The sequence below is a fragment of the Eleutherodactylus coqui genome, chromosome 6 (genome assembly GCF_035609145.1).
Source record: "Eleutherodactylus coqui strain aEleCoq1 chromosome 6, aEleCoq1.hap1, whole genome shotgun sequence".
Classification (NCBI taxonomy): Eukaryota; Metazoa; Chordata; class Amphibia; order Anura; family Eleutherodactylidae; genus Eleutherodactylus; species Eleutherodactylus coqui.
Genome location: NC_089842.1, coordinates 153249802 through 153393980, shown reverse-complemented (window position 1 = coordinate 153393980; position 144179 = coordinate 153249802). Strand labels below are relative to the sequence as shown.

Genomic DNA, 144179 nt, shown 5'->3' with positions numbered 1-144179 from the left:
CGGGGACAGGGCTAATTCCCGAAACTTAGCCCTGCCCCCGTTCCGCCTCCTTTCATTGCAAATAGTGCAGAGGGGCAGAGAGGAGGCAGAGAGGAGGCGGGAGCTCAGTTCCTGCTCCTTGCTCTTCTATCCTCCCCCCCCCCTGCACATGAGGACGACGTATATCGGCTCGGCGTAAAAACCGAGCCGATATACGTTCGTGGGAATGCAGCCCACAGGCTATGAACACGTTTTTAAGGGGGGCAATTATTTTTCACTTAAACACAACAATCATCTTTGCAATAGGGTTTAATTAAACATTTTGCACCGTTTGTTTTCTGCAGTTTTTACATATCACTGTATATAGAAACTGCAGTCTAATTCTCATTGTGATATCGGTCAGTGAGGCTGGACTGACGGCTTGGTTTTCAGCCCTCATCTCTTCCTCCTGCACCTTTTATCAGCTAATTTATGACTACAACAACCATAGACTTTACTGTAGTCCTAAATCGGCTAATAAGTACATTTAGAAAAAGACAGAGTAGAGGGAAATTAACAGTCAAGAATTATCAAAGGCACATAAGTGGGGACACTTTTAGAGAATTTGCAATGGGTCTAGGAGCTTTGGGTCACTCCCTCAAATGCAATACACAACTCCCAGCAAGCACTACCAAACTCCCTAGCAAGTCATAACTGAAAAAGACAAAATCACTTTACTGTATAGTTATTATTTTGTTAAAAAAACATCCTGAACACACTTTCCTATAAAATACATTTTCTTGACTTTACATTTTTACCATACTTTTTTTGCAATAGTTTTATATTTTTCTAAAAACTTTTTTTACTAAAACATTTTTTTCTATTTTCTACAAAATAAACAGTGTTTGGCCTCGGTTACATAGATTTAGCATTTTGTATGTATGTAATATATATGATAATTACTGCTTCCTTTTCTTATGTATAATCCTGTACTTTAACATTACCACAAAAAGGGATCTAGTCAGGAAGAAGTGAATGTCTGGTATGTGAGCATGATGATACTGGTGATTAATAATTGAACAATTATAGACAAAGGCCACTTTCACACATGCGTTAGGGTCAGTTCAGGGTTTCTATCTCTCTGCTCCATTTTTGGAGAAGAGAAATGGATATAAAATGGAACACAAACTGATCTGTTTTTTTTTTGCCACTGATTTTAATGGGATTTGAAAAAAAAACCAAACTGAAAGGCATGTGCTTGCTTCCATTCAGTGAGATTTACGTTATTTTTACAGAAAAATAACAACACTGCAGACTGCTTCCATTCTGTCCGGTTTCAGTTTTTTCGGATGGAAAAATAGCGCAAATGGAAGTCTTTCAGTTTGCTTTCTGACCTTTAGAAACCCCCATTGAAATCAATGGGGAAAAAAAGGATTAGTTTATTTTCAGTTTTGTATCAGTTTCTCTCCTTCAAAAATGGAGCAGAGAAACCCTGAACTGACCCTAACGCGGGTGTGAAAGCAGACTAAGGGCTTATTCAGACGACCGTATATCAGCCGGGTATTCACAACAGCCAATATACGGCGTCCCTCCCTGCAGGGGAGGAGGCTGAAAGAGTCGGGAGCAGTGCACTGAGCTCCCACCCTCTCTCTGCCTCCTCTCCACCCCTTCCCTGCCCCTCTGCACTATTTGCAATAAGAGGGGCGGAGCGTTAGTTTTGGGAATTAGCTCCGCCCCATCCCGCCTTCCCTCATTGCAAATAGTGTAGAGGGGCGGAGAGGGGGCGGGAGCTCAGAGCACTGCTCCCGCCTCTTCCAGCCTCTTCCCCCTGCAGAGAGGGACGCTGTATATCTGCCAGCGTGAATACGCGTCCGATATACGGTCGTCTGAATAAGCCCTAAAATTGTTTGAAGGAAACCGTTCTGGCAACTATTGTTGTATGTAATTCCCATTTGTAAGACACAACATGATTTTTGCCAATGCGATCTATCAGGACATTATACGGTTTTAGTAAATATTTTGAACCAGAGATGTCAATAAATAAGACAATGTAATTGTATCATGTTACAGTTTTCTGTGCATCAAAAATGTTTATAGAGAGAATAGAGATGAGCGAGCGTACTCGGATAAGCACTACTCGCTCGAGTAATTGGCTTTATCCGAGTATCGCTGTGCTCGGGTCTAAAGATTCAGGTGCCGCTGCGGCTGACAGGTGAGTCGCAGGGGAGAGCGGGCGGGAGAGAGGGAGAGAAAGATCTTACCTCCGTTCCTCCCCGCTCTCCCCTGCAGCTCCCCGCTCCATGCCGGCACCCGAATCTTTAGACCCGAGCACAGCGATACTCGGATAAAGCCAATTACTCGAGCGAGTAGTGCTTATCCGAGTACGCTCGCTCATCTCTAAGAGAGAAGTTCACTGTATATAGCTGTTATTTATTCTGGATCTACAAGCTGCAAATACATACTGGCTACCTGTGCAATACATTGCCTTTGAGTGGATTTCTTGTATTTAAAGTTTGTTCAGCGACATTTTATAGCTTTATATATTATAGATACTGTATATAGTGTTGGAGTGCAGTACCAAAAGTAACCCGTAGGCGGTCATTGGGCAGGTGGTCTGAGAAAATATTCAGCAGAGAAAGGGTCTAGTCTGCTAATTAATCAGAAAATGCTTGTATGGGTGTGGCTGGAGGAGAGCAAACCCCCAGACTTGCTATGCCTTAGGTTCTTTCTAGTCCATTGCAACCCAAGTTCTGGTGTAGTGTGGAAGGGCCACTAGTCTGACAAGGGTGGGCGCCCTTTGACCGGCACCCTGGATAGGTATGAAGTGATGTGTTTGATGCACTAGGCCTGTATGGTAGGCAAGGTAAAGTCTGTTACTTAGCGGCCAGACGACCAGGGACTTGTATGTATTCATGTACACTGTGACGAATAACAACAGTGTGAAGATCATGTTATGATTTCTGTTGATTTACTACAATAAAGGACAGATTTTCTAAATTTGTTTCAAAATTCTGGCCTGGGCCTGGTTTACTGGTGTGCAACACTCCATTTGGTGAAGGAAATATGGCAATCCAATGAGCTAACAGTCCCCAAGTTGTCACAACAGTTATAGGGGTATATTTATATAAGCCAGTGTATGAAAAGCTGGTCTAACTAAAGATTCTGCAGCACGCCGCCAGTGTGCTGAGTGCATCCGCCGGACAGAAGAAAGAAGATCCGGCCACGATGGAGGAGAGACCCACAGCGTGCGGACAGGTGAGTAAATGTCATTTTTGGCTCATGGCTGCGGGCACGAGTGGAAACCGTGTGTACCAGTGGACATGAGGCCTAATGCAGGGGGCAAGTTAGCTTTACCTGCATAAGATCGCTGTATTGTCCTTGGGGTAAAGAGGACTCTTAAAATGCACATCACCGGAACAAGGTCTGTGTAAATTCAGCTATGGAGTAAAACAGACTGTAACTTGGGATCAGTGGGAGCAAAATTCAAATAATTACAATGGGAATAATTAATTAATTAATTTTACCCTTAACCCTTTCCAATCCACTGTCTGATGTCTAGAGACATTCTGATTGAAGGCTGTACAGCTCCGATGTCGGAAGACGTCCAGCAGGGTATTCTTACTGTATATTACTGGCCGCTCTGTTGTCGGGGGCCTCTCCAGCATATCCCATACCGCAGTACTGTCTCTAGCCAGCAGATGGCACCATTGTATAATGGCAGAAAGAGAGAGCCCTCTAGGAAACTCTGAATCCAAAATTGGATTGCAAAGGGTTAAAAGTTGACATAGTGAAAAAAAAAACTGGGCTTGATTTATGAATATTGTCTGATTGGAAAACTGGCAAGTGATCAGAAGTCTGTTTAAAGTTGCCAGAGCACAAAATATGTTATTTATTGCACAATCTTACCTGGGCATTCCTAAATGGCATTATTTTAGTTGCATACTCATTTCTAGTTATGTGGCGTCCTCTACTGGCAGAGAATATATATATATTCTCGGCCAGTAGAGGACGCCACATAACTAGATATAACACATATATAGATTTGTTGCAATATACAGTAGCCACACCTTATCATATGGCTTAAAAAGTAATGTACAGCTAGTAAGGGGGATTTTTACTGCTCTGGACTCCAGTGATTGATCTATTATGAAAAGTTAAATGGTGCCCTGTCTAACTTTTCTCTGCACATTGATGTTCACTGCTACTGGCTGTGCAGGGGCCTGCCACCAGCACCATTCCCTTGAGAATAGGGCTGCGCTGCTTTACCCTGCACAGCTTGGTGGTTGAGGGCCACTGTGCATCAGCTGCATTCTCAGAATCAGTAGGGGTCCCAATAGTTGGATCAAACACTATTCTGCCAAAACTAATTGGACACCTGAGCAAGAGTCAAAAGTAGTGTTTATTTCCATATGTTACTATTTAGTGGGGGTCCTTTGGCCCTAATGACATGGAATACTCTCTGTGACATACTTTCTACTAACTGATACACTAATACTAAGCTGTTATTTCCCTCCATTCATCCTGCAGGCATCTGGTGAGTTCTCTCAAAGAAGATGGACGCAGTTCATATTTCCTGACCTGACATTCCAGTGTGTCCCAAAGATGTTCAGTAGGGTTCAGGTTTGGACTCTGTGCAGCTAGTCCAATCGTGGAACATCCATATCCGCAAACCAACATACAAAAACAGCATTTGATTTATGACAAGGCGCACAGTGTCTTATTGGAAGTATTGCTGACGCCCGCTGCCTTGGGGTCACACTGGACTCTGACCTCTCCTTTATCCCTCACATCCAATCTCTGGCCCAGACATGCCTCATGCACCTCAGGAATATTGCTAAAATCCGTCCGTTCCTCACCACGGACACGTTAAAGACACTCATTGTCGCCCTCATCCACTCCCGACTCGACTACTGCAACTCGCTGCTCATTGGCCTTCCCCGGATCGGACTCTCTCCTGTCCAATCCATACTACTATTGTCTAGATTATCAAGTCACACCCCCATGTTCATGGTTCTTGCCACTACAGCCAACAGACCAAGACCGCGCCACATAAAACATCCCCAGACCATAACTGACTTCTGCCCTACTTAAGTATTGGCACAACACGGGTGAAAGGTGTTCCCCAGGCATCCTCCACACTCAGGTACATCCATCTGATTTGAAGATGAGGTGTCGTGGTTTGTCACTCCATAGATCATTCTTCCATTGTTCAACTGTCCAAAGACGACGCTTCTTGCAGCATTGGAGACTGACCAATGAATTGCACGTCATGATGGACGGCTTGCCTGCGGCATCATAACCTGTATAGTCAATAGTGTGTAATTCCCATCATAAATTATGGCTGACACCTCCAAGGGTCTGCATCTTATGTAGCATAGTTTAGGATACATGACATGCTAATAAGACATGATACGTTCTACTAATAGGGATGTCCAAATACTTTTTATAGCATAGTTTAGCAATATGCCATTGCTTTATTAGATGGGCAATTCCACCATTAAGCAATTTTGTTAGATCCTTTTGGCTGTGCTCACACAAAAGAATTTGTTGTGGATTTCAATAGCCAGCAGGAGTTAGCCCCATTAGCTCTGTTGCTGTGTTCTAAGTTCACAGAGGATTGCCTTGTATTTTTTTTTTTACATTTCCAGTAAAAGTCCCTTAATTCAGCATTTGATAGTACAGAATTCTAATAATCCATAATAAATGACAAAATAATATGTTAGGTATCTGTAGAGAGAAATTCAGGGGGGGGGGGGACTGCAGCCCATGAAAATATGTTAAACCCTGAAAGGACACATATTAAACAGCAGCCATATTTATGTGTTTATTTACACAAACTTGGCTTTACAATACTTGTATTACAGCTATAAGTGAGCCGCCATTTACTCCACCGACCGTTGTTAGACATGAGCCCCTTTCCAAGTCTCTTGCTGTTCTTTAAATGTACCACTAGATGGCAGCAAAGCCAAAATCTTCAATGATTTGCATGCACTGACCCTCCTTGCAGGGGACTGGAGATGTGGAGAAGAGTAAAAAGTTATCCAAGATAGTAACTAATATTACTGCTATTTTAAGAAAATGATGTATGTTGCAGTCATAACTCAATAGAAAACTGTTAGCGCTCCGTCCAGGGTTTCTATCTGCTTAGTTTTTGGAGGAGAGAAAGTGGTTAGGAAAATTGGGCAGTGTAATTTTTCCATTTAAAAAGAAAAAAACAGAATGGAAGCAAACAGAAGCCTTTTTGTTTGCTTCGCATTTTGTTTTTTAAGCCCCTTTGAAATCAATGGGGGAGAAAAAGGATTATTTTTTTTTTTCATTTTATTTGTTTCTCTCCTCCAAAAACAGAGCAGAGAGATGGAGACCCTGAACTGCGCCTAACAGAGGTGAGAAAACACCTTAATTGGTTCTGGAGCCTTGAAAATGTCATCCAAAAGTACAGCAAAATAAAGAGTAAAGAAAAGTAAAGGGGTTGTGACAGCATTTGACTTTATCCCCTATCCACCTGATAGGGGAAAACCTGCAGAGGAGTGGGGGGGTCTTACCACTGAGACCCCCACCAATGTCAAGAACGGGGGTCTTGTGTCCCCTGTCCTCCTGACCAGGGGCAGATTGGGAAATTAAAATGGCCCTGCAAAAAATCAGAACGTGGCCCCATGTTGTAGGTGGGCCCAAACCAGCAGAAAGCAGGAAGAATTCAAGTAGGTAGCGGTCAACTAATCGCCTGCCGCAGGCGTGAGGATAGTAAGAGAGTAGAAACTATGTGGTATATGTAGCTTGCTGCAGTAAATTTACTATGAGGCATAGAACAGGTTAGAAGTGGAAGTATAGAACATTAAAGTGCCGCCTATTTCTAACCTGTTAAGCCTCCATGTAAATGAACATCACAGACTGGCTTGCCTTTGGCATTTATGTCATATGTCCTGTGTCCCACATGATCCCTGTGCTAACTGACAGTCGAGCTCTCGCTACAATGCCAAGGATCAGGAAGACTCTGATCCCTGTCATTTAACTCACTAGATGCCACAGTCAATAGCAAAAACGTAATTGGAGGATGCCAATGGGTAACCAAGGCAGCTGGAGGCCTAGGAAAGACCCCAAGATAGGCCACAGCAGTATGACTATTGGGATGATCCTTCAGCACCACCTAATAGATTGCTTTGCAGTCTTAGACGCACATGAAATAATATTTTGCTATGCTGAGTATACAAAAGATCACCTTGTGTCGTCCCTCGTGAAGTCCATATAAGCTATTACAGTACCATTATATCCAGTGATCACAGGTGACGTCCCCTCTGACTAGAGTCATTTAATTTCTATTTTACTTCATCTAGCCCAGACTGTCATGATGGCTTCTCCGGGTCACAACTTGTCTCTGTAGAATTAGACACAGACCTCTTTGATACCTCAATTTTCCAGGGACCTGGCTTCATTTTCCAAACTTCCACATAATCTCCCCACGCATTGTACCCTGGGTAGTAGTAATGTCACCTGAGGTAACCCACACAGTTATAGTATCTGCCTTTTTATGTTCCCTGTAGGCCACACATAATAAATACCACTTTTCATGTCCCACACAAATAATAATGCTCCGCTGTCCCTCACAGGCCCTCACCCAGTAATGCTTCATATATGTCCCCACTCAGTAATAATCTCTCTCACAGGCCCCCACTCAGTAATAATGCCCCATAGAGGCCCTCGTATGGTATTAATGCTCAATATAGGCCCCCTCAGTAATAATGCCTCTCACAGGCTCCAATCAGTAATGCCCCATATAGGCCGCCACCCAATAATAATGCCCCTCATAGGCTCCACTCAGTACTAATTCTCCATATAGGTCCCTGCTCAGTAATAATCTGCCTCACAGCCCCTGTATAAGCCCTCCTCTGTAATAATGCCGCAGCCTGCACTCAGTACTGCTTCCCCTCATAGACCCCAGCCCCCCCCACCCCCCCCCCACTCAGTAGCGTTGCCACACAGTAATGTAATATTCATCTGACATATATTCATTGTAGGTAGGTGTTGGAATTCTTGGACATTAGGCTGACTGTGGATAATCAGAGGTATGTTCAAACTGATCTGTATAAGAAGCAGAGGCGTAACTTGAAGCTTCTGGACCCCAATGCAAAATGTATAACGGGGCCCCAACTATAATGCTTTATTCGTAGTACTGGCCTCCCTATATGGAGAATAGAGACCTTATGGGCCCCCTAAGGCTCCTGGGCCCGGGTGCAACCGCATCCCCTATAGTTACACCCCTGATGGGAAGGACACAGTGGTTAATTATCTTCTATATGTCACTTCTGCACATACTCCATCTATTATAAAGGCGATTCCAGTGGGCCAGTTCGCAAGGGCCAGACGCATATGCTCTAATGAAGAACAATTTGAGATATAGACATGAGATCTTAAGGAAAGATTTAAAGAGAGAGGAAATAGTAATAGATCGATAAACAATGGTTATACTAGAGCATTATGATTTGAATCGTAAATGCTCTTTGACCATTTAATAGAAAATATGAGGAGGATCGACGAGTAAGACTTATGCCCCATTTACATGCAACGATGATTGCTCAAAATTCGTTCAAAAGATAGTTTGATTGACAGTTTGAGCGATCATTTTGTATAAACTACTAATGCCCATTAGTAGCTTATTAGCTTCATTTGCATGTAAATGATGCTCCCTTCGCTGTATGCAGATAACAGCAGGGGATATTTTATCTGCATACAGCCACTTTGTTCCGCCTGGGGACTGCAGCTGAAAACAATGTTATCAGCCAACTCGTGGAGAACTCAGCGGTCCCTGCTATCACGAACGATGGATTTCATGCTCACATGAAATCCATAGTTCGGCAGAAAAGTAAACGGTGGTAAGATTTACACAGGATTGTTGCTTAAAAGGCATCGTTTGAACAATTTTTTAACGATAATCATTACGTGTAAAAGGACCCTTATTTCTACCTACAATTACAGATGGGTGGATAAGTGGACGGTCTTCAGGAAACATTAGCTGATTTTGATGACAGACTCAGTTTTGTCTTCATGCGACGCTGACATTCCACTAATGGCTGTACGGACATGTAGAAATCTTACAGACATTTTGATTGAAAGCCATTATGTTCCCAGTTAAAAACTATTTTGGTGCTACTAAAGTTAAGCAGGGATATTATCCATGTGGAATATGTGATGCATGTTGTAACATGTTAACAGCCAATGAATTTACCGCTGTTGATGGTAGGAGAACATTTAATATCAGACACTTTATGACATGCAACACAGATATCATGGGATATTTAAACAACCTGCCCATGTTATAAAATATATGTAGTGCATATTACTAAGGAGCTCTGGATCAGGATGAGGAAACCTGTTGGGGACATTGTTGAAGCGAAGAAGTAAGATGATGATGACATTCTCAAGAAAATCCCTAGGCACTTTAAATTACATCACAACTGTGATCCAAAGGGTTGTATGGTTAGGGGCATTGACCGATTATGCTGTGATTGTTACAGATTATGGATCCACTGGACCAACCAACCAAGCCTGGACCAGTCCGGGAGTAGTTGTCAGCTGACTTCTCGGATAGAGGGACTGTTGCCAGGAAAAGGGAGACTGACCCTTGGCTGCAGAGAGAATAGAAGACCCCTACCTACCAGCAAGGTGATCGCCCCAATAAGGGCGGCCCTGCGCTGGAACCTCGGGTGTGGCTATCCCTAATGGAGTAGCAAACATAGGAACTGGCTGCAGACAGAGGAGCACGCAGATGCAGGACAGAGCAAGGGCAAACCATAGACAGGAATGGGAACTGACTAGAGATGAGCGAGTATACTCGCTAAGGGCAATTGCTCGAGAGAGCATTGCCCTTAGCGAGTACCTGCCCGCTCGAGAGGAAAGGTTCAGGTGCCGGCGGCGGGCAGGGAGCTGCGGGGGAGAGCGGGGAGGAATGGAGGGGAGATCTCTCTCCCTCTCTCCCCCGCTCCACCCTGCTGACTGCCGCTACTCACCGCTCCCCCGCGCCAGCACCCGAACCTTTTCTCTTGAGCGGGCAGGTACTCGCTAAGGGCAATGCTCTCTCTCGAGCAATTGTCCTTAGCGAGTATACTCGCTCATCTCTAGAACTGACAGAAAACAAACATACAGACAGATGCAGAGCTCAGACAGCATAAACAGAATTCGGACACAAACTAAGGAATACAGACAGAACTCAGACTGCATACACAGAACTCAGGGAGTGGGACAGAACTGAGCAACAGAGCACAGACAGAACTAAAATAGAAGTGGGTGACCAAAAAAAAGATTATTGGTGGTCAGGGCTGGAACTATAACAGAAAGCTTCACTCCTATTGAAATCAATAGGAGTAACTTAGTAACATAGTATGGTAGGCTGAAAAAAGACAAAAGTTCATCCAGTTCAGCTTTTTTTTACCCCCCCTCTCCCCCCGCCCACCATGTTGATCCAGAGGAAGGCAGAAGCCTTCTACTAGACTTTCGGCTCTGACTGCAATGAGGAGCTGGAAGGTGTAATATTTCAATAGCAGTTACACTGTCTATTACACTTCCAGCCCTGATCTCTGATGTGAATATTCACCCCTGGTGCACTGACACTGGGCGAGAGGATCAGTTGATCAGCAGGGAGCCCCACCAAGCAACTATTCATGATCCATCCTCAAGGATAGGTCATCAGTAGTAAGTCCCAGAATACAGCTTTAACATTGACCTTCAAATAAACCCTTCAAATTACCCTAAAAAGCAGTGTGCCAGCGTTCAGCAACAAAAGCACAACAAAAAAAGCATTTTAAAAAAACCACGTGTTTTTAAACAAAAAAAATGAATACATTGTTAAAAACTGTAGGCAAAAAAAATAAATAAAATGTATGTATTTTTCTTTTATGCTTATTTTTTCAGAAATGCATAAGAATGCACAAAAAAGTGAAATATAGATGTAGCCTTATGTGTATTCCAGTTAGAGATGAGCGAACCTACTCGTTTCGAGTAATTACTCGATCGAGCACCGCGATTTTCGAGTACTTCCGCACTCGGGTGAAAAGATTCGGGGGGCGCCGGGTGGCGGGGGGAGGCGTGGCGGAGCGGGGTAGCAGCGGGGAACAGGGGGGAGCCCTCTCTCTCTCTCTATCCCTCTCCCCCCCCCCCCCCCACTCCCCGCTGCAACTCTCCACTCACCCACGGCGCCCCCCGAATCTTTTCACCCGAGTACGGAAGTACTCGAAAATCGCGGCGCTCGGGCGAAAAAGGGGCGTGGCCGAGTAGGTTCGCTCATCTCTAATTCCAGTAGTTTAAACCCTTTTGGTGCTGGGTTTAGACTATTAGAATACACATTTACCATATAGTAGAAGTTATCTTAGTGCTGTACTTTTGCCTTGTAATTCTGCATTTTGAAGGGGGTTTACAAGGCAATTTTTATTGATCTGTCCTCCAGGATAGGTTATCAATAGCTGATCGGTTTCAATCTGCTGCTTGGAATCCCAAACAATCAACTGTTCAGACAGCCACTGTCGCTGGCAAAATACACAAGTTACAGAGCAGAAGCAGCTACCGCCGACCCATGTGTAGTGGCCGACGCGGGTAAATGCAGGCACATCTCCCATTAAAATCAATGAGAGTTGTGAATGCAATTACCGGCACTGGCCACTGCACAAGGGTCGAAGTTGCATGCTTTCATTCTGTACCTTGTGTATTTTGCTGGCACCAGTGGGCACCCACACAGCTTCTCGGGTGAGGTCCGCCACTCAGGACTCTCACCAATCAGCTATTGGTGTCTTAGGGCGAGCACCCACTGGCGATTGCGTTTTCCGCGGGAAAAAAACGCAGCGTTTTCGCCGCGTTTCCCGCGATTTTTCCACGCGTTTTTCGCGTTATTCATGGGTGCATTAGGAGAAAAATAAGGACACATATGCAACTGACAGTTCCTATGTTAAAAACACAAACGCAACGCAAAAAAAACGCCAGTGGACAGGAACACATGTTATCTCTATGCCTGTGCAGGAAAAACGCAAAACGCAGGTAAAAAAACGCCAGTGGGTGCTCGCCCTTATCTTGAGGTTAGACAATAAAAATTGTCTGGAAAACCCCTTTTTAATGTGTTCATTGCTGATTCTCATGACACTGATATAACTCACATACTTGCAACTACATTGAATTCTTAAATGTGAATTAGATTACAATTGACCAGCTCTGATAATGTAGCACTCAGTTTATATGATACAGTATACAGGGGTAAGAAAGGAGGAAGGACAGAAGACAAAAACTGAATGTTACAAGTGAAGAACTCATTTTACACCAAATCTCCAGTGAATTTTGTCTTTCTTTCAATATGGTTCATTTTATACATGCGTAATAATAATGTTTTTGTTTGCGTAATGGTGTGAAGAGTCTGTTTGTCAATACATACTATTTTCACAAGTGTTCTTGTGCCGCTGTCAGGCTCTGGCGTGCGTCTCCTCTTCAGCCCCGGTCTTTAGTCTTCTGACAGCCCTTCCTGGATTGAATGTTGAAATCCACGCCTCCAGGAAGCACTATTTGTGATTGGCTGAGCTAGCGCTCGAGGACTAATCGCAGGCATTCATTCATTGAATAGCTGTGATTGGTTCATTGAGCACTGGCTCACAGCCAATGCTTCCTGAAGGTAGGGATTTCAACTTCAAATCCAGGAAGGTCTGACAGAAGACTGGGGCTGAAGAGCAGATGTGTGCTGGAGCATGACAGCAGGTGCGAGGTGATGTATTCTTGCCTCCATATTGCTAATTTTTATTTAGCAAAAACTGATGAATATTTATCCAGTAGTTACAATGTCTTTCCACGTTACAATGTCAGATTGTTCTTCCTACAATGCATCATTTTTCCTGTGTGGCTGTCCGCCATTAGGATCACCACACAAAGGTACGTGATTGTGACACCCACGCAGAGAATGTGCGGGGTGCATCTAGGCAAAGCCTTCTTCTAAGTGATTGCCTGCCAGAGTGTAAGTGGAGAGACCCCTACCTTTTACCTCCTCCGGAGTATACTTAATGTCCAGGACCGATGACATACGGATAACGTGGACTATAGGGCCGTATTGTTCCTGTGTGTTTTTCCTCCCAACCTACGATACACAAATCTCTGTGTTTATTATTCCACCGTATAGAATAACGAAGTGGAAACGGTGGCGTCACAACGTGATATATACTTCTACAAACATTTCCCCTCGTGTTACCACTCTGCTACACTGTGACAGGGACTAGACCTCCATCCATACCCACAGTAAGTGGAATTGTAGCACATACAAGTCCCAGTGTTCAAATGTATTACCCACCGTGTGTTACAACAGCAATTGATAAACAAAATGAATAGCCAAAAAAACATGTATAAAAGCTGGTCAGCAAATCGCATTGTCGTCAGTCGCAATAAAAAAAATAATCATCAAAAGATAATAAAAGCCAGGAGGGTGAGACACAGGAAATGTATCAAATAAAAAGGGCAAAAGAAAAAAATGCTTTAATAAAGCAATATTAAGGGCATAGAAGATAGGAGGGAAGAAAACAAAAAATGGCTGGCAGACACGGAGGCCATATTCAAGTCTCCAGGTGCCATAGCGACACATTGGCACCCTATGATCACAATGCAGGGGTCCGATGAGTGGCAGAGGGAGCCCCCTCCCTCTGTCAGCCCTTTTATATGCCGTGGTCATTGACTGTAGCATGCGAAGTGTTAAATAGCGGGGATCAGAGGTCTCTCCAGTCCTCGCTATTTGAGCAAGTGCCAGGCTATTATCCAGCAGAACACCCGTTCCCTCTGGCAGCTTCTGATGCAGTGTTGTAAAAATGCTTTCAAAAGGCCCTTGGCTGCCATTGCAATCGCACGGCAACCTGAAATCTTAGCGTGGGGGGCAGTGTAGGATCCCCCAAACATCGATCAGGCATTTAAATGTATGTACAGTGACTCTCCTGGATAAGCATTGTTACATCATCAATCACTCACCCTCAGATCATTATCCTATACACAAATGAGATACAAAAGGGGAGAGGCTGTCAGTCTTCATGCAGCGGGCAGGGAGCGGCTGGCGCTGCCGGCTCCATGACTCAGAGCATAGCTCCAAGTCAAACTTTACGTGTATAGCACAGCATTTTACCGCTGTGTGAGCCAGCCGATCGCTGTGTATGGCAGAGGTTTTTTACGGCACATAACAGCTTTATTTTATTTTGCAAATGTGTTAGTGCTCATTCACATGGACGTAAATATGCAACGTATTACACAGTGAATAGAGCCCATTGATTTCAATGGGTTCATTCACAGCTGCATATATCTCACGCACGCTGTCATTCGCATTATGGCTTTTTAAAAAGAATTTCCCGATCAGTGGCTTAGCGACTTATAAACTCTGTACATACGCAAATTAATTGCATATGTACAGTGTTTATTACATGCCCATAGAGAACAATAGGGCTCTATTGTGTGTAATACGCAGTAAAGTAGAACATGCTGCGTTCTTTTTTACGTGGGTATAATATGCAATGTATATAAACAAGTGTGAATGGATCAATGAAAATCAATGTACTTTCACGGACTCCATTCACCGCGTAATACGCTAATAAATTACGCTTGTGTGAGCCTGTCATTAAGTGTCCTCATTCTGAGGAGCTGCAGCGTTTGACAGAATCCCTGCACCTCTTCATATATTAAGCGCATCTTCTGATAGCGAGGCTGCATGATAAGACCAGCAGACAAAGCTTCTGTCCGAACAAATCAGCCCCACGGTGTTTAAACCTAGAAGGAAACTGTGTTCTGTCTCAGTGAAGCATTGTTAGTGAAAGCAGTAAAGTTTTTCTTTAGGGTGGATTCACACGAACGTATATCGGCTCGGTTTTCACGCCGAGCCGATATACGTTGTCCTCATCTGCAGGGGGGGATGGAAGAGCCAGGAGCAGGAACTGAGCTCCCGCCCCCTCTCTGCCTCCTCTCCACCCCCTCTCCGCCCCTCTGCACTATTTGCAATGAAAGGAGATGGGACAGGGGCGGGGCTAAGTGCTGAGAATTAGCCCCGCCCTGCCTCTCCCCACTCCAAATAGTGCAGAGGGGTGGAGAGGAGGCAGAGAAGGGGCGGGAGCTCAGAGCACTGCTCCTGGCTCTTCCAGGCTCCCCCCCCTACAGAGAGAGACCACGTATATCGGCTGGACGTGAAAACCGAGCCGATATACGTTCGTGTGAATCCAGCCTAAGGCCTCATTTGCACAAGCGTGGTTTTAGAACAGTAAAGGTGCATGAAAAAATTGCATCTATGCTGCGCTAAAAACTGTGTGAACGGGCAGCTACTCCAGGAGGGAGAGAAGAAACCCCACAGGGCTTCGTGATTTCCCCATAGCAGGGAAAGAGAGAACGGGGCTATGAGGGATTAACCCACAGCTTTGCTCTGTCTCTCCCTGCTATGGGTTAATCCCTCATAGCCCCAATACCTCTCCCTGCTATGGCAGATTAATCCATAGCCCCCCCCCCCCCCTTCTCTCTCCCTGCTCTGGGGATTTCTGAGGGATATCCCCATATCCCAGAGAGTGGGCAGGGCTAGAGAGGGGGTGGGGCTATAGGCCTTCTCCCAGGGATTCCCCTTAGCAAATAGATAGGGGGCAGGGCTCCAGGGCAAATCCCTCTAGCCTTGTCCTCTTCTCCCACGCTCTCAGGGAAGCCCTGTAACTTCCTCTTTCTCCCCACTATAAGGAAATCTCTTGGGGAGCAAGGTGAAGGGAGTCCCCTACTGCTCCCCACTGCTGGGGAATTCCCAGCTGCTCACAGTGGGACATTTAAAACATGCAGCCCAGGACCGATCTTTTCTCGCACAACGGACCTTAGGGTTCTTTCCCACGAGTGTATATGAGTCCGCCGTTTTCATGGTCGGCCGATATATACTATGATTTAATGCATTGGATTCCAATGTATCAGATCACATGGCCATATTCCCAAGACATAAAAGCGCCCAGCTGGGCCAATATAGCGCCGGGCGCTTTTACGTCGGGCTCAAAAGATAGTCCTGGAACTATCTTTTGGGACGGAATATGTCGGCAGCTGCATAGGCTCCTATGGGAGCCAATGACAGCGGCTGGAGAAGGGAGGTGGGAGGCAGTTTAGCAGCATGACTGCTAAAGTCCCTCCCTCTTCTCTCCTCCCCTCCGGCTGATTGCAATGGGAGGGGCGGAGCTAAGCACCGCTCCATCCTGCCTCCCCCCATTGCTGGCTGTGGACAAGGGGTGGGAGCTTAGCTACGCCCCCATCCTGTCCCCTCCCATTGCATACAGCCAGAGGGGAGGTGAGTCGGCAAGGGAAGGGGAAGAGGCAACGGCATGGCGTGGCGTCCTCGGTGCATATGCGCTGGGGCCCATGCTGTCTGAACAGGCGCACAAATGTTTGATTTGTGGAAAGGTGGAAAGGTTCTCCTTATACCGTAGGTCCAGCAGTGTGTACACCCAGTAATCCGTAGTGGCCAGAATGCGTGTAACACGAGGGTCACGAGAAAGGCATCCTAACATGAAGTCAGCCATGTGTGCCAGGGTACCTGTACGCAACACATGGCTGTCCTCACTAGGAAGATCACTTTCAGGATCCTCCTCCTCCTCCTCCTCAGGCCATACACGCTGAAAGCATGACAGGCCAGCAGCATGTGTACCCTCACCAGTGGGCCAAGCTGTGTCTTCCCCCTCCTCCTCATCTTCCTCCTCCTCCTCCTCACCGCGCTGAGATATAGACAGGAGGGTGCTCTGACTATCCAGCGACATACTGTCTTCCCCCGGCTCTGTTTCCGAGTACAAAGCGTCTGCCTTTATGCTTTGCAGGGAACTTCTCAAGAGGCATAGCAGAGGAATGGTGACGCTAATGATTGCAGCATCGCCGCTCACCACCTGGGTAGACTCCTCAAAGTTTCGAAGGACCTGGCAGATGTCTGCCAACCAGGCCCACTCTTCTGAAAATAATTGAGGAGGCTGACTCCCACTGCGCCGCCCATGTTGGAGTTGGTATTCCACTATAGCTCTACGCTGCTCATAGAGCCTGGCCAACATGTGGAGCGTAGAGTTCCATCGTGTGGGCACGTCGCACAGCAGTCGGTGCACTGGCAGATTAAACCGATGTTGCAGGGTGCGCAGGGTGGCAGCGTCCGTGTGGGACTTGCGGAAATGTGCGCAGAGCCGGCGCACCTTTCCGAGTAGGTCTGACAAGCGAGGGTAGCTTTTCAGAAAGCGCTGAACCACCAAATTAAAGACGTGGGCCAGGCATGGCACGTGCGTGAGGCTGCCGAGCTGCAGAGCCGCCACCAGGTTACGGCCGTTGTCACACACGACCATGCCCGGTTTGAGACTCAGCGGCGCAAGCCAGCGGTCGGTCTGCTCTGTCAGACCCTGCAGCAGTTCGTGGGCTGTGTGCCTCTTATCTCCTAAGCTGAGTAGTTTCAGCACGGCCTGCTGACGCTTGCCCACCGCTGTGCTGCCACGACGCGCGACACCGACTGCTGGCGACGTGCTGCTGCTGCTGACACATCTTGATTGCGAGACAGAGGTTGCGTTGGAGGAGGAGGAGGAGGAGGAGGAGGGTGGTTTAGTGGAGGAAGCATACACCGCCGCAGATACCACCACCGAGCTGTGGCCCGCAATTCTTGGGGTGGGTAGGACGTGAGCGGTCCCAGGCTCTGACTCTGTCCCAGCCTCCACTAAATTCACCCAATGTGCCGTCAGGGAGATATAGTGGCCCTGCCCGCCTGTGCTTGTCCACGTGTCCGTTGTTAAGTGGACCTTGGCAGTAACCGCGTTGGTGAGGGCGCGTACAATGTTGCGGGAGACGTGGTCGTGCAGGGCTGGGACGGCACATCGGGAAAAGTAGTGGCGACTGGGAACTGAGTAGCGCGGGGCCGCCGGCGCCATCATACTTTTGAAGGACTCCGTTTCGACAACCCTATACGGCAGCATCTCCAGGCTGATAAATTTGACTACGTGCACGTTTAACGCTTGAGCGTGCGGGTGCGTGGCGGCGTACTTGCGCTTGCGCTCCAACACTTGCGCTAGCGACGGCTGGACGCTGCGCTGACAGACATTGCTGGATGGGGCCGAGGACAGTGGAGGTGAGGGTGTGGGTGCAGGCCAGGAGACGGTAGTGCCTGTGTCCTCAGAGCGGGGTTGGATCTCAGTGGCAGGTTGGGGCACAGGGGGAGAGGCAGCGGTGCAAACCGGAGGCGGTGAACGGCCTTCGTCCCACCTTGTGGGGTGCTTGGCCATCATATGTCTGCGCATGCTGGTGGTGGTGAGGCTGGTGGTGGTTGCTCCCCGGCTGATCTTGGCGCGACAAAGGTTGCACACCACTGTTCGTCGGTCGTCTGCACTCTCAGTGAAAAACTGCCAGACATTTGAGCACCTCGGCCTCTGCAGGGTGACATGGCGCGAGGGGGCGCTTTGGGAAACAGTTGGTGGATTATTCGGTCTGGCCCTGCCTCTACCCCTGGCCACCGCACTGCCTCTTGCAACCTGCCCTGCTGCTGCCCTTGCCTCCCCCTCTGAAGACCTGTCCTCAGTAGGCGTAGCAAACCAGGTGGGGTCAGTCACCTCATTGTCCTGCTGCTCTTCCTCAGAATCCTCGGTGCGCTCCTCCCTCGGACTTAATGCCCTTACTACTACCTCACTGATTGACAACTGTGTCTCATCGTCATCGGCCTCCTCACCCACTGAAAGGTCTTGAGACAGTTGCCGGAAGTCCCCAGCCTCATCCCCCGGCCCCCGGGAACTTTGCAATGGTTGGGCATCAGTCACGATAAACTCCTCTGGTGGGAGAGGAACCACTGCTGCCCAATCTGAGCAGGGGCCCGAGAACAGTTCCTGGGAGTCTGCCCGCTCCTCAGAATGTCTCATTTTCATGGAGTGAGGAGGCTGGGAGGAAGGAGGAGCAGCAGCCAGAGGATTCTGAGTTGCAGCAGTGGACGGTGCAGAACTCTGGGTGGACGATAGGTTGCTGGATGCACTTTCTGCCATCCACGACAGGACCTGCTCACACTGCTCATTTTCTAATAAAGGTCTACCGCGTGGACCCATTAAATGTGCTATGAATGTGGGGACGCCAGAAACGTGCCTCTCTCCTAATCCCGCAGCAGTCGGCTGCGATACACCTGGATCAGGAGCTCGGCCTGTGCCCACACCCGGACTAGGGCCTCCGCGTCCTCGGCCGAGCCCACGTCCTCTAGGCCTACCCCTACCCCTCAGCATGCTGTATTACCAGGAATGCAGAAACACAACACTAATTAAATGTGCCGCTTATTGGCCTGTGGTTGGAGGCTGAGTTCGCTTACGGAACGCCAGGAAATAATTTGCCGCAAGCCTGCTGTAACACTTAGCTGGCTGCGTATTTATCTGTAGAACTACTACACCCAGCAGACACGGACCCAGAACACTGAGCACAGTGACAGGCAGGCCAAATAGATTTTTTTTCAAGATTTTTTTCAAAAGGACCACTGCGTATATTCAATCTATAATATATGTCTTCTGTCCCTGCCTACACAATTCTGTCCCTGGACTGTGTGACGGAACTGCAGTGTTGCACTGTTATTAACTGCAACAGACCGGTGATTTCAGAGCCAGGAAATAATTTGGCGCAAGGCTGCTGTAACACTTAGCTGGCTGCGTATTTATTTGGAGAACTACTACCCCCAGCAGACACGGACCCAGAACACTGAGCACAGTGGCAGGCAGTCCAAATAGATTTTTTTTCAAGATTTTTTTCAAAAGGACCACTGCGTATATTCAATCTATAATATATGTCTTCTGTCCCTGCCTACACAATTCTGTCCCTGGACTGTGTGACGGAACTGCAGTGTTGCACTGTTATTAACTGCAACAGACCGGCGATTTCAGAGCCAGGAAATAATTTGGCGGAAGGCTGCTGTAACACTTAGCTGGCTGCGTATTTATTTGGAGAACTACTACCCCCAGCAGACACGGACCCAGAACACTGAGCACAGTGACAGGCAGGCCAAATAGATTTTTTCCAAATATTTTTTTCAAAAGGACCACTGCGTATATTCAATCTATAATATATGTCTTCTGGCCCTGCCTACACAATTCTCACCCTGGAGTATTACTGCAGGGCGCAATGCTCTGCACGGCCGATATACCAAAAAAAAAAAAAAAAGTGCAACACTGCTAAAAGCAGCCTCCACAGTACTGCACACGGTTAGATGTGGCCCTAAGAAGGACCGTTGGGGTTCTTGAAGCCTACACTAACTCCTAACACTCTCCCTACAGCAGCTCCAACACGATACCACTGTCCCTCAGCTATCTCACAACGCATCTGAGGCGAGCCGCGGGAGGGGCCGATTTTTATACTCGGGTGACATCTGATCGCCCCAGCCACTCACTGCAGGGGGGTGGTATAGGGCTTGAACGTCGCAGGGGGAAGTTGTAATGCCTTCCCTGTCTTTCAATTGGCCAGAAAAGCGCGCTAACGTCTCAGAGAGGAAAGTGAAAGTAACCCGAACATCGCGTGGTACTCGTTACGAGTAACGAGCATCTCGAACACGCTAATACTCGAACAAGTATCAAGCTCGGACGAGTACGTTCGCTCATCTCTAATTTTAACATTAGAAACTGCGCTTTTGCTGAGATTTTCTCATGGCGATATCGCGTTCACCAATGTGAAGGAGCCCTCAGCGATCCTCTACCAGTGGGGTCGTTCTACCTGCACAGACCAGAACCATCAGAAGTCCTTCCACTCTTCTCACCTCCTCCTGTCTGCTCGTCTTATAGGCGTCACCCACTAATACTCCTTATAAAGACTCACCTGTTCCATCAGAGCAGCAGCCATAATCCACCAGGTGGAATGAGGGTTGGGGATCCTCCCAGCTATTCTCCAACCAGGTTCCAGGACCCTCTCCATGCTGTTAGTGCAGTAAATAGCCTTATTCATTTTTGTATCCATCTTCCATTTTAAGAAAAGTCTGCCTAGCGACTAGGATGTTAATTTTCTTGTTTAGTTTTTCAAACCAATGATAATAAATGAGTTGTAGTAAATTATAATTATTACAGGTGGGGCGTATTCTAGTCCCGCTGCAAATGTCTTTTGGTATATATACTTCTGCTTGATAATTGAATAAACAAATAACTTCCAATCACATCAGCTTGTGTGTAGTTTGCTAGTTACTTGGAGCTGAAATATAAAACAACTAATTTGGAAACTTAGCTTTTAGGGTGAAGTCACACGAACGTATATCGGCTCGGTTTTCACGCCGAGCCGATATACGTTGTCCTCGTGTGCAGGAGGGGGGGTGGAAGAGCCAAGTGCAGGAACTGAGCTCCCGCCCCCCTCTCTGCCTCCTCTCCGCCCCTCTGCACTATTTGCAATGGGGAGAGGTGGGATGGGGGTGGGGCTAATTCTCAGAACCCGAAGAGGAAAGGGGTTCCAGAGTGTTGCTATACCACAGGACCCTGGCGGACAAACTGATGGTAAAATTCCCATACGACAGCGCTAGTGGCCGAAGGCGCAGTTCCGAGGGCCAGGTAGCAGGGGAGGCCCGGAGATCAGGCAGCATGTACAGCACAGGCAGGCCAACACTCTTTAAGGCCCTTGACAGCTTTATGGCTCCCCAGCAAGACTGTGTCACCACTCCCCAGTCACGGCTGAGTCGGCGGGAGCACTGTAAAAGGATGGTGAGGGAGTACGTAGCCGATCGCACGACCGTCTTCCGTGACGCCTCTGCCCCTTACAACTACTGGGTGTCGAAGCTGGACACGTGGCCTGAACTCGCGCTGTATGCCCTGGAGGTGCTTGCTTGTCCTGCGGCTAGCGTCTTGTCAGAGAGGGTGGTTAGTGCGGCTGGGGGAATCATCACAGATAAGCGTACCCACCTGTCAACCGACAGTGCCGACAGGCTTACACTCATCAAGATGAACAAAGCCTGGATTTCCCCAGACTTCTCTTCTCCACCAGCGGACAACAGCGATACCTAAGCAAAATACGTAGGCTGCACCCGCGGATGGAAGCATTGTTCTCTATCACCATCAAAAACGTGGACCTTTTAGCTTCATCAATCTGTGTATAATATTCCTCCTCCTCCTGCTCCTCCTCCTCCTGAAACCTCACATAATCACGCCGAACGGGCAATTTTTCTTAGGTCCACAAGGCTCAGTCATATAATTTTTCTAAACAATTTTTATACGTTTCAATGCTCATTAAAGCGTTGAAACTTTCACCTCCACCAATTTTTATTTTAACTGGGCTGCCTCCTGGCCTAGTTACCAATTAAGCCACATTAACCAAAGCGATTAATGGGTTTCACCTGCCCTCTTGTTTGGCCATGGCCAATTTTTCTGATGTACATTAGTACTGTTGATACAGCAATTTTTGTGGGCCCTCGCCTACAGTGTAATCAAATTAATTTTTAGCCCACCTGCATTACAGCTGACGTTACATCCGCTGTGTTGGGCAATGCAATGGGATATTTTTATGTGCCGCCGGTGGGTTCCAGGGAGCCACCCATGCTGTGGGTCCACAGGGAGTTGTAACTACATGTGTCCACTTCTAAAGAACCCCAGTCTGACTGGGGCATGCAGTGTGGGCCGAAGCCCACCTGCATTAAACATGACATTATTACCTCAGCTGTGATGGGCAAAGCAATGGGATATATTTATGTACCGCCGGTGGCTTCCTGGCACCCACCCATGCTGTGGGTCCACAGGGAGTTGTAACTGCATGTGTCCACTTCTAAAGAACCCCAGTCTGACTGGGGCATGCAGTGTGGGCCGAAGCCCACCTGCATTAAACATGACATTATTACCTCAGCTGTGATGGGCAATGCAATGGGATATTTTTATGTACCGCCGGTGGGTTCCAGGGAGCCACCCATGCTGTGGGCCCACACGGAGTTGTAACTACATGTGTCCACTTCTAAAGAACCCCAGTCTGACTAGGGCATGCAGTGTGGGCCGAAGCCCACCTGCATTAAACATGACATTATTACCTCAGCTGTGATGGGCAATGCAATGGGATATATTTATGTACCGCCGGTGGCTTCCTGGCACCTACCCATGCTGTGGGTCCACAGGGAGTTGTAACTACATGTGTCCACTTCTAAAGAACCCCAGTCTGACTGGGGCATGCAGTGTGGGCCGAAGCCCACCTGCATTAAACAGGACATTATTACCTCAGCTGTGATGGGCAATGCAATGGGATATTTGTATGTACCGCTGGTGGGTTCCAGGGAGCCACCCATGCTGTGGGTCCACAGGGAGTTGTAACTACATGTGTCCACTTCTAAAGAACCCCAGTCTGACTGGGGCATGCAGTGTGGGCCGAAGCCCACCTGCATTTCATCTGACGTTAGCTCTGCTGTCCAGGGCACTGCAATGGGATACATTTATGTACAGCGGGTGGGTTCCAGGGAGCCACCCATGCTGTGGGTGCACACGGAATTCCCATTGCGGAGTTGTACATGCCTGTGACTATTTATAAAAAAAACGCGGTCTGACTGGGGCATGCAGACACCTTGACAGAATGAATAGTGTGTGGCACATGGGTTCCCCATTGCTATGCCCACGTGTGCAGCTCCAGATGGAGGTGGCACAGGATTGGATTTCTCATTGCTTCTGTACAGCATTGTGGACTACCGCCCCGCCCCTTTTAAAGAGGATCGCTGCCTTGCCGTGCCAACCCTCTGCAGTGTGTGCCTGCGGTTCCTCTGGCAGACACACTTATAAATAGACATGAGTGTGGCGTAGCATGAGGGCAGCTGAAGGCTGCGCAGGGACAGTTTGGTGTGCGCTGTGGACACTGGGTCGTGCAGGGGGGGTTGGGCAGCATGTAACCCAGGAGAAGTGGCAGCGGAGTGTCATGCAGGCAGTGATTGTGCTTTGTTGAAGGTAGTGTGGTGCTTAGCTAAGGTTTGCATTGCTAATGAGGGCTTTTCAGAAGTAAAAGTTGTTGGGAGGTGGGGGGCCCACTCTTGCCGCTATTGTGGCTTAATAGTGGAACCTGTGAACTTGAGATGCAGCCCAACATGTAGCCCCTCGCCTGCCCTATCCGTTGCTGTGTCGTTTCCATCACTTTCTTGAATTGCCCCGATTTTCACAAATGAAAACCTTAGCGAGCATCGGCGATATACAAAAATGCTCGGGTCGCCCATTGACTTCAATGGGGTTTGTTACTCGAAACGAACCCTCGAGCATCGCGAAAAATTCGTCTCGAGTAACGAGCACCCAAGCATTTTGGTGCTCGCTTATCTCTAGTTAAAATGCATTTCATAAAAATCATAAGTTCATGCTTTGCGATGCGATAAAAAAGAGGCTCCATAGGGAAACGTGGGGGAAAAAAACACGCAGAATGATCGTACATGCTGCGATTTTCAACATCACATGAGTAAAAACATCGTAAATGGGAATGAAACAATTAAACCATTGGTTTCACAACTCCGCGTTTTCACTCCCTCGCGTGTCATGTGAAAGTCATGGGTTTTTTGGGTTTTTTTTTGTCTCTTGGAAACATGCATAGTTAAGAAAAAAAAGTGCACACGCATGTAACATCTGTGCTCACTGCGTTTTGTGTATGCTCCCATAGGCTTTCATGTGTGATCTATTTTAACCCTTAATCTGGCCTAGTTTTGTCTTAAGGACATGATTATTTTGGGGGGAATTTCTGGCCATATGAGGACTTGTTCTTTGCATGCTGAGGTGTAGTTTTTATTGTACCTTTTTTGGGTACATATAATGTATTGTACAACTACTATAAAAAAAAATAATTTGGAGGCCAAAGAGGAGAAAAAAAATACCAATTTTGGCTTTTTAAAAGCTTTTTTTTATAGCCTTAAGGGCTTATTTACACGAGCGTATATCGGCTGGCGTTTTCATGGCTAGCCGATATATATGCTTCCATCTGAGCAGCATCTCCGTCTCTCGCCTCCCCTCCAAGTAGTCTGCAATGGCAGTGGGGGAGTGGTCCCCGCCCCTTGTTCATAGCCAGCAATGGGAGTGGTCCCCGCCCCTTGTTCATAGCCAGCAATGGGAGTGGTCCCCGCCCCTTGTTCATAGCCAGCAATGGGAGTGGTCCCCGCCCCTTGTTCATAGCCAGCAATGGGAGTGGTCCCCGCCCCTTGTTCATAGCCAGCAATGGGAGTGGTCTCCGCCCCTTGTTCATAGCCAGCAATGGGAGTGGTCCCCGCCCCTTGTTCATAGCCAGCAATGGGAGTGGTCCCCGCCCCTTGTTCATAGCCAGCAATGGGAGTGGTCCCCGCCCCTTGTTCATAGCCAGCAATGGGAGTGGTCCCCGCCCCTTGTTCATAGCCAGCAATGGGAGTGGTCCCCCCCCCTTGTTCATAGCCAGCAATGGGAGTGGTCCCCGCCCCTTGTTCATAGCCAGCAATGGGGGTGGTCCTCGCCCCTTGTTCATAGCCAGCAATGGGGGTGGTCCCCGCCCCTTGTTCATAGCCAGCAATGGTGGAGTGGTCCCCGCCCCTTGTTCATAGCCAGCAATAGGGGAGTGGTCCCCGCCCTTTGTTCATAGCCAGCAATGGGGGTGGTCCCCGCCCCTTGTTCATAGCCAGCAATGGGGGTGGTCCCCGCCCCTTGTTCATAGCCAGCAATGGTGGAGTGGTCCCCGCCCCTTGTTCATAGCCAGCAATAGGGGAGTGGTCCCCGCCCTTTGTTCATAGCCAGCAATGGGGGTGGTCCCCGCCCCTTGTTCATAGCCAGCAATGGGGGTGGTCCCCGCCCCTTGTTCATAGCCAGCAATGGTGGAGTGGTCCCCGCCCCTTGTTCATAGCCAGCAATAGGGGAGTGGTCCCCGCCCCTTGTTCATAGCCAGCAATGGGAGTGGTCCCCGCCCCTTGTTCATAGCCAGCAATGGGGGAGTGGTCCCCGCCCCTTGTTCATAGCCAGCAATGGGGGTGGTCCCCGCCCCTTGTTCATAGCCAGCAATGGGGGTGGTCCCCGCCCCTTGTTCATAGCCAGCAATGGGGGAGTGGTCCCCGCCCCTTGTTCATAGCTAGCAATAGGGGAGTGGTCCCCGCCCCTTGTTCATAGCCAGCAATGGTGGAGTGGTCCCCGCCCCTTGTTCATAGCCAGCAATGGGGGAGTGGTCCCCGCCCCTTGTTCATAGCCAGCAATGGGGGAGTGGTCCCCGCCCCTTGTTCATAGCCAGCAATGGGGGAGTGGTCCCCGCCCCTTGTTCATAGCCAGCAATGGGGGAGTGGGTCCCGCCCCTTGTTCATAGCCAGCAATGGGGGAGTGGGTCCCGCCCCTTGTTCATAGCCAGCAATGGGGGAGTGGGTCCTGCCCCTTGTTCATAGCCAGCAATGGGGGAGTGGGTCCCGCACCTTGTTCATAGCCAGCAATGGGGGAGTGGTCCCCGGCCCTTGTTCATAGCCAGCAATGGGGGGGTGGACCCGCCCCTTGTTCATAGCCAGCAATGGGGGAGTGGTCCCCGCCCCTTGTTCATAGCCAGCAATGGGGGAGTGGTCCCCGCCCCTTGTTCATAGCCAGCAATGGGGGAGTGGTCCCCGCCCCTTGTTCATAGCCAGCAATGGGGGAGTGGTCCCCGCCCCTTGTTCATAGCCAGCAATGGGGGAGTGGGTCCCGCCCCTTGTTCATAGCCAGCAATGGGGGAGTGGGTCCCGCCCCTTGTTCATAGCCAGCAATGGGGGAGTGGGTCCTGCCCCTTGTTCATAGCCAGCAATGGGGGAGTGGGTCCCGCACCTTGTTCATAGCCAGCAATGGGGGAGTGGTCCCCGGCCCTTGTTCATAGCCAGCAATGGGGGGGTGGACCCGCCCCTTGTTCATAGCCAGCAATGGGGGGGGGTCCCCGCCCCTGGGGGGTGGGTCCCCGCCCCTTGTTCATAGCCAGCAATGGGGGGGTTGGTCCCCACGCCTTGTTCATAGCCAGCAATGGGGGGGTTGGTCCCCGCGCCTTGTTCATAGCCAGCAATGGGGAGTGGTCCCCGCCCCTTGTTCATAGCCAGCAATGGGGGAGTGGGTCCTGCCCCTTGTTCATAGCCAGCAATGGGGGAGTGGGTCCCGCCCCTTGTTCATAGCCAGCAATGGGGGAGTGGTCCCCGGCCCTTGTTCATCGCCAGCAATGGGGGGGGTGGTCCCCGCCCCTTGTTCATAGCCAGCAATGGGGGGGGGTCCCCGGGGGGGGTCCCCGCCCCTTGTTCATAGCCAGCAATGGGGGGGGGTGGTCCCCGCCCCTTGTTCATAGCCAGCAATGGGGTGGGTGGTCCCCGCCCCTTGTTCATAGCCAGCAATGGGGGGGTGGTCCCCGCCCCTTGTTCATAGCCAGCAAACGGGGGGGGTGGTCCCCGCCCCTTGTTCATAGCCAGCAATGGGGGGGTGGTCCCCGCCCCTGGTTCATAGCCAGCAATGGGAGTGGGCGGGACAGAGCGGAGTTTTGCTTTGTCCCTGTTTCGCCCCTTCCCATTGCAAATGCTGGACGAGAGGAGAGAGGCAGAGAGCTAAGGGGGGGGGGGGGAGAGAACTGCGTAGATGGAAGCGTATATCAGCTGGGCATAAAAACCCGACCAATATACGCTTGTGTAAATAAGCCCTAATCTTGCATTTACAACGGTACAAAAATGATTTTTTTACTTTGTATTTGTGCGTCAAGCTGCCGTTTTTGTTGGTACCATTTTGGGCCACACATGGCTTTTTCGATCACTTGTTGGCTGGTTTCACACGGGCGATAAAATCGTGCGATTTCTTTTTTTTTTTAATTTTTTTGTGAGAAGTGCAGAATTATAAACCCAATGATTTTCAATGGTTTCCTTCACATTTGTGATGTTTTAACTGATGCGCAGTTGCAAGAAGAAAAAAAAACGCAGTGAAGCTGCAAGATTTTAAAAAATCGCTGCATATCCTGTTTTCGGCTCATTTCTTTCAAGGAATCACTCATTATTTCCTATGGGATCTTTAACAATAAAGAGAATCACACTTGCATGGCAGACAAATGCGATCCGACTTTAACCCTTTCCAATCCACTGTCTGACCTCTGAAGACATTATGATTTATGGCTGTACAGCTCCAATGTTGGAAAACATCTGTCGGGGTTCTCTTACTGTATATTGCCGGCCTCTCTGCTGTCGGAGCCTATCCAACGTGACACCTCATGCAGTACTGGCTCTAGCCAGCATCTAGCGCCGTTGTATAATGGCAGAAAAAGAGTAAGCCGACCAGGATACAAATTGGATTGGAAAGGGTTAAAAGCACAATATTGGTCTAAGTTTCTCGGACACGTATCGCGCTCGCCTATGTGAATAGTCAGTCAGCAAAAATATGGGAGCTTTTTTTAAAAAAATATACAATTGCTGTAAAATTAGTTTGCTTTCTTTCACTGCATTTGTTGCTTTTCTGCATTGGCTGAACAAAGCCTTAAGTCTCCTGTCCACGCGCGTAGCGGTATCCCGTGGCGGATCTCCGCCGCGGGAGTCGCCGCATGTGAGCATGCTGTGAATTGCCGACCGCGAGCAGAGAATCGCAATGATTCTCTGCTCCTTGACACGGGGCCAACTCTTTCCATAGCAACGCTATAGAAAGGTTCACGCGGCGTGATTCGCCAGCGATTTGCCACCGGCGAAATCACGTCCGTGGACAGGGGGCCTTAGTATAAGGTACATGAGGTTATGTTCACACATTCTGTTTAAACTGTTATTGGTTATACTATCATTCTATAACAATCACAGCTAAATGTGAGATTTGACTGTGACTTAGGCTTGGCTCACGCGACCGTGTGTACTGGCATGGGGGCATGCAGCAAGTACGAGATGACATGCGTACTATCTGCATGCTGCCAATCCCTATGTACTACCTTGGCGTGTATGTGCACGTAGTACAGATCAAGATAGAGCTTGCTGCAATTTTTTCCGCACAAGTAACATGCGAGCTGATGCAGCATTGCTGCTACGTGTAAAAGTACCCGAAGGCTATCTTCACACAAAGTGTATCCGCTACAGGCTTTCTGCAGAAAATAAGCATTAAATCTGCACCTTAAGGCAAACAAATGATGTTCGATTATGAACCCCGTTCTTTTGAATGGTGTCATATACATAACTTATTAATGTTTTTTTGGCGCAGAAATAATTGCAGCATGTCCTATCTTTGGGCATTCCCTTGGAATGCGCTGCATGGCATCACCCATTGTTTTCAAAGGGGGCGCACACAGCATTGCAGGATGTGCGAGCTGCACACAAGTGTGATGCAATGTTTTCCCATTGAAACCAATAGGAAACCCTTCACGATACTTTTAGCCACGGGGGAGGATCGCTACTTCCCTAAAGTGAAACGGTTTTAATACAAAATAACCTGGTGACTGCAGGGACATAGCATGTTGGAGATCGCAATATCAGGCCAAATTTTACGGCCAGATATCACACTCGCCGTGTGACATTAGCCTAATGGTATACATTTGGCTGTACGTTTGCTTACCGATCTGCTGCGGAATTAAACCTTGTTATTTGGGGGGTTAAATTCCGCTGCAGAAATTCACATCCTAAAGAGACATAATTTATAATTTTCAGGGTTTAAAGAAAAAGATGCTGCAGATTTGTTGTGGAGAAATTGCACTTCATGTAAAGCCTTTTTAAAACGGCTGGGAAAATTGTGCAAGATTTGTGTGTTGAAGGTGGACAAATCTCACATGAAAATAAACCCCTTTTTTTTTACTAGGGTCATAAACAAGAGCGATTTTCTTTATTTTTATTTTTTTTTAAATATTATTTATTTAAATATACATATTTATATATTTTTCCGCTCTTTGGCAAGTCCTATCCTGGCGGGGACCATCCATTCGGTCCAGGCTCGGGCGGGCCCGCTGGCGGGGGCCATGCATCCGGTCCAGGCGCGGCTCGGGCGGGCCCTCTGGCGGGGGCCATCCATCCGGTCCAGGCGCGGCTCGGGCGGGCCCTCAGGCGGGGGCCATCCATCCGGTCCAGGCGCGGCTCGGGCGGGCCCTCTGGCGGGGGCCATCCATCCGGTCCAGGCGAGGCTTGGGCGGGCCCGCTGGCGGGGGCCATCCATCCGGTCCAGGCGTGGCTCGAGCGGGCCCTCTGGCGGGGGCCATCCATCCGGTCCAGGTGCGGCTCGGGCCGGCCCGCTGGCGAGGGCCATCCATTCGGTCCAGTCGCGGCTCGGGCGGGCCCTCTGGCGTGGGCCATCCATCCGGTCCAGGCGCGGCTCAGGCGGGCCCTCTGGCGGGGGCCATCCATCCGGTCCAGGCGCGGCTCGGGCGGGCCCGCTGGCGGGGGCCATCCATCCGGTCCAGGCGCGGCTCGGAGGGGCCCGCTGGCGGGGGCCATCCATCCGGTCCAGACGCGGCTCGGGCGGGCCCGCTGGCGGGGGCCATCCATCCGGTCCAGGCGCGGCTCGGGCGGGCCCGCTGGCGGGGGCCATCCATCCGGTCCAGGCGCGGCTCGGGCGGGCCCGCTGGCGGGGGCCATCCACCCGGTCCAGGCGCGGCTCAGGCGGGCCCGCTGGCGGGGGCCATCCATCCTGTCCAGGCGCGGCTCAGGCGGGCCCTCTGGCGTGGGCCATCCATCCGGTCCAGGCGCAACTCAGGCGGGCCCTCTGGCGGGGGCCATCCATCCTGTCCAGGGTCGGGCGGGCCCTCTGGCAGGGGCCATCCATCCGGTCCAGGCGCGCCTCGGGCGGGCCCGCTGGCGGGGGCCATCCATCCGGTCCAGGCGCGGCTCGGGTGGGCCCTCTGGCGGGGGCCATCCATCCGGTCAAGGCGCGGCTCGGGCGGGCCCGCTGGCGGGGGCCATCCATCCGGTTTAGGCGCGGCTCAGGCGGGCCCTCTGGCGTGGGCCATCCATCCGGTCCAGGTGCGGCTCGGGCGGGCCCGCTGGCGGGGGCCATCCATCCGGTCCAGGCGCGGCTCGGGCGGGTCCGCTGGCGGGGGCCATCCATCCGGTCCAGGCGCGGCTCGGGCGGGCCCGCTGGCGGGGGCCATCCATCCCGTCCAGGCGTGGCTCAGGCGGGCCCTCTGGCGTGGGCCATCCATCCGGGCCACGCGCGGCTCAGGTGGGCCCTCTGGTGGGGGCCATCCATCCGGTCCAGGGTCGGGCGGGCCTGCTGGCAGGGGCCATCCATCCGGTCCAGGCGCGGCTCAGGCGGGCCCTCTGACGGGGGCCATCCATCCGGTCCAGGCGCGGCTCAGGCGGGCCCTCTGGCGGGGGCCATCCATCCGGTCAGGCGCGGCTCGGGCGGGCCCGCTTGCGGGTGTCATCCATTCGGTCCAGGCGCGGCTCGGGCGGGCCCGCTGGCGGGAGCCATCCATACGGTCCAGGCGTGGCTCAGGCGGGCCCGCTGGCGGGAGCCATCCATCCTGTCCAGGCGCGGCTCGGGCGGGCCCACTGGCGGGGGCCATCCATCCGGTCTAGGCGCGGCTCGGGCGGGCCCGCTGGCGGGGGCCATCCATCCGGTCCAGGCGCGGCTCAGGCGGGCCCTCTAGCGGGGGCCATCCATCCGGTCCAGGCGCGGCTCAGGCGGGCCCGCTGGCGGGGGCCATCCATCCGGGCCAGGCGCAGCTCTGGCGGGGTCATCCATCCGATCCAGGCGCGGCTCAGGCGGGCCCTCTGGCGGATGCCATCCATCCGGTCCAGGCGCGGCTCGGGCGGGCCCGCTGGCGGGAGCCATCCATCCGGTCCAGGCGCGGCTCGGGCGGGTTCGCTGGCGGGAGCCATCCATCCGGTCCAGGCGCGGCTCGGGCGGGCCCGCTGGCGGGGGCCATCCGTCCGGTCCAGACGCGGCTCAGGCGGGCCCTCTGGCGTGGGCCATCCATCCGGTCCAGGCGCGGCTCAGGCGGGCCCTCTGGCGGGGGCCATCCGTCCGTTCCAGGGTCGGGCGGGCCCGCTGGCGGGAGCCATCCATCCGGTCCAGGCGCGGCTTGGCCGGGCCCTCTGATGGGGGCCATCCATCCGGTCCAGGCGCGGCTCGGGCGGGCCCTCTGGCGGGGGCCATCCGGTCCAGGCGCGGCACAGCCGGGCCCTCTGGCGGGCGCCATCCATCCGGTCCAGGCGCGGCACAGCCGGGCCCTCTGGCGGGGGCCATCCATCCGGTCCAGGCGCGGCTCGGGCGGGCCCGCTGGCGGGGGCCATCCATCCGGTCCAGGCGCGGCTCGGGCGGGCCCGCTGGCGGGGGCCATCCATCTGCTCCAGGCGTGGCTCGGGCGGGCCGCTGGCGGGGGCCATCCATCAGGTCCAGGCGTAGCTCGGGCGGGCCCTCTGGCGGGGGCCATCCATCCGCTCCCGGCGTGGCTCGTTCGGGCCTGCTGGCGGGGGCCATCCATCCGGTCCAGGCGCGGCTCAGGCGTGCCCTCTGGCGGGGGCCATCCATCCGCTCCAGGCGTGGCTAGGGCGGGCCGCTGGCGGGGGCCATCCATCCGGTCCAGGCGCGGCTCGGGCGGGCCCTCTGGCGGGGGCCATCCATCCGGTCCAGGCGCGGCTCGGGCGTGCCCGCTGGCGGGGGCCATCCATCCGGTCCAGGCGCGGCTCGGGCGGGCCGGCAGGCAGGCGGGGGCCATCCATCTTGTCCACGCGCGGCTCAGGCGGGCCCTCTGGCGTGGGCTATCCATCCGGTCCAGGCGCGGCTCAGGCGGGCCCTCTGGCTTGGGCCATCCATCCGGTCCAGGGTCGGGCGGGCCTGCTGGCAGGGGCCATCCATCCGGTCCAGGCGCGGCTCGGGCGGGCCCTCTGGCGGGGGCCATCCATCTGCTCCAGGCGTGGCTCGTGCGGGCCTGCTGGCGGGGGCCATCCATCCGGTCCAGGCGCGGCTCGGGCGGGCCCTCTGGCGGGGGCCATCCATCCGCTCCAGGCGTGGCTCGGGCGGGCCGCTGGCGGGGGCCATCCATCCGGTCCAGGCGTGGCTCGAGCGGGCCCTCTGGCGGGGGCCATCCATCCGCTCCAGGCGTGGCTCGTGCGGGCCTGCTGGCGGGGGCCATCCATCCGGTCCAGGCGCGGCTCGGGCGGGCCCTCTGGCGGGGGCCATCCATCCGCTCCAGGCGTGGCTCGGGCGGGCCGCTGGCGGGGGCCATCCATCCCGTCCAGGCGCGGCTCGGGCGGGCCCTCTGGCGGGGGCCATCCATCCGGTCCAGGCGCGGCTCGGGCGGGCCCGCTGGCGGGGGCCATCCATCCGGTCCAGGCGCGGCTCGGGAGGGCCCGCTGGCGGGGGCCATCCATCCGGTCCAGGCGCGGCTCGGGAGGGCCCGCTGGCGGGGGCCATCCATCCGGTCCAGGCGCGGCTCAGCCGGGCCCTCTGAAGGGGGCCATCCATCCGGTCCAGGCGCGGCTCGGGAGGGCCCTCTGGCGGGGGCCATCCATCCGGTCCAGGCGCGGCACAGGCGGGCCCTCTGGCGGGGGCCATCCATTCGGTCCAGGCGCGGCATAGGCGGGCCCGCTGGCGGGGGCCATCTATCCGGTCCAGGCGCGGCTCGGGCGGGCCCGCTGGCGGGGGCCATCCATCCGGTCCAGGCACGGCTCGGGCGGGCCCGCTGGCGGGGGCCATCCATCCCGTCCAGGCGCGGCTCAGGCGGGCCCTCTGGCGTAGGCCATCCATCCGGTCCAGGCGCGGCTCAGGCGGGCCCTCTGGCGGGGGCCATCCATCCGGTCCAGGGTCGGGCGAGCCCGCTGGCAGGGGCCATCCATCCGGTCCAGGCGTGGCTCGGGCGGGCCCTCTGACGGGGGCCATCCATCCGGTCCAGGCGCGGCTCGGGCGGGCCCTCTGGCGGGGGCCATCCATCCGGTCCGGGTCGCGGCTCGGGCGGGCCAGCTGGCGGGGGCCATCCATCCGGTCCGGGTCGCGGCTCAGGCGGGCCCTATGGCGGGGGCCATTCATCCGGTCCAGGCGCGGCTCAGGCGGGCCCTCTGGCGGGCGCCATCCATCCGGTCCAGGCGCGGCGCAGGCGGGCCCGCTGGCGGGGGCCATCCGTCCGGTCCAGGTGCGGTTCGGGCGGGCCCGCTGGCGGGGGCCATCCGTCCGGTCCAGGCGCGGCTCGGGCGGGCCCTCTGGCGGGGGCCATCCATCCGCTCCAGGCGTGGCTCGTGCGGGCCTGCTGGCGGGGGCCATCCATCCGGTCCAGGCGCGGCTCGGGCGGGCCCTCTGGCGGGGGCCATCCATCCGCTCCAGGCGTGGCTCGGGCGGGCCGCTGGCGGGGGCCATCCATCCGGTCCAGGCGTGGCTCGGGCGGGCCGCTGGCGGGGGCCATCCATCCGGTCCAGGCGTGGCTCGAGCGGGCCCTCTGGCGGGGGCCATCCATCCGCTCCAGGCGTGGCTCGTGCGGGCCTGCTGGCGGGGGCCATCCATCCGGTCCAGGCGCGGCTCGGGCGGGCCCTCTGGCGGGGGCCATCCATCCGCTCCAGGCGTGGCTCGGGCGGGCCGCTGGCGGGGGCCATCCATCCGGTCCAGGCGCGGCTCGGGCGGGCCCGCTGGCGGGGGCCATCCATCCGGTCCAGGCGCGGCTCGGGAGGGCCCGCTGGCGGGGGCCATCCATCTGGTCCAGGCGCGGCTCGGGAGGGCCCGCTGGCGGGGGCCATCCATCCGGTCCAGGCGCGGCTCAGCCGGGCCCTCTGAAGGGGGCCATCCATCCGGTCCAGGCGCGGCTCGGGAGGGCCCTCTGGCGGGGGCCATCCATTCGGTCCAGGCGCGGCATAGGCGGGCCCGCTGGCGGGGGCCATCTATCCGGTCCAGGCGCGGCTCGGGCGGGCCCGCTGGCGGGGGCCATCCATCCGGTCCAGGCACGGCTCGGGCGGGCCCGCTGGCGGGGGCCATCCATCCCGTCCAGGCGCGGCTCAGGCGGGCCCTCTGGCGTAGGCCATCCATCCGGTCCAGGCGCGGCTCAGGCGGGCCCTCTGGCGGGGGCCATCCATCCGATCCAGGGTCGGGCGAGCCCGCTGGCAGGGGCCATCCATCCGGTCCAGGCGTGGCTCGGGCGGGCCCTCTGACGGGGGCCATCCATCCGGTCCAGGCGCGGCTCGGGCGGGCCCTCTGGCGGGGGCCATCCATCCGGTCCGGGTCGCGGCTCGGGCGGGCCAGCTGGCGGGGGCCATCCATCCGGTCCGGGTCGCGGCTCAGGCGGGCCCTATGGCGGGGGCCATTCATCCGGTCCAGGCACGGCTCAGGCGGGCCCTCTGGCGGGCGCCATCCATCCGGTCCAGGCGCGGCTCAGGCGGGCCCTCTGGCTTGGGCCATCCATCCGGTCCAGGGTCGGGCGGGCCTGCTGGCAGGGGCCATCCATCCGGTCCAGGCGCGGCTCGGGTGGGCCCTCTGGCGGGGGCCATCCATCCGCTCCAGGCGTGGCTCGTGCGGGCCTGCTGGCGGGGGCCATCCATCCGGTCCAGGCGCGGCTCGGGCGGGCCCTCTGGCGGGGGCCATCCATCCGCTCCAGGCGTGGCTCGGGCGGGCCGCTGGCGGGGGCCATCCATCCGGTCCAGGCGTGGCTCGAGCGGGCCCTCTGGCGGGGGCCATCCATCCGCTCCAGGCGTGGCTCGTGCGGGCCTGCTGGCGGGGGCCATCCATCCGGTCCAGGCGCGGCTCGGGCGGGCCCTCTGGCGGGGGCCATCCATCCGCTCCAGGCGTGGTTTGGGCGGGCCGCTGGCGGGGGCCATCCATCCGGTCCAGGCGCGGCTCGGGCGGGCCCTCTGGCGGGGGCCATCCATCCGGTCCAGGCGCGGCTCGGGCGGGCCCACTGGCGGGGGCCATCCATCCGGTCCAGGCGCGGCTCGGGCGGGCCCGTTGGCAGGGGCCATCCATCCGGTCCAGGCGCGGCTCAGCCGGGCCCTCTGAAGGGGGCCATCCATCCGGTCCAGGCGCGGCTCGGGAGGGCCCTCTGGCGGGGGCCATCCATCCGGTCCAGGCGCGGCACGGGCGGGCCCTCTGGCGGGGGCCATCCATCCGGTCCAGGCGCGGCATAGGCGGGCCCGCTGGCGGGGGCCATCCATCCGGTCCAGGCGTGGCTCAGGCGGGCCCGCTGGCGGGGGCCATCCATCCGGTCCAGGCGCGGCTCGGGCGGGCCCGCTGGCGGGGGCCATCCATCCCGTCCAGGCGCGGCTCAGGCGGGCCCTCTGGCGTAGGCCATCCATCCGGTCCAGGCGCGGCTCAGGCGGGCCCTCTGGCGGGGGCCATCCATCCGGTCCAGGGTCGGGCGGGCCCGCTGGCAGGGGCCATCCATCCGGTCCAAGCGTCGCTCGGGCGGGCCCTCTGACGGGGGCCATCCATCCGGTCCAGGCGCGGCTCGGTCGCGCCCTCTGGCGGGGGCCATCCATCCGGTCCGGGTCGCGGCTCGGGCGGGCCAGCTGGCGGGGGCCATCCATCCGGTCCGGGTCGCGGCTCGGGCGGGCCCTCTGGCGGGGGCCATCCATCCGGTCCAGGCGCGGCGCAGGCGGGCCCGCTGGCGGGGGCCATCCGTCCGGTCCAGGTGCGGCTCGGGCGGGCCCACTGGCGGGGGCCATCCGTCCGGTCCAGGCGCGGCTCAGGCGGGCCCTCTGATCTTGTGCTCTAAATAAGCACTACGTGGTGCACCAGTACATTGATGATAATTAAAATTGTGATTTGTTTTGTATAGCTAGTGTTAGCTCCTTTACAAGGCTGCAGCTTGGGTGGTGCTTGAATTTGTCGTGTTACAGATTAGAGATGAGCGAGCATACTCGTCCGTGCTTGATGGTCGTTCGAGTATTAGGGTGCTCGAGATGCTCGTTACTCGAGACGAGCACCACGCGGTACTCGTCTCGATTAAACAAGCACTGACCATTGAATTCAATGGAGCCGGCAATACAGCCAGCTCCATTGAAAGCAATGGGCTGCCGGCGAGCGCGGGATGAATTTTCGGGAAGGGCTTAAAAATATAAGCCCTTACCTGAAAATCATCCTTAAGGGTGCGTTCAGACGAGCGTGTTTTGGTTCATGCATACGCACGCATGAAAACACGCTTGTATGTACAACACTGCATTCCCTATGGTGTGTGCACATGTCCGTACTTTGCAGGTGCGTTCCTGCAAAGATAGGACATGCGTGCACCATAGGGAATGCACGCATTGTTTTCAATGGAGCCGCGGCTGCTGCCGGCGGCTCCATTGAAAACAATGGCCTGCTGGCTCCCTGCATTCCTTTTCAGGGAAGGACCTTACATATAAGCCCTTCCCTGAAAAAGAAAGATTTTAGTGTAAAAAAGAATAAAAATGCAGGCATTCTCTTCAATGGAGCCGCTGCTGCTGCCGGCGACTCCATTGAAGACAATGGTCTGCTGGCACACCTGAATTGTTTTTCAGGGAAGGGCTTTACATATAAGCCATTCCCTGGAAATGAATTAAAAGTGATTTAAAAAACAAAAAAAATAGATACTCACCTCCGTTCAGCTGCCGGGGCACAGCCGCGTCTTCTCCTGCTGTCCCCTGCACTGTGGTGCTGAACTGCTGATCTATCACCAGCCGGGGATTTAAAATCCCCGCCTGCTGAAAGAGCTGAATGTGATTGGCTGAGGTGCTCAGCCAATCACAGGCAGCTCTCCCCGAATGAATGACAGGTGAGAGCTGCCTGTGATTGGCTGAGCACCTCAGCCAATTACATTCAGCTCTTTCAGCAGGCGGGCAATTTAAATCCCCGGCTGGTGATAGATCAGCAATTCAGCAACACAGTGCAGGGGACAGCAAGAGAAGACTCGGCTGTGCCCCGGCAGCTGAAGGGACGTGAGTACCTATTTTTAATTTTTTTACTATTTTAAAAGGCTTTTCAGGGAAGGGCTTATGAAGCCCTTTCCTGCAAAGCCACTAACAGCTGCCAGGGCTCAGTGGGGATTTCTGCCGCTGTCCCCGACTCTGTAGAGCTGCTGAGCTATCAGCAGCTGGGGATTTTAAATCCCCGGCTGCTGATAGCTCAGAACTACAGAGCCTGGGACAGCACTAGAAGTCGCGGCTGAGCCTCGGCAACTAAAGGGAGGTGAGAATTGTTTTTTTGTTTTTTTTTTGCACTAATTTAAATGGCTTTTCAGGGAAGGGCTTATGAAGCCCTTCACTGAAAAGCCATTGACAGGATGCCGGCAGCAGGATTCTCTATTGCAGTTGTCATGTGTGACAGCTGCGGTTGAGAACTGAAGAATTCCTTTTGCTGCATCTGCCACAGATGTGGCAGATGCAGCAGCAAGGAATTCTTTTAACTAGCGGGGGTGAAGGATACATCTGCCGCATGCGGCAGATGTGTTCTTCATGCCCGCGGGGGTCACAGCAGAGGCGGAAAGCTACGGTTTTTTTAATTCTTTTTTTGTTTTGCACTAAAATGTTTCTTTTTCAGGGAAGGGATTGTATTTTTAAGCCCTTCCCGAAAATTCATCCCGCGCTCGCCGGCTGCCCATTGCTTTCAATGGAGCCGGCTGTATTGCCGGCTCCATTGAATTCAATGGGCTAACATTGTTCTTCTCTGCCACAGCTGTTACAGCTGTGGCAGAGGAGAATGATCTTAATGCTGACATTTTTTTTATATATTTTTACACATTTTAGGATGATTTTTAGGTAAGGGCTTAAATTTTTAAGCCCTTCCCGAAAATTCATCCCGCACTCGCCGGCAGCCCATTGCTTTTAATGGAGCCAGCTGTATTGCCGGCTCCATTGAATTCAATGGGCTAACATTGTTCTTCTCTGAGGAGAGCGATCGTTATGCTGACAGTGGGGGGGGGGGGGGGTCTCACTCTTGCCACTATTGTGGCTTAATAGTGAGACCTCGGAGCCCGAAATGCAGCCCTGCATGTTGCTCCTCGCCTGCCCTATCCATTTCTGTGTTTTTTTACATGACTTTGGTGATTTGCTAAGATTTACAAATGAAAACCTTAGCGGAGCACCAGTCATATACAAAAATGCTCGCGTCGCCCATTGACTTCAATGGGGTTCGTTACTCGAAACGAACTCTCGAGCATCACTGAAAGTTCGACTCGAGTAACGAGCACTCGAGCAGTTTGGTGCTCGCTCATCTCTATTACAGATGTATCGATATAAATACAGTTTTCTGTGAAAATAGTAAAACTTGTTTTGCTTTTATTGCGTGTTCATGTAGCAAAAATCTTTATTTCAGCGGCACAGGATCTATTCTATTATATATCTGCAATGTGGCTTGGAGCGAGGGGGTTCATATTGTATTTGGGGTGTTGATTGTTGTGCACCAGGACTGTCTTTTTTTAATCCCAGTCCGCTCCTGATTAGGGTACATTTCACATGGGGCAAAAATGCTACAGATATTTCGTGCAGACTTTCCACATGGAGAATTCGCAGCATTTACAATATAAGCCATATGGATGAGATTTAATAAATCCCAACTACATCTATGAGTATGACTAAAAGAAAAGCTGTCTTAGTTGCCCCTGGCAACCAATCACAGTGCAGCTTTTGTTTTGTATTCTGTCCTGGTAAAATGAAAGCTGCGCTGTGATTGGTTGCTATGGGCAACTAAGACTTTATCTTGTAGGCAGTTTCTTAAATCTGCCACATTGTATGGGAAAAAATTGCGTGCAGGATATTTAAAATCGTAGCATGATGACTCTTTGCTGCAGATTTCACTCTTTACAACCAAAAGAGTGAAATTTGCGACAAATACCAAACTTCAAAACAAAATCTACAACCTCAAACTCTGATTAAAATGACTGATTGCGTAAACATTTTCCATGAATTGATCACTTACGCTTCACGGTGGTCCCTCCCGCTGGTGGTAATATCCATAATGGTGCTGCTCCTTCAGTCCCCCAATCACAGCACACTTGGCCCTTGGATATGTCTGCCTTGTGGCTCTTCTGACTGCTGGATATATTTCCTTGTATCCTCTGAAGGTCTTGCTGTTGTCTTTTACTTCTTCGTCTCTCTGGCACTATTGCTCCTCTTCTAGCTTTTCTTGCTGCTACTGCCAAAATCCAACCCAGTCAGGTTCACTTCTTGTCAATGTCAGCAGCAGTTCTCATGTAGCTTCAAGATGGCGCCTGACTCACCAACTGTCACTTGTGACCTTCAAGCATTATGATGTCAGGCTCTGCCCACTCTAAGCCCCGCCCACTCTAGGCTCCGCCCACTTCAGCCCTGCGCTGTTCAGAGGCCTATCTTTATTATGTCTTGTCCCAGAAGCACTGAATAATAGGGCCCATATCACCCCCTTACAATAGTGATAAAGAATAAAAACCTGCATTCTGTTGATATCCAAAGGCTCTCGATAGTCCGTCCCCTCAGTGTTTTTAATCATTTTTTAATAGGATCAGTAATAATCATCATTGACTGAAATCGTACAACGCATGTTAGTTTTTAAAAAAAACAGATGTTTTACATGTGACTTTAATTTTATTTTAGATGTTTTCTTTGCTTTTCCACCCAGTTTGTTCTCCACCTCTGGCCTTGTTCACACTTGTCGCCTAAACTTGCTGACCTGCACTCCTGCATGGTTTTCAGTTGTAGTTAATGGCTGCACGATTTTCTAGGTAAGCTCAGCTGCTATATTCAGCTTTAAAGGCTGTTTTTCAGGTAAATGTCAGTTTATCCACAAAACTACCCGGTAATTATTTGCACCCCACACTGAACAGCGCGGCATGCGGATTTTAGCTGCAATTATCCAGTGTGAATAATGTAACTGAGATGCGATGATCAATATGTAGCTGCAGTTATCTGTGCAAAACTGCGAGTTGGAACTCCTATTGTTCCTTCTATATCCAAGCTGTAGTTTTTTATTGGTACTATTTTGGGGCGAATACGGCTCTTTTGATCACTTTTTTTTATTGTTTTTGAGTCAAAATTAATAAAATAAGCTTTTTGTTCTCCCTGCAGGTTAAACATTGCTCAATGTATTATACTGTTGGTATGCATGCAGTGATATCAAACATGTGGTTTAAGTCTTAGTCCTTAAAGGGGTTGTCTCGCGCCGAAACGTTTTTTGGTTTTTTTTCAATAGGCCCCCCCCCCCCCCCCGTTCGCCACGAGACAAACGCAAGGGATGGCCTAAAAAAAAATATATATATATTACTTACCCGAATCCCCGCTCTGCGACGACTTCTTTCTTCCTACTCCAAGATGGCCGCCGGGATCTTCACCCACGATGCACCGCGTGTCTTCTCCCATGGTGCTCCGTGGGCTCTGTGCGGTCCATTGCCGATTCCAGCCTCCTGATTGGCTGGAATCGGCACATGTGACGGAGCGGAGCTACAATGACGACGCGGGACCAGCTCTCTCCGGCACGAGGGGCCCCATTCACCAGGCAGAAGAGCGGACTGCCCAAGGGCGTCTAAAAACGCCAGAAGACAGCGAATTTAGACGGATCCATGGCGACGGGGACACTAGCAACAGAGCAGGTAAGTGAATAACTTCTGTATGGCTCATAATTAATGCACGATGTATATTACAAAGTGCATTAATATGGCCATACAGAAGTGTATGACCCCACTTGCTGCCGCGAGACAACCCCTTTAAGGGGTTAAAAAAATAATTAAGACTTATTTTTCAAATCTGACATCTGTCACTTAATACACTGATAACTTTTGAATGCTTTTACTTGTTACTGGTAAATGTTCAACAATAAATTTTGCCTTTTATTAATAAAAATCTATATTTACTGAAAATTTAGAAAAACTTGCAATTTTTACATTTTGCTTTTCTCCTTGTAAGGTCTTATTCACATGAACGATATTATGATGGAAGTTTTGTGTCATCTACTCTTTTGAATGGGTTCATTTACACAAGTGATTTGCGTTTTTGTATTTTTTTTCTTCAGAGCCCGTTTTATCTCTAGGCGTTCAGAACGCCTCCCTCATTGTAGTCAATGCAATGGGACCTTAAAGTACATCATATGGCAATTGCAGGCAGCTTTTAGAAATGTCCCTTTTGTGGACATAAATCGCTGTTTAGGCACATGGCCAGCTTAGAAGGGAAGGAGCGCTATTTTGCTGGAATTTTTTTCTGATACGTATTCTATAGAAAATACTTTTCCAGTTATTCCTAGTATTTCGGATCAAGTTAATTTTTTAAAAAGCACTGGACAACAAGCGATTCCTTTACCGTGTGCTGAACAACTAAGCACTCTAGCTTCCATCCCCTTACAAGACGAGCCCATGTCTCCTGTGCATGCTTTTTAGGAACATTAATAAATCAAAAATATCCAATCCGGATTTTTATCCCCTCCGAACAAGAACTTCAGTCATGGACTCTTTTCAAAGTCAAGGGGAAAAACAAATTACCAACTTATATTCCAGATGCAACAGGATAGTAAATAATAGATCACTAAACTAAAGAAAAGCACTAGAAGATATTGTTCTGAATCCTCTTATTGTATTCCGTCCTGCAGATAAGGCTGGTTGTATTGTGGTACTTGACAAAGCTTTATATGAACGTGAAGTATTTATATTATTATCTGGCACCTCCACTTACCGGTCTCTTAGTATTGATCCAACAGAAACATTTAAAATTGCTTCATCCAAGTTGCTACCGGAAGGTTTGTCCTCGGGGATAATAGACCAAAAACGATATGATTATTTGTTGGTAGACTCTCCAGTCTGCGCTATATTCCTTACATTCCAAAACTCATAATGTCTTTCCTCCTTCTTTATGCCTAATTATAGCTAGTAATGGCTCATTGTCTGCCCGCCTCGGTATAGGCCTTGATAGTGTCATTTCGGTAAAGTTTGGTCTCATGGCTGGAGTTGTGGCTACATGTAATGTCACCACCCTCACATCTTACCCTTCACTGGGTAGGAACTCTCCCCCTCCCACCTACCCTTTTTTTCTCTCTCTTTTCTCATCCTCACCCCTGAGTTCCCTAGGTCTCTGTCCCCCACTCCTCCCTCCCAACTAGTTGCTTTTAGAATAAGAACAGTTGTCTCACAGTAGGGAAACTTTCAGGTTCCTAGATAGGTTTAAGTAAGTCACAATTTGGAAATAAAGCAGCAGAATGTGGATTCCATCTTACTAGGGTTCACCTTCCAATCCTTAACACCTTAATGACATGGCCCCTTTTTTTTCTTCCATTTTTGTTTTTTCCTCCCCCTTTTAAAAAAATCGTAACTTTCATTTATCCATATAACGTACTGAAAAACTTTTAAAAAATTCTAAGTGGAGCAAAATGAAAAAAAACGACATTCCGCCATCTTTCAGTGCGTCTTGTTTCTACGGCACACAAACTACAACAAAAACAACATGATAACTTTATTCTATGGGTCGGTACGATTACTAGAATACCAAACTTGTATAGGTTTTTTTTTTTACTGTACTACTCTTTTTCCCCTCTGCTTAAAAAACCAACCCTGGACCCGACTAATGCTGCCAACTACCGACCCGTCTCAAACCTCCCCTTTATCTCCAAATTACTGGAACGCCTGGTCTACTCCCGCCTTACTCGCTTTCTCTCTGACAACTCGCTCCTCGACCCCCTCCAGTCTGGTTTCCGCTCTCTACACTCGACCGAAACTGCCCTTACAAAAGTAACAAATGACCTGATGATTGCAAAGTCGAGAGGTGATTACTCCCTACTAATCCTCCTTGACCTGTCTGCTGCATTTGACACTGTCGACCATAATCTCCTTCTCACTATGCTCCGCTCTATTGGTCTAAAGGATACTGCTCTCTCCTGGTTCTCTTCCTACCTCTCTGACCGCTCTTTCAGTGTTTCCTTTGCTGGTTCTATCTCTGCTCCACTTCCTCTCGCTGTCGGGGTACCCCAGGGCTCGGTCCTTGGTCCCCTTCTTTTCTCTATCTATACTGCCCCAATTGGACAAACCATCCACAGATTTGGCCTCCAATACCATCTCTATGCTGATGACACCCAACTATACACCTCCTCTCGTGAGATCTCTGGACCATTCCTCCAAAATATCACTGACTGTCTGTCCGCTGTCTCTAACACTATGTCCTCCCTTTTTCTCAAACTAAACCTCTCTAAAACTGACCTCCTAGTCTTTCCACCTTCTAACCGACCTCCCCTCAACATCTCCATTCCAGTGTCTGGCACCATCATAACCCCCAGACGGCATGCCCGATGCCTTGGGGTCACACTGGACTCTGACCTCTCCTTTATCCCTCACATCCAATCTCTGTCAGAGACATGCCTCATGCACCTCAGGAATATTGCTAAAATCCGTCCGTTCCTCACCACGGACACGCTAAAGACGCTTGTGGTCGCCCTCATCCTTTCCCGGCTTGACTACTGCAACTCGCTACTCATCGGCCTCCCCCGTACTAGACTCGCTCCACACCAATCCATACTAAATGCAGCAGCTAGACTCATTTTTCTATCCAGTCGTTATTCAGACGCCTCTGCATTATGCCAGTCGCTGCATTGGCTGCCCGTCCACTCCAGAACTAAATTTAAACTCCTCTACCTCACTCACAAAGCTCTGCATGGCGCTGCACCACCATACATCACCTCCCTACTGTCAGTACACCACCCAGCGCGCTCACTCCGATCGGCTAACACCCTCAGACTAAACACCCCTGTAATACGAACCTCTCATGCCCGCCTACAGGACTTCACCAGAGCAGTACCCATCCTCTGGAATGCTCTACCCCAAGGCATCCGGACAATTCCCAATGCACGAAATTTCAGACATGCCTTAAAAACGCACCTCTTCAGGGAAGCATACCAAATCTCCTGACCTAGTCCCTTGCCCCTCCCTATGGTGCTCCACCCTGTTTTGCCTTCTGATAAATGATCTGTACATAAAATTTCCTATTGCCTGTGTTCCCCAACCCCTGCACCTCCTGTACCACCCTCAACCCATTTGTGTCTAACCCAATGTATCTCACATTGTAATTGTTGCAATTGTTGTATTGTTTTGCATTTATCCATGCCTGAAAGCGCTGCGGAATAAGTTGGCGCTATACAAATAAAGATGATGATAATAATAATAATAATTTTTTTTTATTTATTTTTTTTAGACATTTAATTTTTTTCAATTATTTTCTGCCGCCATCTTCTGCGCACAATAACTTTATTTTTCTGTTGATGTGGTTGAGCGAGGGCTGATTTTTTGCGGGATGTCCTGTAATTTTTTTTAGTACCAATTCGGAAAGATTTGACTTTTTGATAGCTTTTTATTGCGTTTTTTCTGGGAGACAGGGTAACTGAAAAAGTGCATTTTTGGCGTTCTTTATTTATTTTTTTCAGACGATGTTCACCGTGTTGGCTAAATAATGCACTACTTTAATAGATCGGACTTTTACGGACGCGACTATACCAAATATTTATTTTTCTTTTGTGATTTAGATTTTTTTTATTATAGATATGGCAAAACGGGGGTGATTTAAACTTTTATTACTTTTTTTTTTTTTTACAATTAACAAAACTTTATTGATCTTTTTTTTTAACTTTTCTTTTAAGTCCCCCTGTGGGACAACAACATGCGATACTTTGATCGCTCCTGCAGTGCAGTATGATGTAATGCTATAGCATTACATCATACTGCATTCTAACAGGCAGCCTATCAAGCCACCCAACGGGGATGGCTTGATAGGCAGTCTCTCAAGGCAGCCCTGGGGCCTTTCAGAAGGCCCCCGGCAGCCATGACACCTGCACGGCTCCCCTGATCTCACTGCGGGTGGGCTGTACAGGACCCCCAAACATCGTTCGGGGGATTTAAATGCCGCTGTCAGTATTGACAGCGGCATTTAAAGGGTTAATAGCCGCAATCAGCCATACGGCCGCTTGCAGCTATTGCCCGCGGGTGTCAGCTGTAATAAACAGCTGACGCCCGCGCTGTATGAAGAGAGGTCGCCACGTGACCTCTCTTCATACATACCCCGATGCTCCAGGACATATATGTGTGTCCTGGAGTGGGAAGGGGTTAAAGAGATTAAACTGCGGGACCTGTTAAGGGGCTTACGTCCCCCATATGTGACTCTACTTGCTTAGTTCATTTGATGAGATTGAATCTGGTCTGTTTGGCCAGGAGTTATGTTGCACTTAAGTAATGCAAAATGTTTATTACCAATTTTGTTTTGATGACTGTTTTCTTTATATGACCTAACAATGTCCACCATGATGTTTGAGAAAAAGAAAAACCTTTATAAATAAAGAATCTATTTTAAAAAATTACAACTATGTATTGCTGAGCATATATTTGGCTCCAATCCCTCCTCAAGTATATTGAGACGTTCCCCATCTGAAGCATCCAGTCATTTGTTGGAAATCCACCAAGGGGATACGCATATCCTCATTTAGAGTCACTGGCATTGAAATCGTGTTCCACCAGAAAGAGGTGGAGATTGGTTTAAAAATTTGCTTTCAAGAGAGGCTTATTGGATTGTGCAGTTAAAAAACAGATTTCCACTTGGTCTTAATGAATGTTTTTGTATTGTTTTTCATGTGTTTCATTTCCTCATTACTTATTCATTAGTGGGAGTGGTCAGGTTCTCATGTCATATTCTGTTACCTTTAAATGACTTGCTTCGTGTACAGGCTATATGCTATGGTTGAGGGTGCATTCACATGAACGTATATCGGCTCGGTTTTCACGCCGAGCCGATATAGGTTGTCCTCATGTGCAGGGGGGGGAGGCAGGAAGAGCCCAGGAGCAGGAACTGAGCTCCCGCACCCTCTCTGCCTCCTCTCTGCCCCTCTGCACTATTTGCAATGAGAGGAGGTGGAACAGGGGCGGGGCTAAGTTCTGGGAATTAGCCCCGCCCCCGTTCCGCCCCTCTCACTATTGCAAATAGTGCAGAGGGGCGGAGAGGAGGCAGAGAGGGGGCGGGAGCTGAGTTTCTGCTCCTGGGCTCTTCCAGCCTCCCCCCCCCCTTTGCACATGAGGACAACGTATATCGGCTCGGCGTGAAAACCGAGCCGATATACGTTCGTGTGAATGCACCCTAAGGCTTAGATTTTTGCCATAATGCATATGTCCCCGTTCACACTTGTGAGCGGTCTTACCTTTCCGTGGATATATTCTAATAGATACATTTCATGGCAAGTGCTGGAGCTGTATTAATTGCTTTACAATGGCTTTTTATAGAGTTATGATGAAACAATAGCCTGTCAATGCCATAATATAACTTGTTGCAGAAAGCCATCATAGTCAAGTTAAACTTTGCTACATCTATATGTTGAAAATAATACTGTATACAGCTCAAGCAGAACAGCAGCACTGCATAGAAATCATCGTCGGCTCGTTCACTAATCATTCAGTTTAAAAACCGATCGTTCAGTCGTTCTCATTACTTATACAGCAAATGTGAACGACTGAATGACTTTTCGTTCGAATGAGCCAACGATGTATCTGCTGTATAAACAGGCTGTCCGAGAGAACTGTGATGTCATTCTCTTGTTCAAACAAGAAATAGTTTGGTGTAAACGGGCCCAAACCACAAATCTGTTTGCTCTCTGATGAACCTAAGTGATAACAGGTCGTTCATAATAAAGACATATCACCTGACTGAAGGACAGATAATCATATAGCATTGACAAAGGGGAGCATAAAGTAGGAGAGGAAAATTGTGAATTCTGGTTAGAGGAGCTTGCATCGCCTTAAAAGCCTCCTTACTCATCTTTTAGGTGTCCCCATACCCCTTTTGAGTGCTCTCCTTGGGGAGAGACTATACCATCCCCTGACCCACCCACCCCCTAGGTGTCACCACACACTTTTTGGGTGCTCTCCTTAAGGAGACACAACACCGCTTCTGACCCACATCATAGGTCCCTCACAGACGAAGCCAGAATCCTGCTGCACACTGAGAAGGGGCAATCACCCCGAAACAGCTATCTGTGCATGGATTTCTGGCTTGGTTTCATATTCCCAATCATTGTTAAGACTTGTTATAAGTCACTTTGATTTGAAGGAATGCTGCCATCCAATAGGTGGCGCTGCAGAGGTATTTTTCCATCATTCTTATTTTCAGGAAGAAGAGTACACTGAACCCCATTTTAATGAGCTTGGAACATAATCAGGATTGAATGTCATCCTCAGGATATAAAGAAGAATATTTCCACCCACTGACAGCAAGCAGAGTATGTTTCACTTGCCATTCTCAATCATTGCTTGATGTCAGTGAATGAAATCATTATAATACTTCTCACCACTTGATCCCAGAGTGGTCCAGCTGTCAGCAGCTGCAGTCTGACATACCATAGACGTAGCCGCCCCGATTTTATCTTTTCACTGTCATCATTGCTCTTCGTCTCCTGGCAGCAAAATGCTTTTCTTTCAATGCCGTTTTCTTTGTATTGTCCTGAGGTACAAATAACAAACAGCACTTAACGCCCACATGAAGAAGTCATCTCACCGTTACCACGACAACTGAGAAAAGTAGCCATTTTATATTGGTTTACTGTCTTCTAGGAAATCTATAGTCTTGGAGACAACAGACGTGGCTTTGAGAAGAATTCCTTGAAATCTTGCATTTGGTAATACTACTCTACTCGTTGCAGATATTTTAAGGATATATACCATTATATACTTTGAAGGATCTTTAAACAATGTTTGACTTACTTTATGCTTATTTATAACCTTTGACCATTGAATGAATAGCACACACGCTTGGTGACATCACATGGAGATTTCCATTTTGGAAAACATCTAGCCAGTGGCTGCTTCTCCTAGTGATCAGTCCATCATACTCACCTAACAAGGCTTGAATGAGTTTCCACTGACAGGTTAAAAATATAGATGGGTACTGATTTACAGTAAAATTCCTTTAATCTTATATCCAATAGTGCAAAAATTCTTATCGTCTAGCAAAGAATCAAGATAAAAAAGTACAGTACCAGAACCAAGCTCATAACATAAATACAGCACCAGAAGCAAGCTAAGGCATAAATACAGGAATCAAACCAAGTTCACTACAGAGCTCAATTACAAAGTCAAGTTGACCACTTGCATATAAGTTTGTACCATGTAAAACTACAACTCCCAGTATAATGTTAACAATGGTAAGGGTATGCTGGAAGGTGGTGTTTCTCAAACAAGAATGTTACAACCCATCATCACTCTGGCCATACAAGTGATTACAGTACTGATCAGATGCAGTCAGAGGGAGAATAAATATGTACATTCAGTGAAACAAGCTCATAACTAATACAGTACCAACACCAAGCTTATAACATAGTACATAAACCAAGCTTGTAGCATCAATACAGCACCAGAACCAAGCTCGTAGCATACGTCCAGCCCCAGAAACAAGATCATAGCGTAACTACAGTAAAGAAACTAAGCTCATAACATAAATACAGCATCAGAACCAATGTCATTGTTATGGTGTCTAGTCGCAGCCGACGGTGTCCCCTAACGCTTCCTGCCATCTTTAGAGGCCAGTGCCATATTCCCAGTGTTCTATGCAGCAGATGCCACATCAGCTGTTAGTTTCCTAGTTCCCATATGGTGCACACGCCTGGCGTTCCTGCCTCTTAAAGGGCCAATGCAAGCATTCAGCTGCTACAACACCGAGACTACATCAGGGAAAAGGGCCTGAGGATCCCTGGAGCAACTGGTGGAGTTAAAGAGTGAATACAAGGGGACTCCACATACTACTCAAGTATATCTCAAGACAAAGCAGTTTGTGGTACACTGAGTCCACATCCATTGTTTTGACACTCATAACCAAGCTCGTTATTATGAAGGCGATTTGAACCAAAAATAATTATTTAAAGAGGTATAACATTTTCTTCACATGCCAACACACCCACAAAGTCACGCAGGGGTGCAAGTCTCAATTCATATGTGCTTGCTCTTTCCGAGATATAATTCAGTATCCCCATGTATGCCCCCTTTGTTCCTTACAAAGTAATAGTTCCACACACAATAATAATTCTCTATCATTCCTGTCACACGAAATAATGCCACCTCTGTGCCTCACAGTAACAATGCCTCCTTTGTACCCCAACATAGTAATATTACCTTATGCCCCTAGATAGTAATAATTCCCCTTTTTGCATCCTCCATAGAGTAATTAGACCTTTTTGTTGCTCCCACAAAGTAATTGTGCCCCCTTTGTTACCCTCATGAAGAAATTGTGCCCCTCTGTGGCCTTCCTAAAGTAATTGTGTCCCAGCTGTAGGCCCCCGTAAAGTACTTATGTCCTCTTCAGTGGCCCCCCGCAAAGTAATTGTATCCTCTCTGTGACCCCCGACCCCCACAGCCGCCAGTCTCCAAAACTCTGTGCGCAACTTTCCATCAGTAGCGATGACATAATTTGGCAGCACCACATGCATACCTCAACTCTACCCTCTTCCCTGCCTACCACCTATACTGAGAGGAGAGATGGGAGGAAGAGCATAGGAGACAGAAGGATGAGCCAAGGTATCCACACAGTATCAGCACTAGTGATGAAAAGTTCTGCAATGACAGGTGAAATATTCAAGCAGCCCTAAATGTTTCTGGGGCACTGGTCAAGGGGACAAATGACCCCCGGCCCAGCCTGGTCAGTGGGGAGAAGTGTAATATGTGTACATATCATAAGTTTGTCCCAGAAGTGTTTTCATATGTACAAAAGAAAAAAGTTTGGTATTATATTAGGCAGTTGAAAAAAGTTTTACTGCTCTTGGTAAGTAACCCAACTGTTCTCTAGCTGCAAAGGAATAAAACACTATGAAAGGAAATGGATTCTTTAGAAGCTTATGGATTATTTAGAGAATAAAAAGATTGAATTTATTAAAGTTTAAAGGGGTTTTCCCACTACTAAAAGCTGGTTAGATTTCTACAGTCCTACAGTCAACGTTATCTGTATGTCATCAGGTCCTGGATTGGGGTAGGGTTCGCTCTGCAGACAATTACTAAAGAAGGCTTAGCTAATAAACACCCTGCGCAGCATACACATGGGTGTCACAATAAAGTACCTCTGTGTGGTGATCCTAACTACGGACGGCCGCACAGTAAGAGCCTAAGGTGTGAACGGGTACCTGGTAAGGTAGGTTCCTGTATACAGAACTATTTGGGGTTGCTCTCGCTCTGGGGGTTTTAGTAACTCACTCCTCTCACATCCACACTCCAAACGCTACGGCATGTCGCTCCTCTTCCTCCATCTTCACCTACATGGAAGCTGAAGGTGCTTCCATGCGGCTCTGTGTTAGCACTCTGTTGGAACTCCTGAAGATGGACTCTTTTCCCGCTCTCAACCTCTCCCATTTATAACTTCACTTATACCACATGACAAGACAAACTGATACGTTTACATGCAGGCAATGATTTTGTTAAAGTTAACCTCTCCAGCGCCGCAGCTGTGCAACACACACATTAGATATGACAGGACAAGCTCTGCACAGTGCATCCACATAGGACAAAACATGTATGACATTTATGGAGGGGACCAGGATGGTGTTCTGGGCCACTACACATGCACTTTATAGGTTTTCGTGTCCTCAGTTGATCTGATGTTCAAGTTGAAATGAATGGGAACTGAGTTGCAATACCAGACACAACCCATGGACAAGGGTGGCTCTGTGTTTTGAAGGAAGCAGTCATGTCTTTCTAACCCTGGGTGACCCCTTAACCCCTTGAGTGGCAGGTTTCCTACCACCCTGTCGTGCCCACCAGGGCAGGTTTTTTTAAATGGTCTAATCATTGAATTTCAACTAGTTTTGCAGTTGCGTCTCAAGAGCCATAACTTTTTCATTTTTTCATTGACATGGCCATATAAGGGCTTGTTTTTTGCGGGAAAAGTTGTGATTTTTTAAACAGGGGGGAGGAAAAAAAGAAATGGGGAAAAAAGAAAAAAAGGGGCCATGTCATTAAGGGGTTAAATAATGTATTAACTTCCTTCTCTGGGTCATTACGACGCACACGGATACCACATGTGTGATTGTATTTTTGATTTTTTACAAAGTAAAGGGAGACAAGTGTTTTTTTTTTTTTTTTAATAATTTTTTTACTTTTTTTTTTTTTTTTATTTTTTAATTTTTTTTAAATTTTTTGTCCCTTTAGGGGACTTCCACAGGGACCCATCAGGACCCCTGATCACATTCCGGGGGTCCGATGGTGACAGCCCTTTACATGCTGCAGTGACAACCCTTTACATGCTGCAGTCACATAGACTGCAGCATGTAAAGGGTTAACACAGCAGAGATCGGAGGTTTTCTCTGATCTTTGCTGTAAGAGCAGGTACCTAGCTGTCCTCTGACAGCTAACAACCAGCTCTCCCTGCCACAGAGACCATCCGCTTGCTTCTGACAAGCCGATGGTCTCTATGGCAACTTGTAAACAAAGCAGGACATTGCCGACATGTCGGCAATATCTTCTGCTGGTTTTTCAAAGCCCTTGCACTGCTCTGTGTGGGTCTGTGCAGGCAGAGCACACTGTTGCAGCTCCCATAGTGATACATAGCCCGGAAATCTTCCGGGCTATGTTGCTATGAGCAGTGGAGCTCGTCCCGGAAAATTTCCGGGCGTGCCACTCAAGGGGTTAAACCATGTGGAGGCCTCTAGGCAATCAGAATCCCAGGACCCTTCTCACAATTCTCTCTTAATGTATTTTTTAATTTCACCAAGCACAAATTTTAATAAACCAATTTTATTACATAAAACAAACATTAACAATTCTTAATGTTGTTAAACAAAATTAAATGTATTAAATGTTACTATACATTGTTATTAAACATAATACTTACACTTGTGAACATTCTTCTACGATCTGCAGTTGGTGGATCTCGCTACACACCAAGAACTTATTCCCACGGGCGGATTTCCGCCGCGCATCACGCGGCAGAAATCCGCAGCGTTGCCCTGCAGCTATTAGGTTCTATTGAACCTAATAGCGCAATGCTCACGGTGTGGAATTCCGCCCCGTGAATTCTCCCATACTCACCCGCGGCATGTTCTATTTGCCGTGGGCGTACGCGGACAGCTTCCATTGCAGTCAATGGAAGCCGTCCGTCACGCTATCTTCCGCTGTAGCACAGCGGAAGATAGCGTGAAAACGCTTCTCCGCCTACCGCCGGCAGCGCATCATATGACGCTGCACTGCGCATGCGCGCCGAAGAGTCATGCAGGACACCAGGCAGCGGATCTGGAGGTAAGTATGGGGTCTCTGGGGGGCGCCATGACGGGCTCCGCTACGGAATTCCACTTGCGAAGCCTGTCACAGCTGTGGGCATTAGGCCTAAGGGCTCCTTCACACAGTTGTCTTTGCGCATGCAAAATCTACGCATGCTAAACACAGAGAATAGAACCCATTGATTTCAATTGGATCATTCTCATAAGCGCGCTTTGTGCGTGCATTTCGTAAGTGCGCAAAAGAATAGGACCTGCTCTTTTTTTCCTGCATTTAGCGCAGCAATGGCTCCATAGAAGTCTATAAGAGGTGTGCAAATACGCAACAGGTATGGTGAAACACTGCACAAAATGCAGGTAAATAAGACAGCTGGACCTCATTAGGCTTTAATGGCCAATCAATTGCACAATTGCACAGAAAAGGAGTGTCACGCACATGGGTGAACTGGCCCTGCTTGCGCAAATATTACAGTGATATGTGCTGGCATGTGCGTAACAGGTGATTAAGTGGTTCTGCAAACATCATCCATGCGCAAATATGCTGCTGCGATCATATTTGCGCATAGTCACAGAAAGCGCCATTTCTCGAAGTTTCTCGTGCATGTGCTCTGGTGGGATAACATTGAACTATACCACCAGCACTTTTGGGATCCATATCCCTTCAGTCCCAAAAGTGATGTCCCACCCAGTTGACTGATGAAGGGGTTCACACCGAAACACATATCTTAGGGCTTATTCAGACAACCGTATATCGGCTGGGTTTTCACGCCGAGCCGATATACGGTGTGCTTGTCTGCAGGGGGAAGAGGATGGAAGAGCCAGGAGCAGAAACTGAGCTCCCGCCCCCTCTCTGCCCCTCGCCACTATTTGCAATAGGAGGGGGCAAGATGGGGGCAGAGCTAAGTACCTGCGATTAGCTCCGCCCCCGTCCCAACCCTCCCATTGCAAATAGTAGTGAGGGGCGGGGAAGGGGCGGGAGCTCAGTTCCTGCTCCTGGCTCTTCCATCCTCCCCTCCCCCTCCCCGCTGCAGACAAGGACACTGTATATTGGTTCGGCGTGAAAACCCAGCCAATATACGGTCGTCTAAATAAGCCCTTATGCTGGTTTTTAATTTATGTAATAAAAGAGAAGTTTGATATTACGTCCTACCATCTTACTACCTTTTCTGGAAAGTCACGCCTATTCACCAGCCTTTTTCCTTTAGATTTTCACATTCAATGAAGAGGCACCACCATTTGAACGAAACTAGAAATAAAAAATGGATTGCCTTTGAGTTTCATCTGCCTTCCATTGGGTGCAATGCAAAAAAAAAAGGATCCACTAGTATTCCGTTTCCAAAACTGGACACAAAAGCACATCAGTGAGCGCTTTTGATCCAGCGTAAAAAACAGAATGGAGACAGAAAATATTGAAACTGAAGATCTCCCCCTTCCATACATTTCTATGGGCTTGAAAACAGAAACATTTTCTTTCCGTTTTCCTGTTACCACAATAGACCAGCAAAACCAAAATGAAAACGCTGGTGTGAAAAGAAGCTAAATTGTCGAGAGATTCTGTAAGGAGATCTGCTGAAACTTGGACAGAACTGCAAACCTGGGGTGCACCTCCTATCTTTGGGGCGTGCCCTTGCATCTCCAATTCTTTTCAGTGGGATCGGCGGCAGCATCACACCGTGTTCTAGGTGCACGTCAGTGCAATACGATGCGAGCTCTCCCCATTGAAAGCAGTGGTAGACACTCCGCAATCCTCCACCGCGGCAGAGGATCGCTACTTCCCCGAAGTAATGGGAGGTGGTTTTCATATAAAAACGCTTCACATTTGCGGGGAAATCACTTGTTGGCGAGTGCGATATCGGGCCATGGACGATACAAATATGGCTTCTGCCGCAGCTGGGACAGGAAATCCCAGGTTTCATCTTCCAACAGAACAGGGCACCTCCCCACTCCCCCATTCGCACAATGAAGTCAGAAACAAGCTCAATAGGCCACTACCAAGCAGATGAATTGGCCGTGCCGGGGGTGATAATAGTGAACCTCTTCCCTGGCCTCCATGTTCCCCGGTCCTTACACCTTGTGACGTTTATCTCTGGGGGAGTGTAGGAGTCTACATGCCCCCTGACCACCCACCATGCAGGATCTGTGGCATCACATCAGTCAGTCGTGATCCGCTACATGTATGGCAGAACTTGACTGTAGGTTCGATGTGTGCGGAGTGACAAAGGGGGGGGGGGGGGGGTCACATTGATCACCTCTGATGTGGAAACATTTTGATGTTGTGCAACAAAACATTTTGAGTTTCTGATTCCAATAATAGCAAATGTATGTATCTGTGTGTCAATAAATGTGAGTTATGAGTGTTTCACATCAGGGAGATCATTTGTAATAATAACCCTGTATGTACAATTGCAGCATTTAACAATAAGGACTGAGACAAAAATCTGTCAGAGATCATCATTCTAGCCCCATAAACCTGACCATATTACCCAATAGTCGTTACTTTATGGTCGAATCGTTAGGTTTATCGCCATGTCTGTGATCAGATTAATTCTAACCAGGGCATGAATTAGGTATGTGTCAACCAAGGCGTTAAATCCAGAGCTTAAACTGTATAATCGCCTTTGTTCCCTCCTGGCATAAATAGTCTATTTCTGCAGCCAGGACAATAGCTGCCTGGTGCCACAGATTCATTGTTCTGCAAGGGTTTAATCAATGAATGCAGCTTTCTAATCTAGGGACTGAAAAAAAAAATCCCATTTCCAAGCAGATGATGTGGGCTGTGTGCTTCTTAATCATGCATGTGTTCAAATCAGGAACACCCATTGCACACAGCAGATGGCACTTGGAGGGGGGAAAAGGGGAGAGGAATATCAGCAAAGAAAATGAGGCTGCTTGCCACTACAGGATGTCCCTGAGGAGGTAAGTTGACGGGCATCCTCTGCCCACAACCCCAGATCCTCAGTGCTGTTGCAGAAAGCATCAATTTATCTCCTAACCGGCATTATATTGCATGTCCGTGTTCATGCACTGTATGTTTTTGTAGGAGAGAGGTCACCTTTTTATATGCTTCAAGGGAGCCGGGCTAATCCAGTAACAATGTGCAATTTTTAATATATTTGCATAGCTGTGCCATTTTTAGGCCAGTATTACAGATGCAATGAAAGAGTATATTCACAAATTTATTGCAGAAATTTCAGCAACTGTCCCATTCATGAGGATGGTACTTGAAGAAATCCATGTGCTTGCTGCTTGATCACCTCCACTCATATATATGAAACTGATTTTCAGTTGTAGAAACTTCTGCAACAATTCTGCTGCATGTGAAATCACCCAAAACGGTTGCAAGAATTATTGAAAAGTGAACAACGCCAGTTACTGCCAACTTGCAACCTAAATAAGTCAATCCGATGTCTTCTTTCCATGTATCATCAATCACGTAATACTTGATGTTGGGGCACCATATAAAGCTGTTCTGTGTGCCTGCAAGTGTGTGTGTTAAGCACAGTGTTGGTTGCCTGCGCCTTGTCTATGTACCCATACAAGCACGGTCAGTGCTATTGGGGTTTGCCACTGAAAAAACATTTTAAGCCTTTATGCATGCCAAAACAGGTTGCCAAATTCCCCAAAAGGCCAGAGAAACAAAATTCCTCTTACCTCAGCATCAATCAGCATCGTAAGGCTGGGTTCACACTCGGCGGAATCCCACGGAAATCTCCCGGAATGACTACACTGAAAAACCACGAGATTCTCGCAGGATAAGTACAGCTTCAAGACCCGGGGCCTCTATCCACGGATTTTGAAGCGGCTTCGCCACCTGCATTTCTGCTCCCCATAGAGCAGAGAGCGGCCGCTGCAGGAATGAAAAAAAGAATTGACATTATGCGTCTTTGTTTTCCCCGCCCCATGTCCATTTCTGCGCGGCTTGGCCGCAGCGTGTTGACGAGATTTTTGCAAACTCTTGTGCACTTTGCTGGCTAATCTTTGCTGGATTAGGAGCTGCAGGGCTTAAGCCTAAGGGCTTATTCACATAAGCATATATCGGCTGGCGTTTTCACATCCAGCCTATATACGCTACCATCTGATGCATTGGATTCCTATGCATCAGATCACACAGGCGTATTCTCGCAGCGTAAAAGCACCAGGCCGGGCGCTTTTACGCTGGGCAGGAATCCATCTTCCTGGCTGGATACGGTTGCTGCCATTGACTCCTGTGGGAGCCAATGACAGCGGCTGGAGAAGGGAGGTGGGAGGGAGTTTAGCAGCGTGACTGCTAAACTCCCTCCCCCTTCTCTTCTCCTCTCCGCCCCTTGCCGCTGTTTGCAATGGGAGGAGGCGGGTTTCCTCTGCTAAATTTAGATAGTGAAGCCTAGAGGGGGTCAGGAACCAATAGAAGTGATGACAATTACTGTAGAGCATTGTGGAATATGTATGTGCTATAGAAATTAGTAAAAATATTTTTAAAAAACCTCAGATATGCCATACTGTGACAGCATGAAAGCCTTCATGGCTATATCACAGCTCTGTACCACAAGGAATTGATACAGATACAATAACTTTTCGGCCTCATGCACACAACCGTAATATCAGAGAAGTTTTAGACTCCTCTTCGTTTTACAGCCATTCTGTGATAGCTATTGGATATTCTGACAAATCGTGAATTATAATTCCCCATAAGGAACGCTGTCACACGGGTGGTGGATTTTCAGTAGACTCTCGTACTAAACCCAATATACATGCAGTTATTAACTGATCAAAAAGTATGGATAGAATTATTAAGTCTGATGCTGCAGTCCTATGTAAAACACAGGTAGCACTTGGAAGCAAAAAAATATTATCTAGAGTCAAATGGCAGATTGATGCTGGCTACATCTGTATGATCCACTAGGAGCTGCAAGAAGCTATGGCAGAGCTGACATGCAACAAGAGAGGCAGGCAGATGTGAGATGCAAGTAGCCCCTTTGCAGCGTAGAGGAAGTGGGTGATCATTAATTTCCTGACGACTGAGTAAAACGATGGGTGGAGATTTCTCTCTATCTGGGTTTCTGCTCCCTTTCACACAGCTTCTCTTCTGCTTCCCACAGAGCTACACACAGGGGCTGGATATCATCTACATAGTGAGCAAGACTGAAAGGTAAGACCTCGCTGCATTGTATTCAGGACTGTGATTGCTGATCAGTGTTTGAGAAAATGTGTCAATACATTGTGTTATATAAACACTGATTCAATGTCATGCCATCTGTACTACAATGTATCGTTTCTGCACTTCTAGAATACACCTTTTCCTTTCCACACTTTCTATAACACATTGTCATTTCAACACCTCCTGTAATACATTGTATCCATCCCCACATTGTATCCATCCCCACCTATAATACACAATATCCTTTCCATGATATTGTATCATTTCTATGCATTTTAGTATGTTTTCTGCACTTTTTAGACTACATTATATCTTCTCTAACACATTGTATCTTTTATTCTCCCCACACCTTCTACAATATGCGTCTTTCCATACTTCCATATTGATTTGAATTGTTTAACCAGATCCCAACACATCTGGATACATTGCATCAATTATTCTATTTATCTCTTATATTATAGCATAAAACGTGGGTCCATACAGTACAACTGTCCCACTTTGGCGCAGTGTATTTTAAAAAGCAGCAAAGTATATGTGAAAGCTTTATACTTTTATATTTTTTGGGGATGCTTTTCTATATTTCCTTTATTTTTAAAAATGTGACAATGGTCGTGCCAGCGCTGTTTAATCCCAATTGATAAAGGATTTGTTTTCGGGATGTGTGGGAAAGCTTTGTTTTTCCCAAAAATAGCACCATTCTTGATTTATAGGATGTGCCTGTTATATGTAACTCAGCCCTATTTACCTGTATGGGACTGAGCTGCAATACCAAACACATCCTATTGAAAACAGTGGCGCTGTTTCATGGACAACACCTTTGATCACTTTGCCTGAACATTTCTGCAAGTCTGATAATGACCTCACGCATGTTGTGTGGACGGTGAGCACTATATACTTAATGTCTATCTGTTTAGATCCATTTGGGGGACATTACAAGAATTTTTGACTGTTCTACTTAATAACAATAGAAGGTAGTAGTTACTGTATAATGCACCATCGTATCTGGTATAGTCCGACATCCATCGCTCCCAAGGTGCAATTATATTTCACTTTAATGATTGATTACAACAAGGTAATTGATGTTTACTCCATATATTAAGGCACCATTAAAAGAGACAATCCATCCCTTTTATGCATGTCAATATTCCTAGGAGCTTTAACTGTGTGTGGAGTACAGAGCGTACCATTGTGCCCAGATTGAGGAAAGGGGGGATAAAAAAGACCTAGTGATTGGTTTAGCTAAAATAACTGTGTTCTTTATAGCATTTTCTTTCTTAATGCCATTCATAAATACAATGCTCCCTCTGTAAGGCATGGAGGTTAGCAGACATTTTGTAAATTGCTGCTTTCAGGATGAAAATAAATATTTCAAGATAAGTCTGCATCTGTGGAAAAGACTATTTCTTGTGATTTTTGGAGTGTGGTGTCCGTGAGCAGGAGTGCAGCTGTAATGGAGCATAGATAAAATGACATCCAGCATTAGTGCAATGTCTGTCTCCATACACTTGTACGTTCCATGCACCTTATAAAGCATCCCCCGTAAGCTATTTTAGTACTGTTGTCATGACAACAGTGTGTGGTGTCATTGCATTTAATGTATGAGGGCGATCAGCTGCACCCCCACCCCCCCCCCTCCCTCCAAGTCACAAGTATTCTGTGCAGGAAAAATTAGTTTGTCTATGCTTCTACCTCATATATATCCTTAGATAATCTGGCAAGAAGCTTGTAAACATTTTTCAACGACAACCAGCAGAATGATGAGTACAGCTCTGGAGTATAATGCAGGATGTAACTCAGGAGAAGTAATGTCTATATGTACATAGTGATTCCACCAGCAGAATAGTGAGTGCCGCTCTGGAGTATAAGGACGGCTTCACACGGATGGATTTGCGCCCACACAATTTGTGTGTGCAATACGCAGAAAATAGAACCCATTACTATCAATTGGTTAATTCTCACTACCCTTTTTTGGTATGCACAAAAAAATAGAACCTGATCTCTAAAGGGCACATAGAAGTCTATGGGCGGTACACAAATGCGCGCGAAATACAGAACAAAACCCTGGGAAAAAGAACACATCTGGACCTCATCAGGCTAAATAGCCTTTTAAATCGGGGTGGGCATGTGTCCCATGTGAACATGCCCTGCATGTGCAAAAAAGTACAGCAAAATACGCTGATACGTGTGCGCAGAAGCGCCTCATTAACAGTGCATGTGCGTTTCGTTGAGGCGCGTGTAGTTGCGCGTACGCCTATGTGAAGCTGCTTTTATACAGGATGTAACTCAGGATCAGTAGAGGATAAATAATGTAATGTATGTAAATAGAGACTCCGAAAGTAGAATACAGAGTGCAGCTCTAGAGTATAAGACAGGATATAACTCAGGATAAGTACAGGATAAGTAATGTATGTACAGAGTGACTCCACCAGCAGAATGATGAGTACATCTGTTGAGTATAATACAGGATGTAGCTCAGGACTAGTGCAAGATAAGTGTTCTAGAGGGCCAGCCGCCTATAAGGAAATGTAGCCGGAGTGACATCAAGATGTCCGCCACTGTCCAAGTGACCATGCCTTCGACCTATGCGCCATCATTTTTCGTTGGGTGCTGATGAGTGCCTTCTTCCTGTCACTGAGGTGTAATCTGTCAGAAGTCCCTCAGTAGGCACAGTGTATAATGTGCCCTTCTTCACAACATCTACTGTGATGTATGGACTGATTAGCAAACAAGGAAGTATTTTAACAGGCCAATCAGCCATAATTAAAGTATTTAGCCCAGGCCCATCTCTTCATGGGTGCTGGTTATTGTTCTACCTGAGGTGTTTGGGTAGGCAGTGGACTCCTGTCAGTTAAGTACCTATGGCAATCAATCCTGTGTGGGGCTTATTCAATTCTACCATATACTGTGTTGTATGCATTGCTCTTTCAATCTACATTGAATAACTTCCCTATTCTCCATCTAGTAGCAGACTGAACCCCTTACGTTCCTGACGTGGGGTCGTCCCTATCGAGGCGATAGCCCTGCTTCAAGGCAAGGCCTACTACGCCAAATTACATTGAGCATAGCATTTCCATCCCTTTATTTCTATTACCATTATTTGCCCTATTTTGTGTTTCCACCAATTTGGTGATCTGCATGTCTATGTTGGTCCATTGAAGACATTAATTACGTCTTAGTCTGTGGTGTTAATGATGTGCATGAGGGGCATCGTACTTGCTCCCTGCAAGAATGTAACAATAAAAATGGTGTGTGCGTGTGCGTGTGCGTGTGCGTGTGCGTGTGCGTGTGCGTGTGCGTGTGCGCGCGCGCGCGTGTCACTCAACGTTTTACCTAAATATATCTGTATGCCCATTAGGGAGCATAATAAAGGAAAACTCTATACATCTGCCTGTTGGGTACAGTTCTTATGTGATACATGCACTACAACACCAGTGTCTGCACCCATCTAAGTACTTGCATAGCCCTGACCTTACAGAACAGCTGTTTGCATACACTACATACAGACAGGTGAGTAGATTTACACTTACAACTTCCTTTGATCTAGGATGTAACTGATAAGATATGCCTGAAGAGAGCGGGTTATCCCGCAGAAACGCGTAGCAACTGAAGGAATAAATGATTTAAAGTTATCTCGTGGACGTTGCGTCCTTTACTGTTGCTGGAACCCACGAGCGCGGGGGTAATTTTTCTTTTAAGTACGAATGTGATTTGCAAACAGCCCGACCACGGCTGTAACCCCAGTGACGCTCTCCGGTGATCGGATTCGGGACTCCAGGAACATTATAAGCCAGCGCGGATACAGGGTGCTGGTCGACCTTCTGGGCAGGAGGTTCGGCCGAGCACCAGGTGAGTGCTAAAAGTATCTCACAGCTTTAAAATTTGTTTTGAGTGAGTAGGCGCTGATCTGTCTTTTCTACTGATTGATAAGAATGATTCATATAAAAAAGACAATCTAAATGTATCCATGGGAATACTAGGGTGGGTCTACAAAGAGTGGCTTTCTAGATTAGGGGTATTGGCTGGATGATTTTTGAATGTAGTCAGAAATTATAATCTAATCTTCTTTGCAACCATCTGGTCCTTGTCTAAAATGAAATCATTCAATTATATAGAAAACAGCTGTGTCAGAGATACTCCAAGGCCAGCTCCCTGCATGAATACAGTAATCAGATCCATAACAATACAAAGGCCTCGACGGCACAGACCCCCTTGGTTGGTGAATTCATGGTTTCTCTTTGGGTGGTTTTACAGGGAACGACTGTCAAGCCCCTTAAGCGCCAACACAGCGATAATCGTTCTGTGAATGGAGGTGGAGCGCCGGAGATCTCCTCTGGCCACCCACCTCCATTCAGAGTAAATGGGCAATTGTTCATAGATGAATGATTGCCTGTTTATATAGGGGAATAATTGTTCTAAGTTTTTTGGGGTTTTTTTTATGTTTGCGTAAAATGAATGATGAACGATACGTTAATGATCAGGTACTGTTCAATCATTGGCCATGTTTATACTGAACAATTATTATTCAATTTTGCACAATCCAGCGATTAATTGAACAACAATCATTTTATGTAAATGGGCCCTCCTTTGGCTGATATGGTATGGAGAGGGGACCCTCTCCATACCTTATCACAGGACTTTTTCTGACTGTCTGGCTCCCCTTTGGATGCTAGTCATATCAAGGCTGAATTATGTAATCAATAACCCCTAATATTTAAAGTTTCTTCATATGCTTGATGAAGGGCATTGAGCCCGAAACGTTGCCTAATGTGAACATCTGGACTGTCCAAATAAAGTTTATGAGCATTCAAATAACTACAGTGTGTGCTGTGCAACCATTTATTTCTGATAACGATGGAGTCTGGGACGGAGGGACTCAGACACTGCACCACGTTCAACCTGCATGAGGGCGTGCTACCAAATACAGCATAAGGACAGGGATTGACTTGACGAAACAAAGGTGTAGCTAGAAGATCCTGGGCCCCTGTGCTCAAGCCTTTCTATGCTCACATACTATTTGTAGTAGTGCTATTCTCTAATATGGCAGTAGGGCCTTCGGTTCACTTCTAGGGGAATAGCAACCTCTTCATGACTACAGCTAGTCCAGCTGCACCATCTCAGCTATTTTGATCACCTAATAAGTGGACATATAATTTATAGTTGTCTCCTTTCTGACTATTTTTTCTGTTGTAAGGAGTGGAAACTCTGAAGGGAGTAGTAATATTTGTCTTGACTTCGTAAGAAGAGCAGTCCTGGAGCACAAAATGCTATTCTAACAAGTGAAGAACTGTTCTGACTGAGAGAAGGGGAAAATTCATGGTGGATACAGTAGATCTTATTAGTTGGGCGGAGATGCACTTAGACAGTTATTGACTTCCCTTTCTGAAATTTCCTTCTCCTTATTATGAAATCTACAGTCATTCTGAGCTCTCAAAAGTTTTATTCTGTTTTGAACTTTTTTTCTCTTTATATCAAATAATTTGACCTCTGTAAAAGTGTTTTGGGAAACTTTTTAGGTTAAACTTGCATATTCATAATATTTCTACTTCCAATACTTCTGTAAAGCTTTGATTAATTTTTCTCTTGATACAATATGTATGTTTATGCTCTTTACAGCCACATTTATGCAGATTTGGACATTTTTTCATTTCATAAAATATGTATGTGCAATGATGTTCAGTACCTTTTGCGGATTTTCATGTTCTGGGAAGCATTACACCCCACCAGCTGAAATCCATGGGAGCCTGTAATGTAAGAGCATACTAGAGGTAACCCAGAGGGAGAACGGTTCTTTACTTTGGCTGATAGAGGGAGGGTCCTGATCTGTGAACCCCTATAACATTCTCTCTCCTGTTCTGTCCTGTCCTACATTACACAGGCAAGGCATTGGTATGAGTGGACACTGTGTAATGCTTATTTTCACCTGTGGTGGCACTGCAGGGAAATTGAATAGTTGGAGCCTATTAATAAGGGCGTATGCGAGTTGTATCCGAAATCCTCAGGCGCAACTCGCATTGGACAGCACTTGGACACACATCTGTATGCTGCCTGATACCAACTTGCAGAGTACAGTGAATTTCTGATTCTCATCTGTGAAACAACCAGAATAAGACCTACTGCGATTATTTATTTTTTTGGTTCGTGTGAAAAAAGGCCCATCTGAATAGCCTAACTGGCTACAATGGGTTTGTGTGCTGTCTGTGAAATACATGGATAGGCAGTATGCCCATGTGAATGAGACTTATTTGAATTTCTCAAACTGTCATTCAGCAGAACAGCTGATAAGCAGGACCGCACGCTGTGCTCTGACAACTGAGAGCTGATAACATTGTTGCAGCTGTTCTCAGTTCTCAGCCCCACCAGCAGAACAGCTGATGAGCAGGACCGCATGCTGTGTCTGCTGTCCATGTGCTGAATTCTCCACAGGGAGCCCGTGGCTGAACAATGGTGCTAATTACAGAGATCAGACATGCTGCTGAGTTCCATAACAGCTCCCAGAAGCTCATTTGCATGTATATGAAGCTGATAAAGTACTAATAGCAATTAGTGCTTATTAGTACTTTATGCAAAACTATCACTGATCTTTCAATCTTTTGAAAGATATCCGTATGTGTAAATGGGCCTTAAGACATGATGAAGTGATATACAATGGTATTACTAGACAAGAGGTTTGTGTGCAGGAGAAATACAACAATCGCGGCCTTTTGTTACTGCCTAGAATGGCTAGTAACTACACTGGTGGAAAGTGAAAGTGTTACAACCCAAAGGAATTGGTGGAATTTCATGAAGCATGGTAGATATGTAAGGGATGTGCAGAGAATATCCAGAATAAATTATAGCAAATTGGAATGAATCCGTTTATTGCTGTTGGGTGCCGGTTTCAGTAGGAAGCGCCCACCATGAGCATCTATACACTCTTGGATCCTTGCAGCAATTGAATCAATGTGTGCGGATATCTAGTTCGGGTCTCTCCATGCCTACATGACTTGTGCACTACGTTATTGTACAGTTTGTGATGGCTGGCCACGTGACATAATGCGTCTACCTATGGGGTCTCAAACATACTCTATTGGGGATAAATCTGGGGCTCACGTGGGCCAATCTATGGCTGTGGCAACTTGCAAGGCATGTGTTATAGTGGCTGATTATGTGCATGGGCATTATTCTGTTTGAAGATACCATTTTGGACTGCGGTCATGAAGGGTCTGACAACAGGATGTACCACTCTGTCCACATACTGGCAGGGTCGGCCCTTCCTCCAAAATGCAGACAGATGCATTACTGATTATCACTTTGCCCCAGATAGAATCGGGAATTGGCACTCAACACAACTGTTCACATTCATGCATCTGGTTGCATCTAGCAGTACACCAGGTTAGTTGTTGCTGGCAGTGAAATCTGGTTAACGGAACGCACTGTATGGTGGTCTGAGAATGCAACTCAACTTCAAGCAATCGGTTTACAATTATTCGTGGGGTGACTCTAACTCCAACCACCAGTCAGATCTATGCTGCAGCTGCCTGTCTAGCAGCAACTGCCATCTGCATTATTTGGCGGTCTTTGCATGGCATTGTCCTTCTACATGGACCTGTGACAGGTCTGCGAGTACTGGAACTTTCCTATGTCCACTGAGTAACCACTCTCTGTATGGAGACTGCACTACAGCCAGTCCTTCGGGAGACTTTACAATATGATATCTCCCTTTCGAAATTGCCAATTATTGGACCTCTCAAGTCAGACGTTTGGGTGTACGAAGCTCCAACTCTATTATTTGGCATACCTGGTCACCGACAACCTCCTTAAGGCCCATGGGACGAATGTTGAACAAACGATGCCCGACACTCGTCCTCGCATACACTTGCTCCTCTGCTATTTCACGGGAGCTAGTATAGCATGCTCATTCACAGAGTGGCCAGCAGGGAGGCTGCAGGAGATTTCACTCCCCGCTCTCCCCCGCCCCTCTCCATTGACTTAACATGGCAGTCGTTCAATACTCAATGGCTGCTATTTACACTGAATGATCAGTGTTTTGCTCATCATCCATGCAGCATAAACGATAGACGATGAGCAGATCACTGATCGCTCAGTGTAAATAGCAGCCGTTCAGTACTGAACAGCCACTATGTTAAGTCAATTGAAAGGGGAGAGTGAGGAGTGAAATCTCCTCCAGCCTCCCGCTGTGAGCCAACGATACTAGCTCCCATGCAGCAGCATCAGAGCGAGTATGTGCGGGGACGAGTGTCGGGCATCGTTTGCCCAACGTTTGTCCCGTCTAAATGGGCCTTAACATAGCACACTTTATGAGTTTTATAAACTAAACAATGTAGCATTTTGCATATCGGAGAGACCCATAGCTTGAGTACTGATACACGCAGTTCATTCATTTTTTTTCGCATTCTTCAGAACCCTTCTTAGGCCGGCTGCACACAAACGAGTCTGATTCCGGTTGCGGGATTATGCCGTGGAATCCGACCCTGTGGCCGGTATCCACGTGTACCTGCTTCTTTCTTTTCATGTACTGTGGATGGTCCGCACGGCTCACCGTCGGACATGCGCAGTGCAGTGTTTTTTGTTGTGTTTTTTTTTTTTTTGCTTTACATTTCTGCTTTTCACTTGCTGTTGATAGGCAATGACGCGGATACTTGTGACTTTTTCGCAATGTCATTGTGGAAGGGCCGCGGGTTGGATGGTGTACATTGAGTTCAATGGAAGCTGTCCGTGCAGAGCCCACACAAAAATAGAAAATCCTGCGACTTTTTTTTTTTTTTTCCTCCATGATGAGAAAATCGCAATTTCTTTCTGCTTGTGTGCAGGAAAAAGCACTTTTCTATAGCATGCTATGGGCGGTATTTGCTGCGGAATCCGAAGGGGGACGCCTGCTACGGATTCCGCAATGCAAATCCATCAGTGTGCTGCCGGCCTTAATGGAGAGGCTTGAATCGAAGTTTCATAAACTGTCTGCAACTCTGTCTGGATGTACCTCTTTCAATTTCTATCAGTGTATAATCAGCTTTTGAGTTCTGTCATGAGTCAGGGGAATAAGTTTCTGTAAAAACGTATTCACAATAAAGTTTTTACAGAAACAATTTTTTTATAATTTGTATACAATACTTTGTCAAAGAAGCACTGAAAGGTCCTTCTGAGATATCCATGGGGGACCCGCCATCTCTGGTGAGATCCTGCTCCCTGACCACTGACCACCTCCTTCCAGATTACTACTTAGCAGGACTGTGTTGTTGCAGGAGCCATTACTCGATTGGGTCAGCCTTTGCCCCAATCTTGCTGAATAGGGAGTAGTGGGAAATTGATATTAGAAGGGGGATATAACCTAAGTGAATTTAGGGTTTCTTAAAAAGAAATGTCCGTTTTTTCCCCCCAGTTTTTGTATAGTGAACCATTATCAAAATCCTCTTCTGTCACATGGTATGGGGCCTAGACAATGATGTTAACCTATAGCGTGGACGCTAACATAACACAGTGGTGTGATTTTACATGCTAACTATTTCTGAAGCAGCAGCTACATGTTCTCTGGGCCAAATGTGCAAATGGAAATCATGTTTCCTCCATTTCTTTCCTGTACCTTGAGCAGCTGTCACTGTTTTCTGCTGCAAGAGGTACAATATGAGTCATCAGCAGAATTATCATCCCAGGCCTGACGGTTGCATAGCTACAGAGTACATTATAATAAGGGCATCTTGTATAAGACTCCATATTTCTCCAACATCCCCCTGAAAGACATTTAAGGAGAAACTATTGTTAGTCACCAATTTAATTCCCATACTATAGTTTTGCAATAGTCCAATGCAGCTAACCTGTCACAAGATATGCCTCCATGTGAATTCTGCAGTTTTGTATAATGTGTTTGTCACATTTGGTGGTACTGAAATCTTTAAAGGGGTTTTCTGGGACTTTACTATTGATAACCTATCCTCAGGACAGGTCATCAATAGATGATCAGCGGGGATCCACCACTGAGGATGCCCACCAATCGGTGATATTGGGACAGCTGTCATAATGGACAGAACTGTAAGCAGTTAGCTCTGTCCACAGGGCAGCAGCCCGGGATGGTAGTACAGGTACAGTTCCCATTGAACTTCAATCTGCTGCTGCACTACACATAGAGCTGTCTACATACAGAGGGATCAGCCATATTCTCATTTGCACAAGGACAGACTAGAAGCAATGGGATGAAACTGAAAGAGGAGACACAAATTAGATATTAGACAGTGAGGGTGATCAATGAGTGGAACAGGTTACCACGGGAGGTGGTGAGTCTTCCTTCAATGAAAGTCTTCAAACAGAGGCTGGACAAATATCTGTCTGGGATGATTTAGTGAATCCTGCACTGAGCAGGGGGTTGGACCCAATGACCCTGGAGGTCTCCTCCAACTCTACCATACTTGAAGGGGTATTCCCATCTTTGGAATCCTATTTCAGTGTATTCAAAATCACAAAACAACGCACTCACCCAAAATGCTCCATTCTCCAGATATTGCAGATATTGATTTCTCTCTCCTCTGGTTGTTTACTGCTTGTTGCCAGGGAAACAGACCTCTTCTATGGATAGAAATACCAGAGGAGGCTGGCGCTTGTGCACTTCTTACATCTAAAGTTGATGGCCAGGATCTGAGAACCACATGTGCACTAGCTTTCAGCCCGGCCACCAGCTACCGCTGTGCTCTGCCATTTCTTTCCATAGGAGGGGTATGTTTCCCTAGTAACAAGCCGTAAACATCCAGATGGCAGAGGAATCAATGTCCGGAGAATGGAGCATTTTGGAAATAACCCTCTTACGGGTGAGTGCATTGTTTTGCGATTTCAAACACTTGAAAGCTGGATATATACAGCTTTTGATTACCCATATTACGGCCGATTGTAAGTGGGATCATTCATACAAAAAGATCTCGCCAGCATCATGCCAGTGTAACTAGCCGACAAGGTACACTTTGTTAAAATGAAGGTATGAAAAGACAGTGGATAAAAAAAAAAGAAACTAGGCTTGTACAATAGGCAATTGATCGTGTCACAGGAAGTGTTCACACTTAGCTGATTTGCTGTAGTTTTGTTGCAGAGTTGGGTGAAGATCTGCAGCAGACTTCACCCTTTTAATTTTAATTCATTACTAATCCTGTATCCTTATCTTGTACCTGCGTTACATCCTGTATTATACTCCGGAGCTGCACTCACTATTCTGCTGGTGCAGTCCCTGTTTACATACATTACTTCTACTGTAATGATTTTGAGCTAGGGACTGTTCACACGATTTTGGCACAATGCGAGAGTGAGTGAAAACAAAGAATTACAAAACTAATTATTTCTTTTCCATTTGCAATGTGTTCACTCATACGATGTGTCGTGCAGAAAAAAGGTGCAGCATGTCCTATCTTTTGGTGTTTTTGTGATTTTTTTTTTTTTCCCTATCCCATGTTTTCCTATGGATACTTCTTTTTTTTTTCGCATCACAATGCACAAACTTGTAATTTTTGTGTGATGCATTTTCAACATTAGAAACCCCTACTGACGTTCGTACGAGGAAAAACACAGGTGGCAGCTATGCTTTCTCCCCCCCCCCCCCCAAGAAAAAGCGTTGCTGGTGCTCTAGGATCACGTGAACATGATTGCACTCGCCAGTGTGAGGGAGCCCTTAGACTGGTATAGGCGGAAATCTAGTTACAGTCTGTCTCTTGATCCACAGTAGCTAATTTTGCCACAGCTAGTGGAGAAAAACTCATGTGTAATGGCCATGTCCTTGCCAACGGTCTATTAACTGAACTGATTGTAATTAACAATAGAAAAGACTGTAGAAAATATACAGTAATGTCATAAAGGAGATTGTATATACCACTGTGATGGTTCTAATGACACACAGTGGCAAAAACATACCAGTCTGTAACTAGTCAAATGTACCTTTTCATGGGTCCAAAAAAAGTAGAGTGACAAGCTTTGTGGAAGTTCTGTTGGCAGCCATATGTCTTCACACTTCCTTGCTTACTCAGAAACCAAGATTCTTCTCTGGTTTTATTATATCTGTTTCTGGTAAAACTGCATGATGACTAATATGGCCACCATTACAGCTGATCACCAAAATGTGATTGCTTCCAGCAAGAGAAACCAAGTATTCTTGTAGGTATGATGCCAAACTTTTTTCATTACACCTCATCGCCAGGCTTTCCCAAATTCCTAACTAAAATCTACCTAATTATCCTCATTTTCTTATTTGTCAGCATCTGCAAAAAATACAGGCCCTAGAAGAAGTTGTTGTTTTCCTCTAAAACTCGGAGTTACATCTCAGGCAGATATATAGATGATTAGCATTGGCGTGAGTAGATGAGCCATCTTGTCACCTGAGGCCCTAAAAGTGGCTCCCTTGGCCTATAAAAAGGCTCTCAGCGGCTACTTGTGTGCAGTGGCCTCTTTTTCCTCTTGTGTAGAGCTTGTTGACCACTAGACGCCTCTGCGATGCAATCAAAGAGATTTCTCCCAGTTAACAGAGTCTGAGAGGGGCTTATCGTTAGAATGCGAGAAGCTGGATGGTCATATTTACAAATTACCCGCTACCTGCGTTGTTCTGCCCAGACTTCTAGGAGGTGTTGGGACCAGTGGATGTGTGAGGGCACACAAGATGACCGGGCTCAGATCACCCTCAACAGACAACCAGTAGAAAGCATCATCTCATCGTCCGACAAGCACAAGCTACTCCAACTGTTTCATTCTCCACCATCCCGACGCAGGTGGCCCCATCGTTACACCCCTGTGTCTGTTGGAACCATTTCCAGGTGCTTGGCTGAAGGACATTTGGTTTCATGGTGCCTATTATGTGTATTGCATTTGATACCCACCCACTTTCGTTTCCGTTTGTAGTGGTGTCATGATAGTAGAGTCACAATTCTAATTGCCAAAGGCAAAAAATAACCATAGCTAGTATCCCCTAAAATATAATATAAATACTTTATTATTCAAAAAGGCAGAGACGACATCGAAGAATAATTCAAATAAAAGGGGTAAATGGTGGTGGCAAATTAACTGTGACCAGCAGTCATCAGTTAGTATTGTGTGTAACTGTGCATATACACACTAAAACATAGGCCTGGATGGCCAACTTCCAAAAACCTATGTAGGGATTAGTAAATCAGCATCACCAAAACCCTATTAAAATCTAATCTATAGCTGCATCGACATGTTTCGCCTTGTGGCATCCTCGGGGGGGGGGGGGGGGGGGGCAAAACATTCTTTTGAGTAGCCAATCCAGACCAGAGACAAGACAGCAGCAAATAATGATGCGATGGCTCCACCAATCATAGTGTTGCCAGAGCATGCCCAGTGCAGAACACGTGCGGCTGTCCCAATAGAGCGTGTGCAGACACTTGAAAAAATAATTGAATTCTATCCGCATCAACTGAGCATGCCCAAGGACTTTGAAAAATTGTGTGTCCACAGATTTGCTTGATAAAGGAGCATTCCCGGCTCCAAAACGCGTTGCATACCATATTCTTGGACTCTCTCCCTCCCTTGTCGCCTGTGCTTCATTTAAAACATTCAAAGTTTTTTTTTTCCTCATTACTAAGACAAAGACTCTTTTGCCCGAGTACGATATATATAGATAGATATATATGCACTTTCCCGTGTAAACAGTCGAAGCGCTGTCCTTAAAACATTTCTTTTTTAGCCTCTTAAAGGGGGCATGCAGCAAATTGGATGCAGTCTCTTAGAGAACACACACAGCTTGTCAATTACAGGTTTTGATGGGCACACTCAACTTGCTAGTTACAGTCTCTGTTAAGCTCATAGGAAAATTCACGTCAACTCGTAGTCTAATGTACAATAATAATGTCCAGTTGGTAAGAGATTGTGGTTCATGGTTGCACCTAACCAACTTTTTATATATTTTGGTACCCCTTAAACTGGAGTGAGTGCAGTTTTGAGAGTGTGAGTTCAATGGTAAAAAATCCACTCCGTCTTGGTATGGGTAATCTGATGTAGGGTAGCGAGTGACAGCGTATTCTTATTATGGAGTTCTGAATTAAATGGGTTTTGTGGTCTTTACAAAACTTTTTTAACCCATTTAGGACCAAGCACCATAAATTTACAGCACTTGGTCCTGTAATACCCAGCCGATAGTAAAAATACGGTTGGGGCTTAAAGCCCCTGCTTCTGCGATTAATTATAAGCACGTCGGGTTATCAGCTGTTGGTGGCAGCTGAGAACCTGTGGGAGAAGGCAGAGATGGTTTTTAACCCTTTCTGGCTTCTCCTTTCTCAAGTACACAGCACTCAATGAGCGCTATGTACTAAAGAGTGAAAGTAAAAATTGTTCTTTCACTATGCGAGGTGGCTGCTGGGATCCCCAGACACAACAGAGCTACAGGGTCTAAGTAGATCGCGACAGGGAAAGGGTTCACAGTGGGAGTGCGCTGGTTGCCATTGCAACAGGATGCCAGATACCGGCGTCCTGTATTGCCATTGCTGATGATCGCTGTAATAAGCGATAAGGCATGGCAAGAGAGAAGTCCCACAATGCCTTATCATAGCGATCATCGGTGGTATGGTGTAAGTCCCTCACAGGGAGACAGATGGTGTAAAAAATAAATAAAAGATGTACAAAAATTAAAATTGCAAAAAACACCCTTTTATGCTTTTTCTCATATTAGCATTAAAAAATACCCCAAAGAAACGCATATTTGGTATCGTCGTGTCCGTAAAGACATGTACAATAAGTCGAACACGCTTTTTATCCTGCACGGCAAAAAAAGCTAAAAAACTGAGGCAAAATGCTAATTTTTAGCATTTTGCCTCCCAAAAAACGCACTAAAAGTGATAAAAAAAAAACGTATGTACCAATGTTACCAATAAAAGCTACAGCTCATCTTGCAAAAAATAAGCCCTCACAGAGCTCAGTTCATGGAAAAAATAAAGTTATAGGACTTTAAATGCAGTGATTTAGAAAAAAAAAAGATTTCCAAAAAAAGGGTTTTTATTTTAGAAAAGTGGAAAAACCTAAAAAAGAAGTAAGAATTTTGGTATCGTTGTAATCGTACCGACCTGCAGAAAAAAGTGTAGTGTATCATTTATGCTGCATGTTTAACGCTGTAAAAAAAAACCAAAAAAAATCTATGGTAGAATTGATGCGTTTTCCCTCCCTATGATCATAAAAAAAATGATTAAAGTTTTTTACAATATAGTCAATGTACCCAAAAATGGCACCGATAGAAACTAGAGTTCGCCACGAAAAAAACAAGCCCTTATACGGCCGCATTGACAGAAAAATAAAAAAGTTATGGCTTTTGAAAAATGGAGATGAAAATCTACCAAAAATTGTTTGCTCCTCAACGCCACAATAGGCCGTGTCCTTAAGGGGTTAAACACCTTATCCCGCACGAGCATATTCTTGGCGCATTTATGCATCGTTAATATGGACAAATATCCCAGCTCAACTGCGGGTCTCCTAACCTGAAGACACAACATCATAGGAATCTATGATTATTTAAATTCGGGTCAGTAGACCTGTGATTGGGCTGGGACACACATCTGTATGACGGATGCATAAAATTGTCCAAAAAGAGCATTTCTCTCTGGAGAACCTGGCATGTCTGTGCATAACGGGGGTAGTTATTTGATATCAATGGGAACTGTGTAATGCTTCATATCCTCCTGTAAAGGGGCTGCAAGAGAAGTGAACACTTGTTTCATGGCACCATCACAGGTAATGGCTGATTACTGGGGACACCCAGTATTTTCTGACAAAATGCTCAATGTGAACAACCCCCAAATCTTTGGCCCTGGTAATAGCCTCTGAAAAATGTCCAGAACTTGATGTCGTCTATAAATTCCAACAATAGGCATGAGACACAAATGGAATATTTTATACTTCGTTATTCCCCCCCCCCCCCTTCTTCAACTGGGACAAAGTGGGGTACAGTTTCCTTTGTATGTCTAGTGATACTTTTGTCTACCAATCAATGTTGCTGCTCTTTCCTGTGCATATGAATATATAGTACGTGGTATATTCTATGTACAGGAAGTCACCTGCTCACATTTGTTTTTCCTTGGCATGACTTGCCTTTTCAGGGGATCTTTCTTCCAAACATTGAGTTTATTGTGGGACATCTGGGTTCTATCAGTAGACAGACTACATAAAGGTCTCAGAAACTCTTTTTAAATATGAATGTGAATAAATGCCTGTAACAGCAGCGTGCAAGATTTTACTTGGGCGTTTTCTTCAAGGTAAATGGACCCTAAGGTATACCTTGGTAGAGGGCTGCAATGGATCCCACCGTATAGGCATACAATGGATACTTTGCCCAGAGTGTCCCATTGCGAAAAGGTATTTATCTCTAACTGTATTCCTTTTTATGGAATCACATTTTCTACTATGTTGTTCCATACTTTTTTGTGATTTAGCAACATCCACCTGCCCAAAAGAACACCTCCTTTTGGCCTCCATGCAGCCCTATGGATATACTTGATGTATACACCGAAAACACAGCCATAAATTCCACAAATACTATACTGACCAGAATGGTTCCATCCATGGCTCATTCTAAGGAGTGTCCACTAGAGATGAGCGAGCACCAAAATGCTCGGGTGCTCGTTACTCGAGATGAACTTTTCACGATGCTCGAGGGTTCGTTTCGAGTAACGAACCCCATTGAAGTCAATGGGCGACTCGAGCATTTTTGTATATCGCCGATGCTCGCTAAGCTTTTCATTTGTAAAAATCTGGGCAATTCAAGAAAGTGATGAGAACGACCCAGCAACGGATAGGGCAGGCGAGGGGCTACATGTTGGGCTGCATCTCAAGTTCCCAGGTCCCACTATTAAGCCACAATAGCGGCAAGAGTGCCCCACCCCCCTCCCAACTATTTTTACTTCTGAAAAAACCCTCATTAGCAAGGCATACCTTAGCTAAGCACCACACTACCTCCAACAAAGCACAATAACTGCCTTCATGACACTCCGCTGCCACTTCTCCTGGGTAACATGCTGCCCAACCCCCCCCCCCCCCGCGTGACCCAGTGTCCACAGCGCACACCAAAGTGTCCCTGCGCAGCCTTCAGCTGCACTCATGCCACACGCTGGCCTCATAGCCACACCACCCTCATGTCTATTTATAAGTGTGTCTGCCATGAGGAGGAACCGCAGGCACACACTGCAGAGGGTTGGCACGGCCAGGCAGCGACCCTCTTTAAAAGGGGCGGGGCGATAGCCCACAATGCTGTACAGAAGCAATGAGAAATCCAATCCTGTGCCACCTTCATCAGTAGCTGCACACGTGGGCATAGCAATGGGGAACCCATGTGCCACACACTATTCATTCTGTCAAGGTGTCTGCATGCCCCAGTCAGACCGGGGTTTTTTATAAATAGTCACAGGCAGGTACAACTCCGCAATGGGAATTCCGTGTGCACCCACAGCATGGGTGGCTCCCTGGAACCCACTGGCTGTACATAAATTTATCCCATTGCAGTGCCCTGGACAGCAGAGCTAACGTCAGATTAAATGCAGGTGGGCTTTGGCCCACACTGCATGCCCCAGTCACACAGGGGTTTTTTATAAGTAGACACAGGCAGGTACAACTCCCTATTGTGAAGTCCCTGTGGACCCACAGAATGGGTGGCTCCCTGGAACCCACCGGCGGTACATGAATAAATCCCATTGCAGTGCCCATCGCAGCTGAGGTAACGTCAGGTTTAATGCAGGTGGGCTTCGGCCCACACTGCATGCCCCAGTCAGACTGGGGTTCTTTAGAAGTGGACACATGCAGTTACAACTCCGTGTAGACCGACAGCATGGGTGGTTCCCAGGAAGCCACCGACGGTACATAAATATATCCCATTGCATTGCCCATCACAGCTGAGGTAACGTCCGGTTTAATGCAGGTGGGCTTCGGCCCACACTGCATGCCCCAGTCTGACCGGGGTTTTTAATACATAGACACTGGCAGGTACAAATCCCTAATGTGAAGTCCCTGTGGACCCACAGCATGCGTGGCTCCCTGGAACCCATCGGCGGTACATAAATGTATCCCATTGCAGTGCCCTGCTCGGCAGAGCTAACGTCACATACAATATAGGTGTGCTTCGGCCCACAGTGCATGCCCCAGTCAGACTGGTAATATGTACCTTAACAGTAACCGCGTTGGTGGGAATGTGGTGGCGACTGCGGACCTAGTGGCGCATTTTTATTTAGTTGGTTTTCGGAATGTGGCCAGGATTAAGTGGACCGTGGCGGGGGGATGGTGGGGGGGCTCTCTTGTGTCGGTAAAGGTGAAATTCTTGGACTGCCACCAGACGGACCAATGCAAAGGTATTTACCAAGAATGTTTTCATTGTTGGAGGAGGAGGGGGATGTTTTTGAGGCACTACGTGTCCTCTCCACGTGTCCGTGGTTATATGCACCTTAACAGTAACCGCATTGGTGGGAAATGGCCTCGCCACCATCATGTCTTTGGGAAGCCTCCGTTTCCACACCCCAGTGACATAGCATTAGCAGCGGTATAGGTAGAGCCCAGAATTAGTAACATTTCAGCGGTAGCATTAGGGACAGGCCCCAGTAACATATCACTAGCAGCAGTATAGGGGGAGCACAGTCTTAGTTCCATTTCAGTAGTAGTAGCAGTCAAGACAGGCCACAGTAACATTCCCGTTGCAGCAGATTAGGGAGATAAGTCTTTCACATTTCAGTAGTTGCAGTATAGACAAGGCCCCAGTTACATTTATGTTTATGTAGCAAAAGTGTAGGCCAACCCCACACACCTTGCTGTACCATGAGTGCAGGCGAAGCCCATAAAAATTACTAGGATTACACTGGAGGCGAGGGCCCAAAAAAATTGATGTACCAACAGTACTAATGTACCTCCAGAAAAATTGCCCATGCCCAACCAAGAGGGCAAGTGAAACCCATTAATCGCTTTGGTTAATGTGGCTTAATTTGTAACTAGGCCTGTAGGCAGCCCAGTTAAAATAAAAATTGGTTCAGGTGCAAGTTTTAATGCTTTAATGAGAATTGAAACGTATAAACATTGTTTACTAAAGTAATATGACTGAGCCTTGTGGGCCTAAGAAAAATTGCCCGTTCGGCGTGATTACGTCAGGTTTCAGGAGGAGGAGGATGAATATAATACACAGATTGATGAAGCTAAAAGGTCCCTGTTTTTGATGGTGATAGAGAACGATGCTTCCATCCGTGGGTGCAGCCTACGTATTGTTTAGGTACCGCTGCTGTCCGCTGGTTGAGAAGAGAAATCTGGGGAAATCCAGGCTTTGTTCATCTTTAGGAGTGTAAGCCTGTCGGCACTGTTGGTTGACAGCCGGGTACGCTTATCCGTGATGATTCCCCCAGCCACACTAAACACACTCTCTGACAAAACGCTAGCCGCAGGACAAGCAAGCACCTCCAGGGCATACAGCGCGAGTTCAGGCCACGTGTCCAGCTTCGACACCCAGTAGTTGTAGGGGGCAGAGGCGTCACGGAGGACGGTGGTGCGATCGGCTACGTACTCCCTCACCATCCTTTTACAGTGCTCCTGCCGACTCAGCCTTGACTGGGGAGCGGTGACACAGTCTTGCTGGGGAGCCATAAAGCTGGCAAAGGCCTTGGAGAGTGTTCCCCTGCCTGCGCTGTACATGCTGCCTGATCTCCGCGCCTCCCCTGCTACCTGGCCCTCAGAACTGCGCCTTCTGCCACTAGCGCTGTCGGATGGGAATTTTACCATCAGTTTGTCCGCCAGGGTCCTGTGGTATAGCATCACTCTCGAACCCCTTTCCTCTTCGGGTATGAGAGTGGAAAGGTTCTCCTTATACCGTGGGTCGAGCAGTGTGTACACCCAGTAATCCGTTTTAGCCAGAATGCGTGTAACGCGAGGGTCACGAGAAAGGCATCCTAACATGAAGTCCGCCATGTGTGCCAGGGTACCTGTACGCAACACATGGCTGTCCTCACTAGGAAGATCACTTTCAGGATCCTCCTCCTCCTCCTCAGGCCATACACGCTGAAAGGATGACAGGCAAGCAGCATGGGTACCCTCAGCAGTGGGCCAAGCTGTCTCTTCCCCCTCCTCATGCTCCTCCCCCTCCTCCAAAACACGCTGAGATATAGACAGGAGGGTGCTCTGACTATCCAGCGACATACTGTCTTCCCCCGCCTCCGTTTCCGAGCGCAAAGCATCTGCCTTTATGCTTTGCAGGGAACTTCTCAAGAGGCATAGCAGAGGAATGGTGACGCTAATGATTGCAGCATCGCCGCTCACCATCTGGGTAGACTCCTCAAAGTTTCCAAGGACCTGGCAGATGTCTGCCAACCAGGCCCACTCTTCTGTAAAGAATTGAGGAGGCTGACTCCCACTACGCCGCCCATGTTGGAGTTGGTATTGCACTATAGCTCTACGCTGCTCATAGAGCCTGGCCAACATGTGGAGCGTAGAGTTCCACCGTGTGGGCATGTCGCACAGCAGTCGGTGCACTGGCAGATTAAACCAATGTTGCAGGGTCCGCAGGGTGGCAGCGTCCGTCTTGGACTTGCGGAAATGTGCGCTGAGCCGGCGCACCTTTCCGAGCAGGTCTGACAAGCGTGGGTAGCTTTTCAGAAAGCGCTGAACCACCAAATTAAAGACGTGGGCCAGGCATGGCACGTGCATGAGGCTGCCGAGCTGCAGAGCCGCCACCAGGTTATGGCCGTTGTCACACACGACCATGCCCAGTTGGAGGCTCAGCGGCGAAAGCCAGCGGTCGGTCTGCTCTGTCAGACCCTGCAGCAGTTCGTGGGCCGTATGCCTCTTCTCTCCTAAGCTGAGTAGTTTCAGCACGGCCTGCTGGCGCTTGCCCACCGCTGTGCTGCCACCCCGCGCGACACCGACTGGTGGCGACGTGCTGCTGCTGACACATCTTGATTGCGAGACAGAGGTTGCGTAGGAGGAGAAGGAGGAGGAGGAGGATGGTTTAGTGGAGGAAGCATACACCGCCGCAGATACCAGCACCGAGCTGGGGCCTGCAATTCTGGGGGTGGGTAGGACGTGAGCGGTCCCAGGCTCTGACTCGGTCCCAGCCTCCACTAAATTCACCCAATGTGCCGTCAGGGAGATATAGTGGGCCTGCCCTCCTGTGCTTGTCCACGTGTCCGTTGTTAAGTGGACCTTGGCAGTAATCGCGTTGTTGAGGGCGCGTACAATGTTGCGGGAGACGTGGTCGTGCAGGGCTGGGACGGCACATCGGGAAAAGTAGTGGCGACTGGGAACCGAGTAGCGCGGGGCCGCTGCCGCCATCATGTTTTTGAAAGCCTCCATTTCCACAAGCCTATACAGCAGCATCTCCAGGCTGATCAATTTGGCTAGGTGCACGTTTAACGCTTGAGCGTGCGGGTGCGTGGCGGCGTACTTGCGCTTGCGCTCAAACAGTTGCGCTAGCGACGTCTGAACGCTGCGCTGAGAGACATTGCTGGATGGGGCCGAGGACAGCGGAGGTGAGGGTGTGGGTGCAGGCCGGGAGACAGTCGTGCCTGTGTCCTGAGAGGGGGGTTGGATCTCAGTGGCAGGTTAGGGCACAGGGGGAGAGGCAGTGGTGCAAACCGGAGGCGGTGAACGGCCTTCGTCCCACCTTGTGGGGTGCTTGGCCATCATATGCCTGCGCATGCTGGTGGTGGTGAGGCTGGTGGTGGTGGCTCCCCGGCTGATCTTGGCGCGACAAACCTTGCACACCACAGTTCGTCGGTCGTCTGCACTCTCAGTGAAAAACTGCCAGACCTTTGAGCACCTCGGCCTCTGCAGGGTGGCATGGTGTGAGGGGGCGCTTTGGGAAACAGTTGGTGGATTATTCGGTCTGGCCCTGCCTCTACCCCTGGCCACCGCACTGCCTCTTCCAACCTGCCCTGCTGCTGCACTTGCCTCCCCCTCTGAAGACCTGTCCTCAGTAGGCTTAGGAAACCAGGTGGGGTCAGTCACCTCATCGTCCAGCTGCTCTTCCTCCGAATCCTCTGTGCGTTCCTCCTTCGGACTTACTGCCCTTACTACTACTTCACTGATAGACAACTGTGTCTCATCGTCATCGTCCTCCTCACCCACTGAAAGCTCTTGAGACAGTTACCGGAAGTCCCCAGCCTCATCCCTCGGACCCCAGAAACTTTCCAAAGGTTGGGCATCAGTCACGACAAACTCCTCCGGTGGGAGAGGAACCATTGCTGGCCATTCTGGGCAGGGGCCCGAGAACAGTTCCTGGGAGTCTGCCTGCTCCTCAGAATGTGTCATTGTAATGGAGTGAGGAGGCTGGGAGGATGGAGAAGCAGCAGCCAGAGGATTCAGAGTTGCAGCAGTGGACGGCGTAGAAGTCTGGGTGGTCGATAGATTGCTGGATGCACTTTCTGCCATCCACGACAGGACCTGCTCACACTGCTCATTTTCTAATAAAGGTCTACCGCGTGGACCTATTAATTGTGAGATGAATCTGGGGACCCCTGAAACTTGCCTCTCTCCCAATCCCACAGCAGTCGGCTGCGATACACCTGGATCAGGAGCTTGGCCTGTGCCCACACCCTGACATGGGCCTCCGTGTCCTCGTCCACGTCCTCTAGGCCTACCCCTACCCCTCAGCATGGTGTATTACGAGTAGAGCAGAAACCGAACGCTGTAATTAAATGTGCCGCTTATTGGCCTGTGGTTGGAGGCTGACTTCACTTACGGAACGCACAGCAGAGCCAGGAAACAATTTTGCGCATGCCTGTAGTGAGACGTAGGTGCGTAGGACTGAGCTAGTGGAATTCACAGCGCAGAAGCAGTCAAGTGGCCAAAGGGCAGTGGTAGGCCTTAAGTATTTGGCTTCCCTTTTTTTAAATGGTGAGCTGAAACAGCAGACAGATACTGTATGCAGCGTATATTATGTTTACTGTTTCCCTCTGGCGCTATCACGGCGGTGATGTAACGGGCACAGCAGAGGTTAATTAGGACTACTACCCCCAGCAGACACGCAGTACACTGAAGACGGTCACAGGCAGCCCAAATATAGTATTTTCCCCAAATTTTTTTGAAAAAGCCCACTGCCTATATAGACAGTATATCTCTTTCACCTTTCCCACTGTCCCTGCCTCACCAGTACTGCCCCAATACTGAGTAAAATGACTGCAGACTGCGGACGCAATGGTCTGCACGCCCGATATACAAAAAAAAAAAAAAATGTGCAACACTGCTAAAAGCAGCCTCAACTGTACTGCACACGGTCAGATGTGGCCCTAAGGAGAACCATTGGGGTTCTTCAAGCCTAAAATAACACCTAACGCTCTCCCTATAGCAGCAGCAGCACTTTCCCTGATCTCTGTCAGCATGCATCTGTAGCGAGCCGCGGGCGGGGCAGATTTTAATACTCGGGTGACACCTGATCTCCCCAGCCACTCACTGCAGGGGGGTGGTATAGGGCTTGAACGTCACAGGAGGAAGTTGTAATGCCTTCCCTGTCTTTCTATTGGCCAGAAAAGCGCGCTAATGTCTCAGAGAGGAAAGTGAAAGTAACTTGAACATCGCGTGGTGCTCGTCTCGAGTAACGAGCATCTCGAACACCCTAATACTCGAACGAGCATCAAGCTCGGACGAGTACGCTCGCTCATCTCTAGTGTCCACACATAGAGTATGTCAGAGTGCCCCATGAATAGTGCCATTCACATTGTTCCTATTGTGTCATCCAAAGTTTGCCTTATGAATAGTGCCAGCCAGAGTGCCCTTAATGAATTCTACCATGCAGAGGAGTGACCTCCATGAATAGTGCTATAAATAATAGTTGCCAGACACTGGCATGATTTGAAGCTGCTGGGTACCAATGCAAAGTCTGTAACATAGCCCCCATCGATTATGCCTCGTTGGAAGGACTGATCTCTTTTTATATAGTGAACAGAGACGATGATGTGAACACTTATTGGCAGCCTAAAGCTCCAGGGCCCAGTGGTGACCGCTTTCTCTGCACCCACTATAGTTATGCCTCTGCTGTCTGAGTACCACCCATGATTGCCCCATGAGTACTGTTTGCCATGGTGCTGCTTTGAATAGTCTTAGCATCACTAGATCTCACTAACAGCTTTGCTACATTGAATGCTTTTGGCAATACTGTACTACATTTGACATGCTCGGCTCTTTAAGGCCCCTTTTACATCTGCATCTGGGCTCCGTTAAGGCTTTCCATTTTCTGATCCAAGAAACTGAAGTTAAACTGAATTTAAATTATTTGGGGGGGGGGTTTCACATTGAAATCACCGGTAGAAAAATGAGTTCTTTCCATTTGAATCTTTTCTATTTGACTTACATTTTACAAGACCAAAAATGCCGTCTGCAGCGCTTGTAAAAAAAAAAAAAAAAAAGGGAAGTCCAATGTAACAGATTCAAATGGAAAGATTTCCGTTTTTTTTCTCTATCGTTAATTTTAATGGGAAAAAAACTCAGTTAAACTTCAGTTTCTGTGTTCTAAAAACGGAACAGAGAAACTGAAAGGACAAATAGAGACCAAACGCAGATATGGAAGGGACCTTTCTTCTAGTACATTCAGCACTACATCTGAAAGATGGGAGTACTTCTTAGTGTGTATTTTTTTCTGTTCAAAGCTTTGGGAAATGGAAATGGTTAATGATATATTTCTTGCAGTGAAGCCTCGCGGACTGGGATGTTGGCTGCAGAGCACGTTACTTAGAACACCAAATGTTGTTTTTCTGCAGGCCTGGCACAGATAATGTGTACAGCCACTATTGAAAGACATGAGAATATAAAACTCTGCAGAACTGTGGTTTTTGTATATTTGCTACAAATCTTTGTTGGAAAACGCCAACTCATTAGTCACCCAAGTCGCAGACTCTGAATACAGCAGTTCCTTTTCCAGAGTGAATTGCCTGGCATTGATGCGAAATTAGTCATAAAGAATATCTTCTCCATTTCGAGGAAACCGCTCCCTTATTACTCTCGCCTAAGTTAATGGCTTCCACACCTACTGCAAAGAGACAGGAACCAATGGCATATCTTTACTTTATAATGAAAAACCATACCTAAAATAACAGGGACGCAAGAGGCAGGAGCTTTATGTCCTTCTACCATAGAGCACAGGATAGCCTCATAGCAAACATCAAAATTCCATTATGGGCAAACCAGGCTTATGAGTGTTTATACTGAAGCTTCAGAAATTAGTTCTCTTTTATGTTCATGTATCTAGGCTGTCATTAAGGTAAAATATAGGAGTCATGTACATGGACTAGCTGAGAAAGAAACAAGGCCGCAAGAAAACCCTTGTGCATCACTATTTTCCCTATGCATACCTCCAACTTGACATAGGTAGTGGACATGGGGTACTTTTACTTTGTGTAGGTCCAGTTGGTGAAAGCTGAACATCCTCTTTTAATACAAAGTAATCAGTTTCTTAATATTGACTGTAAGGACCTAAAAGGAACCTGCTACCATCTCGCCCAAAAACTAACTTCACTGGTCAGCAGGGGAAGAAAACTAAGAAAACTCAAACACTTCTATTGCCCTCTCCTTTCCTAATGACTCTAGGAACCATTGCAATTAAGTCCCAAATAGGAGCACCCCTATATGAGGCAAGATGACCCTACTGCCTCAGTGGTGTCACCTAGTGCTAAGTGGGGGGCACAGCAGACAATACTGAGTAAACTCTAGGAGAATAGAGAGCGCATTGAAGTACCATGTTGTGTAAAGTGCAAATCTACTGTGTCAACGTGATAAACCACTGCATCATTGTCGGCTCTGCTTCATCCTTGTTGCTGCGAAGTTCAACTAAATTTCCTTTGTTATCACTAAGGCTTCAGTAAACCAGCGTGCTCCAAGTCTACTAAAATAAGCTACTGGACTCATCTCAAGTTATTCCGCCATCATTAGACTTGTGAGTTCAGATTGGAGTACTGGCGTCACCCGTGACAAAACAATTGTTCATTGCTGACGTATCCGTATACATTATTATTGCCACTGTGTGACAGCTGAGCAGAGCACAGTTATCGCCACTGTCGGAAGGGATTACAGAGCCACCCGTGACAACCATCTTACAATCCCTGTGGTCTCACCCACTTTGGCGCGCTCAGCCGTTGCGCATATATGGGGGTGCATTTTGCTTTTTGCCACAAGCAGTAGAAGGGTTAGGCACACTCCTTGTTCCAAAGGTATCCCGCACCATATACAAATAAGGAGAAAAGAGTCATCTGGCTGAGAAGAGTCATGCTGATTCATGAGCTGCTGAGCTAACTGTGCCCTTTTTCTCTTGATAGATAGGACTTCCTATGTAACAGGGGGTGCAATGAGCTGTGTATCGAGAGAGTGGGTGTCATTAGCTCAGCAGTGCAAAGCTCTTCTTAGCCAAATGACTTATCTCTTCTCGTTGGCATGCAGTATGAGATAACCTTGGAACCTAATTGCGTACATGGGCTCATTAGAAAAGGAGAGAGCATTAGAAGGTAATGAGTTTTCATCCTAGGCCAGTCAGTGAAGTTAGTTTTGAAATTGAGATGATGGTGACCGGTTCTCTTCAAATATTACGGTCAGAAGGGCATTTGACCCAAGAGGTCTCAAGTTTCATATCATTACCACACATAGAGAAGTCCGAACTTCCTCATCTTGTATCATTGTGCCAGCAGAGGTTTTATTTAGACACTATATAAAACTAATATTTGAGTACTGTTAGGTGGCTGTTGCTGTTAGCAGTTTCGTTGTTCGCGACCCTAAAGGCGAGCTCCCGCCATGTTTTTTGGTTTTGCACTGCTTCTTCCAGTTGTGCGATATCCATGCCAGTATCAGCTTTGACAGTATCAGCCATTGTTGTCTTTGGCGTCCAGGTCTTCTTTTGCCACTGATCTGTCCAAGCATTATAGATTTTTCTAGTGATTCGCATTAGATGGCCAAAATCCGTGAGTCTGAGTCCGGCCATCTTGACCTCCTGTGATATATTGGGTCTTATACGATTCAGGACTTCTCTGTTTGTTACTCTCGCCGTCCAGGGGATACGCAGCAGCTTTCACCAGCACCACCGCTCAAACACATCTATCCTCCTTCTATTAGCTTTTTTCGCAGTCCAGCTTTCACATCCTTACAAGGCTATGGGGAAGATGATGGTTTGTACTACCCTACGGTTAGTTGCTATACCAATAGCCCTACTTTTCCAGATTTTGTCCATGTTTAGCAACGCGCTTCGCCCCAATGCTATCCTATGTTTTATCTCTGGGATAGATGCTACAGCCTGATCAATTTTTGAGCCAAGGAAGATGAGGTCTCGCACGCATTCTATGACCTCATTGACGATTTTGCAGAGTTGTGTCATCGACATAACAGAGACTGCTGATGATTCTTCCAGCTATTTTCACCCCGATTTGATATTGGTGCCAGCATTTGCTATTGGATTGTGGAAGTATTGGGATAGCATTAAAATAGTATAATGCTTTAATTCCCTCTGACAAAAATGAAAAAAAGTAGAAGGGGCTGTCATGCATGATTTTGGTTCCTGTGATAAACTCACGATGACTGCCTTGCAAATATAACAGTGCAGTCTAGAGGTGAAGATATATTGGATAGGGCTCTTGCATGATATATGACTTTCGGAAGGTCAGGAAACAATCTAGATAGAACTATTCTTGCAGCATCAGATATGGTTGGTATAGTTCCACCTTTCAATGCATAATAGGATCAAGACAGTAAAACTAATAGTTATAAATGACTAAAAAGTTTCTTCAAATTCTTACCTAAAGAATGAGTTCACATGGTTCTTCCATCCAACTCCTAATAAAATACTAGCAATAGTGAACAGTGAAAACCCCAAAAGTTATAGATTTAATACAGAGGTTTTAGACTAACTCCGGTGAAAAATTTGCACCCAGTGCTGTTTCTTTTTATTTTAAGAAGTAAGTGCCTGGTACAATGACGTCATATAATGTGAATGACTTTAGAGTTGCCACTGGAACAGAAAGCAATCTGTCCCAATATCTACTTCAGGTGGACACCCACTGTTGGACCCCACCATCTGTGTTCCACCACTGCACTTCACAATCTACATAATCAATGACTGGACCCCATCATCTACGCATTCCACCACTGGCCCCTACCATGTATATGATTTATGAGTGCCCTGAATACACTACACCCATTATATTTGTCCACCAGTTGAACTCCAATCTTTATGTGGTCTACCATTAGACCCCCAACATCTACATGGTCAACCACTGGACCCTGCTATCTACATGATCTATAACTGGGCCTCACCTTTATGTGGTCCACCACTGAAACCTGCCAAGTACATGATTCACCACTACAAACCATAATCTATGGGGTCCAGGACTGAAACCCACAATTTTACATCTATTGTATTGTTTTCAATAGCTTCATTGTTCACTGAGATGTACACCAACGGTGAACTAAATATCATCTGATACTCCATCAGGGCTTGCTGAGCATTTCCTCCAACACCAGCTTAGCATTGTAAGGCTGAACATCTCAGGCTGTAATAATGAGAATGCAGTGTGCATTCAATGAGATTACTGAACAGGAAGTATCTCGTTTTAGGAAACTATCTTCCAGACTATCATCACTTGTTCTTTTATGCAGGTCAGTTTATATTTTCATCCTACTGGTTCTTAGAGGATTACATATTGTGAAAGATGCAAATTAAAGACACCTGTTGTATGTGAATACTAAGAACACGAATGTTCATTGGTTTTATCTGGGGGTCTATAGTTAATTGCAACATCAGTTGGGAGTACTTGAAGCTTTTGGGCCCCAGTGCAAAATCTGTAACAGGGCCCCCAACTATAATGCTTTATTCTTAGTACTGGGCTCCCTATATGAAGGCGAGGCCTTATGGGCTCACTAAGGCTCCTGGGCCCGGGTGCAACCGCATCCCCTATAGTTATGCCCCTGGTTGAGACCCTCTGGAAGGTAAGGCTTTTTACAGGGTCGTTTATAGTATTTACATCTTTGCTAAGGGCCTCAACTGACTATAGTAGCTCCCTAAGAATGTTATACCAATACCCTACTATCTCTGTATTCCACCATCATCCCTCCATCCAATCCCATAACTCCTAATAGTGTCATACAACGTGGATGTATATAATGCTTTTATGGTGTGCAATCCACCTTCTTCCAAGAAATCAAGCAAATTGTGACCCCTGCAATTAGCATGATTCCAACGGATGGAGGATTAATTAGAACAGCAGATTCTCAGTGCTTATTTTTTTGGTGCCTACTCTATTAACACACTGGTTTCATTATACAACGTGTCCTTGGCAAAGATTCATATGCTAAGTACATACAGATGACTGTGAACATGCCATTGTTGTTTGCTGTACTGTGGCCATCCATGTTAGAACATGTATACCTAGTCAGATAAGGGAAAATAATACTACTTCTCATTTAGTATCAATATTGCTTCGTTTCAATACTCCAAAGAATCAATTAAGTCCATAAAGCCACTTCCCTAAACTGGTTTGCACAATAGAGTGGTCTCCAAGAGCTCGTTCACATCTGTCAGAGGTTCTGGTGAGAGTCTGCTGCAGATTTACGTTAAAATCCAGGATGAGCCAGCACAATAGGAGGGCATAATGGAAGCCAGACAGATCCCGTTAAAGTCAATGTGGTCAGTTTCTCATAGTTCGTTTCCGTCTTGTAACAGAAAGGGTTTTCTGAAATTCTGCTACCATGATGGAACAGCAAAACAGAAACTGTGATGTGAACAAATCGTGTATATGAGGATACAAATGTATATTTCATGAGTCCGAAGTTGGCAACCACCAAAGTTCTGTTCGCATGTCTGGATACACTGTATATACTGTATCTGCATATTACAATACAAGCCAAGTGGATGAGATTTCAAAAAATCTCATCCACATGCTGTGGAAAAAATCTGCAGCATATGTAAATTGACCTGCTGTGAGAAATTGAAATCTGCAGCATGTCAATTTATGCTGAGGATTTGGTCACAAGGTCTATTTCAGACTTTCCCCTATTGAGTTCAATGGGGAAGTCAAAAATCACAACAAATTAAAATGATTGTGGATTTTGCTGAGGATTATCCAAGAATCTGCAGAAAGTTCGCAGGCAAAGTTTCACTCCCCTTCTGCATCTCATTCGCGCTCCTGTGCAGAGGTTTACTTTCTCCAATGACCTATCATATGGGTCATGATATCATTGCTGAATGCCAGGAGAGAGTGGCATGAAACAGGCAAGCCTCCACATGGGAGCAGGGAGGAGATGGAGCAGCTTCAAGACACTTGTATCCAAATGGCTGCACTAGGTTAAAGCTCAACAGCGAATTCAGCATCCAATGGGCTACAAGAGGTCAAGCCCTGTGCATCATCGGTTACACAGATTCAGAGTCCAGCTAGCCAATTTTTACATCCAGTGGGATGAAGGTCAGGCCCAGAGTCGTCGTCCTTTTTAATTTTTGTCAACCAATCCTAAATGGTGCAAATTTCCCTGCGGATTTGTCTCTTATGAACAAACCCTTTAAAAGGACAACTATTAAAAACCCAAACTGACTGTAATTATTCATTAGTGAGTGATACACTTTAAATAAACATTGTGATATGTTCCAATCTGCAAGCACTGTGGTGATCTGGTTAGTCGCCGAGGTGGGTCAAAAGACTTATGCTCAATGCCACAAAGAGAGGGTACATGGCAACCAGTCACCAGTGCTTTTAATCTATCATTGGGACCTAATAGGTGTTGGATTATCAGATGGTATTAGAAAAGCATAGAAAACTCACTTGCGAGTGTAGAGAACCTGCAGGAAGAAAGGCCAAAATAAAAACATGAACACTAATACACTGTAAGGTTTTATTCACATTGTGCAGTCAAATCACATTTTTGCTGCATTTTTGGCTCATGCAAAAAATGTGAATTTATCCCAAGGACGTTCTAATAGATTCAATCTTCTGGTTTTTAAAAGCAAATGCTGAATTATCAGACTTTCTGCAGTTGCCTAAGATTGTGATGCTAAGTAACCCAGTTTGATGAAGGCTGTGGTGCTAGGATATCATTAAGTCTGGGGTTGTAGTAATATCTGGGCAGCAGGTGAATATGGGGTTTCGTGAAGGTTCAGGGTGTGGTAAGGTCTAAGAGCTGATTTAGATACAAAGATGATTGTTCAAAAGATGGCTTTTGGGGGATCATTTTGCATAAACTACTAATTGGTACTAATAACAATTAGTAGCTTATTAATGCGTGTGAGCTGTCAGGAGCTATATTCAGAGAACAGCGGGTGGTCTGTTCTCTGAATACATTAACTTTGTTCTGCGGGGCTGACAGCTGAGACAATGTAATCAGCGCTCCCTGGGAAGAACAAAGTGTGAAGTCCCTGCTATCGGCTCTTCTGCCGAACGATGGATTTTATGCTGAGCATAAAATCCTTGTTCGGTAGAAAAGTGAAAAATAGGCACATTTACAACATGGCTTTTGAGTGAATTTTGAGCGCTAATCGTTGTGTGTAAAGGGGCCTTAAAGCCTTTATGAAGTCTCAAGATCTGTTGTGCTAGCGTCTCATGAAGTCTGGTAGTCCAGGCTGCTCGTAACTCTAGGGTATGACTACTTAGGTTTTAAGTCATGCATAAAGACATATAGCAGTCTGTGCATTTTTGCACAAATCATGTGCACTACTCGTGGTTCAAGAATGACTAGAGACATTTTATATATAATAGGTTAAGACCTATGTCTGAAAATTTGGCATAGAGTGCCCAACATACTGCAAATGATTCCTTACTGAAGACAGTAGGTGAGTACGCCCTTTCATTATTTGCAGTGATTACTAAATCACTTCATAAGGGTTGCTGATCCAGGGATTATTCTGATTGCCAGATTTGGAGTCAGGGAGGAATTTTTACACCTAACATAAGGAAAATTGGCTTCTACCTCATTGGGGTTTTTTCCCTGTTCAGGATCCACATTGGGGTATAATAGGCTGAACTGGATGGGCATATGTCTTTTCAGCCTTCATGCTATGTTATTACCAGGGCTGGCCTTAGGGTTATGCACCTCCTGCTTTCCTGAGTAAGGCCGGTATCACATTACCAGATTTGAATTGCGGATTCCGTGAGCGTATGATACGTGTACAATCATATGCATTGATTTGGGCAGTTCTGATCCCATTAGCACTGTTGGGAATTGTGTAATCCGTGAGCGGAAAATAAAACGCAGCATGTTTTATTTTACCGCATATATCTATGTCATAGAGTCCATTGCTCTCTATGGTCGCGGATATACCAACAGCCCATACGCATTTACATTGCGTATGGATGGCGGGTAACAGTGTCCTCGCTAAGCAACAGCGTGGGAAATATAAACAAACAACAACAGAAGTATACTGTGCATGACCGTGAGTATACAGTCATGTGCAGTACAATCTTGCGGTCGTACGCAGGGTCGTGGCTGGGCTCATAGCCGGAATCCGCGGCGGGAGGCCAGCAGCGGATTCTACTTACGACCGTTTGGGCCCCGCCTTAGGGGACGCTAGTAAAAATAATTGTTGTCTTGTCTGCACTCCTAGAATATCCATCACAAGCACCCTGTGATTACAGAACTCAGCTGCTGTCTCCAAGCACATTGTCTAACATCCTTCCCTGTCCGACTTCTACCTGTCCTCTCTCGCTATCCCTCCTGAGTCACACCCCCAGGCTCATACATTCCCCATACTGGCACAACATCGTAGGGAGCATTCAGGAGTATTCAATTGTGGGTTCCTAAAATTGTAAGTCGAAATGTTCTGTATGTGTGTAATAAAGTGCTATAAAACATATTTTACATATTTATTTTCCTACTGTACAATACACATACTCATTCACAAAGCTGTATGTTTGCAACTTCTGCTTTCTGTGTATACCACAAACCGCACACAGCCCCATAATACTCTGTCACTTTAATTACTCAAAGCCTGGTCCTTGTTATTACCAACGACACCACCGAGTGGCACCTTGATATCTGGGCCTCTTAGAAGCGACTACCATGATAGCATGTGGAGAAGGTGCATCATTAGCACTACCGCCTTTCCGTTATTCACTAGTGGGGAGAAGGGGGTGACAAAATGCATATCTATAAACCACAGATCTACGCAGTAATTGAAAAAGCTAGTATGGTAAACTCTTCCTACCAGAGCTCTACAGGTCATTGCACGGAGGACTCCTTCACACGGGTGAATTTGCACGTGCAATACAACCCATAGATTTCAATGTGTTCGTTAACATTTCTTTATTTTGCATGCAGATTTCGGTGACGCAAACAAAAACCGCAGCATGCTCTACTTTTCTATGCGTTTTCACATCTAAATCCCATAGAAGTCAATGGTGGAGTAGGGGGAGGGTGCACAAATGCTTGTGCAATACACAAGGAGCTGTGTGATATTCAACTCATTAGATGAATTGGCCATTTTAAGCGGTGTGTCTTTATTTGCCGCTCGCAGAAGAACATGCCCTGCGGAAAATACGCTGATCTCCACGCAATAAAGCATTGTTCGGTCCACAAAAAAGTTGCACTGAGGCGCGCACAAATGTGTGAAGAAGCCCTAATACTCAGTATTGTTTTAATTACCACTAATCAAACACAGTGGTTAAAGCTTGATGCATTCATGGGAGTTCATTTGAGTTCAGCTGAAAAGACGCCAGTTGGTGATTAAAACACTATGGGGAGCGTTTTCAGCCTGCAGGAATGGAGCTTATTAGATGTGCACCATATTCACAGACGTGGCACATGTGCACCAGAGATGCTGCAGCCTCTTTGGCTTCTAGTTACTATTATACACTAGGAGTTTTTTTGGCGACTGAAGAAGTTTCGGTCTATACAGAAGATCTGCAGGCGGAGAACCGGAGACTATAGGCTGCGGGAAATGCTACTTTCTCAATAGGAACCTATCCATAATCTATCAATAGTGGATTCTGCTTTGAGCTAGTGGTGATCCTGGACTAGTCCTTGGCTGAACCTATTGACCTAACTGGTTGCTACATTGAAGCCTAATACCCCAGTCTATTCTTACACGTTCCGTGTTATCAGAGCGGGAACAAACACAATGATAATTGAGGGCTGATTGCTGTAAGTCATTAACTGGCAGCACAGATGTTATTTTGTGTTTCCGTACCGCAGAATTTGCATTCATGAATAATCAGCCTGAAATATATGATCTAATTTAACATTGCATGTATTTTGGTATTTTAGCTACGTGCAAATGGACATCGGTGGGGGGAGAATAAGAGGACTTCTCCTGTCCTCAGGGCAAGGGCACACGATGAGCTGGGTTCTGCTCCGAGCATTGCAGCCAGTGGGCACAGCGCACGAGTCACTCGAGTGACAGAATACACAACAGAAGGGAAATTACTAGCATGTACACTGCCTGGAAAGCAGCTTAAGTGTCAAATGCTGTTTTGCTACATTCACTGAAGGCAGCACAAAATCTGCAACACAGTTAAAGGGACGGTAGCCTCATTTTTTTTCTGATTTTTTTCCTTTAATATTTTCTCTGGCTTACATTATTACTGCTATTGTCTTTTTTTTTTCTCCCCAGAATTTCTCTAAAGGGGTTTCGGAACTGATGTAAATACAGCGTAAGGTCTATGTCACATGAAGACAATACTCAGTGGATAGAACCCCTTGATTTCAATGGGTTAGTTCACATAGTGTATTTACTAGCGCATTTGGTTAGAGCATGCTGTTTTTTGTTTGTTTCTTTTTTTTTTTTTGCACAATTTTCCTGTGCCTTTGAGAACGAAAATGGCCCACATTGATCTAATTACTTAATCACCCATTCCAGTGAATTGGGAGCATGCTTTTGTGGGTTTTATGGATGCAGAAATGCTACTGTAAAACGTAATAAAACGGAACTTTTCATTACACAGTAATAAAGCTTCATAAACAGAACATTGGAAATTGCCTCTCTTGGACACCTTTATAGTATGGGTGCCGCCCTTTAATTTAAACCTAGTTCTGTTGATGTATTGGAAGTAATGGAATTAACATCTGACTCTTGGGGCTTATTTACACAAATGTATTTGCGAACGCTAAATTGGCATACAATACACAGTGAGTGCAACTCATTGATTTCAATGGATTCTTTTATATGCATGTATTTTGCGCAAAATAAAATACCCAGCATGCTCTATTCTGTACAGAGCACATATTGAACTAATTACCCACTGCAGTCAAGGGTAGCATGGTTGCGTATATGCGCTTATGCCCATGTGAAGCCAGCTTTAGGATGCATTCCTTAAAGCAGAACCTGCAGCTTAATATGCTGCTTGATGTAGGGTCTGCAATCGCCAAGAAAGTCACAACTCCTTAGAAGTGGCAAGAGCTCAGCGCCATGCACCGACCCCCAACTGAACTTGCACTTTGCTCAAGATGGTGCCCACCTCGCTTCCGCTTGGTATACTGGGCGAACCCTCTCCTCTTAATGACGCGTACCTAAAATAATCAATGTATACCCATTAGAGATGAGCGAGCGTATTCGAAAAAGCACTACTCGCTCGAGTAATGTGCTTTATCCAAGTATCGCTGTGCTCGTCCCTGAAGATTCGGGTGCCGCTGCGGCTGACAGGTGAGTCGCAGCGGGGAGCAGTGGAGAGCGGGTGGGAGAGAGGGAGAGAAAGATCTCCCCGCTCTCCCCTGCAGCTCCCCGCTACGTGCCGGCACCCTTATCTTCAGGGACGAGCACAGCGATACTCGGATAAAGCAAATTACTCGAGTGAGTAGTGCTTTTCCGAGTACGCTCGCTCATCCCTAATACCCATATATCCATGTACAATAGGGAAGCAGGATAAACTAATGCAAGGAAAGCCCAGAAGGTGCCACTTACACTTGTACCATTTTGGCTACTACAAGTACGTAACTGTACTTTAATGTGCTGCATTAGATAAGACCGCATGCTATAATAAACTGAAAGATCCGCTGTTAATAAGTACTTGGTTTAGGTTCAGGCCCATTCACACCTGCTTGTCAGATGTGAAAAAGTAAAACATTTACTTTTGTATGCAGTATGTTTGTTTACGGTTAGGTTATTCACTTTGATCAAACATTGTTTTCATTATGTTACTTAAGGCTTGTTCACATCAGCATTGGGGGATTCTGGTTTCCGTTTCTGTTCAGGGAGCAGAAAAATGGCATCCCCTGGCTGTTATGATTTTGCCAGCGTTTAAAGAATGAAATGGCGCACCCGACGTGAATGAACCCTTATCTTCCACCAATTTCAGCAGCCTGTACTATACTCCAGAGCTGCACTCACTATTCTGCTGATGGAGTTACTGTGTGGACATTGTACATTACTTATCCTGTACTGATCTGGAGTTATAGCTGGTATTATGTTTTTAGAGTTAGATTCGTAGTTCACAAATCACTAGATTATTTTAGTAGGTTTGTTGATGCAGCGATTATTCTGACTGCCAGATTTGGAGTTGGAAAGCAATTTTATTTTCCCTAAAATGAGGAAAATTGGCTTCTACCTCACATTTTGTTTCTTGCCCTCCTCTGAATCAAGATAGCAGGATGATGATAGGCTGAATTGGAAGGGCATTAATATATATTATAATTAATCGGGGCAATTCGCAGCATGCTGTGGATGGCCAGCCGCGAGCGGAGAATCGAAATGATTCTCCGCTCGTGGACAGGGGCCGGTTGGGACAGGAAGCAGGCACGTGTGTTTTCTGGAGGCGGGGATTTCAAGCCCTGTGTCCAGAAAGCAATGCTCTGCCGGGGACCAGGAGGGAGCGACAGCCTGCAGCAGCACCGCAGAACGCCAGGAGAAGTGAGTAATGATTTTTATTCTTTGCTCCGCTGTATTCCCAGCGTATAAGGTGACAGTTGGGGGGTCGTCTTATACGCCCCGTCGCCTTATACGCCGGTATATACGGTATATATTTTTATTGTAACACATTTCTGGATGAATTGCAGGGAAGGGCTTATATATTTAAGCCCTTCCCGACAATTCATCCCGCGATCACCGGCAGCCCATTGCTTTCAGTGGAACCTGCTGTATTGCCGGCTCCATTGAATTTAATGGGCAAACATCGTTCTTCTCTGCCACAGCTGTTACAGCTGTGGCAGAGAAGAATGATTTGTCTTCTATATGTTCTCAATGGGGTCGACGCTGCTGCCGCCGGCCCCATTGAGCGCATATAGAGAAGAGAACAGGAATCGCAGATCGCACATAGGTGCGATCTGCGATTTCTATGGCCTAAGAAGGACCGTTGGGGTTCTTGAAGCCTAAAATAACTCCTAACGCTCTCCCTATAGCAGCAGCACCAGCAGCAGCACTTTCCCTGATTTATGTCAGAAGGCATCTGTGGCGAGCCGCGGGAGGGCAGATTTTAATACTCGGGTGACACCTAATCTCGCCAGCCACTCACTGCAGGGGGGTGGTATAGGGCTTGAACGTTGCAGGGGGAAGTTGTAATGCCTTCCCTGTCTTTCTATTGGCCAGAAAAGCACGCAAATTTCTCAGGGAAGAAAATGAAAGTGACTCGAACATCGCGTGGTACTCGTCTCGAGTAACGAGCATCTCAAACACCCTAATACTTGAACGAGTATCAAGCTCGGACGAGTATGCTCGCTCATCTCTAATAACCAAATTTCCCCTCGTCATCCTGACAGCATACACCTGGAGGTTGTCCGCTGGACACCTGTTGGGACAGGAAGCAGAAAAACACAAAAGGTAACTCCCACTACCCGCTCACCAGTGTCTTCCTGTCCCTACAGGACAGTCCAAGCGGAGCCTCCAGGTGTATGCTGGAGGTGAACAAGGAAAAAGAAGACTCCCATGCAGCCTGTCCGCCCGTTGGGGACGACTCTCTGTTCGGGCTGGCAGGGCTTGCGCGGGTGAGACCCTACGAGGGGACCCTCACCCGCAGGATCTACCCAGCACTATTTCCCTTCTGGAAATCCTCCCCCAGTACGCTGCCCAGAGGGTAGTCGTACTGGCAGAAGCAGCCCCGGTACCTGGAGGGCTTGGAACGCCGGCGTCTCCAGCGGGGATCCAGCACATCAAGGCAGAGGTATGCCAGCATTGATAGAGGCGCTCGGGTGCCGGTCCGGTTGGCGTGCGCGTGGCAGCGGCTCCATGTGTGTCTCCTAGTCGGCGGCATCCCTGTGTATGCGGCGTATCCCCCAGGTTCGGCGCGGCGGCGTGATGTCAGCGCGGCCGCGTCACAGGGGGGCAGGGCCTCGCTTAAAGGGGGCGTGTCGGCGCCAAATTTGAAAATTTAAAGGCTGGATTCCCCTGCATGTCTCCTGTCTGCACCTTACTGAAGATGTCAGCCAGAGAGGACGCTGAGAGCAGCCTGCTGGTGAGTAGACCTCCTTTGGGTCTTGTACCGGGGGGAGGAAGGAGAAAACAAGTATCAAAGTGCTGGAAGTTCCTTTTGCTGTCTCCGTCTCTTAGGACAGAGATGCGCAAAAGGTTAGAGAGGCCAAAAAGCGAGTGCGCAAATTTCCGGTTTGCTTGCGGCGGCTAGAAGAGGGCCACACCAAGCCACTATGTGCGGACTGGACGGAGAAAGTGGTCCGTGAAGAGGGCTCCTCTGGCATGTCGGACATCCGATCCATGATCCGCGAGGAGATTGAGTCCTCTCTCATCTCTTTCTCTTCCGCCCCCCACGAAAAGGGTGAGGCGGACACGAATGGAAGAGTCGGACTCTGAGGAAGGACTCCTAGAAGATTCTCCCTCAGAATCCATGCCGCCTATGGAGGATGTAAGGAAGTACTTCTTTTCATTGGCGGACCTGGGTCAGCTGTTAACCGCGGTCCGACGCACCATGCAGGTGGAGGAAGAGGTGCCACAGCAGCCATCCTTTCAGGATAGCCTGTTCCGGGTCTCCTACCGCAGCCAAAACCGTCATTCCCGGTTAATGACATCTTAAAACAGCTGATCCTGACAGAGTGGAAGCAGGCAGAACAAAAATTCTTCCTGTCCAAAGAATTTAAGGATCGGATGGTCTTCACACCAGAAGATATCGAGTTCCTGGAAACCGTCCCTAAGGTGGATCTGGTGGTTGCCAGGGTCTCAAAGAAAGCAGCCCTCCCCTTTGAGGACATTTCCCAACTGCGGGATCCACCAGATACCAGAGTGGATTCTGCGATTAAAAAGGCCTGGGAGACTGCGGCCCTGACCGTTAAAGCCAACATCACGGCCACATCTGTGGCGAGATCTATGATGGTCTGGTTGGACCAACTTCAGACGCTGATTTCTCAGAGGGGCTCTAGGGAAGACATCTCCAACTGCCTTCCCCTCCTCCAGCAGGCAACCGACTTTCTGGCAGACGCCTCTATGGAGTCGGCGAGGTTCGAGGCCCGTTCAGCAGCCCTCTCGAACACAGCCAGGAGGGCCGTCTGGGTTAAGGCCTGGACAGGGGATAATGCTTCGAAGAACAGGCTCTGTTCCCTGCCCTTCCAAGGACACAGAGTCTTTGGGCCTTCCTTGGATACACTCCTAGAGAAGGCATCGGATAAGAGTCAGGGACTACCATCGGAGAAATCCTTCAAGCGGCCTTCCTCCTCCTACCCTCCTCCCTTTGTTCCCTCTAGAACATACAAGGGAAAAAAGGGAAAACCGGACACTGGTCCTATCCCAAAGGTGGAAAGGGTGAGAATCCACCCTCCAGGACCCTACAAGTAGGGGTTAGGCTGAGGGGGTTCGCCCTTAAATGGAGTGAGGTGACCTCCAATCCCTGGGCCTTACGCCTAGTCTCGGAAGGCTATAAAATTGAATTTTCCTCCCCTCCTCCCCGGAGGTTCGTGGTCACCCCCTGCCAGTCACCCTCGTCTGCTCAGGCCCTCCAGTTGGGGGTGCAGGAGCTGTTGTCCCTAGGGGCCATCACTCAGGTTCCCACAGAAGAACGGTTCAAGGGGTGCTACTCCCACTTGTTTCTCGTTAGAAAACCTAACAGGTCCTATAGAACCATAATTAATCTGAAATTCCTGAATAAATCTATCTCATATCAAAGATTTTAAAATGGAATCGGTGCAGTCAGCAATCCCCTTAATCGCACCAGATAGCGTCATGGCCACCGTGGACTTAAAGGACACCTACTACCATGTCCCTATACACACAGATTCCCAGCAGTTTCTGCGATTTGCCCTGGTGATAGATGGGTCAGTTTCTCACTTCCAGTTTACGTGCCTGCCATTCGGGATTTCCTCCGCACCCCGGGTGTTTTCCAAACTGGTGTTAGAGATGGTGGTGGCACTAAGGACTAACAAGGTGTTGATTGTCCCATACCTCGACGATTTCCTGATCATAGCAGGATCAGCTTCAGAACTCCGGTTCCAGGTCAACCTCACACTCCGTCTGTTCGAGTCACTAGGCTGGATCATCAACTCCGTTAAAACCAGTCTTCTGCCCGAACAAAAGAAAAAATTCCTGGGAGTGATTCTGGACTCACACCGCCAGTGTTCTTCCCTTCCCCTAGAAAGGCAAAAAGCGATCCAGGGCGAGTGTCGGGCACTTTCTCTAGCCGCCAAAGTCTCCCTTAGGAGAGGCATGAGGGTCCTCAGCCTCATGACATCTTGCATCGGGGTAGTCCCTTGGGCCCAATTACATTGTAGAACTCTCCAAGACTTTATCCTGAGCAACTGGGATAAATCACCCGCTTCCCTGGATCAGAGAGTCGTCCTTACCCACAAAATAAAGTCCTCCTTGGAGTGGTGGATGTCTATTTCCAACCTTGCCAGAGCCACGGTTTGGTACCCCGCATCCCCAGTATTCATCTTTACTGACGCGAGTGCAACTGGCTGGGGGGCCCACTTAGGTCGTCATTACGTCCAAGGGGGCTGGAACCAGGAGGAAGCTACTCAGTCCTCCAACTAAAAAGAACTTTGCGCTGTCTGGAAGGCCATTCGGGGCCTCGAGACAGAGATCAGGGGTAGACACATTAAGATCTTTTCGGATAATATAACAACTGTGTCCCTCATTCGCCACCATAGATCCACGCGGAACCCCCGACTCCAAGACCTGGCGGCGAAATTTCTCGGGTGGATAGAGTAGCGGACACCTTCCGTCACAGCGTTCCACGTAAGGGGCCCAGAGAACTCCATGGCAGGAAGATAGATCCGGGGGAGTGGACTCTACATCCACACGCATTCCAGCTAATTATAGAAAGATGGGGGACACCAAAGGTTGACTTCTTCGCCTCTCGGGAGAACACCAAGTGTCCCCGGTTTTTCTCCAGGGGAGCAGACGGGGGCTCCCTGGGAATAGACGCACTGTCCCAGGCTTGGGATTGGGACCTTGCATATGCCTTCCCACCTATCCCCCTGATCCCTCTGGTCCTAAGGAAAATTCAGGGGTCCCCAGGCTCCGTTATCCTGGTGGCCCCATTCTGGCCCAAGAGACCCTGGTTCCCGCTCCTGGCCGCTCTCTTGACACAGGATCCTCTACATCTGCCGCAGAGAGACGACCTCCTTCAGCAGGGTCCCCTGATATGCCCAAAGGTCCGACAGTTCAGACTGGCGGCCTGGAAGTTGAGCGGGTAAAATACCTGAGCCAGGGCCTATCAGGTAGGGTGGCCACTACTTTATGTGAGAGCCTCAAAAAATCCACTAGAAATATATACACTAGGGTGTGGGATACCTTCTCTAGGTGGTTGGGGCATAGTATTCATGACCTCCAACAGCCTGACATTAACAAGATATTGGAGTTCCTGCAGGATGGATTAGATATGGGGCTAAGACCTAGTACCCTTAAGGTCCAGGTGGCCGCCCTTGGAGCCTTCTTTGACTCCCCCTTAGGCGACCATAGGCTAATTAAGAAATATCTTAAAGGGGCAGTCGGACTCCACCCCTTTGTAAGGGAAACCATGCCCCCATGGGACCGGAACCTAGTTTTACAGACCCTCTGCGCACACCCCTTAGATCTTCCAGGGGCTCAATCAGTTAAGATCCTCTCCTATAAGGTTGCTTTTCTAGTTGCCATCACATCCCCTAGATGGATCGGGGAGATCCAATCCCTCTCTATTAGGACTCCGTATATGACCATCTTCCCAGATAAAATAGAGTTCAGGCCTGACCCCTTTTTCCAACCGAAAGTTCTCACAGACTTTCACAGAGAACAGCGAATAGTACTTCCCTCCTTCTGCCAGGAACCCCGTAACCCCACGGAACAGAGGTTCCATAATCTAGATGTTAGACGAGCAGTCCTGAAGTATTTGGAGGGCACACATTCCTTCAGGAAGTCTAACAACCGCTTTATTCAATTTCAGGGTCCACGCAGAGGAGGGGCCGCTACTAAGGAATCCTTAGCGCGTTGGGTCAGGAGGGCCATAGAAGAGGCGTACAGATCCCAGGGGATCCCACTCCCGGGCGACGTTGGAGCCCATTCCACTAGGGCGGTCGCCTGTTCCTGGGCGGAGAGAGCCCAGGCGACAACCGACCAGATCTGCAGAGCCGCCACATGGTCGAGCACTCATACCTTCACTAAACACTATCGCCTGGACCTGGGGGCCAGCCGTGATATGGCCTTTGGGCGGAAGGTGCTACAGGCAGTGGTCCCTCCCTAAAGCCCTTGGTTGTTGGCACTTCTCCAGGTGTATGCTGTCAGGATGACGAGGGGAAGACAGGAATTAGGTCCTACCTGTTAATTCCTTTTCTTGAAGTCATCCTGACAGCATAGGGGCTTTTCCCTCCCCTTGAGTTATTTTTACGTGAAGTAACGTATTGTACTATGATTTCTGTATTAAAAATGATTGGTTAAGCAAAGCCGGGTCACTGTAGTTATTTGGTGCACACTGGTGAGCCGGTGGTAGGAGTTACCTTTTGTGTTTTTCCGCTTCCTGTCCCAACAGGTGTCCAGCGGACAACCTCCAGGTGTATGCTGTCAGGATGACTTCAAGAAAAGGAATTAACCGGTAGGACTTAATTCCTGTCATTATTGACAATAGTACACAGAACACCTATCAGAAGGTGAAAGTGAGGCATTTTTCCATTTAATTTAAAAAAAAAAAACCCTTAGAAGTTGTTGGCAGCAACACAACTCACAAAAGGTGGGACAGGACCATGTCTACCATTGTGTAGCATCTCCTCTTCTTTTTACAGCGGTCTGTAGGTATCTGGGAAATGAGGAGACCAGTTGTTGGAGCTTTGGGAGAGGAAAGTTATTTCATTCTTATCTGATGTAGGACTGTAGATGCTCAACAGTGCTGGGTCGTCTTTGACGGATTGTTTGTATCATAATGTACCAAATGTTTCCTATTGGTGAAAGGTCTGGACTGCAGGCGGCTGGTTCGGCACTCGGAAACTTTTCTTCTGTGAAGCCATGCTGTTGTCATGCATGCAGTATATGGTTTAGCATTGTCTTGCTGAGATATGCAAGGCTTTCCCTAAAAGACGTTGCCTGCATGGAAGCATATGCCGTTCTAAACCTCTATATACTGCTGAGCATTGATAGAGCCTTTTTAAGTTGTGTAACCTGCATTAGTGCTTATGGTACAGGCAACCCCATATCACCAGAGAACACATGCTTTTGGACTGTGCGCTGATAAGCTATATTGTCCCTCTCCTCTTGAGTCCACAGGAAACGGCATCTGTACTTTCCTAAAAAAAAATCTTACATTTTGATTCATCTAACCACAGAACAGTTTTTTCCATTTTGTCTCAGTTGATTTTTAAATGAGCTTTGGCCCAGAGAAGACGTGGGCATTTCTGGACTGCACTGATAAATGGTGTTTTCTTTGCATGATACAGCTATAACTTGCATTTGTGGATTGCACGGCGAACTGTGTTCCCAGACAATGATTTCTAGAAGTATCCCTGAGCTGTGAAGTAATTTGCGTTACAAAATCATGAGGGTTTTTAATGCAGTGATGCCTGGGGGCCTGTAGATCTCAAACATCCAATATTGACAGTCAGCCTGGTCTCCTGATTCTCTGAATCTTTTGATATTATGTACTGTAGATTGTTGGATATTCCAAGTCTTTGCTATTTTACGTTGAAGAGCTTTTTTCTGAAATTGTTCCACAAGTTCTAGATGCAGTTTTTCAGATTGGTGAACCTCTGACCATCTTTGCTTCTGAGAGACTCTGCCTCTCTAACATGCTCTTTTTATACAGTCATGTGACTTAGCAGAAAATTGACCTTCCAGCTTTTTTTTATTAGTGCCACTTACTTTTCCAGCCTTTTGTTAACCCTGTCCCAGCCTTTGTGAGATGTGTTGCTGCCATCAATTTCTAAACGAGTTAATTTTTTAAAATTAAATACAAAAATGTCTCATTTTCCCCTCCTGATGTGTTCTGTGTTCTATTGTGAGTAATAAATGGCTATATGAGATTTCCAAATCATTGCATTCATTTTTGCTTTTACATTTATTTATATTTTACACAATATCCCAACTTTTTTGGAATTGAGCATGTGTATATATACAGGAACTCCCCCAGCATAATAGGAAGTTCAGCTCTGGAGTATAATAAGGCTGTAACGCCACATCAGTACAGTATAAGTATTGCAATGTATTTATAAAGTAGCTGAAGCTTTCATGTAAATTAAGTCACTATATAAGCAAAACATGCGCATGCCACTTATGATGTAACATACACAGGTAACATATTATAGAAAGTTTACATTAAGCCCATTCCTCATCCACTGTGTTTCCTTGAAGTAGATTTCCTTGCATCTGGAATGTGTTGGGATCTGCTTTCTTATACAGCCCTAGGCCCTATTCAGAAGGCACTATTCTGGTCAGTATTTGTGAGCCAAAACTATCATTGGAACCTACAGGAAGAAAATCTAAGGGAAAGTTTGCACCTTTTCCATATTTTGTATCGACTTCTGGTTTTGTTTTACAGATATCGTTGTAAAATACTGACCAGAATAGCGCTGTGTGAATGAGAACTAAGGCCTCATATCCACGGGGAAATCAGGCCCGCCACGGATTCTTCATGCAGAATCCCGCAGCGGGTCCCTCCTTTCCCGCGGACATGAGGCTAAAAAGTAAGCATTGCTTACCTGTCCGGACGTGGTGGATCTGCCCTCCGTCGCAGCCGGATCTTCTTTCTTCGGCTCAGCGTATGTGCTCGGCACGCCGGCAGCGTGCCGCGTGCATGCGCCATGCACTCCTTTTTCTTTTTTTTTTGAACTCCTGCTTTCCCGCGCCGGAGAGCAGGAATTCAGCTGTGGGTGTGCCGCGGATCTGGACAGCTTCCATATGCTTCAATAGAAGCCTGCGAGAGCCGTCCCCGCAGGAGACCCGCAGTAAAATGAAGTATGCTGCGGGTGTTTTCCCGCACACGCAATCCGCGCCTCAGGGGAAAATGACTTTAATTACCTGCAGGTGTCCAATGCATCCCTATGGGGCGCGGATCGCAGACATGAGGCCTAATACTGTCTGCTTAGAAATATATGGATGATATTGTATGCAGAATCTGCCCTTGACATAGTAATATACTGCGACTGCCATGTGTATCCAAGCAAATATGGTGGAAGGAAGGGGACAAGATCCTCTGCAGCAGAAATTACTGAAAAGTATTGATGGTTAAACCACATAATGTAGTGTTGTTGGTCAGATCATAAAGGGGCTTCCTGGATTGCACAACTTTTTCTGGGTCACCTAGATGATTGATCGTTTTTTGTCGATCCCCACTCCCCAAAAGGAATTGTTAACATGGGGGAACACTGTACTGAATACTACTGTTCCCAATATTTTTTGATGATGCAAGTCAGCAGGCTATCTATTTATTTCAATGGATGCACTGAAGATCAAGAAAGATTTCTAATTTGAGCAGCCCCCCTCGATTTATCTCAAAATGTCCTGATATGGCTGAACACATACAGACACACCATAGATAAAAGGGGGTTTTCCAAGATCAAAACTATAATGAATTATTCTTAGCAGAGGTTGTCTGCCCCTCGAGACCTCTACTAATGAGCTGATAAGAAGCTGCTACTGACAGCCAGAGCTGTCAGAACGCTGTCTGTAGCACAGTGGTTCAGTTTGGTATTGCAGCTCTCTCCTATTAATTTCAAATGGGGCCACTGTGCTATCCAGTCTTTCATTATGGCGATCATTGGGAGGTCCAGCTCAAGAGCGTCTTCTAAAATCATCATCCAACATGTCATATGATATCCCAAAAATGTTTTAGTAAAAATTGGAACGCAAAAAATTGATGGACCTTTAAAGGGGCTGTCCCACCATTAAAGTGACCCTCAGACCTGGAGAAACATGGGCAGCACTGGTTAATCATAGCAGGTGTAGTGTCTTAGACTAATGATTCTTACTAATATAGTGTGCATCAGACAGTCAAAGAAGCTGGTGTCGCCATCTTTGTTTCTCCAGGCCCGGAGGTTCGGTTTAACCCTTTAGTGACTGGCCTATTTTGCACCTTAATAATCAGGCTTTTTTCATTTTTACATCATTCTGTTCCAAGAGCCATAACTTTTTTTTTTATTTTCCAGAATACAAGCAGTAAAAAAAGGAGATATTAGGGGTGCTGCTGCCAGGCACAGGAGACAGTTGGCAGTAAGTGACTAACATCAGCAGAACACCACTTGATCACAATTCATAAGTAAACAAGTTCATTCATATAATCAAATCATACAAAATTCTAAAAAATAGTGGATAAATATATAAAAAAGGAATAATTTTAAAAATGCATGACTTGTTTACTTATGAATTGTTATGAATTATAATCACAAGGTGTTCTCGCTGACATTAGTCGCCACAACGTTATTGGTGCCTTTTTATCTTTTAAGGTCTTCTTATTACATTGGTCTTTATGTTGTCTGACAAAGTTACCATTCCTGAAACACGTTACCCTTTAAAAATAGTTTTTTTCCACTTAAGCCAGCTTCACACGGGTGATTAAAAACGCACAAGATTTATACGTTGCACTACGCACAAATATGAAACCCATTCTTTTGCTATATGGGAAACAAATCGCAGCATGTTCTATCTGGCTGCGTGCTCTCGCATCGCAGGGCCCATTTTTTCAATGGGGCTGGCGGTAGCATCGCTTGCCCCATTGAAAGCAATGGGAGAAACTCCGCAATTCTCTGCTGCAGCTGTGACATCCGTGCCGGAGAATCTCTGACTCCCTGAAGTGATGCAAGGCTGTTTTCACATGAGAACACCTTGCATCCTCAGGGAATTCACACAGTGCAGAGCACAGTAATGGGGGCAGGATTCACAGCCCCATATCGCGCTCGCATGTGTGAAGCCAGCTTTACTGCCAACTGTCTGCTGTGCCTGGCAGCAGCACCCCTGGCATCTCCTTTTTCTGCTGGCTGTAGAGGTGATAGTTCCCGTGCCTTTTGGAGAGGCTGCAGTTGCTGATTGGACTTATGGCTCTTTTACCCATGCTCCAGTGAGAATCTGAATGATTTTCATTCCGTCGTTCATTCCATTTGTCGTTCACGCATAAAACTTAAGGACGGATCAGCCTGTGTAATCAGGCAGTCATTCATCTAGGAATGACTGCCTGTTTACTGTGAAATGAGGTGGGCCAGAACGATCTGCGGCCCGTTACGCCTCCATTCACACACTCATTTCAATGGTAGCTTTGCCTGCAATCCAAGACTGGACACTGCAGTGAGACTAGAGCTGTCTGCTTCTAACAGAAATTGGCGCAGTGCGTGAATGCATTGGACAACAGAACAGCTGAATGACGGAGGTCCAGGGCAATGGATTCTGCCAATGATGATCTATCCTGAAGGTTGGCATGAATAGTTTTAAAACTGGACAACTGCTTTAAATCCTCCAGTGTGTGATTATTCTCTGCACACTTTTATTTGCTCTTTTTAGGCCCCCTGCACACTGCATAGCCAGATTCCGCAGGCGGAAACCGGCTCTGCGTCCGTGCGTACCTGTTTGCTTTTTCTTCTGTACTGTATTTTTTTGTAAACCGTATTCTCCGTGTGGCATAACAAAGTATTTTTATTTCAGTGGACAACCGAGCCCCCACTCTTGCTGACACAGAACTCCCATGCTGACCTTAGGCTAGGTCACCTTAAAAAACATAGCTGCCTAAGGCCCCTTAGTGACCACATATGCCTGGTCACTAGGGGGTTAAATATCAATTTTATAGAACATTGCTAAAGGAAGCAATGTTTATAATTTGCATCCTGTTAAATGATCCAGTGCAGATTTATGACACTGACTTGCATAGTATGACATTACCTGATGTTCAAAGTCATGCACCCCCCCCCCCCCAATAGTTGCATATTAGAGGGGCTGTTCCATGCAGACTGAAGCATGTCCACCACCACCACTCCCTGATGCATGTGCTGCAAATGGAGTCCCTCTTTTCGACAGCCCTCCCAACCCACTCTTTTTGTTGTTGGACAGTTGGGAAGTATGCAAAGCACACAGCACATTAGGTGGACCTGCACACTGCTGAGCTCTGGAGGACACACATGCTCAGTCACTATCCCCACAGCCAGTTCTCTACATAGTAATCCTCTGCTTGCTGCAGAGCACACCATAGAAATGGCCTTCTGACCTGTTTGTCAGATTATGAGCAGAGCCTTTGCAGTACATGGCAGTAAGGTAGCAAAGGAGAAGTAAGAAGATACTATGTTGCCAGCTGCCAGAGGGGGAAGGAGAGAGATGAAACACATTGAAGCAAAAATGATTAAACTGATTTTTTTTATATACTAGAAACAAGAAACATTTAAAATGGCTATTTATAGCATTTCAGAACTTTTGGTATGAAAAGAACTTATGGCATTTCTCCATTAAGACCCATTTTCCCAGTCAACAGCCCCATCCTTTCTTCTTATGACTACACCAAAGTACAGCATAGTTAGAAGTCTATGAAGAGTGAAAGATAAGGCACTAGGTATGATTTTAAAAATTGCCTAAGTAATGAAGTGGTCAAAATTCTCCCGGGAGCGCCTCAGAAGAAATTAAATATGTAAATACCCTGGAGAGGGTCCTGTAACTTCTTATAATCATCTTAAGGAATCAGTGAAGCATGAATGCTCCCAAAGGAGATGTTTAGATACACTTAATTGGATAATGCGTCAGTATTCTAGAAGAGGGCCCATCTGCCATAGCAGAACCATTGACAATTAAAAATACTAAAAGGTCTGGATTGTAGAAGTTGTGAGATCGTGGTCTGGTGTTCTGTGCCTTATTTGCCCATCTTGACACTTATAACACGTACATACGCACCGAGACAGTGTATAGGGATTGGCAGGACGCAACAAGTACATATGTCATTGCCTACTGGCTGCGTGCTCCCGTTCGGCAGACAACTAATTACGGCTGTGTGAGCCCGGCCTTAGAATAGTTTCACATAATGTTTTTTTAAGAAAACTTTCACTGCAATTTTTGATGCCGTTTTTGAACCAAAGTCAAAAGTGGATCCAGCAGGAAAGATAAGTACAAGTTCTTTTATAGTATCAGTATATTTCCCATTGGCTCAAAAACTGATGTGGATTTCTGAAAATTGCAGTGTGCTACTAGGTGGAGTGAAGGCTCCTGCTTGTAGTGTAATAAATATAAGGAGGGGTATAGATACTGTACATATCCTATACAAGGTCAAACCTGCCACACAATTGAAAAGTCAGCAGTGTCAAGAAAAGTAAATCTATAAAGAAGTTGGGTCAGCAACTCTTACGAATAAGAGCAATGTGACATCTTACTCATCAGTATTAGAGTAAATTCACATGCGGCAAATTCATTGCAGATATTTCTGCATCTGAAAGGGGCTTGCAAAAATCCATGTGCTCATTGCCAAAATAACCGTATTGAAATTAACAGAATAATTTTATTTTGCTTACATTTCTGAAACAAATTTGCCACGTATGAGGTCCCCCTTAAATGGCTTTTGCGCTTTAGACTTCATATCTCGCGAAGGTAACCACTTTCCATATGCCCTATTACGGTATGTAAGACATCGTTAAGAGGTGGCCCCCACTCAGGCCAGAGGGGACAGCTGCTAATTAAGAGTGGATTTTGCCTGGGGGACCTAACCTGTTCATGTATTAGATGGACAATTTACCAACCTGGACTACATGTCTGACAAAGAAGAAACACCTAAAAAAAATAATGCACACCCATAACAAAATATGAAAACCATATATTCTTCATTAAATACACAACATGAACAAAGAGAATGAGAAAAAAAATAAAACCAATTTAAAATAAGAACACCCAAGAATTATTGATTTATAATTCACCTGCAGAACTGCTTATGATAAAGGCACGTAGGCCACAAAACAATAATAGAAAAATACAAAAAGATTGTGTGTGTGTATTGTAGGAGTGTAGTGTACAGGATGGCCTGCAGAGAGTGTTAGACACAGCCATTCTGCTACCTGAAGATAGGGGAAACGCCTATGAACTAAGATAAAAAGATCAGTTCCTGCCACACAAGGCAAAAGAAACCTGGCTGCTAGCCAGAGTGAGAGGCTGTCAGAGGAGCCATGTCAGGAACTTGGAGTCTGAGGTCCAGTGCAGACCAGTTTGGGCCCATCACCTGTCTGACTGAGGACTGCGCCCTCTAGATCCCCCGAGTTTGGTTGATGAGGGGACCCTGTGGCTTGGGAGCCCTGGACATTTGTTGTATGCTGTACAAAGTAGTGTGCTGTGGAATAAAACTGACAGGAGACAGATTTTAAAGGAATCCTGTCTCTGGAGCATCTGTATGCACAGGTGGTGTCCCTTCCTGTCAGAGGTCGGCGATCTGCAGACGAGTAACCCGTGTGTGTGTGCGCGTGCGTGCGTGCGTGCGTGCGTGCGTGCGTGCGTGTGTGTGTGTGTGTGTGTGTGTGTGTGTGTGTGTGTAATTAATATATATAGAAACATTTAACAAGATATGTCCAAAAGTATGGAGCTGCCTGAATAAATTGGAAAACAATTGTTGGGAATGCCATCCTGTGTGTGGCATATTACTAAGGGGGCGGTAAAAACTCTGAGAGGGGTGGTGACCAACATGGTGGTTATTTTGAAGCTGCTATATTGAAACCAAATCAATATTTTCAAATGGGAAGGGCTGCATGTGACGTGTATCTGATAGAGAATTTGATGAGAAATCCAAATTTGTGTTTTAAATGTCATGTACCTTAATTTCTGCCAAAGTTATTAACAATTTTTCTGTGTCATGGAACACAACGATGATACACTACACGTCACTCTTGATGTGCTCCACGTTGTTTTGACTTGTCAAAGCTATCTTCTCCCATTCACGACGCATTAAGAACAATACTTCAGTAGAAATGCTTGCACAGGAGTCCAGTCCATTCATGTGCTCCCCTCGTTATATTTCTACTGCGTAAACCCTGCACTTGTGGACATCACCCCACAAGTAGAAGTTCAAGAGGATGAGATCCAGCGAGTGCTGGGGCAACTCCATCGGGCCACGATGCCCAATCCACATCCCTGGAACCCGCTTATCCAAAAACTTGGATAGTCATAAGCCATTCTATAGCTAAATTACCATATTTAATCATTCTTGAATATCCTTGTTTTTAATTGGTTTTATCCTTTTTTTTCTCATTTCCCTTTGTTCATTTTGTGTATTGAATGAAGAATAAATGGAAAATGGTAGTTGGGAATATATATTTAGGTGCCTCCATACCTTTTTGAACCTCTATAAATATGCACATGCAGAAATAGCTATTGATGAGAGATAATCCACACCAATAGAAACAAAATCTACCAAAAGACTGTATAATTCTGCAATACAGAAAAAATAACAGACCCACAAATCTGCAGGAAATAACAAAACCCCACGTGTATTACTGCCTGCTAGTGCAGTTCCATCAGGGAAAAATAGACTAAACATCCCAGCACGAATGTTTATATACAGAAGGAATCAAACATACAAAGAACACATCTGGCGACTGGATACATGCATTGCACAAGCTCAAAAAAACAAAGCATTCAGTGTATTAGGTGTGGTGTGCACATACTCAAGATTAAATCTCAATGCACATGTCTAGAATAGATTGGAAAATACCCACAGCAGAGATAAAAGTCTTGGGATATAAAGCGTGCATGCGTCTAATATAACACCACACACATAATGCTTGGATAGAAAATGCATGGCGCTTCCACAAAATATCCCCTGTGAAGCGCAGTCCTAAATCAAACCTCGAAAACCACAATAATCAAATGAGAGAGTATGTATAGAATTAAAAACCCAACAAAATAAAGTATACGTCTAGTAATAAAAATGTGTATAGGAACGAATATGAAAGTGTCATAAAGGAAATCTACTGTTCAGATAAATTCAATATGGGCCTAAAGTATTAGGATAAATGTAAAGTGATGTAAACTAAATATCAAAACCGCGCACAGAATTATAAAAATAATTGGTGTAAAAAAAATATAAGTTTACCAAACATAGCCAGAGCAAAATAATACAATATATACTGAAAACCCACATAGATGGATAACATCCCACATAGATAAAAATGTATTTTATATATTGTGTGCATATATGCTGTGTATTATAAGAAATTTTTTATACAGTACAAAACTTCAAACAAGAAAACATGCAAATAATATATCCTCATTTCTACTGTGAAGTGCTTCAGTGTTCAAATTGACAATGCACTTAGATTCCATTCTCAGTAATAATGGTGTGCAATTCTAATGACAACTTTTGCAACCCCCGGCCTTACCTGCATAAAAGATATGTTTTACTGATATTGAGCCTTCTGGACTTTTGATTAATTTTGGCAGCATTAGCTCCAGGTTTCTGAGGAGTTCTTCTCTGTATTGATCATGTGATTGAGTTTTTTTAAGCATATGAACATCTAGCCAGAGGTTTTTTCCAGTTGCAATGGAGGATGCTGCCTGCTTCATAACAATGGCACACTCTGTAGGGATATCCCCTCAGGGGACCCCAAAAGCTGTGAACAGATGTTTATCTCCATCCTCAACATGATGCTCTTCTTTGGATGAGAAATTTGAGCATGCCAGAAGAGAAATTCCTGTTGGTAAAAGGCCCTTCTCTCCCCTCAATCTGCCTCGTACTCTGGATATAGACAGGAGGCCCACTCACCTCGTGTGAGGTTTTGACAAAGGGTCAACAAGAGGGTCTTTCACACAATAATTGCAAATCCTCCTGTGAACAAAAAGGCTTGTTTGAACACTCTGGCCATTCAACCTAGCCACTTGGAGATATCGCCTCATCTACGGTAGTGACTTTCTCCCTGGCTTCCTACTGGAGGTAGATTGGGATTGTAGATCTTCTGAAGGTTGTAACCAACATAAAAAAATAGAAATTTGCTGGCTCACTTTGGTGGACATATCAGAGTTAGCCCCAAAGTCCCACAAATTTCTTAATCTGGAGATTAGTAACCTATTTGGTTGTAAAGCCAATGTTTTCAAGGCAGGCAAGTAAAGGTACAGAGCTTGCAAATCCTTTTGTGGAGCTCAAAAAGACCAAAAATCTTAAAGGTAGAACCAAGACTCGCAAAAGATACATCAGGAGATGTTCAGTGGTGCCAGTGCTTCTGTGATAGGTTCTTCCTCAAAGTCATCTTGTGCTAAGAAGTCCATCTCAGAACTCGCCCTTCATCTTTTTGTATCTCTCTGTGGGAAGCTATTGTATTAGATCTTTGGTTCATAAATGGATGAAAAATGGCTTGGCTCTACCATTATTAAACTTACACGTTCTATGACAAAATGGCAGCACTGGATAAATTTATATGGTGGTACAAGGACCGCGTGACCTGATCCAACAGTCCTTATGACTCATAGTGAAAAAGAAACATGGGCAGCACTCCAAATTAAAAATCCTTGTATTGTTCACACGCATGCAACATTTCAGCTCATACTTAATTTCTTGCACTGAGTTTTCTATAAATCTAAAAAAGTCAGTCTAAACCCTGACAAAAATGTCTGACTTTTCTAGGGGTTTTCCATCAACACAGCCACCTTTTTCCATAGGCATCTCAACAGACAAATGTTCAAAAATCAGGGCTCATATCCAATATATCATGACTACATGGAGGGTGTCCCTTAGAGAGCTGATGAGTCTGATAGGAAAACTGGTCACTACCCTATCGGCCTTTAAAACAGTGCCTCCCCACTGTTGCCAGGATAGCATCTCTGGCTGGTTAATCTGCTACCCTGAGTGATCAACTAGCACCAATGATCTGAGTTCATAATAGCTATAGGGCTATGATTGCTGAGTTCCAGAATTGGTTGCAGACTTTGAATGTTTAATCATAAATTTCATTTTAGCCTGGCTTCAAGCGCCATCAAATCTACTGGTTCAACTCTGAACCTATTATTTCCAAACCTAGGAGATAACGGGACATATCTGAGACTATAAGAACAATTTTCAGAACCATCTATTCCCAAATTGTTATCTACATGGGATGTTGATTTGCTGTTGAGTTTTCTCAGCTCATTCACTCTAGTTGACGCTCCTCTAAGACTTCAGGTACCAAACTAGTATGTCTTATTGGTTGTAGCAATGACAGCCAGAGCAACCGAGCTTTCTATTCTTTGCATTAACAAACCATGGATTACAAAGACTCCAGGAGGTTTTTACTTAGTCCTGAGAGAGAGGCTGAAAACTCCTAAGGGCTCATGTCCACGGGCAAAATGAGATTTAAAATCCGCAGCGGATCTCCCGCGCGCGGATCCGCACCCCATAGGGATGCATTGACCACCCGCGGGTAGATAAATACCCGCGGATCGTCAATAAAAGTGATTTTTAAAAAAATGGAGCATGAAAAAATCTGGACCATGCTCCATTTTCATGCGGGTCTCCCGCGGGGACGGCTCCCGCAGGCTTCTATTGAAGCCTATGGAAGCCGTCCGGATCCGCGGGAGACCTAAAATAGGAATTAAAAGCATTTACTCACCCGCAGCGGGCCGCGAAGCTCTGCTGTTCCTCACGGCCGCATCTCCCTTGCTTCGGCTCGGCGGATGTGCCCGGCGCATGCGCGCGGCACGTCGACGACGTGCCGGCGACGTGCCGCCGGCGTCAGGAATTCATCCGCCGGCCGAAAATGAAGATCCGGCCGTGAGGAACAGCTGACCTTCCCCGCCCGCTACGGATAGGTAAATGCTTTTAAATTGCTATTTTCAGCGCTCATGTCCGCGGGGCAGGAGGGACCCGCTGCAGATTCTACATGTAGAATCTGCAGCGGATCTGATTTTCCCCGTGGACATGAGCCCTAAAGGGAAAATGCTGTTCCCTGCTGTTCTAGGGAAAATGACAGCGACCTATCTGTCATTTTCCAGTAGCCCACCCAACATTCCACCCAGGAATTGGGCTGCCGTAGCCCAGTATGCCAACCTCTGCTTTATTTTCCAGGTCAGTCAAAGGCCAGAAGTTGGGAAGCCAGTCTCAAGCTGACAAGGAGTAGCGCAAGCTAACATTTCAGTGTTTTCCTGTTTGTTCAGAAGGTTTACACAGCTGTTCGCGTACACTTTAACAGAAGCACGATTGTTTAATGTGTCTTCTGTTTTACTATTCATTAAAGTTTTTCTAAAGTCCCAGATTTTTTAGTGTGCTTGGTTATTTTGGGTTCTCAAGGTCGACGGGGTAAGGCCATCATGACTCTTGGAGGGGAAAAAAATTGAAAAAATTCTGACCAAACATTTATGCTTGTGAAGCTTGATGATCAAGATCTCTTAATCATTCGTTCCTCTCCAACGGTAGAGAGAGGTTGTCGCCTATATCCATCAACTGGTGCTAGGCGGCTACTCTTTCCTCTAGAACAAATATCATTTTCAGGTCTGATACCTGCAAACTATGATTTTGCACCCTTCTTGAAATTTTTTGAGAGGTCTGTCCCGCATACACCTTAGAGCCATCATCCTTAATCAGTGGCTTGGGACAACATGTGGCTCATGACTGCTTGCCATGGGAGTCCTGAGTTACAACCATATGTCCATATGTACTGGCAAAAGCATCATTGCAGGCATAGCCTAACCATCAAACTGTGCAAATTCAGATGCATAATGCTAATGTCAAATCCCACACTGACATATTAGTTAATTGCAATTTCACATTTGAGCTACAGCTATACAGCAACCTTGGGTGCAACAAGTATCACATGATAAAGGATCACACAGAGGCCCTATCACATTGTATCCATATTGCAAATTAATGCAATCACGTTATGACTAGCAAATTGTCGCTATCTGTCAATTGCAAAAAATCCTTTAATTTTGCATTGCTAGGTCATGGTCGCAATCCCCTTTTGAAATTCACTTACATTATCGCTCCAATGTTGACAGAGAGGAAGGCAAAAACCCCCATTAGGTAGAAGTCAGTCTTTCCCACTTCAGGAAAAAAATTCCTTCCCAACTCCATTCTGACAGAATAGCTGTCCCCTCTTGTATTCTCTTAGCAAGTTCGCCATCACCGCGTCCTAAGCAGTAAGTTCCGTAATCTCACTGCTCTTAGGAAATGCTTACATGTAGCGGAATTGGTGCAGATTGTCCTCAGCGGATTGGTGTAGATTTTGGTGCAGATCTGCAGCAGATTTTGCAACTTCAATTGCAAGGGTGAAATCTGCTGCAGATCCGCCTCAAAACAGTGACTTGTATTTCCCTTTCCATATGTATAACCTTACATTTATCTGTGTTTAAATCTCATTTGCCACTTTTCTGCCCAAGCCGGGACTATTGCCATTAAATATAGTGTATTTTGCAGCCACCTGATTTCTTTCCTGCATTTATGCAGGATGTAAACTAATGGGTATTTACACTGTGATTCTTCATTTGATCTCCAGCAGTTCTTTTAGCGGTTGGAGTGACCTTGACAATATTCTTATTTATGGTTTGGACCTGTATTCACTGAGTATACATAAGCTGATGAAAGATACTAGAGTACAAAATGGAAAGTTCTACAACTTTCCAACTTTCTTTTCTAGTTCATATCCTCTCAGATTGCTTGCTGTCAATGAAAAACAAGGGGGCATATTTACTAATCCTGTATAATAGACAATGTAAACTTAGATTCTTCATCTGAAGATGCACTAAATTGTATCATCCATCACTATGCACTGTGATAATTTGGTGCATCTTTAGAGACTTTTGTCTAAATTGGTTGGCTTGGTTTGTGCCCAAATTTTGCTGCAATTTTGGCCCATGATCTCATATTTAAGAAAACGTCCAATTCCATGAGAAGCTACACCCCTTTCCTGATAAACCACGCCTCCTTGCCAAGGTAGACTCAAAGTGTCTGCAACACATAACAAATGTGATGCCAGGCATGGAAGCCAGGTTTGTGGTGCAAATTGAGCTAGAATTCTGGTGCCTTCAGCTTAGTAAATCTGCCCTGTTCATGTTTACATCCAGAGACTGAAGAGGGTTCTTTCATATCAAGGGCTCGTATATACTTCTACTGTTCTGCTTGATTATAGGAGCAGAATAATGGAGGTAACAGTGGAGGCGCATATGCTGGACAACAATGGTAACTAAAGGGCTTTATTGACTATAATGAGGTTCATTGGGTTTCCTTTATAGTGCCATGCATTTTACTAGAAAAATAGCATTCTGTGCTGCATTATTTTTTTTTCTGGTAATTCAGTGAAACCTGCGATGTAAGCTCTGAAAGACCCTCTGACGAAGATATGACTGAGCTCTTACCTGTACAGACCTAATATTACTCATAGATCAGTTTGCGATGAGGAAAAAAACCAAACCAGTTGCCAACACCACACTCTTCTGAAAGATGCCTAAAAGAACGCCTGTCTGCGTTGCCTATAGCAACCAATGACAGTGCAGCTTTCATTCCACCTCAGAAATGAAAGCTACGCTGTGATTGGTTACTATATGCAACACAGACCACTTTCAGCAGAGTGCGGTGCCGGCATACTCTTTGCAGCCCTCCCCGTACAATTGTGTCCAGTCTAGACAATCCTCACCAAGCTAAACAACTTGTATTCTATTGTTACATTGCATCTATTAGCTTTAAGGGTACGTTCACATGTCGCACATTTGTTGCAGACATTTCTGCAACTGCCCCATTCATCTGAATAGAGCTTGCAGAAAACAATGGGCATAATATATTAAGACCGGCATTTCAAATGCTGGTCTTAATATTGTTTTTGTTGGGGCACAATGTGCCTAATATATGAAGAAGCCCATATATTAGGCACACATTGGTTCTTCCATGCACCTACACAAAACTATACACCAGGTCCAATCTGCGTATGTTTCTTATATAATTTACGCTATTTTTTTGTGTGCGGTGCAACAGCGGTGCAGCATTCAAAAAGTTGGCAAGTTTTTGCACAAACGGCCATCTGTTAATTTTTTTTTTATTTTTCTTGTATAAACGGCTGCTGAACATACCACTATATGGTCACAGAGCTATATGAAAAATCTAATACATTTAATTTGCACCATTTCAGCTTCTCTTGTATAATGTATTACAACACTGTATTGAGCGCATCTCTTGCCCATTCTCCAGTATAACATATCCAGGCTGCTATGGCCGTATTATGTTACTACGTCGTTTACAGCAAAGCTTCAGGAAACTGTTTTAATAACAGTTTAATTGGAGTATGCAACATGTGTCCACCCTTCATATGACATCTGTAACCAAGCAATACTGTTTAGTCTGTGCGGGTTTGCAAAGGTCAATGTCCACTGAAGTGTTTGGGATCTATAATACCCACATTAACATAGAGCGATACATAGTGACAGGTGTTATCCAGCAGATCCCTGCTCCTAATGTATTTATCTTTTAAGATACGCTCTCTTGGGCACTTGCAAACAATCGCTATCTGGAGTGCAATTAGGAGGAAATTGTACATAAGAACAAGAATAGGTCTTCAGTTTTCTCTTAATTCAAGTACAGGACTATTTTTCTAGAATTCATGCTGACAAAGATATTGGCCGGGTCTACAGCAGAGTTTGTCCCGTTGTTTTGAAACCACAACTCCCGACATGCCCCGATAGGCAGCGGCTGTTGGTCTACTGGGCATTGGAGCTTCAGGATATCTGGAGAGTCATAGGATTCCTGGCAGAGAGCAATGGCACCTTCATTTAGGAGGTTTCAGCAACCCCTTTTCACTAGAGAGGCGTAGGGGAGGTCTGTAGCAGGGGCCCACTGGTGATCATCTGTAATATTTAGGCATTCATTTCCATTACATGAAGTAGTATACAGCACACATTGAAGTTGGCATGCAGCTTTGTGATGCGTTGACCCCACTAGGTCCATCAGGGCTGCAATTTGCCTACAAATTGCAGATCCCACGTTATTCACTTCGATTTCACCAATAAGGTATTTCAAACGTGTAGCTCCCTCCAGCGGTACCAGGTTTTTAGCCTTTTCTCCTTATGGAGAAGACCAAGGATGACCGCTGTGATATAGAAAATTATTGTACAATATATGACTGTAATTATCAGGTATTCTGGTATATTCTAATACATGGTCTTTTTTTATAGACAAGAATAGAAGAGATTGGTAAAGAGTGACCATACAAGAGATTGGTGAAGAGTGACGGTAAGAAGAGAACTGACCCCCATCTTGGTAATTTTGTTTTACAATTTTCATACTTTTTTGTTCTGCTATTTTTTTTTTGGCCTCAAAATTTTCATGTTGTGGCCCAGGACTGGCAAAATTGTAAAAGAGGCATGAAGTAAAAGGGTATAAGCAACTTAGAGGTATTCTGATACAAATCAGCACTGCAAATGAAGTATGCAAAAGGAAAAGCTATTCAGGAATCGGCAGGGGTGTAGCTGGACTGGGTGCAGAAGATGCAGTTGTGTTGAAGCCCATTGGGTCTGTCTTCTACATATGAGGAGACAATTACTATAAATGATGCATAATTGGTGGGCCTTGTTTCGGTATTGGATTGAGGCCAAGCAGCCTCAAGTTGTGCCTCAAGGTGTATGTATAGGGGGGTGCAGAGGTAACTGCTTCATCCGCCTTGGTCCTGGTGCCTGAGGATATTAGGGGGGGGGGGGCGGGTTCTCATTGGCCCCTCTGTTAGGGGATATAAGATGACACCAGTATTATTAAATGTATGCGGTGGTGGTTACAGATTTAGCATCAGGACCCAGAAGCTTCAAAATGCAATTATTCAGGCAGACCCTTATCAACTCAGATACTTATAACTTACTTATATCTGATCAAGTGATGTTACTTTTTAGCCACAGATAACCCCTTTATGAGACCAGCTCAGTGCATTATGGCTTTAAAGCTTAAAAAAATTGAAATTCACCCCCTGGAGAAGACATGTTATATGTAATCCAATATAAATACAATTTGCAAGGTTAAGCATCCCCTAAAGGGAGATAAAACTTAAAGTGTGACTATATTAACCACTAATGCTCCCCACCTCATGTTATACTGTGAGGAGCTGCTTGTTGGGGTCTTTTGCTACTTTAGTTGTCCCTAAGCTGCCTGTATAAGATGGTGATCGTACTAGTCTTCCCCTTTAATTGTTAATGCAATGTTATTTTATGTAAAGTGACCTGGAGCAGGGGATTGGTTCTACAGTACCACAAAGGGGGTAAACGGATGTTGCTGAGCAGTGTCCTCCGTGTAAAAGCACCTGTAGTTCCGGTGTGGTGCAGCAGTAGCAGGTGTCAAATACGGGTGGGTTCTGCTGCTACATGGTAAATTGCAGAGATTACGCCTTTACTTGAGGCAAGTACTGCCGTTGTGTGGTATCACCAATGACCAGTGTCTCCGAAGTGTCTACTAATATTGCCCAGATCGTTTGTGGCACCCAAATTCTTGTAGAGCTCCGCTCTAGCTCCTGGGGTAAAAAATGCTTTTGTTCCTTATGAATAAAGTCACACTGAGTCGTCTCCGCCTCTGCATGCCAAAGAGCGCTATGCCCTGGGAAAGCCATGTGCGTGCCCATTTGTCCAGAGATTTCTAGTGACTGTGAACCCGATGCCTTTTACCACTCACCAAGGCCAGTTCTGCTCTCGAACTATTGCAGCGCCCAGGGTCAAACCTTTGTCTCAGTCGGAATCTGACCCGGCCATCTGCATTCACCCATAAAGTGATGGTGATATATTGCTAGGATATTCCATGTTTTAGCAGTCCTCACTGAGAACACCATAAGGTAGTACCTGCCACACTGATCACAGTGATATGTCTGCTGTATGCATCTGTGCACTCAGTTTGGAGAAGCTTGCATTTTATCAGCAGCAGCCAGACACAGAAGTAGTCCTGCATATTCATGAGCTGCAGTTTAGCCACTCCCACCCTGCCCTCCAGCCAATGATAAGCAGCTCTCTCACTATGCACAGTAATAAACAGACAGCTGTCATTCAGTGGCTGGAGGTCAAAGTGGGCAGGACTAGCCTGCGGCTCATGAATATCCAGGACTACTTTAAGTACTCCCCTATGCTGTGCTGCTACTGATAAAATGCAAGTTTCTCCAGAACTGCTGCACGGATCCACATAGCAGACATATCACTGTAATCAGTGTGACTGTCACTACCTTACACTGCCCTCAGAAAGGGGTGAAAAGAGATGGTGACAGTCACTTTAATCTTCTGTAGCCAATGCATGTATATATATTACAGCTTGCCCTCCATTCATCACTCCTGTGCAAAGAACAAAAGCTGACTGCCTAAATTGTCCGACCATCAAATGCCAAATTAATGGAACTTCACTGTAAATAACAAATTCTTATGCATTCACTTTTCCTTGGATGTTATCCCGTCACATCTACTGCTCCAATAATCTAATTCAAGACATATGAGTATTATATAGCCTTTAATCTAATATCTAGCACACAATAAACTACTTCCTAGAATGCTAACCTTTATGTTAACTGGAAAACACCCTCAGGCCATCTAGTGTTGGCAATGATCATCGTCTCCACCTCCCCATCCAATGATACAAGCTCACTTGTTGATTTCTAATCTTAAATCAGATTATAGATGATGCTTTTTGTCCTAAACAGAAGTAATCCAGTGATAATTATTGAGGTTTTTGTGGGTTTTTCGGCTGTGATGAAAATGAAAATATTAAAACAAAAAATCTATGGTGAATAACACCGGTACAAGAACAGTGAATTTCCCACAGAATAACGGAGTTTTTCAGGCAAAAAACTATTGATGACCTATCCTAATTGTTCTTGTCATTTACTTGGATCACTGTAACGGAGTGGTCATTATGGAGTACATCACACCAAGAATTAGATTGGCCATGTAAGCCACTTTGGAGCTGTTAAAGGGGTTAAATGTAGCATATTCACAACATGACAGTGTACAGTTACATGGTCGTTTGTGCATATGAGTTTATATATTTTTGTGGGTTTTTTTTTTTTTTTTTCCTCTTGTGTCGATTATTTAATAAAGTGTCAAATGACAATAAAGGCCCAACACAACCTGCCAAACAAGCCCAGTTGGACGGAGGAGCCCCCCCCCCCAGCAATCTAAAATTAATCTAAGGAAATAAATTGGAATTTTTTACCAGCTTGCTTAGCGTGCATTCAAAATGTCCAACTACAGAAAAAATGTGTGATCGCCTCACGATTGTCAGCTGAAATATGCAATCGAACATCAGGACCTCATTTAAAAAAAGGGTTGTGCAGATGGGAAACCTAAGACCTATGGGGTATACTTACAGGTAGTGGAAGCGCTCTGGATTTTCTGTAGTAGAACTGGCTGCAGAAAATCCACAGTAGTTTACAATATCAGCTATGCTGAGGATGAGAATTCAAGAAATCTGATGCACATGCTGTGGAAAACATCCGCAATGTTTATTACCCTGCGGTGCAGATTTTAAATTCGCAGCATGTCAGTTTATGCAGTGGATTTTCAGTGAGGATTTCACCTTCAAAAGAAAGGGTGAAATCCACACCAAAATCTGCATATTAAACAAGGCTTTTGAAGCACAATTTGGTGCAAAGTTTGATGCGACTCTGCACCAAAAACCACTGCAGAAAATCCACTATGTATGAACATAGCTTAGATGTTTGCTTCTTTGCAATCCAAAATGCTCATTATGGACAGACTATATGTTAACACGTTGCAAAATCCACAGCTCATGGGTGAGTCATGATAAGGATGATGCCCATTTAATGCCATGAAGCCCTATAAAATACTGCTAGTGGTTTATTGGGGTGGGCCATGGGTCCTATTGACAATTGATGTCAATATTTCTGTCTGTCACCTTTAAAATCTTGGTCTAAAAGTTGCAGTCCCTCTATCTAGTAGCTTGAGGGAAATTTAAGAGATCCATTATAAGTCGGTGTGCTCACTGCAAAACCATGCTGTCATATCCATCATGACTCCTGTAACACATTTTACCTGCCCTGATGCATTAGCGCAAACTCTGCTTCTGATGGGTTTTGATAATAGAGGATTAACAAGACTGCATACAGTTGTAACAAACTCTCAGCTGTGAAAATATTCGGTGTCTGCAGTTACTCAGCCGCTGGATATAAACAAAAATATTTTCATTCAACTGCAGCAAACGGTGATCTTAAATTATGAGGATTGAAAACAAAGCTTGTTAGAAAGTTACAGAATGTTTTATTACTATTGTGTCATTCTGTCCTTTTATAAAGACCATGTAACCATAAAAGATACATGATGCTTTAGTTTAGGATCAGGTCTGATCTTTTCGTTGGGCTATGATCTTCCAGAGCTGAGAAATAATTTGTAGCTGTAGAAGAGGGGACTAAAACAAGTGACTCTTTTAGCTAAACAATCCCCATACATTTAACCAATTTAGGACTGTAAATATACGGTGCCTGGTCCCAGGCTTTAAGCCCAGCCATATGTAAAATTACATCGGGGATTAAAGCCTCCTGCTTCTGTAATAAATCAGAAGCAGGACGGGTTGCCAGCTGTTAGTCACAGATGATAACCCGAAGGAGAAGGGAGAAGTGGGTTTTAACCCTTTCTGCCTCCTCCTTTCTTCAGTACACATTGCTCAATGATCAATAGCTGCTAAAAGTGAAAGTGGAAGTGTTTCTTCCACTACCGGAGCCCGGGGGTGACCACCGGGATTCCCTGCTACAGCAGAGCTGCAGTGTCATAATAGACCCTGATCAGCTCTGCCAGTAACTATTGTCACTACAGGGAATGTTTTTCCCTGTAACTGGGGCTCCTATGGATGCCCCAGCTACAGTGGGAAAGTATCAAATAAAAAAAAACCCAAAACACATGTGAATGTCCCCCAGAGGTATTATATGACGTCATGGGGGACATAGATAGTAAAAAACATAAATAAGGAAAAAAAGAAGGTACAGAAGAAAACAACAATATATACATAAGCAGACGTCAACCAAAACCGTCGCTATATGCGCCCTGTAATCCAGAACCATACATATTGTATATTAAAAAGTCCAAAACAAAATGAGGAACCCGTTCCCATACTTTATTTTAGTGTAAGTATACTAATTTGGAAAAAAAATAACTTAAGATGTTAAATCATTTTTTTAGCTTTTTTTTACCCCCAATAAAACGGAAAAAAAGTCTCTGAAAAGAATATAAAAAAATAACCCTATATGTTACGGAAAACAAACCGCAGCAAAAATAATTTTGGCAGCTAAAGGGGAAAAAAATAGGGCAGTAAAACCACCAGAAATCCGTGAATAGTGTCTGCTCCTTAGATTCTGTCATCAGGTTCATGCTGCCCCAACCATGGGCAGCATGAACCATGAACCTGGGACAAGAATACCTGTTGCCCCATGGATGTTTTATGTGGAATCACTGTGACATTTCGGAATAAATACACTTTGAAATTTGACTTGGAGCAGGGCCCCGAATCACAGAGCGGGCTACGGCAGCCTATCCCTGCCCATTACATGACCGACCGCTCTCTCCTCTTTTGTGTATAGAGACAGAGATCTCACTCTGCATGGAATGGGCGGGAAGAGGCTAGCATATATTTATTCTGTAACCTCGCTGCATAAATAAAACACCCACTGGGGCATCAGGCATCCCTGTTCTGGGCTCATGTTGCCCGTGATTCAGGCAGCATCAACCTGATGCCTGAAATCCTTTCCATAAAGCAGACATTGCTGCCTCTCTTAGGAACCAGTATGTCTTACAGGAGAACAGAGGGATGTGATTTTCTCCATTGAGGATAAATTATAAGGCTGTCTGTTCAGGAACTGGGTGATCTCATGTGTTGATCTATAATCTGCATAGAACCAGAGGCAAACAATGGCTTCCCTCAACCTGGCACTTGGCAATTAGCAGAGGGCTAAATGGGAGAGCGACTGGCACTGCTGTATGATGCCTTCATACTCTATAATTGGGTGGGGGATGTTGGAAAAAAAAAATTTTTCCCTTTTTTAAAAAAAACTCGTATTTGTTTTTTTCTGCAATGTATTTCTTTTCAAACCACCAACTATACTATTAGGGTACATTAACATGTAACGTAAATGCTGCAGATAGAAATAAATGGCTAACCAAGGTAACACTTGGGGATTTCTATATACGTTTCATAATGATTTCACCAGAGTGGCTTTTTAAGGCTTGTTTCACATGCAGTATTTTTCTGAAATAAGTGTTTCATTTTTGCATGGTGTTTGTAGCAGCATTAAGTTGTGGTGTTTTGGGTACCCTTTTGGGTCAGTGGAGGTTTTCCCATAGGCTTCCATATAGGACTTGAAAAATGTCACTGAGGTATGGAACATACACTGGTGCGGTGATGGGATGGACAGGTTGAGACCACATTTTACAGAAGTCCCCCTGTACGCTGTTCAAAAACACTTTAATAGCCGAAAGTTCCCCTCCTCTCATCAGGTTGTTCACATCACAGACTAGGCAGAGAGCAGCATTCCAGCAAAGGATGTGCAGTCAAGCTGGTAGCGTCCTACCCCGCGGGCAGAGTGCGGTGCAACTTTGGACTGCCTTTTTATGCCTAAGCGTTGCTCCCTCTGAGAGAGTTCAGTCTCAGAAGTCGTCAAGAAAGAACGGAGCTCTGCAGCGGAACTTCAGCACACCAAAGTGCAACCTGCAGTGGCTTACTGCAGCAGCGTGCTCTCTAACCTGTCTTTTTTTTTTTTTTTTTAAGTCCTCTTCTATATCCTATAATCGCTAACAGAGAAAGTCTTCCCCCAGCATTACTGCACATTCCTCTATTAAATAGAATCTTATTTCAGGTCATTTTATTTATTACCCCCCACCAAGCTGGGTACTCATTTTACCGACCTCAGAAGGATGGAAGGCTGAGTCAACCTTGAGCCCGCTACCTGAACCACGCGGGGATTGACCGTGTTTTCACGGCATATCACATGTGCGTTGCACAGCATTTCTTCTGGGTTTTGGGTGACAGGAGGCACCAATAAGATACTTTATCTTGGACAGAAGGTACTTATATACATGTGTAAGGCAGCAAACCGATCCTTTGCCTCGTTGGAAGGAAAGTCTAGCTGTAAGCTCTCTAGTACTGGTTAGAAAATGGGAGGTTATTTGATTGGTTTCTACGGGCAATTGTCCAACTTTTTGTCTGCACTTTTTTTTTTTTTTTTTTTCGACATCAGGCTTGGTAAGTTTTAGTCGGTGATTCCCAGTGTAATTATATGCTGTGCTGCTACATAATGAATATAGCATTAGCCTTCAAAATGGCTGCTCGTGCTATGCGAGGGTGACAGGTGCACATTAATTTGTACTCGACTTGACAGTAATGTCATTAAAATGCATGCGTTACTCAAAATGTAATCATGGTGTTGATCCTCGGCCAAATGTGGAGACTGAAAATCTTACTTTCCAATTTCATTTCTCTGTGCACGACTGTGAAGTATCCCGCGTAATCACCAAACTGCATGATCTATAACAGCGGCCCTTCTGTACGGTTACACTATTAGCCAGACCTCCTGACTCCTCTTATAATGACCCTTAATTTTATGTTGTAACTATTTTTTTTTTTTAAATATAGAAAATTTTTTATAATGAGCCGTATCAACAGGAGGAGAAATTATCAGAAGAGGAACACGATTTATATTTACATATAACCCAAATTTGTATGCTAGACAGAGAATTAGGGGAAAAAACATCTGTTATTAAACTAGTCTGCCTGTAATATATGATCTAAAAATTTTATTAAGAGCTTCCAATTGTTTTTAGAATAGGCAAACTAAACACTATTACAAAATAAAAACAAACTGTGTGTAAATTGAAGTTGTCGTTGAATTAATATTTCTTAAAAATTATTTTTAGGTAAAGCCTTGTTGAAATCTGAAAAAATATTTGGGATGGAGCACAAATTTCTAATTCTCATTAGCCTAGGAAGAGCTTTCACATAGGCTCATTACCAGCCTCCCACTGGGGGAAGAGGCAAGATCAGAAAAGTAGTTATCACCAGGGTTTACGACTTCTTCTTTTTTTTTTTTTTTTTTCTCATCCTAAAAATGGTAATATCGGTCTGTAGCTCAGATACTAGCATGGACAAATCTTTGCTTACTGTGTTCTATAATATGATTATTACAGGTCACGACAATCTACATAAGATTCTCTAAATCCTCCCTTAAAAATCTGAGATGCATATTTTTTGTTTGGCCCAGACCATGATCAAAAGTCCCCTATTTTTGTGGACTGTGCTTGAGTTTACTAATGGTTGTCATCGTCAACTAATCATCCCTCAAGTCCATTTACATAGTAACATAGTATGTTAGTCTGAAACAAGACAAATGTCCAACTAGTTCAGCCTGTTTCCATCCCCCCCCCCCTCCTCCCCTTGTTGATCCAGAGGAAGGCAAAAAAAACCCCAATGAGGCATAAGCCAATTTAGCCTGTTTGGGGAAATAATTCCTTCCTGACTCCATAATGGCAGTGAGAATAATCCCTGGATTAAAGTTTGAAAGTTCCTACCTGACTCCAGACCCGGATCAACAACCCCGCTGGTCACATAATGTCTATATCCTGTAATATTGTAGCACTCTAGAAAGACATCTAGTCCCCTCTTAAACTCCTCTACCGATTTTTGCCATCACCACATCCTCAGGCAGAGAGTTCCACAGTCTCGCTGCTCTTACAGTAAAGAACCCCCTTCTATGTTGGTGATGAAACCTGCTTTCCTCTAGACGTAGCGGATGCCCTATTGTTACTGACGCAGCCCTGGGTATAAACAGATCGTGGGAGAGATCCTTGTATTGTCCCTTAATGTATTTATACATCATCATTTGGGCGCCCCTTAACCGTCTTTTTTTTTTTTTCCAGGGTGAATAATCCCAATTTTGATAGCCTCTCTGGGTATTCCAGTCCTTGTAAGAAGGATAAGCCAAGTAACCCTCTTGTAAATAATTGACAGCCCTATATCCTTTTATAGTTCACTGTTTACATTATCTATCTTCAAATGTAGTGGGTAATTAACTGGCTCAGTAATAAAAAACAGAGGTGGGTTATAAATGGTGCATACTCTGATTGGGTCACTGTTACTAGTGAGGTACCACAGGGGGCAGTATTGGGCAGTATATTTAATGTATAAATTCTTACAAAGTGAGCCGACACTTTGTAATAATTTATGCCTAGTAGTGCTGTTTGAACTGTCGGCGTGTGTGGAGCTCCGTGGACTTGTGCAATAGTGAATCTGGTTTCCTGTTTGAGAGGACGTGAGCGTTTATTCTTTTTATTGTATATTTATTAATGTCCTGGTAGAAGAATTGTGCAGTAAAATAGTAATATTTGTAGATGACACAAAACTATGTAAAGATATTCATACAAGAGGATGCAAGGTGGTTGCAAGAGGATCTGGATAAGTTGGCGGTTTGGGTAGAAAAGTGGCAAATGAGGTTTAACACTGATAAATGTAAGGTTCTGCATATGGGCAGAGGAAATACATGTCACCATTACACACTAGGTGGGAAACCACTGGGAAACACCGACATGGAAAAGGACTTGGGGGTTTTTGTTAACTGTAAGCTTAACTGGAGCAACCAATGTCAGAGAGCTGCTGCCAAGGCAAGTAGCATCATGGGTTGCATTAACCCCTTAGTGACCAAGACGGTTTGCGCCTTAATGACCAGGCCAAATTTTGGAAATCTGACATGTTCACTGTAACATGGAATAACTCCATAAAGGTTTTGCATAATCCAGTGATTCTGACATTGTTTTTATTGCCACATAAGTACTTCATTTAGGGTGACTACCCACTAGCGTTTTTTTTTCTGCTGCAAATTCGCAGCGTTTTTTTCCCAATTGTCAATGGGACTTTCTAATGTTAAAAACGCAATGCAACTTGTGTTTTTGTTGCGTTGCATTTTTAACATTAGAAAGTCCCATTGACAATTGGAAAAAAAAAAAACGCTGCGAATTTGCAGCAGAAAAAAAACGCTAGTGGGTAGTCACCCTTAGGCGATAAAAATAGACTGATCGAATTTGTGTATATTTATTAAAAACGTCAAAATTGCAAAAATTCTGACAATCGTTATTCTTTTTCACATTTTCAACTGCATTATCTCAAATATGTACAAACCTAACATAGAAATTTTTGATAAGATATATATTTCCGTCTGTTTACTTTATTCTGGATACACATTGGAAAAACTTGAGTTTTTTTCTTTAACCATTTAAGAGACGTACAAATTTAACATTGATTTTGAGAAACACTTTCTTTTCCTACACCAAGCCAAGATTGCAAAGGCTCATAGGTGTCAAAATAATAGATACCCCCACAAATGACCCCATTTTAAAAACTACACCTCTTAGTGTATTCACTGAGGGGGGTCAGGAGTATTTTGACCCCACAGTTTCTTTTCAGGTATTATTGCAATTTAGAGGAGAAAAAATAAAATTTCATATTTTTGCAAATATGTCATTTTAAAGACAGGATTTTTTTTTTCTAAAATGCACATGAAGATTTGCACCCCGAAATGGATCGCCCCCATTTGTCCTGTGTTCAGAAACATACCCATTGTGGCCCTAATCTTCTGTCCGTGTGCACAACGGGGCCCAAACTGAAAGGTGCAGCCAGTGGCTTTCAGAACAGACATTTTGCTTGAAGGCCTTTTATGCCCCATTGCACACTTGTAGAGCCCTTGAGCGGCCAAAACGATAGAGAACCCCCACAAATGACCCCATTTTGAAAACTAGACCCCTTAATGAATTTATCTAGGGGTGTACTGTGTATTTTGACCCCACAGTTTTATAATAATCTAAGCAAAGCAGAAGAAAAAAATGATTTTTTTTTTTTTTTTTTTAGCAATTATGTCATTTCAAAAACAGTTTTTCTTGTACAGCACACATATGAATGAAGACTTTCACCCAAAAATGGATCCCCCTCTTTGTCCCGTGTTCAGAAACATACCTATTGTGGCCCAAATATTATGTCTGTATGCACAATGGGGCCTAAACCGAAAGGAGCAGCCGGTGGTTTTCAGAACAGAAATTTTGCTTGAAGGCGCTTTAGGACCCATCGCTCAATTTTAGGTCCCTTGTGCGGCCACAACGATTGAGACCCCTCACAAATGACCACATTTTGAAAACTAGACCCCTTAACGAATTTATCTAGGGGTGTACTGTGTATTTTGACCTCACAGTTTTTGAATGAACCGAAGCAAAGCAGAAGTAAAAAATTAGGATTTTTGTTTTTTCGGTAATGATGTCATTTGAAAAAATGTTTATTTTTTGTACAGCACACATATAAATGAAGATTTTCACCCCAAAATGGATTCCCCGGTTTGTTCTGTGTTCAGAAACATACCCATTGTGGCCATAATCTTCTGACTAGATGCACAACAGGGCCCAAACTGAATAGAGCATCAAACTTTAACTGTCTTGACTTTTACGTGATCGCCATTATCCATTGGATAACAGCGATCACGTGACCGGCGACTGCTCTTCACGGCCCTCTGTTACTGCTTCAAGCTCTCAGCTACCTTTAGTAGCCAGGAGCAAGGAGACTTTAAATTTCCCAGACCCTCCCCAGCTTCTGTGCTTTCGTCCGCCATTTTGGGGATGGGGGAAGGTCCACTGATAAGGATCCCGTCAAGGGACGTGGCCGCAGGCCTTAGATCAGTAATCTCACCTCCTCTCACAGTTTGGATCCGTGACGGGAGGTGAAACTTTAGCTTTTTTTAAAATTTTACATGATCGCTGTTGTCCATTGGATAGCAGCGATCATGTGACTGTGAACCGTATACAGTGGCTCCCAGTGACAGCCCTCTGCTCTCGGCTACTTATACTAGCTGGGAGCAGGGAGTTTTTAAATTTCCTGGGCCTCACGGCTTTCTGCGTATGCGTGTAGTGTAATGCTGCGTGGAGCGCATGCGTAGACGTCGGCGTCTGGTGCGGGGAGGACGAGAACACCACCAGACATCGTGGAGGATCAGATCCGTAAGGGGAGCTGAAACTTTAACTTTTATTTACTTTCTTTTCACTTTAATGCGATCACTGGTATCCGGTGGATACCGGCGATCACGTGACCGGGGGGGATCGAGTGACTGGGATCTGATAAGAAAGAGTTATGTGAGAAGTATGCCTGCCTAAGCAATGGGTGAGCAGTGCTGTGTTCAAACCCTGGTGAGACAGTACAGAGGTCCTAAGTGGGACTAGAAAAGATTCCTGTGGTAGACTGCTCAGATAGCTCCAGAAGAGACTGATAGCCCTGCAGTCCTGAGACGTGGCCTGTTGGTGCTGCATTGACATAGGAATGACTGTATGTACTTAATAGTGGATAGTATAGTACAGGGGTCCTAAGGTACACCATGAATATCGTGGAGGCTGCCGTGCTGTCTGGGAATCCGTGACAGAGTGAGGACCTAAGATGTGGTGTGTCTGGTGGTGAGATAGACTGTTGGACGTCATTTTAGAGGTTTGTGGGAGACGAAACCCTTGAGATGCAGAAAATTGGTAACAGTCAGAGACGATGTTGAGAGGCAAGGAACTGCAGTGGGAGATAGGGCCCCTGAGTGTAGTGTGAGAGTTGTGAAGGGGTTGACCCAGGGGCATAGCTAAAGGCTTATAGGCCCGGGTGCAAAAGTTTATCTTGGGGGCCCCCCAACTTCTCTTAACCCTTTAACGCAGAGACATAACTTGAAGCTCCAGGGCCCCAATGCAAAACCTGTAACAGGGCCCCCAACTATAATGCTTTATTCATAGTACTGGCCTCCCTATATGGAGAAGAAAGGCCTTATGGGCCCCCTAAGGCTCCCAGAACCGTGTGCAACCGCATCCTTTATAGTTACGCCAGTGGGTTGACACTTACTACAAGTTGGATGCATTGAGTGTGGGATAAGGCTGTGTGAAGTAACATAGACTGGGTGTGGTCCCTGTGGTACAAACTGTTCTGCTTGGCTAACCTTTAGCTCACTTCACGATTTCTGCTATCAAAACTTCCTTCGTGAGGTCAAAAGTGACCACAGTTTTTTGAGGTTTTTCAATAAAACAAAATGCAATCTTGATATAATCATATACTGTTATTTTTGTAACATCTTAAGAGATCATAATCAACAACCGTCCCCGAAGTACATCACATTTTGCAATTTTTTTTTTTTTTTTAGGCTTTGCACTTTAGTCTAATCTCTTAAAACTAAATATTCTAGTATCTTATACACTGGTTTCACCAAATCAACAAGACTTATCTTTCTAGAAAAAACAAAATACCAGTTATAAACCTACACAAAAATTGACAGCCTTCCATCTAAGCCAATAATTGGAATTAATGAGAATCCGCCTTATCATTTGGTACTCTGAGGCATTAGTTATTCTGCTGGCTGGTAATCTTCACTTTCCCTCTCTAATAGGGGGCGTAACTATAGAGGGTGCAGGGGATGCAGTTGCACCCGGGCCCAGGAGCCTTAGGGGGCCCATAAGGCCTCTCTTCTCCATATAGGGAGCCCAGTACTATGAATAAAGCATTATAGTTGGTGGCCCTGTTACAGGTTTTGCATTGGGGCCCAGGAGCTTCAAGTTATGCCTCTGTGCAGCATGGTTTAGGTATCGGTACGGGTACAGATACAGATAGAGGGGAGGCCCCAGCTCACCTTTTGCATCAGGGCCCCTGAGCCTTTAGTTACGCCCCTGCTCTCTATTATGCGTCTTACTCTTTAGTAAGAGGATATGTGGCATATTTGCTATCTAGAACAAAAATAGAACACCCTACAATAATGCAAACTCAAAGAATCAATAAATGCAACTTACTTATTTGGGGTCAAATGCGACCGGCAACTAGGTATTTATGCTGTGTAGTTCATCCGCTCACATATAAGTGTGCTTTACCGCCACAATCTGCAGTAAACTGAGATTAGGTGGAAATATTTGCAGCCACATTTTTTGGCTCAAAAGTTACACTCCGAATTAGACACGGTGGGATTTTTTTTGACCCCACCAAGTGAATTAAGGGTTGATTTTGCTTGCAACATTTTTGAGATTGCATCACTTTGTGTGTTCAAGCCCATACGAACTGATAAACATTTAAAAATGACAGAAATCTATAAGCTTTTGGGCCGCTGTAATTGCAGTAGGGTTGAACTATTACATTTCATTTGGTCTGAAATTGTCTTCTTTCTTAAAAGGGAACTTATTCGGTACTTTTGTACTGTGCTCATTGAGAGCAGCACACTATAGTGACAGGCGTGCTGATTCTAGCAGTGTGAAACATAGGGTAATGTGCAGGGATTTTGGATAACTAAGGCAGATTTCACATCTGCTCAGAACGGAAGTCCTGTCATAGATCCGGCTTAAAATGCCGGAAGAAAAAGTTCTGCGTGAAGCCCTTCTTTTTTCTGTCCAAAAATCGGGCAGCTGGGCAGAGAGCAGACAAATTCCATTATAGTCAATTGGGTCTGCTGGCGCTGTTCAGTTCCGTCCAGAGACAGAGCCGTTTGGCTGCTGGGATTCCCCTTTCCTACTTCCCAAATGGAGCCGGAAAGCGGAATCCCCAACGCAAATGTGAATCCACCCTTACAGCTTCTTCCTGTATTTTTCTGCGGCTCTCAGCAAGAGTTGAGTCTAGCTTATTCATGAGGACCTAGTAACCCCATCCACTTGCCCTGACTTCTGGTCTTCTAGCTTATTACACTGCAAACTGAGAAAACTAGCAATCACAGAAGGTAGATGGAGCCACTACATCCTCATGAATAAACTGCAGAAACCTACAGAAACAAGCTGTAAGTTCTCCCAAATCCCTGCACATTACCCTATAAGTGACAGACCGCTGGAATCAGCATGCCTGTCACTATAATGTGCTGCCCTCAGTGAGTACAGCGTAAAGTACCTGACAGCTTCCCTTTAAAGCAGAACTGCACAAAGGACCACACCATTCAGTGTACATACTCACCTAATGGCTTAATAAGTAAATGTATGTCCTATAATCCAGCACCTTATGATCCAGCACATTAACCTTGACGTATTGGAGAATTGTCATAGCTATAAAAAGCAACTGTTGCTTTTCTTTGACTTGAGGACATAGCTCTTCAGGCTTGGCTACAACCTTCACCCATGCTAAGAGGTATTTGGATATGTTGCCCTAATAAGGTATTGCCACATTGTATTTAGATTTTGGGGCCACAAAATACTGTGCTTCTAAATTGTATTCCTGTGTATTGGGGTTGGTTTGTGATTGCCGCAGGATTGACTACTTTCCTTTAGCACAAAGTCACAGCAAGACTTCAATCCCAAGTTCTAACAGCTCAGCTCTTGCTGCCACATCTCATATACTACTGACTCCAGTAGGTTTCAGAAATCAATATTCTAAGAATGGAAAGGTCACACCAGTGATATTGATCCAGTTAAATCAGGTGGGTTGAGGCTCCCATGTACAGATTGCAAATACCCCCTGTCCTAGATTTCATTAATCTGTTAATTGATTACTGTCAGACACATCTCCACTCAGGGCTGGATTATGCTTGATGGAGGACCTTAGGCAAAAGAATTTGTCGAGGAGGCCTCGTCCCACCTTTAGTACCCAGACTCCTAACCCCTATTGCAGCCACATATAGACTAAATGCTATGGGAGTAAAGGAAAGAGCAGAGACTTCCTTAGACTTCAAAAGAGAGAGCTTCTTGCATGCCAAGACGACCTCTACCACCCTGGAGAGAGGGTGGTTGCTGGAAGCCCTCAAGCAAGTGGAAGTACCCACCTGTGCCCTTCTTGGGGTACTTCCACCTATTTCCTAGCACATATTTTAATTATAGCTGCAGTAATATACACTTTATGATAATTAATGCAGGCATCTTGTCAACTAATTATTGCTCTTTCTTTACTTTTCAGCACACTATAGAAGCCAAGTCGGCAGCCTAATGGCGAGCAATAATACAGCCAACATAGCACAAGCCAGGAAACTGGTAGAACAACTGAAAATGGAAGCCAATATAGACAGAATAAAGGTATCTGCATATAATATGTCATACATGTATATACATATCTAATGTGAATTTCCTATGCCCCACACAGAGAATGAAAAAAATGGGTCTTTTTTCAGCTACTGCCTGACACCACGACAATCCTAACCAACTGCTTGTGCCACATTCCCAGTTTCATGGCAAATACATTTCCACTCTTTGTTTAACATTCGTGGAAACCATATATCGCTATGCAGGTTATCACTACATTTTCAAATTGGTCTCGCCCCATTTTAATCAGACCCTCTATCCCCTGTGTCCTTATATTGGTGAAATTAATTGTTTCTATATGTACATTTTTGGTCTAGGTGCAGAAACCATGACCTTGTCCACCACCCAGTTACTGATGACATCACAAGCTGATATATCTGTTGACCTCACACCATATAAGATCTACTGTGTATATTTTATAGAATCTAAAGAGGTTATCTGTATCCAATAATATCCCTTTAATAGCGCTCACTGCACTAATATAGCAAACTGATCAGTACTTTCCCTCTGTCACTGGGATCAGCGCTGCAGCCCTGCTGTGGTCCCAGTGTTTGCTGTGACAGCTGACATCACTTGAAGTCAGGTGACCACTGCAGCCAATCAGAGGCTGCAATATCACCATGCAGCTCTCCTGACATCTGTGCTCACATCCTGGGTTTATTATTTTGCTACAGTGAGCACAACTTAAGGAATATTGTCCGGTAACCAGACAACCCATTTAAGCTTTGACAGTCATGATTTAAATTTAGAATATCAGGAATTAGTAATTTCCCAAAGTCATAGAAATTTCAGCCTTGCTAGACCTGTCAGAGTGTGCAAAGTTTTTGATTATTTTATTTTCTAGTTAGTTTCTCAGTCTTTGTGATGCTGTTGCATGGATCTACCAAAGAAACTGCCTATAGGGGGATACACTATCTCGTATCACAGTTACAGATAATCACACAGCTCCTGTCACACAGTTATAATAGAGGAGATCACAGCTCATCCTCCTGACTGTACGCTTATGGTCTGTAGTTTATTTAGGTGAATATAGAAGGTAATGATAATTAAACTGTCCCTTCAGCAGGCCAAAATAGCACAGCCTCAGCTAATACTGTGCTGATGCATCATGGGATTGATTGAAAATGAAAAGTAAAAAATCTCACTGAAGGTGGTACCTGATAAGCATCAGACACAAAGAAAACCTCCAGAGTGTGACAAACAATCAAGTGAGGGAACAGGCATGTAAAAGTGTGTTTTCGCTGGAGTAGCCCTTTAAATAACATTACTGTTCCCATTGCACACTGTTAAAAAATTAATACAAAGGAAATAATAAATCCAGATGAACCTTTCCTTCATCAGCGGATTTAATGCACAATATGATTTTTAGAATTAAGTGACTTCTCTGTGTGTGCAAAGCTTCCACCCATGGTGCTATGAATAATGGAGCTGAATACATCAAACGGGGAAAGATGGGAAGATGCAGATGTATTTGGATAATTTAAAACATCAAGATGTGTATTGTGCCATTAGCCTGGTGAATTCTTCATAAACCAACACTCCCTGCTGTTCTTATGTCGACAGCTATTAATGGCATTAAGACTCTACTTAACTTGGTTAACTCTTGGTGTGTTCTCAAGATGCCTATTATAATATACCTCTAGACTTTGTGTGTTTTACGGCAGCTGCAATGAATCGGGGTATGTTCACACGGTGGATTTTGACAAAGATTCCGTGCTGAAATCTACATCCCATTCATTTGAATGAGAATCCAGATTTTTTTTGCCACAGATTTGAAATCTGCATTGCTGAAAAAAAATCAGAAATGACATGTTACGTCCTAACGAGGAGCGGCGGCCCCGATTTCTAATAATGAGATGACTCTGCTAACCCCACCCTCCAATGATATGAGATGAGTCTGCTTCTTCATCCTCTAATGATAAGGAGATGACTCATAGAATTATAGAATAGAATGGTAGAGTTGGAAGGGACCTCCAGGATCATCAGATTCAACCCCCTGCTCAATGCTGGCCCCGTCCCCTAATGATAAGGAGATGACTCTGCTGACCACACGCTCTAATAAGGAAATGACTCTGCTTCTTCATCTTCTAATAAGTTGATGACTCTGCTAACCCCACCCTCTAATGATCATGAGATGACGCTATTGAAACTTCCCTCTAAGGGCTCTTTCACATGACTGTATGCATTTTTACAGTCGCCCATACGCCTATGAATGAAGAATAGCCACGATCAAGTCCTGATCTTTAGCTGTGTATTTTCTGGCAGTCACAAGGCGGCCACAGCGTATCGACAAAAGAATACGCTGCAGCACAGAAATCCTGCGATCGGCAGAAAACCTCGGAATGACTGCTAATGCTTAAATAGTGGCAGCTGTCATCTTTTCCCAGCGTTGGATGCAGCTAAACTCCCTTCCCCTCCCTTTTTTCCCCCAGCTCCTATAGGAGTCTATGGAGCTTCCAACATATCTCTGCCAAAGATAGGGCAAGACCTATCTTTGGATGAAGTGTACAAAATCTGTGACCAAAAACTGTCACCGATGTGCTATTTTTGCTGGCATGATTTTTTGGATTTTTTTGGATGCAGCTAAAGTTGCGATGTGAGCCTAGCCTAATGGCATAGAAAATTTACTGAATGTGCACACAATATCTGCACTATATTTCACTGCATTACCTGTGGCGATAATCTGCACGCGGGTAACACAATGAACGCGTTTCATAGGATAACTATGGAAGGCACAGCTTTCCACAACGAACCTATCATAATAATCTGTTTATCGTGCAAAATCGCGATGAAAATCGCAGCGACAAACTGTTCTCCCGCGGAGGAAATCCACGGCAGTATATCGCAATGCCCATGGACAGCCGGCCTTAACTGTGACTTTTCACACATTTACCATTTTTTAAAAGTGTCAAGATGTGTAAAAAGCCACAAATTATAGTGCACAGGGTTTTACAGAGGAGTGTGGCCTACCAGTGACCAAGTTTCAGCGTCACTTACACCAGAAATTGCTGCAAATTGTAGTGCTCATCTCTGCCTGCCCATAGCTGGTGTAGATTTGAATTTCTGGTATAATGGCAGCCCAAGATGGCACAAGGTAGGTAGGAGGTCTGCTACAGATTGGGACCCAGGTACTATAAGTTACACCCTATGACTCATTCACATAAGGGCTTATTTAGACGACCGTCTATCGGCTGGGTTTTCACGCCCGACCAATATACGGTGTCCTCGTCTGCAGGGGGGGAGGCTGGAAGAGCCAGGAGCAGGAACTGAGCTCCCGCCCCCTCTCCGCCCCTTGCCACTATTTGCAATAGGAGGGGGCGAGACGGGGGCAGAGCTAAGTACCGGTGCTTAGCTCCAGCCCCGCCCCTCCAATTGAAAATAGTGGCGAGGGGCGGGGAAGGGGCGGGAGCTCAGTTCCTGCTCCTGGCTCTTCCATCCCCCCCCCCCTCTGCAGACAAAGACACTGTATATCGGCTCGGCGTGAAAACCCAGCCGATATACGGTCGTCTAAATAAGCCCTAAGTGTAATTTTTGTTGTGTGTAAAAAAAAAAAAAAAACACAACGTGTCCTATTTGGTGCGTATTACACACTGTGGAATCCCTTCGAAATTAATTAATTGCCGTGCATAAATACATGCAAAATATGCAGGAAATCTGCATATACGCTGCATATTTATGCATTAAATCAATGCAATCTCATGGGTAATTTTGTATACGTGTAAATACACTGTGTATTGACGCGAGTTAATATACTTCTGATGGGCAGAAAAACGCAGGTCAACAGCGTATTTCAGCTTATGAATGCGCTGCATATTCACAGGCCGAAATATGCATACGCCCATGTGAATGCACCCTTAGGCTTTATTCACACGACCGTATATCGACTGCGCTTTCACGGCCGGCCAATAGACGCTGCCCATCTGATTGGTTTACAATGCATCAGTTCAGATGGACATATTCCTGCGGTGTAAAAGCACCCGGCCAAGATAGTGCATAGGAGGGCATTTCGGCTGAACGCTTTTATGCCAGCCAGGGAAGATAGTTCCTGAACTATCTTGCTGTCTGGAATACAGCAGTGGCTCCCATAGACTCTAATGGGAGCCTATGCTAGCTGCCGGAGAAGGGAGGTGGGATGGAGTTTAGCAGCATGTCTGCTAAACTCCTACCTCCTTCCCTCCTTCTCTCCGCCACTTGCCGGTTGTTTGCAATAGGATGGGCAAGGCTAGTTGCTAAGCTCCTGCCCCCTGCCATTGCTGGCAGCCGACAAGGGGTGAAGAGGGACGGGAGCTCAGCACACTAGCTCCAACCCTGTCCCGCCCCCTTCCGTTGCCAAGAGCCGGAAAGGGGAGGCAGTTTAGCAGAGCTAACTGTCTCCCCTCGCCCGATGGCAATCCAGGCTCAGTGTATATACGTCAGACCTGAGCCGTCTGAACGAGTGCACAAACAGCAGATTTGTGCACCCGTTCACACGATTTTCGAATCGTGCTGTAGCCGTGACACAGCCGACCAAAAATCGCTACGCCTGTGTGAAAGAGCCCTTAAATTTACATTATATTTCAAAATGAACTAGTATGCTTTAATGGTGCAGTGCTTTACAATTAAATGACTAATTCAGCTCCGCTACATCTGTTCCTGCTGATCTGCCAAATTGGAGAATATCTGTCAGCAGCTGCTATCCCTTTAAATGTTTAATTAAGCCAATTTGTTTGCTTCCCCCATGCTGTGCTTTTTTTTTTTTTTTAATTTAACCCCGTATTCTAAAGTGCACAGCACTCAGACCTCCAAGTCTCATCCCTTTCTTTATTCACCCTAGTGCTGACAATGATTGACGGTACAACAAATCACTGCTGAAATCTTCTGATAGGAGGCAAAATGACACATGGAGGGCTCCTGACATGGCAAATCCTTCATTTTCTGTCAGAGCGCAGTACTGGCCCTTTTGATTGATCACTGACTACATGTATTGTGGATCCTAATGTGTATTCATGTCTGCAATGTTGCAAGTATTTAAAGTAATGTTCCCTTCTATAAAGAGATGGCATATGGCTCAGATAGGTCATCATTTTATCGTCCATTGTTTGCAGGACTGGTGAGGTCAGACCTCCAGCGATCAGATATTTCTCCTCTATCCTATTTATACGGGGAACGTTCAATGCTGAGACAGCTCCCTTATCCCTTGTGGATAGGAGATAACTTCATATTACCAGAATACCACTTTAGGGCGCCTTCAGATGATCGTATATCGGCTGGGTTTTCACTCCCTACCGATATACAGCTTACGTCTCTGCAGGGGGAGGAAGCTGGAAGAGCCTGGAGCAATTTGTAATAGACAAACAAACACAAACTGTTATAGTACTAGTAGGGTGCACAGGTACGCACGGCGCGGGACTCCCTGACCCTCCCCCACGCCAATGTCCCTTCCTGGAGGTAGCCCCAAAGGTGGACAGGTCCAGGCTGCCAACACTGACCCTACGTTGCCTAGTGGCAGGACAGGAAGGAACCACCGTACCTATGCAAATGACAACTTACTGGTACCGACAGGCTAGGCAGATGGAATAACCAACAGAAAAGAAAACCACAGAACACAGGCAGAGCTGGATCGAGACAAGGTAACTTTTTTCCCCTAGAGCAGGACCGAAATCAGACACACAGGGAACAGAACCAATAACTGGCAACTGCTATCAGCAGCTGCCAGACTATATTCAGAAGTCTCCACCCCTTGGGCGGAGACCAATCAAGCCGGCTGACTGAAGCTCCCAGCCAGACACTATAACTCAGAGGTAGAGCGCGCGTGCCTCTCCATAGTGCCACACTCCGCACCCGCACACTGGAGCAAGGCACCGCCCCTCACCGTCCCGAACGTGGGCGCAACACCATCCCAGAACGCCGCGGTGAACCACGCCACTGCCAGCCGTGGTTCCTGACTGGCCTCATGGTATCAAAAACAACCAGAAGGAGATCAGTGTTATACACACTTCTCCCTGTGCATAATTAAGCAATGAAGCCAATATGTCTAGTAAAAAACGAGGAAATGGTTAAATTATATTTCAGTTTAATAACCAAAACAAATTTTGAAGCGCTAGTAGGGTCTGACATTCCAGCAAGCAGTGTGTTGGACTAGAAGACCCAAGCACTGATTGTTGCCGGAAAAGGGAGGCAGGAAGGAATTTTGCAGTGGCTCGCGTTGCTAAAGTCCCTCGGGAGGGAGTTTAGCACACTAGCTCCCGCCCCTTCCTTTGCTGGCAGCTCCTATTGACTAAGGAGGGAGTTTAGCACACTAGCTCCTGCCCCCTCCCTTCGCCGGCAGCTCTTATTGACTAAGAAGGGAGTTTAGCACACTAGCTCCCGCCCTCTCCCATTGCCAGCAGCTGGCAAGGGGTGAAGGGAGGAGGGAGTTGAGCATGGCTGAACTCTCTCCCCGTTTGACTGTATTCTAGGCTGTGGCATATATACACCACAGCCTGGCTGTCTGAATGGGTGTGCAAACAGGAGATGCCTCTTGCTCATGCAATTTTTGGCCGTGATGTGGGCGGTCAAAAATCGTAGCGCCCATGTGAAGGAGCCCTTAAAGTTGGGCTTCCACTCTACAGTACAGTAACTGCACACACTTAAAACTTTGCCCACTCGTGGTAGCCAATGGGTTTTCAAATGTGAGTGGTTACTGCAGCGTGGAAACCCAGCCTAATTAACATTTCAAAGCGAAATCATATGACATGTAAGAGCTCCACCCAAACCGCTTGAAAATAGCTAACAGATATGTAAATCTGCTTCCTGAATATTTGCAGACTGGCTGATAACTGTTGTTTTTCTTCCAAGGTATCCAAAGCAGCCGCAGATCTGATGGCCTACTGTGAAGCCCACGCTAAAGAGGACCCACTATTGACCCCAGTGCCTGCTTCGGAAAACCCATTCAGAGAGAAAAAGTTCTTCTGTGCCATCCTGTAACAAGGTTGAGGCCAGTCTGTGGTGCGGTCAGGGTACCTGAACACCCGTTCAGAATTTATAACATCAAGGACTATTTTTATGGTCTGCAGAATCACCAGTAATAATAGTAATTTAGAAGAAGTCTGGAAAACTGCAGGGGAACATCTGGGGAACTGCACCAAAACTTTTTTTGTCCTTTCCAGCTTGTAGAAAACATGTCAAAAAAAAAAAAAAAAAAGCTTTGTGTCACCTCTCGATTAACATCCTGCCTGTATAGTTTTTTCTTTGTAACATTTTATCATTAATCTTTTTCAAAAAGAAATTTTCAGATTTTTTTTTTATGGTTGGGAACAATATTCCCTTTTGCAGATGTGTACAGTGTGATTTACAAGTTGTTTTTTTTCTGACATTTTTAATTTAAATTAAATTGTAAAATTTTAACCATTTTTTTTTCTAGCCGCAGGAAAGAAAAATGCAATGGTATTTATATGTAATATTTTGATAGTGTGTGTCGTTGCATTTAGAGTAGCACAAAGATGGTTTTCACAGTAGGGATCTTGGATATATTGCAGTCAGCATTCACAAAGTGCACCGAGGCTTTATCTAGCGTTGTACCTTTTACTCCAGGACGGCGGGGAAAAAAAGGAAGATACCCATCCGCGGTTTTTAATCTTTTAAACTCAGCTTTTTAATTCTGCGAAGATATTTAATTGTCTAGTGCTCTTTTTTATACCAATTTTTGTGACTATTTTGAAAGGCGTTCTGCATGGAAATAAAAATTTAAAAAAGGAAAAAAAAAATGTAAAGCATTTGCAACATATGCCCTGGTGGAATCAGCTGTAGAGGACTGTTCCACTGCCTATAAATAGGGGTGTAATTTAACCATTTTGCTGCTGGAGTACTGACAGCCTTAGCCATAATGCCTCCCACTGAGCTGTGACATTATGGTTGCCTTCAAAGATTGAAGGTGATAACCTAATACATCTGCTCGAAAACTTTTAATTTCTTTATGTAATGAAATTTTAAAAATTTAGGTAACGTGCCTCTTTTTTTTCCCCTTAATTTTTGCATGCATGTACTAGTCAGAATGCTGCACATTTTAAAATCACAAAAAACCCAGATAATTGTGTTTGGGCTGGAAATCAAATTGGCAAAAAGAAAAAAAAACTATTGCAACTTTTAAAACTTTTAATAAAAACTATTATAAATAAGATTCCCAACCACATTAATACAGAATTAAAAAAACACGAGGTGTCACACACTAAGGCCGGCTGCACACGGCCGTGACGGGCTCAGCCCGTCACGGCGCCCTCCAGGAGACCCCATACTTACCTGCGGATCTGGCGTCCTCGCTCCTGCATGACGCTTCCCCGCCCACCTCCGCCGCGTCAAAGTGACACGCCAGCCGTGTCACGTGACGCGCCCCGCGGTGTCACCGGACGCGTCCGGCCGTGTTACGTGACGCGCCCCGCCGTGTCATGTGACGCGCCGGCGGTGGGCGGGGAAGCGTTTTCACGCTATCTTCCGCTGTGCTACAGCGGAAGATAGCGTGAACAAACGGCTTCCATTGACTGCAATGGAAGCCGTCCGCGCGTACACCCACGGCAAATAGAGCATGCCACGGGTGAGGACGGGTGAATTCACGGTGCGGAATTCCACATCGTGAGCACTGAGCTATTAGGTTCGAATTACGCAGCGGAAATCCGTTCGTGGGAAGGAGGCCTAATAAGGTAGAGAGGGTAGGCATCTAATACTCTGGGTGCTTTGGCATGTGCCAGTAATAGCCTGCATTATGCACCCAAATCTGCACCTTTAGTGCTTTCACACAGGTGAGCTTTGTGTGTTGTGAGGCGCATGTATACAGACTATTGTTTTCAATGAGTCTATTAACATATGCTATTGTGCAGAAATCTAGACTATTCTTGAGCGTTTCATGCAAGTGCGATGCAATTTGTTAATTTTTTCTATTGAAAAAGCATTTGATTTTTAACGTGCGCGAAAATCACATGTTCAGCGATGTGATTCAATTTTCTTGCAATTCGCACCATACTCGCATAAAGACACAATTTTTCAGGTGCAATATGAGTCTTAATTTCTGTGACAAATGTCGCAATTTCCCTGTTAACTTCAGGACACAGAAGGTTGTCAGAGTGCTGGTTGTGTGACCTTGAGGCCGAAAGAAAAGTGTAGGAAATAGAGCCTGGAGGGGATGAGCTACAGAACTGGATCCTTCACAGCAGAGATCACTAGTACTGTGATGGATTTCCCCAAAATAATAAACCTGGAGTGCTTCTTTAAATATTAGCACAAGCTTCAGAAATTGTTGGTCATTCTCCTGTGTGTTTTTAGTCTGACGCCAGTTTCAGATGCCATGACCTAATTCTAGAGTCTATATAGTAGTCCTAAGAACCCCCCTTCCCTCCCTTCAGGTAGTTCTATAAAGCCCTATGGTGATCTACTATAAGTGTTATGCCCATAATATAGATGCCTAAATTACATATTTGCCTACACTGGACCCCCATAAATAGCCTGGTGAATGGACTACAGCATGCATAGGAATATTACAGAAGATTTATCACAACTAGTGCAAAGGACACAATACATGTGCCCATAGCAACCAATCAGCTAGCTTCTTTAATAGTTTGAAATTAAATCTGGAATCTAATTGGTTGTTATAAGCATCTGCTCCACTCTTTCCTTGCAGCAGTTTTGATAAATCTCTCACACTGGGTCATGGTGGTTGCCCCTGTGTTCTAAATAATGCAACATTTTATTTAAATCTCCTAAGACTTTGTTTTCCATTGAGGCTCATTACATTTCTTTTGAATTTTTTTGCATGGCTAGAAATTGTGGACTTTTGGGTTTTTTAATTCTCTCTTCTTGTGGTTTGAGCTCAGGGTAAATTTTTCAATCCTTTTTGTGACGGTACCTTAGTAACCTCTCGCAGCTTGCAGTCTATACTGCCTAAGTCACAATATCTGCCTTGGTGCAATATCAGGCTGGCTCCGGAGTCTCTCAGCTTCTCGAAGAATTGCACTTAACACACATTGTAACTTGCAGGGTAGTGAATGAATGTGTTCACCTAAACTTGTCTTTAATACCCACATTATAGTCACTCCCACTAATGTACTTGATCCATCTAGGAACATGAAAGGTTTATGGTCCTTTTACACTGGACGACAGGCAGCTGAACGACTGCAGGAGTGCTGAAGTCACCGCTAAGGTCGTTAGCACTCCTGCAGAGCGTTTAGGCAGACAGACTTTGCCACTGGATCGCTTAGTTCTCACTGGCTTCTTGCTCGGCGCTTCACCTTCTATGTGAAGTGGAGAGCATTTACATGGAACAAGAAGCCAGCGATGGTTTTTATGCTGACTAAAATTCAGCTATAATGACTTACGAAGAATGAGCGATAATCGGCCCATGTAAATGGCCCTTTGGAGGGCAGTGTGGGATTTCTGGTTACTTTGTACTTAACTGTTACTAAAGCAGTTAAATGACATTGGTTGCATAGATTTAGCAATCAGCAATAAGTTTGGGTTTTGTGAGATCACAGGTCAACCACTAAGCTTAGAATACTCCATTCTTCCCAAATTGTAATACCATCATCCACCACCTAGTGGTGCACAGACAACGGCCATTGACTGCCCTGTTATTTAATTATGTAACTTGTACATTACAGTACATATAATATATATGTTGGGGAGCTTCAATTCCCCCCCCCCCCCCCCCCCAGTTTTCCTAAATGCCCTTCAGCATAGATGGGCTGTTTTTATGGCAACCTGTGGTCTGATATCATTGACAAATTTCAGGCTGCCATAAATGACTCATGGAGTCTCAAGCCAAGCACTGATCACAGCAATATGGCTAAAGCCATAGTTATGACAAATGTCCTGCCAATAAAGCCTAACTGTTGTATACTGCAGACTTGTACAAGTTTCTAATACATTTTGTGTGTCAATCCCCCACCATTTGCAAGATCTTTGCTTGCTGTTAGTAAATCAGCCCATTTTTGGTTATGTCTAAAGGATTGCAAATGGTATAGACTCAGGACGGCTGTCCACAGGCGTTGCGAAGTCCCGCGGGAGCCGCCGCCGCCGAATCTCCGCCGGTCAGCCCTATCTGATAGATAGGCTGGCCGTGGAGAATCGGGGAAATTGGCAGCTTGCTGGCCTCTATCCACGAGCGCTTTCCATA

The 144179-nt window shown here is 46.5% G+C and overlaps 1 protein-coding gene across 2 annotated transcripts; it reads left to right on the top strand.

Moving 5' to 3' along the window:
* Positions 1-55742: 55742 nt before the first annotated feature.
* On the top strand, positions 55743-141406 carry GNG2 (G protein subunit gamma 2). Of its 2 annotated transcripts, XM_066605810.1 has the most exons (5): positions 55743-55763; positions 57926-57975; positions 117248-117332; positions 132939-133054; positions 139877-141406. In XM_066605810.1, the coding sequence occupies exons 4-5, from the start codon at positions 132968-132970 to the stop codon at positions 140003-140005; spliced, it is 216 nt and encodes a 71-aa protein (XP_066461907.1). In that variant the 5' UTR covers positions 55743-55763; positions 57926-57975; positions 117248-117332; positions 132939-132967; the 3' UTR covers positions 140006-141406. The 2 variants fall into 2 exon arrangements, with proteins under 2 accessions (XP_066461907.1, XP_066461908.1); XM_066605811.1 differs by lacking the exon at positions 55743-55763 and having other exon boundaries at positions 57838-57975; positions 117248-117305.
* The last annotated feature ends 2773 nt before the right edge of the window (positions 141407-144179 follow it).

What these genes read in the sequence shown, in the direction of transcription:
- GNG2 (XM_066605810.1), top strand. Translation starts at nt 132,968, where the DNA reads ATGGCGAGCAATAATACAGCCAACATAGCACAAGCCAGGAAACTGGTA. An exon ending in CCAATATAGACAGAATAAAG is followed by an intron (nt 133,055 to 139,876) that starts GTATCTGCATAT and finishes TTTTCTTCCAAG; the next exon opens with GTATCCAAAGCAGCCGCAGA.